We start from the raw sequence: 144,179 nt of genomic DNA on the forward strand, positions 1-144,179 counted from the left end.
ATATCCATGAAATATTTGAAGTTGTTTCAATTGTGATTCTGTTACCTTGGATTAGGCACCAATCTTTAGTAGTTTAAGTGGATTTCATATACCATTTCAATTATGTTAAATCCATTTTCCCTTTTATGTTAATAGGAGTAAGAGTTGAAGTAAAATTCACTCTCAATTGTGCAAAGTTGTGTTAAATAACCAAGGATCTAGCCATTTCAAATTTTCATACAATTAGTCTGGTTAAATTTCATTGAGAGTTATCTGCATTATTGCAGTATTCACAAATAGTAGCATAGATTCATTCAATATTGCAAAGAGTCACCCACTAGGTCTTGTAGAGATTAAATTGAAGGAGACCTTTCAACCTTTGGTTGAAATTTCATTCTTTGGCCACTAATCTAAAGATTTGTTGATTGAATTTGACTAATTCATAGGAAATATTTAGCTAGTCAATTGGAAACACCAATAGATTGGCAACTCTGTTGGGGAATTGTCAATATTTTGTCAAATTTTTAGCTCAGTGGTCTATCTTGGGTATTAAGAGTCAAACATTATCCATCTATTGTATCTGTAAGAGCTTTAAAAACTGAGCTAGCATTTTCAAGAATTTGCAAATTCCCATGTGTGGGTGACGACCCTAAACAAACACATATCTGAATCGATGATTGAGTTTATGAAATTGTACATAAACAATAAGAAAGTCTAGCATACTGCTACATGAAAGAGCTTGAGGATTCTGAATTTGAAGTTTGCAAAAAGCATGCAAGGTCAGAATAAGGTGTTGATCAAGGAGGATATGAAGAAAAGTGGTCAAGCCTATTGGCAATTGACACTCATTTAGGTTAGAAGTTTTGTCATTGATTGCAACACACTTTATGGGAGATCCGACAATCAAGGTAACCGACATTTACTTCACTGACATTCAGGGAACCAAAAAACTTGGAACCAGTATTCTAAGGCCAACATAGGAGATTGATTCGACAAGCGTGGAAGTGGCAATGGTCATATTATTTATGTTTATATTTTATCTTGGCCGCCATGTGTCTTATCTTTTTTGATATGTTTGTAAGCTGACATAAGGCATTTGTGTTTATTCATGTAAATGGGTATATAAGTCAGTCCGGGTTAGGTCATTATGTATGATGATATGGATATATGGGAGATATAACAGATAAGTGATGCGAAAGGTTTTGTGATGTTATCTTGATCGATTGAATGCGAATGTAAAGATCTGCAATCGGTCTTGATTATTGGTCTAGAGGATTGGGAAGCAATCTAAGATACCAGTAAGGGAGGTTACTATATAACTGGTACAGACAATGCTTCAACTAGAACTCATCCAACATAGCAGATGCACATTCTGAGTTCAGTTTTTGTTTGTAATCTAGTATTCGGATCTGTAGTCAGTGAGGCTCTTTTTGTGATGAGCAATGTGCTCTTGGAAGTGTGCCTTCCTGCATGTGCAAGACCCTCTTGTAATATTTATTCATTTGGCAAGTGGATGGATATTGTGGGCCACCAATCCCACCATGGTTTTTTTTGTTTGAGGTTTTCCATTTATAAATATCTATGTTATGGTGTTGATTCATGTGGTTGCATTGATATTACTTGTTGTTACTTTCTTTTATGCATACTGATTGATAAGTGGATTTGTTAATAAAGGTTAAAACTACTCTAACCAACAGAACATTGATTCACCCTCCCCCCCCCCCCCCCCCAGTGTCCTTGGATTCCAACAAAGCCAAGGAGTGATGAAGAAAAGGTGAACAACTAAGAACAAAGGTATTGTTGAATATCCATCTACGTCAGATATACTGAATAATAATGTTGAAATTTTCTTTGATAGATTAGAGGGTAGCTTACATTTGTCAAATTACCAAAAGGGGAAGGGTGTTTTTGAGAATTATTTTAGTGATTCTCATACACCATTGTATGGGGTAGATTAGACTAGTAATGAGGACTCATCTCCTAGAGGTAACCCTTTCTTTCACCAAACTTTCCTAATGATAAACATAAACCCATCTAAAGATAGAAATATTTTCCAAGTTGACCTTGATAAGGTAAGAGCCCTCCATGATAGGTTGAGTGAGGAAATTGAAAGAATCCAAGTGCAAAGGGAATGTGAGTAGATATTTTCTCAAAGTCAAGCTATTGTAACAAATCCATCATACCTTGTGAATACAATGTCAGGTTTCATGCCTATAAGTCATCCTTATGCTTAGCTCTCCCATTCGGCCCAATTCTCTAATTAAAACACATGTTTCACCTCTGATAACACCCCTAGGGAGCCAAAAAAGAAATAATTGCAAGCTAAAATTGAGAAAATGAAGGCTCAAATGGCCAAGTTATAGCTCCTTAGGTAGAGGGAAGCAATGGCTTAGGAAATTCTGAATTTAGTTTCCCAGTCCACAATGCCCCTCCCTCCTCACTCAAGTGTCTACAATGCTACTAGAGGAATGCAAAGTTCCACTTGGTTAACTAATGCATAAGTGGGAGGATTCTTAGGGTGTCCTGCAAACAAGTTTTCAAGTCACCAAATGCAGATAAACACATAGGGAGATCTTTCTCCCAACTTACCCAACACACTAGGTTTCCTAGACCTAGTCAAAATTGAACCAACTTGGTGAGGAGTCACAAAACACTTGGATTCTCAAGGGAAGCAATTTAAAACACTTTAGGACATTAGTACAAACCTTTCCCATGCATTGGAAATTTTCTTTGACATGTAGGAAGATGACTTGCTTCATAACCTACCTTGTTCCTAGTAGCCTTCCTTTTTAGGACTAGTTAATGTTGGTATTGAAGTTGTCATTGATATCAACATGTGTGTGTGCAGGGCTAATATGTTGAAGTTGCAGAAGAGATCACTATGTTGCCATTGATATCAAAAAGGTCATGTTTAAGGTTGCACATGAGATGAGGGGCAGTGAATTGCAAAGAAATGAAATGTGTATGCAAAGATGATATGTGTCACCGAGTGCAAGTCTAAATTAACAGAGAATGTGTAGAGGAATATCTTAACACCCACAAGACTATGATACAAAGACATGCAAAAATCAGATTGGATAAAGATGCAGGATGATGAATTCCCTAGAGGATCAAATTGACTGATATGATGTTGCACTAGGTCAGCAAAGCTATGCAGGTCAAATCTACATTCATGGAGGTTGCATAGATTCAAAGGCCACAACAAAGAAGATAGAAAATTCAATGAAGTCAGCTATTGGATCTGTAATTGGATAAAAGCACAAAGGCAATAGAAGTGCGAAAGCACTGGGCAAATTGGATTGGCTCAAAAAATGTATTGTTGTAGTGCAAAAATCCCACTGTGATATCTACATGAAACAGGGCGCCTGAGTTTATTGATAAAAGATCTTATTTAAGAAAGATACCTCGATTGCCTAGAAGATCAATCGAGTCTTGCTGATAAAGCTTCTATAAATGGGTTGTGGAAAAATCCAACGTGTTTATCACATCATGTGCAGACAGAGAATAGAGAGTGGTCGTTGTTTTGTAGGTCAACATGTTTGTGTTGACCAAGGTGGTTGGCTAAAAGATGTGTAGATATCATGTTGTGTTTATCACGATAAGCTTTTCTGCTATCCCGTGACAAGATGGATGTGGAAAAATAACCATGTGGGATAACAAAAAATGAAGAAAATGAAGTTCCCTGCTATCCCGCGACAAGATGGACGTGGAAAAATAACCCTACAAGATAACAAAAAGTGAATCAAATGAAGTTCCCCGCTATCCCGCATGCAGGAAGATGAAGGAAAATGATCTTGCAGGGTAATCAGATGGAAGAAATGTTTGCCACATTAGCTAAAATAGTGTGTTTTGCACCACGCCCTGCCATCCTGTAGCAAGGAAGACAAGAGACAAAAGACCCTATGGGATATTATCCCAAGTGACAACACCAATGGTCCCACTAGCCCACAGCTTAGAAGGGTGATGAAAAATAACTTGTGGGGTAAGTAACTAAAGTTAAAGATGATGCACAATCCCGCCATCTTGTAGGCGTATTTTGTGCAGTTGAGAAAGCAATGGGTATTTCACCCAATCATTATTTATTTGATTTTTAAAATTGAAGGAATGTGTGATGTCACACCATCCCAAAGGAACATTTTTCAGTGTCCATGGTGGTTGTGATACTGAGACAAGAGATCTAGATAACACACTGTGTTTACTACCACTATTTTTTCCAGTTCAGCACTTCACCCGTGAGTCCACCATGGATATACCTTCTACACGTGGACCATTTGTGAGCATAGAGAAGTATTGATGGGTCCCACCATCCACGTTGTTGTTGTGTGATTTATGGGGGTTAGGTGGAATTTTTTTTTATTGAATGATCTATGAACTTGAAAGAGATACGTATCAAATAAGTAAATGTAGGGCAAAATTACAGCTGAAAATAGATTTTCAAAATGGGGGTTATGTGCTTGAGATAACGAGTTGTCAAAAGAAATAAAAGGTTGAAAAGGTTGCTAAGCAAGTAAGGAAAGAGGCATTTAATTTGGACAACTACAAACAAAGAAGAAGAAACAAGAAATAATATTTAAATGGCTAGAACAATTTTAAAAAGTATCTTTTGGAGAGAAAGCCCTTGGAATATGTAGATAACCACTAAGTGTAGTTAGTGGGTGAGTGAGGTTGAGTAATTTTGGTGGAGTGTAAGTTGTAGGCATGAAAAGAAGAACAGAGGAATAGAAAATAAAGCATATACATAACTGTAAAAACAGGGTCACAGAGAAGCAACTACAACACGTGTGGAAAGCATAGTGGTGAGCAAGTGCAAAATCCGGAAACCTTATAGTGCACAAAGGATTATCAAAAGGTAGAAACAGATTGTAGCAGGTGTGTAGAGAAGTGACATAGTTTGCAAAATAGAGAGAGGGGTGTGAATGATGCAGGTGAAGAGTAGGTGAGGAAACAAGAGAAGAAGATAATCAAAATAAAAAAAATACAAAACAGAGTATAGAAAATAGAGCACATAGAAGTAAATTAGGAACATCTACATTAGACAAAGATGTGCAGAGAAGGTGGCGTTGTGCTAAGAACAAAGAACAAAGAAGTGCATAAAAGAAAAGAAAGTCGAAACAAAAAGGCACGGAGTAGAGAAGGAAGAATGGAGCGTGAAAAACATAGTGGGTAATTCACATTGACTAAAGAAAAGAGAAAATAGAGAATGAGGGAGTCAAAATAGAGTGCAGAGACCTGAGAGAAAAGAAAGAAGAAAACTAAGGTAAAAAAAAGAGACTAGGGTGTAGAAAACACGAAAGATTACATACTCAGAGTGGAAAAGAGAAAGAGGTCTGAACAAAGAAAATATCAAATAGCAGTGTGTTGAGACAAGAAGAGGACAAAAGGCTGAGAGAAGAGTTTGATAGCAGAGAACAAAGAGCAGAGGATACAGATAGTGAGTTGAGAAGATTCAATTCAATTTCAGGTGCAAAGAACATATTGTGAATTAAAAAATTTCATTTGTAACAAGGTGCATGATTGTATTTGATTATTTTACTCATTATATGTCATCTGAGTGGGTGCTCAGATTAGGGGCTGGTGCTCCTTTGGGTTGGTGCCCATAAAGCTAGGGGTTGGTGCTCGTTTGGGTTGGTGCTCGTTTGGGTTGGTGCCCATAAAATTCAAGGGTTGGTGCTCCTTTGGGTTGGTTCCCATAAATGTTGTAATTAGTTTTTCATTATGAGGCTGGATTGGAGCAGTAGACTCCAGGAACATTTCTCACCGAGGTTTTTCCCATCGTGGGTTTTCCTCATATATTCTTGTGTTATGAGTTTTCTTTGTGTGTGTTGGTAAACGTGTTTCATGTCCCTGCTCATGGTTTAATGATTTCTTTTAGTAAAGCTTAGATCTCTTAGAATGTTAAACTTTTAGATTACCACTGATTCACCCCCCTCTTAGTGGTCCATTGTGTTCCTTCAGTTAAAATTTATCCTTTTTAAGGCCATTTATTCACAAACTGAATGTAGTTTTAGATACCCTTTTGGGAGTTTTAAATCATATCTCATAATGGGTATGGGGTCTTTTGGAACAGGTCTATCAAAAAGTGGCTTCTATCGCTGCACTGGGGCTCTAATTAGCCCACTTTTACAAAGCAACCCTACTAAAGTTGCACACAAATTTCAATTCAATACTTCCAAAAGTTAGCATTCAACTCAAACCAACATTTCAACAAGTTTTGGGTGCCCAATGTCTTAAATTTGTCTCAAGTTGCAAATTCTCTATCATACCCTTAACTTTCAGCTTGTCACATGGAGATGCCAGACCTAGGGCTTGCATTTTCTCTCTCCAATCATGACTTCCTTCTCTCTAACCACCAAAATATCAAATAAGAAATTTAACCCTAATGTTCCACCAGGTTTGAAATTTTTCCCACGGTGGAATGTGGAGAAATTCACATTTTTGTGATCAAACCCTAGGTAGCAAGGGTTTATAGGTTGTTTTTACCAAATCACTTGTATCTCCCTCAATAATAAATTAAAATGGACCAAACCACCATAAAATGAAAGTAGACTCACTCAAATTTCCAACCATGTGAGTCTTCAACCTAGAAAGTATTGTACAAACAAGTACAAAACGCTACAAGACGTTTGAAACTATAAATTTGGCAAAAAAATTATAATTGTTTGTATTAGATCTCCAAAATTCATCAACCAACCTTTCCTCAAACCAAACCAAATAATTAAAAAATTTCTAAGGAATTTCCCAACATTACCCAACTGATTTTCAAAAAGATGTCCGCTGGGTGCAAATTTACAAGTTTTTTTTTTTTAACATTAACTTGCAAAGTTGCAAAGCAACTTTTGCAAGAATTTACATCTTCTTTCCAAAATTGGTGTAATGATCCCAAATGAGTTCAAATAAACCTATATACCCATAATTAGGCCCCAATAATCCTTTTTACATCATTAGTCACCCTAGGTGACACTTTTACAACATTGAGCAACAATATGACAACATTTTCCCAAATAGGGCCAATGACCAATCCAACTCACCCTTTGGGTTCCAAACTTATTACAAATGGTCCATAGGACCTTATTGACTCAAAACATGACAAAACACATAAAGTAATATCAGAAATCCTCATGGAGGCATAACAACCCCTGAGTGCCATTGGGTGCTCCTTCACCATTAACACTCTTGTTTCTACCCCTATAGTATCTTCTATGCATATGCCTTATGCATCCAGTGTATCAAGTGTTCCAACATCTACAATGACCAGTCTTCATTTATTAGCTCTTGTATCAAGTTCCATCCCATTGCAATATGCTTATAATGTCCCTTAAATTTCTCAACTGAGTCATAATACATTGTATGTTATGCAAGAGAGTATACCACTATTCGCTCCCCAAGCCACTACATCCTTAAATGTACTAGATGTCTCTGCAAGTGCTTCTCAACCTCCTATGAGTAGTTATCCTATGGTTACAAGCTATGGAGGAGTTTGTTAACAACAATATGTTCAAAATCCACTAACTGGACCAAGATACAACCAATTTCCCATCCCACCACAATATACTCTTGTAAGCCATGTGGGTGGTTTTAATTTATTAGTAGTATCAACAACATTTTTCTCATCATTAGGAACACTTTAACCAAGGAAATGTTAACCCAGCTATTGGTGCATATCGGTATGCACTTCCCCCTCTTGGTAACTAGCAACAAGGGCAATGTGATCAAACCCCAACCCATAATGCTAGAGGGCCAATGTAGTTGGACAAATATAGACAGTTGGATTTCAATGGGATACACGAATACCTTAATGCCATTGATAATGCGATCAAAAAGTTTTTGCCATTTTTTTTGGGACTGGTGCAGCCTCTAGAGAGGACCATTTGAGAGCCTTTGTTAATGTTTTAGACAACTTTGAGGTTGAACATGAGGATGTGTTCATAAAAATATGTATACAATCATTGACTGATGATGCTAGAGACTAGTACAAAGGTTCACCTAACTCTTTTATAAATTCCTAGAATGAATTTAATAGAGTTTTTAAGTGCCAATATGGTGATCATTAAAATCCTTCCTCCATGAATTTATAAAATTCCAAAAGGGATATAATCAGTCAGTGGTAGAGTTCAACACCAAATTTAATAAATTGTACAACAAGATCTCTATACACTTACACCCAACTGATCCCATGTGCCTAGTCTTTTATAAAAAGGCTTTTAACCAAAAAAGGGGCTATGAGTTGAGAAATAAGAACCCACAAACACTTGCAGATGATTTCAGGGCAACATTAGAGAAAAACAATAGAAAAGCATCTAGCAAGTTTGGCAAGAGGGATGACGTAAGAATTGTCCAGAATCCAAAGGGCCATCAAAACAAACACCTAAAGAAAGAAGACAAGCTAGATAAAGTCATGAGTGCCTTGAAGGACCTGATCTACAAGGTGGAAAAAATTAAGAAGGGGCTCCTTCATGACAGGTTAAATTTTTTAGAGGAATGATTGGCCCAAGCTACATGATATTCCTTACAACACCAAGTAGCATGATGGGAAGCTCATCAACAATAATAAAAATAATGCAAAGGGATCATCCAACAAGGAAACCCTTGATCCATTGAAGAGACCAAAGACAAACATGGTGGATGACAACCCTTGGTGTATAGCATGTACCCTCCCTCACTCTCCAATGCAATGTTTGTTTTCTTAATCTATTCAAGACTTGGAGACATCCTTTGATGAGAAAGATTATGGTTAGTATGATAAGGACCATACTATTAACATTCTTTCAATTACACCCCATATTGCTAAGGATACATATGACTCATCAGATGATGACACTAAGGATTGTGATGTAAATGCTCGAAGGTTATATGAATCAACCAATGAACAAGTGTTTTCAAACAATGAGGATGGAGCTCCTAGAGATGCCATTGTAAATATGGAAAGCAATCAACAAAGGAATATGAATCTAAGGATACCTATAGAAGAATAAATCAAAGCTCTCACTATTGCAGCAGTTGCTCAAACAAGGAGCAACTATCAGTTAAGGAATAGGACTGTGAATGTTGAACATGGATAGCCTAGGAGTATGTTCATAAAGGAGAATCAGAACACAACCAAAGAACAAGCTATAGTCTAGATGCTTGAATACAAGGGCAAGACTCTCAAGTACTAGAAAAATTAGTAATATGTTCCCAAAGACATATCAAAAGGAAACAAGATGGAAAGAAAAGCTCCTGTAAACAATGTTTCTGAGCCTCAAGGGTCCATAGACAAAGAGAAAATCCCCAAAGGAGAGGTAAGTAAGTCAGACCCACAATCTATTTCTAATGTCCATGTTGGAAATTGACACTCATTTGGGTTATAGGTATTATCATTGATGGAAACACACTTCATGGGTGATCCGACAATCAAGGTAACCGACATTCACTTCACCGGCAGGCCTGTAATTGACAAACTTGGAATCGGTATTCTAAGGCTGACATAGGAGATTGTTCTGACAAGCATGGAAGTGGCAACGGTCATATTGTTTCATGTTTATATTTTCTTTGAGCCGACATGTGTCTTATCTTTTGGAATATGATTGTAATCGACATAAGGCCTTTGTGTTTATTCATGTAAATGGGTATATAAGTCATTCCAGGTTAGGTCATTTTGGATATATGACAGATAAGAGATGCGATAGGTTATGTGATGTTATGCAAGCAAAATATTGATCGATAGAATGCAAATGTAAAGATATGTAATCGATCTTGATTATTTGTCTAGATGTTTGGGAAGAGATCTAAGTTACCGGTAAGGGAGATTATAGTATAAATGGATACAGACAGTACTTAAGCCAAAACTCATCCAGCATAGCAGATGCACATTTTGAGTTCAAATTTTGTTTGTAATCCAGTACTTTGGATTTGTAGTCAGTGAGGCTCCTTTGTGATGAGTAGTGTGTTCTAGGCAGTGTGCCTTCTTGCATGTGCAGGCCCCTCTTGTAATATTTATTCAGTTGGCTAGTGGATAGATATTGTGGGTCTCCAATCCCACCATGGTTTTTCTTCTTTGAGGTTTTCCATGTATAAATCTTTGTGTTATGGTGTTGATTCATTTGGTTGCATTAATATTACTTGATATTACTTTCTTTTATGCATACTGGTTAATGAGTGGATCTTTTAATAAGGCTAAAAATATTATAACCAAGAGAACACTGATTCACCCCCCCTCTCAGTGTTCTTGGATTCTAACAGTCCCCAAATTTGACTTTTCTCAAACGATTTATTCGATTAAAGTGTTAGTGCCTTTACTGGAAATGATAAAATAGAGGAATATAGGAATAGTGTTGTGTCTTTTTTGTCAAGTGTGTCGGCCAAATCAAGAGCACATCCAAAGGTGTCAAACACTTAAGAGAAAGAAAGAAAACAAGCCAATGATGTTCAATAAAAGATGATGAAAACTCACGAGGTATACTTAGGGACCACCATTAGTAAATTCCCTTCCCAAATTGACCCCTTTTATACAGCCCTACTAATTAATAACAAGTTGGTAAAAAATTGTATGATTGACTCAGGGGTTGTCATCAAAATGAATACCAATGGCAGTAATTGTTGGAATCAATGAACACTAAGAGGAGGGGGGGTGGTGAATCAGTGTTTTGCAAATTTTAAACTTGTTATGCTTATTCTTTAACCACCGGATGTAACAGAAAGAAAGTAAAGTGCAGCAACACAAGACAAATAGCCATGCAACCATAACACCAATATTTTTACATGGAAACCCAAATGGGGAAAACCACAGTGGGATTTGAACCCATAATATTATTCCACTATGGACAGTAGCAAAACAATATTACACGAGGAGACTGCACTTGCATTCAGACACACTGCCTAGATCTCATTGCTCAAGTTACAAAATAGGGCTACAATCCTAGAGGAAGGCTCACTTCCTTACAAGAGATTACAAATTGATTACAATAAGTAGTGAACTGGAAAATAACATTTGATAAAGCCAGAAATCAGTTTCGGTTAAGTGCAAGATGATCCGCTGCAACTTATCTGTTTGTCTACTCTGCAACTGCTTACCTGATCAACCAAGATCAAGATGCGTACGTGAAAATGCACTCAATCCAAAATGGTCTATCACATCACATGTTACACCAAATGCATCATCCAAATCAATCTTATATATCTAGACTAGAAAAATTAATCTCCCACAAGTTGGCTTCACAAAATATCAAAAATGAAACATGTAGTTGCAAGTCGGCTTAGATCTATTACTGAACAATATTCTAGACCCAAAACACAAAATCACACGCTTCCTATAGGTCTCACATATCTCCCCAAATAAATTTCCAATCACCCCAGAATCAACTTAAAGAAATCGGACACATGGTACACCACCAAACATGAAGAATACTTTGCTTTACTATTCTACCAGGTACCGAATTATTAAACATTCATAGGAATTAACACTAGAGGGTGGATTGTTCTGATAATCTGCTTCATATACCCAACCAACTAGTCACTGATCACCAAAACCAAAATCTACTTCACCATAAATCACAAAACTGTATAATGAACCGCACTGTCAGTCTTAATCTAGGAACACATTATCCAAGACATCCGGTTAGCCAAAACATTATATCGGATCAAATTAGTAGGCAGAGTTTCCATCAATGACAACTCCTAAGAATCTGCAAGCATTAGGAACCACCAATCTTCACCGGAGCATCACTAGAACATCGAATGCCAACAATCTCCCCCTTTGGCATTGATGGCAACACTGGTGAAAAATGATAAGTATCCCAAAATCCGCAAAACACCAAAAATCTGAATTCTATACACTCAATCTGACTAACTCCTCCTGAACTACTTTCTCTATTTTTCACTACTCTCTCTCTCTCTCTCCCCCTTTGACATCAATGGAAAAGAGTGAGAATCCACCAAAAATTATGTTCAAATCATTGAATGAATGCAATTGTTTACATGAACTTAAAGATGTCAGAGGAATTCACCTTTAAGGATTTCAAATACTCATTCCATCCTCTTAGGAAACACTCCAAAACACTTATTAGGGTACTATACATGAATGCATGAATTTCAATACTCTGAGGATTGGATGACATTGATTTATCTAAGGCACTTATTGCATCTTGTTGTGCTCCCAGTAAGGTATCCATTTGGGGAGTTATCAAACTCCTCAGATCTCCCACTCTGCTCAAAATTTTCTCCTTGTCTTGATTCAAACTCTTTATTTTATTGGTATAATCCAAAATTTGTGCTTCAAGTGAACTCAGAAAGACCAATTGAGGTGAAAAATAATGATCGATACCAGCTAACTTACCCTCAATATCTTTTATCTCCTAATCAATGTCTGCATTGACTTTGGGAAAAAATAGACATGATTTGAAAATTATCCTGCCTTCATCCAATGCCTCTTCTATACTCTTCATTGCAGTCTTTAGGCTCGATCTATCTCTCTCAACTTCTTTCAATTTATTCTACAATCTCATCTCATTAAATCTTTGATGTAAAGATTCATCAGTAGCCTTTTCTAATGATACAAAATGAGTGTTAACAACACTTAACATGTTCTTAATATTTTTAGAGGGAGAAGCATCAGAATCCTGACTGAAACTAGGTAAAAGATTTTCCAAAAACTTAGTTGCAAGAGAGATGACCTCTTCATCTTCAGACTAAGATTTCAATAGGTCTTCACTTGCCTTAATTTGAGCTTGGGTGGAAAGTTTCAATGCTTGAAGAGGGGAAATAGTTCTTAAATCAAGAAGACCATGAGAAAATTCATCCTCAACATCAATCTTCTTACCTTTGTTAGAGACATTGGCCGCAGTCATGGTTACCAAAGGTTTCTCTATTGGCTCATCACTCTTCTCCTTCTCAAACTCTGCACTCACACTCTTTTCAACTTTTGCAATCTCCTCAGCTATCATTTTTGCAATTACTGCTATGTAGGAGGGTCCTAAGTAGCTTCACCGGAGATGTCTTCTACTAGATTCTCAGTAGGAGCATCCTGTGCTGGGTGACATCCTCTGTCTGATTCACCTCATACCTCAGCTTTGGTAAAAAGTCTTTTATTATTTTCTCTATCTCTTTTACAACTTCATCAATTTTATTGAGCATTATTCTATTTACTCTTCTCTTGCTTCTGAATTTTTCTTTGCCAATTTCAACAATCTTTCAACTTTTTCCCTAGAGATAATTGAACAAGTATTAACCAATACATATTCTTGCATTTTTTCATCTTTTCGGCAGACAGTATTTCTCTGGATATCAAGAATATCATACAAATTTTTAAGTAACTCAGATGATAACTCAATTAGATCTCTACTGAAGTTGTTCATATATTGGACAACTACTTCCTCAATTTCTCTCCGCTCCTTATCATCCGCATTCTTATAATATATGACAAGATCATTCAAATTTCCATTCTTAATGATTTCATTCTTTATATCTTCTAAGGATTTAGGAGGGATAAACTTAACCTTACCAGACTCTAAAGATTCATCTATCTCACATTTCTGCTTCTTTCTCCCTCTAGACTTTTCAGATGAATCTCCTTGAGTCTTTATCTTCTTGGAGGGTGAAGCATCACCGGATGGATTCCGGACTTCTTGAGCATAGGTAGTAGTCTTCTTAACTTTCTAGACTTCTTCATTCGACTTTGTCTCCTCCTCAGCTGCAACATACTACCTTGAAGGCTTCTCCCTTTTCTTTTTCTCAACTCCATCAGTAGATACTACTGGTTTGGGCTTAGGTGGAGGTACTAGTTTCTTCACTTCAAAGACAAGTGCAGATTTACTAGACTTAGCTTTGGACTACTTAGGAGGGTTTGTCAATTTGGGTTGTGTCTTGATCACATCCTCTTCTCTCAATATATTATGAGCTCTATCCCTCTCCATGACTTCCTTAGTCAATACCATCTTCGCTGCAACTGCCTCTACTTCCTTCCTAATTTTCCTCTTCCTACTGGTATAAGTGAATCACTTATGTAGGCTTAAGTCCTTCTCCTTAAAAGTACTGAATATTTCCTCTTTAGGATCTACTAGCTGTCTCAATAGATGTTGAGCATATGCTTCAAGCATAATAGAATCAACTTCATACCCAATGGATATGATCCAAACTATCATTTGCTCAACCGCTTCCATATGGCATTGATCTTTATCAACCATGAAATAAATTGTCTTCTCATACTTCTCTACAATCTACTTAGGGAATCTTTCTCGGGATTTTATGGAGGCCTGGAAGGTCTTGAAATTATTGGTATATGTGCAGAGTTTGATGACATGATGGGATTGTATGTTTTCATTGATGTCACTATGTTGAATTATGAACCGGTATATTGAAGTAAGGAAACTGGCAAGAGAACCGATATGATGGTATGAAGTGAACCGGTATGATGGTATGAACCGATATGTGCGAAAATGTAAACCGGTATGTTGGAATGTGAACTGGTATATGCAAAGTTTGTATCGGGGTTTCATTTGATATGACTACCAGTTGGTAGTCCCAGCTTCAGGGTTTCTAGTTGATGCATTCCAAGTTTGTGTGATTCGACCGACGACATCCTGTGATGAGTTAGCATTGAAATGAAGATTAGATCGTGTTGCCACATCAGCCTTATGAGCATGAAGAATTTCCTTGAGGATCTTGCATGAAGAAGATTGATTCTATCTACTCGGGAATGTGCAAAATCTTAGTAAATGGTGGAGAGCATGTGATTGGTTATCAACTTCCAGAAGCGGTAAAGAATGAACGATGCAGAATGTCTTGAGATTTGTTCAAGATTGTGTTACCCTATGTGATGTGTTTAAACGGCCAGGATTGGACCGACTGTATTGTTAACCTTGATGCTTAGGGTTTTAGGTTTTTTCCACCAACCTAATTGTTGTCTATAAGGTCGATGATGATTCTCATTTGAAGTTGTTGGCAAATGAATGTATGTGAGGTGATTCTTGCTAGACCGAAGAAGTGAGTAGAGATTTGCAGAGTGTGATTGCAAATGTAAAGGAACTGAAGCGGATCTACCTTGGCATTAAGTGCTGTTATCAGATCAATGTATTACCTATTGACTTCTAACCATTTCAGCAGTTGGAAAATCCCTTTACCGGGTAGCATCAACAGGCTTTTTGTAAATCTTTTAATAGGGTGACTCAAAATCATTGAGTTTTTCAAATCCTCTTACAAGGTAACCTTTAACAAGTTTTTAACCTCTAACCGGGTATTTAGCCATCCCTTAACCGGGTGATCCCTAGTAGGATCAGTTCCTAGCGGAACCTATTGTAAAGTCTTTAACCAGACTAGGCTCCTAACAGAGCGAACTTTAGAAGAGTTCAAGAACAACTTGTGGGTATTCATCCCCACTGTGGTTTTTCCCAGTTGGGTTTCTACGTGAAAAATAAGTGTGTTATGTGTGATGCTTTTTCATGTGATGTTTTAGTGTTTTCGGTTAAGCGGTAATACAAGCTGATCCAATGGTCATTGTATTTCTGATGTATTACTTTCTTAAGAATATGGGTGAAGTTGAGATGAGATGATAGGTTTTGAGAAGATCTATATGTTACCGGTTTATGTCTTTTACTGTCATACTGTGTTTTACTAGTAGTGCCTTGATTTAGATCGGTGATATTGTTTACCAGTTAGTGCAGTCTTTGCAGTTTAAGTTGTTGGAGAAGTTTTTGTCCATAGTGATTCACCCCCCCTCTCAATATCTATTGGGTATTTATTGTTCATCATTATTCATCAATTGGTATCAGAGCATCCTCCAGGTCCTCTGTGTTATAAGCTTAACCGCTTGAGGAAAAGATCCTATTCTAATGATGAAGAGGGAAGGTCCTAAGTTCAACAGAGATAACTTTAAGATATGGAAGGACATAATGAAGATATACATTAAAAGCATGGGTGCTCAACACTAGAACTATGTTGAGAATACTTATGTTGTCCCTACCGGTACTCTCACTGATGATCAAAGAAGAGAAATTCAGGAGAATGGGCAAGTCATGGAAGCTCTTATCAACAGTCTATTTGATATTGAGTTTATAGATGTTCAAGATAAAGACAATCCCAAAGATGTATGGGATACTCTGGAGTCTATCTATGGTGGTGATGACCTTGTGAAGCAGGCTAAGGAAGAAAGCCTTAGAGGAAAATTTGAAGACATGTGGATGGTTGAAGGAGAGACCATTCAACAATATGGGATAAGGATTAAAACTGTTGTTGGAGACATCAAGAGTGCAGGAGGTACAATGGATGATTCTACCATTGTTAGCAAATTTTTGAGATCCTTATTACTGGTCTATGCAATAAGGGTTGCCGCTATTCAGGAGTTGAGATCTATTGACAAGACAAAGGTATCCCTAGATTCCATCATTGCTAAGTTGACCGCATATGAGCTAAATAGTTATGATGGCAGTGTTCAGAAGACTGAATCAACCTTTAGAGCATTTGCTGCACTATCTAGAAATGGAAAAGAGGCTGGTACCAGCTATGAACCCAAACAAAGTAGAGATATGGATGATGAGGAGATCCTGATGGAGTTTGAAGCTCTTCTTGCCAAGAGACTTCCTAAGGGAACTGGACACATTGCTGTCAACTGTCCCAATAGTGATAATAAGGACAAACTGGAGAAGTTTAAAAAGTTCAAAGGAGGAAATAGGAGAAACTATCTTGTTGTAGTCGATGAAGGTGTCATTGATGATGAATCGGAAGATGAAGAAAGAGAAGACATAGTGTTTATAGCCGTTAAGGAAGATGTGTCAGACAAGAAGGCTTTTGTCTCCCGCTTTGATAATTCTAATGAGTGGATTATTGATAGTGGATGTTCTCACCACATGACTGGTGACCAGAGAATGTCTCTAGAAGAGTACGATGGAGGTGTAGTCCGATTTGGTAATGATGCACCATGTATGGTAAAAGGAAAAGGGTCCATCTCTCTAAGTGGAAAAAGCAGTGCTGATAATGTGTATTGGGTAGAAGGTCTCAGGCATAACCTTTTGAGTGTTGCCCAGCTGAATGATAAAGGGCTCACTCTAGAGTTCGAAGATGGAGTATGCAAAATAAAAGGAAAGAGTGGTGAACTGATGGCCACCGATATGCAGACTAGAGGTAACTTATTTTAGTTAAATACAAATATTAGTCAATGTCTAATGGCTAAGTTTGATGACAGTTGGATATGGCATAGGAGACTATGCCATGTAAATTTTGATAATATTGTAAAGGCCAGTAAGATCAAGGTAGTTAGAGGATTGCCTATGCTGAACAAATCAGAGAATCCTTTGTGCAGAGAATGTCAACTGGGGAAAATGTCTTCCTCAACCTTCAAAGGTAAATCTTTCACAACAGATAATTTACTTGATCTTGTACATACTGATTTGTGTGGTCCTATGAAAACTAGGAGTGTTCAGGGAGAGGTACTTTATGATTTGTACTGATGATTGCTCTAGAATGATGTGGGTCACATTCTTGAAAGACAAATCTGAAGCTTTTGGAAATTTTAAAGCCTTCAGAGCACTATTTGAAAAGGAAAGTGGTAAGAGGATTAAATGCCTTAGAACTAACCAAGGAGGTGAGTTCACTTCTAGTGAGTTCAATAAGTACTGTGAAGAGAATGACATCAAGAGGCAACTGTTTACCCCCTGGAATCCATAGTAGAATGGCCTAGTAGAAAGGAACAACCCGACTATAGTTGAAGCAACCAGAACGATGTTGATTCAAGGGAAGGTTTCTCACACTTTTTGGAGAGAAGCGGTGAGCACTGCAGTCTACACTATGAACTGGGTACTCATCAAGAAAGGAAAGGATAAAACTCCTTATGAGTATTGGACTGGTAAGACTCCAGCAGTAAGCTACTTTAGAGTGTTTTGTAGCAAGTGTTATATTAAGAGAGCAAGTTTGATGCAAAATGTGATGAGGGAATATTCCTAGGGTATTCCACCAAGAGAAAATCTCTCAAGTGTTTTAACAATAGGACTCAGAGAATTGTTGAAAGTATGAATGTTAGAATTGATGAGACCACTGAGAAACTTGAGGAAACCGACAGTGAGCGAGCGGTAGATGAACCAGATGTAACCTTCTGGGAACCGATTGCAAAACAACCAAGTACAAGTAACAATGCTCCTACACCAATAGATGCTGATGTAGATGAAGATGAAGATGAGGATGAAGAGGAAAAGTAAGAGGAATCAACCAAGATTATTATTAGGTATGTAAAGTTGCATCATGATCCAAAGAAGATCATAGGAGATAAGGATGCAGGAATTCTTACAAGAAGAAAGGTCAAAGAAAATTCTTGCATGATTTCTGAATTTGAGCCCGAAAACATTTAAAGAGGCACACAAAGATGAAGACTGGATTAAGGCTATGGAAGAGGAACTTGACCAGATAGAAAATAATGGTACATGGTCTTTGGTACCCAGACCTGAGCACGGAAATGTTATTGGCACCAAATGGGTTTTTAGAAACAAGTTGAATGAAGATGGCATAGTGGTAAGAAACAAGGCAAGATTGGTATGTAAGGGGTATGCTCAAGAAGAAGGAGAAGACTATGGAGAAACCTTTGCTCCAGTAGCTAGATTGGAAGAAGTTCGAATGCTTCTTGCATATGCAGCCTTCAAGGGATTCCAAGTGTATCATATGGATGTGAAATCTGCATTCCTGAATGGAATAATTGAAGAAGAAGTGTATATAGAGTAACCAGATGGGTTTGCCCTATCAGAAGACAATGATATGGTGTGTAGGCTACATAAAGCCTTGTATGGATTGAAGCAAGCACCTATAGAATGGTATGGACATTTACACTCCCATCTTGTGAAGATTGGATTTAAAAAAACAAGTGAAGACAATAATATCTATTTGAAGTCAGAAGGAGATCAAATTCTGATCTGTGAAGTGTTTGTTGATGACATAATTTTTGGTGGAAATGAGAAGATGAGCCATGCGTTTGTAGATGAGATGAAGAAGGAATTTGAGATGTCACTAATTAGAGAGATTAAGTTCTTCATTGGAGTACAGATTCAACAAATGAAAGATGGTATCTTTATCACTTAGTCCAAGTATGTCAAAGAGGTGTTGAAGACCTTTGGCATGGAAGACAGCGAACCGGTTGGTACACCTATGAGACTGGTTGTAAATTGTCAAAAGAAGATGACTCAGCGTTAGTGAATGAGAAAGAATATCGATCAATGATTGGTAAGTTGCACTATGTAGTACACAACAGACCAGACATAGCACATGTAGTGGGCATTGCTGCACATTTTCAAAAAAGTCCAAGAGAATTCCACTTGGTAGCAGTCAAGCGTATTCTTAGATATCTGAAGGGAACTATAGATTATGGATTGTGGTATCCATACAATAATGATTTTAATCTCAAAGTATTTACCGATGCCAACTGGGCTGGTAATGTGGATGACCGGAAGAGCACAACCAGTGGTTCATTCTTTCTTGGTGGTAGACTAGTCTCATGGATGAGAAAAAAGTAGAGTTGTATCTCTCAGTCCACAACAGAAGTAGAATATGTAGCAGAATTTATGAACTACACTTAGACAATTTGGATGAAGAATGCATTAAGTGGTTTCAAAGTCTCTGTATCTGAATTGATGAGTATATTTTGTGATAACACAAGTGCAATTAATATTTCCAAGAATCCGGTATTACATGCTAGAACCAAGAACTTCGAGCTCAAGTATCATTTCTTGAGGGAGAAAGTTCAGAACAAAGAGGTTGTATTGGAACATGTTTCCGGTAAGGAGCAGTTAGCAGATATTTTCACCAAGCCTCTACCGAAGGCTACATTTACCTATTTAAGAGGTGAATTAGGGGTGCTGCCCCTTCAAGAGGTGAACTAAAGGTATGTGCTCCACATCAGTTAGGTATTGCATTGTCAAATCTTTTCAGGATTGATGTGTTGAAGGATGCTACTCCTTAGGGGGAGCAACATAGTAGATCATGGATGTTTGTGCCTTCACTTTGGCATTGTTGTCAAAGGGGGAGAAGATGTGAAGCAGAGAAGATATCTGCAGTATTGAAGACATATAATATGGAAGAAGATGTTGAGATATCTTTGTGTATCACCATCAATGTCAAAGGGGGAGATTGTTGGCATATGTGCAAAGTTTGATGACATGATGGGATTGTATGTTGTCATTGATGTCAATATGCTGAAGTATGAAACGGTATATTGAAGTAAGCAAAGTGGCAAGAGAACCAGTATGATGGTATGAAGTGAACCGGTATGATGGTATGAATTGGTATATGCGAAAAGGTGAACCGGTATGTTGGAATGTGAACCAGTATATGCAGAGTTTGTATCGGGGTTTCATTTGATATGACTACCGGTTGGTAGTCTCAGCTTTAGGGTTTCTGGTTGATGCATTCTGAGTCTGTGTGATTCGACCGAAGACATCCTATGATGAGTTAGCATTGAAATGAATATTAGATCATGTTTCCATGTCATCCTTGTGTGCATGAAGAATTTCCTTGAGGATCTTGCATGAAGAATATTGATTCTATCTACCTCGAGAATGTGCAAAATCTTAGTAAATGGTGGAGAGGGCGTGATGGGTTATCAGCTTCCAGAAGCGGTAAAGAATGAATGATGCAGAATGTCTTGAGATTTGTTCAAGATTGTGTTACCCTATGTAATGTGTTTAAATGGTCATGATTGGACCGACTATATTGTTAACTTCGATGCTTAGGGTTTTAGGTTTTTGCCACCGACCTAATTGTTATCTATAAGGTCAATGATGATTCTCATTTGAAGTTGTTGGCAAATGAATGTATGTGAGGTGATTCTTTCCAGACCGAAGAAGTGAGTAGAGATTTGCAGAGTGTGATTGCAAATGTAAAGGAACTAAAGCGGATCTACCTTCACATTAAGTGCTTTTATCAGATCAGTGTATTACCTGTTGACTTCTAACCATTTCAGCAGTTGGAAAATCCCTTTACTGGGTAGCTTTAACATGATTTTTGTAAATCCTTTAACAAGGTGACTCAAAATCATTGAGTTTTTCAAATCCTCTTACAAGGTAACCTTTAACATGGTTTTAACCTCTAACCAGGTATTTAGCCATCCCTTAACCAGGTGATCCCTAGCAGGATTGGTTCCTAGCAGAACCTGTTGTAAAGTCTTTAACCGGACTAGGCTCCTAACAGAGCGAACTTCAGAAGTGTTCAAGAACAACTTGTGGGTATTCATCCCCACCATGGTTTTTCCCAGTTGTGTTTCCACGTGAAAAATTAGTGTGTTATGTGTGATGCTTTTTCATGTGATGTTTTAGTGTTTTTTGTTAAGCGGTAATGTAAGCTGATCCAATGGTCATTGTATTTCTGATGTATTACTTGCTTAAGCATATGGGTGAAGTTGAGATGAGATAATAGGTTTTGAGAAGATCTAGATGTTACCGGTTTATGTCTTTTACTATCATATTGTGTTTTACTGGTAGTGCCTTGATTTAGATCGGTGATATTGTTTACCAATTAGTGCAGTCTTTGCAGTTTAAGTTGTTGGAGAAGTTTTTATCCATACTGATTCACCCCCCCCCTCTCAGTATCTGTTGGGTATTTAATGTTCATCATTATTCATTAGAAATAGCCCCATAATGCGGATATTCTCATTGTAGCATCACCTATGCCCCACAAACCTTTCTTGATTTGCATTGACATCAGTCTATTATAGGCCCATTGGACCTTTCCTTTTATACTGATGATCTCATATAAGAAATATAATGATAAAAAAATAAGAAGAGACACATACTTGAAAGTGTGTTTCTTGTATTGTTTAATCTTCTTCAAGTTACATATCAGTTCATTCAGAAGGACTATGCATAGATCATATCTCTTATCTTCCTTAAGCATCTGATATGCCAAAAATATTGCAGTCCCGAAAACTGAATTATGTTTACTCGATTGATAAAATTTATAACCAATCACCATTGACGTGAATCTGACATCATGCTCCAAGATGTCATTGATGGTCATTTCTCTATTGTCAAACTTCAAACTGGCAGTTTCTATTACAATGTTATTTGATACTCTTCTCAAACCAGGTACTTTATCATTTTCACTCAGGCATGTCACAACTTGAATTTCTTGCTTAGTGATTTTATAGGGCCTATCTAGCCACATGAACTCATCATGGACTCGACTACGGATGTACCGAATCCATTCCACTTCATCAAATAACGAGAAATGGATGAACTGTGCAAAACCCTTGTCTTGAAGATTTTGATTTTCCGATTTAAGGTTCCCCAAGCTGTCTGTCAAATGTTTGTTGTATAGAGAAAACATATCAGTATTGCCAAGCTCCTCAAGATCAAAATGGATGTATGCCCTGATATCCTCATTGTGAAGAGTGTCATAGGGTACGGAAGAAAATTATCCTTCCGGATCATCCTCAATAGACTTGAAGGGGTGTTTCTTGAAAATAGGTCTAGCCCTATCCTTAATCTCAACAACCAATGGGGTAGCAATCTTAGATCATGATGCCATTTTGAATCTAGGGTTTGAAAAATGGATAGCTTTGTGAAAGAGATAAATACCTTTTGATTCAACCGGGCACAAGAAATCGCTTTCAGATCACTACAAGCTTGATTTAGATCTCCAAATCTCTTCTCTTCGCTGCACTGCTCTTTTCTCTTGATCACATTGTGAAAAATAAACCTTTGAAATACCTTTTTAACCTCTGAAAACCTAATTCTGCATTGTAATAAATGCTTCGACTGGTTACCTTAGTTTTCATGAAATCTCTTACTGGAGCTTCAAATCTCCAGCAGATCTTCTGGATAACATCTTTATACATGATTTAAACCTTCTTCAACATTCTAGAATCAGTTACAGATCTCTAAAGAGGGGGTTCTATGAATATTCATGTACACTCCCCCTAAGGCCAAAAATCCCTAGTTACCAGATGAGGTTCCATCACCGGATCCAAGTGTGAAGCCATTCTGCGCATTAGAATCATCTTTCTTAACCCACATTTTCTTATGTTGATCTCTAATTTTATCTACTTTTGTTTTTCCTTTCTAATCTAATTTGTTCTTGTTTGTCGGACCATTATTCTTGCTTCTGCAATGTTTTGCAATGCGACCTTGTTTGTTGCATGCATGACAAACAACATTTCTTTGCATAGGCCTAAAATTCATCTGATTTGGTCTCATCCTGCATTGGTTAGAGATATGTCCAAACATCCCACAAGCATAACATCTCTTGTTCTAAAAGTTATTCATACTGCTCTGCACATGTTTGACTTGTGACAAAAATTGTTGCATATGAAACATTGAATGGTAAAGGTAGGACCATTATTCACATTATTCATTCCATTTTTCATCCTACTTCTGCATTGATTTTTCATATGACCAAATTTCTAGCAAGTAAAACATCTTATAAGAATTACGCTGTCTTACTGAAGGATTCTTTCTCTTCTGATGACTAGGCTTTTCATTGTTTTGTCCAGAACCAGAGGATTCTCCTTTCTCATATCCAAATCCTCACATGTCTTTTCCATGTCTTTGACTGTCCAACATCTCATCCAGCCTTGTTGAGCTAGCATTAAATTTGTCTTTGTATTCATTTGCAGTAGCAAGTTCATCTCTTAAGGCAACAATCTATCTTTCAAGTTCTTGTCCATCATTCCTTGATTGCATCGACTCAAGCTTCAACTATGTCATTCTCATAGGTAAGTCTGTAGAATTCATTTGATCTATCTTTTAATGAGTGAGTCAGAATTTCTTCATTCTTCTTCAGGTCTTCAAACTCCTTAGTTAACTTCATCACAAGGGATTGCATCTCATTCTTTAATACAACATTCTCTCTAGAAATATTTTCACATTCTTTAGTTTTTCTTTGGTCTTCAATGATTTGCTCTTGTTTCTTCTTTATCTTGTCCATCAACTCTTTCCTCTTGTCTCTTGAAGTGTTGACCTGCTCTTTCAAATTCTTAATGAAATCTTCAGTTGCACTCAAGTTTCTCTTTAAGGAACTTATTTCATTTCTTGTTGCATCAAGATCCTCAAGTGCCACAATAAGGTGTCTCTGCAAACCATAATCCTTTGATTCAATCTCTTGGACCTTCCTCAAGTGGTTAGGCTTCCTTGGAGGAACTAGGCTATGATACCAATTGTTGGAATCAATGAACAATGAGAGGGGGCATGAATCAGTGTTCTGCAAATTTCAAACTTGTTATGCTTATTCTTTAACCATGGGATGTAACAGAAAGAAAGTAAAGTGTATCAACATAAGACAAATTACCATGCAACCATAACACCAATATTTTTATGTGGAAACCCAAATGGGAAAAACCACGATGGGATTTGAACCCACAATATTATTCCACTATGGCCAGTAGAAAAATAATATTACATGAGGGGAATGCACTTGCATTCAGGCACATTGCCTAGATCTCACTGCTCAAGTTACAAAACAGGGCTACAACCCCGGAGAAAGGCTCCCAGCCTTACAAGAGATTATGATGTAGAGAGATCAACTCTGGAACTCTCCCTAAGGATTAAATCAACTCAAGGAGACACATCAAAGGATCCTCTACATGCTAGGTGATTCAAAACCAAACCCAACTCAACACACCCAACCAAGGATAACATCAAAATGGTTTGTTCCAACACCTCTATTGGTCTTAACACATCCCAAACACCATAAGACAAGGTTCTACACACCCCCAAACTCAGACTCAAAGTCATAAACCAAACTTGCTCTTCTAGGCTCTATTCCTTGTAGCCTCCAAATCGGGTATTTTCAACTTTTCTCCAAATCATCCCAAAATACTTGACAAAAAAATTACATATTTAGACACCCATTTGGATGTTACACAACATATCAGAAAACCAATATAGGTTGTTTTGGACAGACCCTTTGCTGTCCTCAAATGTGCCCCATTTTAGCCTTAAAAACCACCCACTTTACAAAGGAAGTACCAACAAAAATTAACACCAGATTAAACCATTTTTTACAGTCTCTTATTATGTTCCCAAACCAAGTATTTTTCAGGTCTTAGGTCTTGGTTGCACTCCTAGATACCCAAACACCAAAAAACCTCACTAAATCACCCTTTTCCCTAGGGCTTTCTAGAAATATCACTTCCAATCACTTCCAAGGCTCAACCAAAGTTCAAACACCTTTAAAATGGTGTGTCTAGACACTTCAATGCATAAAATACCCCCCTTGTTCAATTAGATTCTCTGCTGCTACACTCTAGCCTTCATTTTCACTCATTTCCAGTCACTTTTCTTCAACTTTCATGCAACTTTCATGGTGTACACCTGCACTCTTCACTCCTTCCTATCAATCATGGGTTAGTAAAATATTTTACATGTTATTTGGCATCCATCCTATGAGAATCAGACCTGTACATTCATAGGATGGATCCTTACATGCTTGGAAATTCACAAATTAGTGAAAAAATCACTGTCTTTTCTGGGACAGTCAGCAATAAATAAAAATATGATACTTTCAAGACTTCAAAAATGCACTCAATACATAAAAGTAATAACCAATAAACCCCCAATGTACAGCAATGATGATCCCTTAGCCTTTCAATGCAAAGAAAGCATGAAAAAACAAGGATTTGACAGCAAATAAAGAGTTTTTTTAATTAATTTTCTGAGACAGTCCGTACAAGTCCGTACCAGCATCATCCAACCACACAAAAATTACTTTAGAGACTTTATAAGACCTTCCCCAACCAACTCCAACCAATCTCCAACTAATCCAAGTGATTAAAATGTCAAAACAACTCTAAAACTTATTTCCCACCAAAACTGGAACTAGTTGTTGAAATTCAAAATTTGAATTTTCAACTTTATTTCTAATACTTTTAATCAACTAAAACCTATCCCATTCAACTTATTTTGACATAATAAGATCATTAAATCACAATAAACTCCTATCCAACCTATCTAGACTCCATCATCCTATTACATTGCATTTTGGTCCTTAGGCCTTTATCAGGACCTTTAGGATTTTTACATAATTTATTGAATTCAACATTACAATAGGCCATTATAGGCTTCAAAACATTCCAATTGACCTCTAGTGATGTCATATCACTCTCCTTAGTCCTTGGTGTCCTCCTTTGTTCATTTGCCCTCCTGGATGCTCCTGCATCAGATTACAAACTGGTTAACACAAGTAAAGAACTAGAAAATAACATCTGATTATACTAGAAATCAGTTCTGGTTAAATGCAAGATGATCCGCTACAACTGATCTATGTATCTGCTTTGTTTTGCTCTACAACTGCCTGTCAGATCAACCAAGATCAAGATGCACATGCGAAACTACGCTCAATTGCTCCATGAAAATGGTCTCACATCATATGTTACACCAAATGCATCATCCAAGTCAATCTTATATATCTGGACTAGAAAAATTAATCTCCCACAAGTCGACTTCACAAAATATCAAAAATGAAATGTGTAGCTGCAAGTGAACTTAGATCTATTACCGAACAATATTCCAAACCCAAAATACAAAATCAAACACTTCCTATAGGTCTCACATATCGTCCCAAACACATTTCCAATCAATGAAATCAACTTAAAGAATTCGAACACATGATACACCACCAAACATGAAGAATACTATGCTTTACTGTTCTACCAGATACCAGATCATTAAACATGCATATGAATTAACAACCAAAGGGTGGACTATTGTGATAATCTACTTCATATATCCAACCAACTAGTCACTAATCACCAAAACCAAAATCTACTTCACCGGAAATCACAAAATTGTATATTGAACTGCACTGACAGTCTAAAACTAGGAGCACATTATCCAAGACATCTAGCTAGCCAAAACATCATACTGGATCAAATCAGTAAGAAAAGTTACCATCAATGACAACTCCTAAGAATATGCAAGCATTAGGAACCACCAATCTTCACCGGAGCATCACCAAAACATCAAATGCCAACAGTAATTAGGGAATTAGGGTTGTGGGTTGGCATTCCTTATGGGAAGTGCTATGCCATGGATAATAGGTTAGTCCCAATGGTAGGATTCATGAAAAATGTTGAAGTGAAATTGGGCTCGTACCCTGAAGCTACCTATAGAGTAGATATAATAGTTGTAGACATAGCCCCCAATTGTGGAATGTTGTTATCTAGATAGTGGACTATAATTTTGGGTGGGAATATGCAATTAGGTTTGTGATATACAATTTTAGAGTGGTGAAAATTAGGGTTTCCACTACTAGGGTAATAAAAAACATTAATTTTACTTAGGGACCAATCACATTAAAGAGGGGTGGTACCAATAGATCAAGCCTCAAATCAACAAAGATAGAGCTGAGAATTCGAATTAGATTAATTGGTTAGAACTTAATCCCTCTTTTTAAATTGAATTATGAAAATGTTTAAATTAGGGAAAATATGTGTAAACTGAAGTAATTATGCATAAACAATGAGCTACAGTCATCAAATGGAGCCACAAACCTAGATTTGAGCGATGTGTGAATGTTCGAATATGTTCCTAGAAGGTCAACCTAAAGTTTTGGGACTAGAATGCCCATCATCTTAGTCCTTTGAACTTTTCGTTGTCCAAAGGGGAACCTGTTCGACTCTATGAATTATTTCGATCCTAAAAATTACAGCTCTATACTTGTTCTTGCACACAGTAGAGAAGGGAAAAATGGCTGGGAATAAAGGTTTGCCTAATTCAAACCCTAGTTTAGGAATTGACCTTGAATGAACAAATGCAAAAATTGAAATAACTAATGGAAAGATATACCTTAGATTTGCAATTGTTGATGATGTTGCTTTTCTTCTTGAATGTGATCACATATGTTGTATGAAATGGCATTAAACATGACAAAACCCTAATCACACACACATGCTTGCATATGAATGATGTAATTTTTCTCCACATTGGTTGAATAAAGATTATGCAACTTTGAAGATCTTTGAAAATGCTTGATGATGGATGCTTTATGAATGCAAGAATGCTTGATGTCTTGGAGATATGAGTCAGGATAAAATTAGGCTGATCAAATGTCTTTATATAGGGGTATCTAGGTCAATTATGAATTACGTCGACCTCCAACGGTCATGCAGAGCCACAAAATTTAATTCTCATTTGAGAGATAGGGCTTGTTGGTTCTCAAAACTGTAGGTTTACCAAACCCTAAGAGTGTTCCCCAATTCTATTATCGGGTTCAACAATTGATTTTGAGGATCAACCTTGAAGAGGATTGATTACTCCCGCACTTCTAGTTTTTCTATACTAAGGCAGGTGTACCCTTTCAATGAATAAGAAAATTATAACTTAAAAAAATTTCACTTAAAAAATCCTCTACTTCATAATAACATGAATATTTAAAATAGATACTTGCATACAAAACTATCTTCTACTCCTACCTCTACAACTAAAAATAAAATATATATTTATTTCATTGGTTTTGAAATAAAATTTGATCAATGTCTTATCTTGGGAAACAAAGTCCTAATAAATATTTAATCGTCCAATGTCTAAAAATTTGAACTGCTCAGCACTATTCTAGTTTATGCTTTGCATAAACATGCAAGTATGACAATCACAAAACACTTCTTATTGATCCAACTTGTTCCTCCAAATCATATTATATGTCTGACATATCCTTGATACACTCATTCATATGATTAGGAAAACATAAGTGTGGAGACGGTTTAAATGATGTTTAAATTAAAATTAATAAACAGTTGATGGCATCTTCAAAGAAAAGCATGTTCTCCTTGTAAGCCCTAAAAAATATATATATTGTTATAAAATGATATGTTACAATGTTTTCTCTTCTTGGTCCTGAATTCCCTTTTATAACATTAAGTGAGTTCTTCAAGATGTTACATTTTTTAGTTACAAAATATTACAGAACTTTTCAACTACCCACTTACCAAAAAGACACGAAATTGCTATACCTTTTTCATGAAATAAAACTCCAACACATTACCTTTTCCTCTTATCAATTATGTGAATAACTTTTACCCCCTGGTGAAAATATTATCACTTTTAACATGTTGGAATCCAAGAACACTGAGAGGGGGGATGAATCAATGTTCTACCAGTATAAGAATTTCTGAATTTATTGCCGATCAACCAGATGACAGACTATAAAATTAAAGTGCATAAATAAATGAACACAAAAAGAAATACCATAACACCAATATTTATACGTGGAAAAACATGTAAAGGGAAAAAACACGATGGGGCTGGTACCCACAATATCTATATACTTGATCAAGGTATACAAATATTACATAGAGGGGTATGCACATACATATAGGCTTACCGCCTAGAGTTTGATGAATAATGATGAACAATAGATACCCCAACCAGTACTGAGAGGGGGGGGTGAATCAGTACAGGCAAAAACTCTCCCAACAACTTATCTAGCTAAAGCGATACCAATTGGTTGTCACCATTACTGAACTTAACCATGGCAATACTGGTTAAACATAGTAAGACACCAGACACCATAAACTGATAAGTCTGAACCCTTCAAATATGATCAATACTTGACATCAACTTCACCCATAAACATATGCATGTGGTATACTAGAAATACCATAACCTATTAACTCTGCATGCATAATCTTTCAACCAAATAATACATAATCATCACATGAAAAATGCATAACACATAACACATAGATTTTTCACGTGGAAACCATAATGGGAAAAACCACGGTGGGGATGAATACCCACAAGCTTGTTTTGAACTCTTTTGAAGCTCACCTTGTTAGGAGCCTAGTCTGGTTAAAGACTTTACAATAAGGTTATGCTAGGAACTGATCCTGTTAGAGATCACTCGGTTAAGGGATGGCTATATACCCTGTTAAAGGTTGAAACCTTGTTAAAGGTTACCTCACTAGAGGATTTGAAGAACTCAATGATCTTGAGTCACCTGGTTAAAGGTTTTACAATAAGCCTGTTAAAGCTACCTGGTAAAGGGATTTTCCAACTATTTAAATGGTTAGAAGACAACAGGTAAAACTCTGATATGATAATAGCACTACATGCCAAGGTGGATCCTTTTCATTTCCTCTACTCTGCAATCACACTCTGTAGTTTTCCACTCATTGGTCTGGCAAGTATCTCATCACTTGGATACATACACAACTTTTTCCAACAACTTTACAATAACAAACATCATCGACATTATAGACATCAGTTAGGTTGGTAGCATAAACCCTAAACCCTAAGCATCTTAGGTTTACAACACAGGTGGTCCAATCCTGACCATCCAAACACATTGCATAGAGTATTACAATTTCAAACAGATCACAAGACAATCTACATCGTTCATTCTTCACCACACATGGGAATCGGTAACTCATCACACTTTCTTCTCATACCACTAAGAAGAATGATTATTCCCGAGGTAGACTTCAAATACAGTCGATCTTCTCATACCTCAATCCTTCATGCGCACAAGGCTGATGTGTTACCTCGATCTAATTCACATCTCTTAGCTAACTCATCACAGAGTATCATCGGTTGCATCACACAAGCTGGATCGCCAAACCGATAACCATAGAGTTGAGACTGCCAACCGGTAGTCACACTTAGTGAAACCCTAACACCGGTTCACTACATCTCTTCATGCCTCTTCATACCGGTTCACTTGAACTTATTGACATCAATGACAACATACATTATCATCATATCAACATATCGGTTCATCATATGCCAATGACATCCAACAATCTCCCCCTTTGGCATTGATGGCAATACTCAGTGTAGCATTGCAACTATAGACATCATAGACCAGTGTATCTTTGACATCATATATCTTCACCCCCATACATCAAATATCTTCTCCCCCTTTGACAACAATGCCAAAGTGGAGGCACAAGCTTCCAAAATCTACTATGCTACTCCCCCTAAGGAGTAGCATCCTTCAACACATCAATCCTGAAAGATTTGTCACTGTAGTACTTGACTGATGCAGAGCACACAACTTTAGTTGACTTCAGGAAGGGCTAGAACCCCTAATTCACCTCTCAAATAGGTAAATGTAGTCTTCAGTAAGGGCTTAGTGAATATATCTGCTAGCTGCTCCTTACTAGAAACATGTATTACAACCTCCTTATTATGAAATTTTCTCTCAAAAAATGATATTTAAGCTCAATGTGCTTAGTTCTAGCATGCAATACTGGATTCTTGGAAATATTTATTGCACTTGTGTTATCACATAATATATTCACTGGTTCAGATACAGGTACTTTGAAACCTTCCAATACATGCTTCATCCAAATTGCTTGAGTGCAGTTCATAAATGCTGTCACATATTTTGCTTTAGCTGTAGTTTGGGAAATACAACTCTGCTTCTTACTTTTCCATGATACTAATCTTCCTCCGAGAAAGAATGCTTGACCGGTTGTGCTCTTCCGCTCATCCACATTACCTCACCAATCGGCATCAGTATATACCTTAATATTATAGTCACCATTATACGGATACCATAATCCATAATCAAGTGTTCCTTTCAGATATCTAAGAATCCTTTTGACCACTACCAAGTGGGATTCTCTTGGACATTTCTGAAAATGAGCTACTATGCCTACTACATGAGCAATATCTGGTCTACTATGCACCACATAGTGCAGCTTACCGATCATTGACCGATACTCTTTTTCATTCACCAGTGCTGAATCATCTTCCTTGGTCAGTTTATAGATAGTCACCATCGGTGTACCAACCGGTTTTCTTTCCTCCATTCCAAAAGTCTTCAACACCTCTTTGACATACTTGGACTGGGTAATAAAAATACCCTCTTTCATTTGTTGAATCTGTAAACCAATGAAGAACTTTATCTCTCTTATAAAAGACATCTCAAACTCTTTCTTCATTTCATCTGCAAAGGCATGACTCATTTCATCATCTCCTCCAAAGATTATGTCATCCACAAACACTTCATAGATCAGAATCTGATCACCTTCTAGTTTCAAGTAGATGTTGCTATCTTCACTTGTTCTCTGAAATCCAATCTTCACAAGATGAGAGCGTGGTCTTTCATACCATGCCCTAGGTGCCTGTTTCAGTCCATACAGGGTTTTGTGTAATCTACACACCATGTCACTATCTTTTGATAAGGCAAACCCTTCTGGTTGCTCTATATACACTTCCTCTTCTAGGATTCCATTCAGAAAAGAAGACTTAACATCCATCTAATAAACCTTAAATCCCTTAAATGATGCAAATGCAAGTAGCATTCAAACACCTTCTAATCTAGCCACAGGAGCAAAGGTTTCTCCATAGTCTTCTCCCTCCTCCTGAGCATATCCCTTACATACAAGCCTAGCCTTGTTCCTGACAACTGTGCCTTCTTCATTCAACTTATTCCTGAAGACCCATTTGGTACCTATCACATTTTTATGTTCTGGTCTAGGCACCAAAGACCATGTTACATTCTTCTCTATCTGATCTAGCTCTTCTTCCCTTTCTTTAATCCAGTTTTCATCTGTAAGAGCTTCTCTTGAAGTCTTGGGTTCAAATTCAGAAATCATGCACGAGTTCTCCTTCACTTTTCTTCTTGTGAGTATCCCTGCATCTCTATCTCCTATGATTTTCTTGGGATCATGATGCAGCTTCAGATATCTAGGAATGATTCTAGCCTGATTTGCTAGATTTTCTTCTTCTTCTTCACTTACTTCTTCTTCTTCTCTCTCTGCAGCTTCTACCAGTACAGGAACACTAAGATCTTTACAAGTTTCTTTCTCAACCGGTTCCCAAAAGGCTATACCCGGTTCATCTTCCACTTCTTCGTTGCATGTTTCCTTAGGTTCCTCAAGGGATTCATCAACCCTAACATTGATACTTTCAACAATTTTTTGAGTTTTATTGTTATAGCACTTGAGAGCTATGCTCTTAGTGGAATATCCCAAAAATATTCATTCATCACATTTTGCATCAAATTTTCTCAAATGATCACCTCTCTTGATATAAGACTTACTACCAAACACTTTAAAGTAACTCAGAGTGGGAGTTTTCCTAGTCCAATACTCATAAGGGGTTTTATCTTTTCCTTTCTTGATGAGTACCCGGTTCATAGTATAGACTGCAGTGCTCACTGCTTCTCTCCAAAAAGTGTGAGCAACCTTTCCTTAGATCAACATTGTTCTAGCCGCTTCAACTATAGTCCTATTATTTCTTTCTGCTATGCCATTCTGTTGTGGTGTCCTTGGGGCAGGCAACTGCCTCTTGATACCGTTATCTTCACAATACTTATTGAATTCATCAGAAGTGAATTCTCCTCCTTGATTAGCTCTCAGGCATTTTATATTTTTACCACTTTCTTTCTCTACTAATGCTCTAAAATCTTTGAACTTTCCAAATGCTTCAGACTTGTCTTTCAAGAATGCGACCCACATCAGTCTTGAGCAGTCATTAGTAAGAATCATAAAATGCCTATCTCCCTGAATACTTCTAGTTTTCATAGGACCACACAAATTAGTATGCACAAGATCAAGTAAATTTTCTGCTGAGAAAGACTTAACTTTAAAAGTTGAGGAAGACATCTTCCCAAGTTGACATTATCTGCACAAAGAATTCTCAGGTTTGTTTAGCAAAGGTAATCCTCTTACCACCTTGATCTTACCAGCTTTAACAATGTTGTCAAAGTTCATATGACAAAGTCTCCTATGCCATATCCGACTATCATCAAACATAGCCATTAGACACTGACTTATCTTGGCATTCAACTGAAATAGGTTACCTCTGGTCTGCTTACCAGTCGCAATAAGTTCACCACTCTTCCCAATTATATTGCAAATTCCACCTTTGAATTCCAGAACTAATCCTTTGTCATTCAGCTGAGCAACACTCGATAGGTTATGGTTAAGACCTTCTACCTAGTAGACATCATCTGCACTACTCTTTCCATTCAGTGAGATGGATCTTTTACCTTTCATCAAGCATGGTGCATCATTGCCAAATCTAACAACACCTCCATCATATTCCTCTAGAGCCAAAAACTTTCTCTGGTCACCAATCATGTGATGAGAACAACCACTATCAATTATCCACTCATTAGAGTTGTCAATGCGAGAGACAAGAGCTTTCTTTTTAGACACTTCTTCCTTTACTGCTACAAACACTATGTCTTCATTTTCTTCATCTTCTGATTCTTCATCAGTGACACCTTCATCCACAACAATTAGACAATTTCTTCCATTTCCTTCGTTATACTTTCTGAACCTCTCCAGTTTATCCTTATTGTCATTTCTAGGACAATTAATAGCTATATGTCCTATCTTGTTGCAGAAAAAATATTTCAAAGGAAGTTTACCTCTATATTTTCCAGTTCTCTTCAGAAGTCTTTTAGCAAGAAGACCTTCAAACTCCATTAGAATCTCTTCATCATCCATATCTTTGCATTGTCTGGATTCATAACTGGTACTAGTTTCTTTTCCTTTTCTAAATGGTACATTAGATGCTTTAAAGGCCGACTCAGTCTTCTGAACACTAACATCATAACTATTCAACTCATATGCAGTTAACTTTGCAATGATAGAATCTAAGGATACCTTGGTTTTATCAATAGACCTTAGTTCCTGGATAGTAGAAACTTTGATTGCATAGATTGGTAATAATGATCTAAGGACTTTACTAACAACAATGGTATCATCAATAGTTCCACCAATGCTTTTGATATCACCAACCACAGTCTTAATCCTAATTCCATACTGCTGAATGGTCTCACCTTCAACCATCCTCATATCCTCAAATTTACCTCTAAGGCTTTCTTGCTTAGCTTTCTTTACATGCTCATCACTACCATAGATGTTTTCCAGTGCATCCCATATATCCTTAGGTGTGTCCTTGTCTTGTACATCAATAAACTCAATATCTGACAGGCTACTGATAAGGGCTTTCATGAATTGCCCATTTTCCTGGATCTCTCTGTTTTGATCATCAGTCAGAGTGCTAGTGGGAGTCACATAGACATTCTCAACATAGCTCCAGTGTTGAGCACCCATACTCTTGATGTAAATCTTCATTATGTCCTTCCATATTTTAAAGTTATCTCTATTGAACTTAGGACCTTCCCTCTTCATCATTACAACAAGATCTTTTACCTCAAGCGGTTAAGCTTATATCACCGAGGACCTGGAGGTTCTCTGATACCAATTGATGAATAATGATGAACAACAGATACCCCAACCGGTACTGAGAGGGGGGGTGTGAATCAGTACATGCAAAAACTCTCCCAACAATTTATCTAGCTAAAGAAATACCAACTGGTTGTCACCATTATTGAACTTAACCATGGCAATACTAGTTAAACACAGTAAGACACCAGACACCATAAATTGATAAGTCTGAACACTTCAAATATTGATCAATACTTGACATCAACTTCACTCATAAACATATGCATGTGGTATACTAGAAATACCATAACCTATTAACTCTGCATGCATAATATTTCAACCAAATAATACATAATCATCACATGAAAAATGCATAACACATAACACACAAATTTTTCATGTGGAAACCCAAATGGGAAAAACCACGGTGGGGATGAATACCCACAAGCTTGTTTTGAACTCTTTTGAAGCTCACCCTGTTAGGAGCCTAGTCCGATTAAAGACTTTACAATAAGGTTCTGCTAGGAACCGATCTTGTTAGAGATCACCCGATTAAGGGATGGCTATATACCCTGTTAAAGGTTGAAACCCTATTAAAGGTTACCTTGCTAGAGGATTTGAAGAACTCAACGATCTTGAGTCACCTGGTTATAGGTTTTACAATAAGCCCGTTAAAGCTATATGGTAAAGGGATTTTCCAACTATTGAAATAGTTAGAAGACAACTAGGTAAAACTCTGATCTGATAACAACACTACATGCCAAGGCAAATCCTTTTCATTTCCTCTACTCTGCAATCACACTCTGCAGTTTTCCACTCGTTGGTCTGGCAAGTATCTCATCACTCAGATACATACACAAATTTTGCCAACAACTTTACAATAACAAACATCATCGACCTTATAGACATCAGTTAGGTCAGTAGCATAAACCCTAAACCCTAAGCATCTTAGGTTTACAACACAGGTGGTCCAATCCTGACCGTCCAAACACATTGCATAGAGTATTACAATTTCAAACAGATCAAAAGACAATCTGGATCATTCATTCTTCACCGCACATGGGAATCATTAACCCGTCACGCTTTCTTCTCATACCACTAAGAAGAATGATCATTCTTGAGGTAGAATTCAAACAGAGTCGAACTTCTCATACCTCAATCCTTCACGCGCACAAGGATGACATGGCACCTCGATCTCATTCACATATCTTAGCTAACTTATCATAGAGTATCATCGGTTGCATCGCACAAGCTGGATTGCCAAACCGATAACCATAGAGCTGAGACTACCAACCGGTAGTCACACTTAGTGAAACTCTGACACCGGTTCACTACATCTCTTCATACCTCTTCATACCGGTTCACTTGAACTTATTGACATCAATGACAACATACATTATCATCATATCAACATACCGGTTCATCATATGGCAATGATATCCAACAGAGTTCACTACTCAAATACACATATATGAAAGTCTCATTGGCTTACAGATTATTACATAATGATTTATAACAGTATTGGACTTAAATAAAACATCTGACCATGCTGGATAAGTTCTGGTTGTAGCTCTGAGTTCCACAACTGTACCGGTGATACCTATACTTTTCTCTGCTACCGGTTAGGATTGCGCATGTGCAACTGCGCACATATGCTATCATTCCCTCACCAATTTGCACATTATCAATCTCTGACTATTTCGCACCTCAAATCATATCATGTGAATGTATATCATCCATCGCTATGTGATCTCTCTTATATACCTTATAACTTGTTCATCATGTCGACCTTCATAATGAAAATAAACCTATTGGCTTCTTGCCAGATCATAAAGTATATTATAAATTATCTTGATGATCTTATTTGATGTCGGCCTGACACACTACCTTTAATTCCTCAAATAACTTTACTGGGTCCCATAATATGAATTACCGGAACCAAGAATAACTGGTTAACAAGTCTAAACCATAGGGTGTATACTGGTTGGCCTTAACTAGACAAAATGATAAAGTGTTGAATCCGGATGAAGAGATACCATCTCCTGAAGATGAGTTGCCATCAATGATAACCCAAAAATGCAATTCACCTCAGAAGGTGACTACAGGATGAGTGTCAATTCCCAACAATCTCCCCCTTTGGCATTGATGGCAACACTCATGTGAAAAATGATATTATCTCTACGTGTGTGCTCCCCCTTTCCTGTACATCCAAGCAACTATTTACATCTGTACTCTCCCCTTGCGATGTTCATTCATTTTTCACTGTACTCCTCCCCTTTTGACATCAATGACAAAGCTAGGTGAATATATACAAGAAGAAATATGTACAAGTGATTTACATATATATACCAGCCTCTATACATATTTCAGAATGTCTGCATACAAAGTCTTTATAAAATAAAAGTAAGTATCCCATCCTTAAGTGAATCTAGAATGGAGTTGAACCCATTCAAGAGACTAGCAAAGTAATCAATAGCTTGGGATTATGTTGCATCCTCCTACTGCATATTTGCTATACACTCTGTTTTATGACAAAGTAGGTTGTCTAATTGGGGACCTATAAAGTTCCAGAGCTCTGTGGCTCTCCTTATCATACTGTCCCTTTCCTTTTCTAACTTTAATATTTGATCCATGACTGCCAAAATTGGACCTTCAAGAGAACTAGTTAGGTTTGATGCCAGATTGTAAGCATGTGAAATCTGAAGCAATTGGCCTTTATAAATCTATAATCTTTTTATCTAGAGAGGCAGTGAGCTTTGAAAAATCTAGATAAGTTTTATATACTTTACCTCCTTCTTCTAAGGCTTCATTAATAAACTATAGACAGGTGTGAAGTTTTTCCTTTTCTATTGATATCATTTGCAAAATTGTTTGTTTCCTAGCCTCAACAAATTTGTCTTTGGCCTCAAGTGCGGAAATTCTAACCAAAGAATCATACTGTTTAGGAATGTACTCAATTATTTGTTGAAGTTTCTTGGAAGAGCTTGAGCTCTCTTCTGCTTGAAATTCCAGTACAAGCCGATTCAAAAGATCAAAAGAAGACTGTATCAATTGCATGTCCTTGGATTCTTCTTGGGCTAACTCCTGACTCACCCGAGCTTGGAGTGCAGTCGTAGTCAATACCTTTTCTATCGGTGACATCAGGTGGTAAGGCTTGTCAAAACTGATGGAAAATCCTGACATTTTCCCTTTATCTTTTAAAAAACATGTATCAATTTCCAATCCAGAAGGGAAATCTGACTCTACCTTTTTTCCTTGGTCTTTAGCTGAGGTCTTCGAGGGTGTATCTATCAGTTCCTTGTCTGCTGAAGTCTTCACCTCATGTGCACCAGTGGCTTTGCCACTTGGTGTACCACTCTCTTTTGGTGCTTCCTCTGATTCCTTTTCTTCTGTGTCTTTTACCTTTTCAACCTCTTCGTCTACATCATGTACATTTATTTCCGGAGGATTATGAGTATCCTCAATGTCAAAATTTGACTCATCAGCTGGAGGAGTAGTAATTGCTGGATCAGTTTTCACATTTTGTTCATTTTTCCTTTTCGGTTCCTTATCCTTTGGTAATTGAATGTTTTGAGATTGTACAAAGCTAGGACTTAGCTCATATCCTTTATTCAAAAGAATTCTTACCCATATATCTATTGTTTCTCTCTGGATCTCTTCATATTTTTACAACATTATGTTGTTTATCTAGTGTTTAGATTTGAATTTTGTCAGATGTGTCTCATTTGTTAAATCTGCAACCTCTTGTGGAGTGATGGATGGACAAAGATTAATCAATTCTATTTCCTTCATCTGTCTATCCAGATTTTGTGCATATAATTTTCTTGTTTCTAATCTATCATACATTTCTTAGGGCAAAATTTTCTCCAATTCTATCAATGTTGTACTAAATGAATCAAGATATAATAAAATGGCCTCTTCTAACCATTTCTTATCCTTCTCATCAAATTCATCATAAAATATAGAAATGTTTTTCAAATTGCCATCATTAATAATTTGATCTATAATTTCTTGAGAATCTAACCTCTTTTGCTTACCGGATCTCCTTTGGACTTCCTTTTGTGTACGATGGTAATCTTAGGAGTCTTCTTGGGTTGCTCCTTCTCCAGTTCCTTCTTTTGATTTGCTATTTTTTTTTAATCTCCGGAGGGTTGTCCTTTGACAACACTTGCAAAAGCACCTTTCTTCTTAGGAGCTTGTTTGATTTCTTCTTCTGACTTTGTTTCCTTTGAAGATATTGCAACATATTCCCTTGCCGGTTTTTGTTTTCTCTTCTTTTATTCCTTATTGAAGAGGGGAAAATAATTAGCAAGGTGAATTCAAGTGGCTAGTGCACAAATAAAACATTAAAAGATGTTAAAACATGAAACATGCATAAAAACCACATAAAGACATGAATAAGATGCATATACCTTGCAAACCTTTACCTCTCCCTTGGATTGAGCCTTTGGTGAAGTTGAATAGCGCCTCTCTCTTCAACTTGATTGGATGGGCTCCTCTTGCTTGCTTGATGTGGATGGCTCTCCAAATGTGCACAATATGATTGATGGGAGGATGAGATGGATGGATAAATGACTAAGTGATGGATGAGTATGGATTTGGCTATAGTTTGGATGCTTTGATGACTTTTTTGAACTCAAATGGGCAACATAAGATTGTTAAGATTGGAGATGAAAAATAGAGGGATAGAGTCCTCAATTTATAGGAAGAGGAGAGGAAAAATGGATGGCTAGGATGGATTCAAGATGAAGGGCTAGGATTGCTTGCGAGCTCACACAAGGCCCAAAAGAGGGTGTGGAGACCAAGAGATATGCCTTAAATGCATTTCTTGTCTCCACACTCTTCAAGGTACATTGGGGAGACTTCCTAAGGTACCTTGAGAAGAGAAAAGTGCATTAGGAAGACTTCCCCATGTGCCTTGAGAGGAGCAAGGGATGTGACATTCCTTGAAGAATGGGGAGGAGGAATTTAAAATTCTCCAAAAAGGGATAATCATGGGGATTGGAGGAATAAGAAGGAATTAAAACTTCCTTGGGAGAGGAGATGCCTAGAGGATTGTGAGATTTTGAAGATGTCATATTCACCTAGGAAAAGAGCATTAAAAGCTAGTGGTTGGATGAAAGGGACAAGGAGTTGACTCCGTGGCTAATCATCATGATTAGCCATTAGCAACTCATTAGGAGGGGGATTAGAGGAAATGTTAGGTGGGATTAGGATTTGTAGGAGGATTTGACTAGGAGAGAGAATGAGTGGAGGGAATTAAAAATTAGAAGAATAAGGGTAAGTGAGTTTAGGGAGTTTCTAGAAGACTTTATTAGGTTAATGATAAATTAAGAAGATGGTTTGCAGGAAGCATGTGGGTAACTAATTAATTGAAATTAATTAGCTAAGAAGGAGATTTGTGAGAATTCAATTTTTAGAAGAATAAAGAAAGGGATTTATTTATTAAATAAATCAGTCACATACTATAGTGACAATATCAATCATATTTAATAAATAGTGAGGAGAATTTGAATTAACATAATTAATTAATTATGTGAGGAATTAAAAATAATTATTTTTAAGTGTCTACATTTTGCCCCTCTTTGAAGCAAGGTGTGATGACGCGTTGATTCAAAGAATAATCTTGTTTGATTCGATTGATAAGATCTAGATCAGTTTGGTTTCAGGAAGAGTTCATCCTGTATAAGACAAAGGTGATCAAAGCGTTTGGTTTCAGGAAGGATTCATCTTGTATAAGACATGATTGATCACAATGTCTGGTTTCAGGAAGTATTCATCCTGTATAAGACATGATCAGAGCATCTGGTTTCAGGAAGGATTCATCCTGTATAAGACATGATTGATCACAACGTCTGGTTTCAGGAAGGATTCATCCTGTATAAGACATGATCATAGCGCAACGTCTGGTTTCAGGAAGGATTCATCCTGTATAAGACTTGACTAATCACATCGTCTGGTTTTAGGAAGGATTCATCCTGTATAAGACATGATTAGAGCGCAACGTCTGGTTTCAGGAAGGATTCATCCTGTATAAGACATGACTGATCACAACGTCTAGTTTCAGGAAGGATTCATCTTGTATAAGACATGATCAAAATCATAATTAACTATGTGAGGAATTAAAAAATAATTAAAAATAATTATTTTGAAGTGTCTACATTTTGGCAATGTGTAGAAGATAGAAGAAGAAAAGGATTCCCCAGCGTAAAGCATGGGAGGTGTATGCCCCCTCGAGAAGTTTTTCGAAAAAAGGATGAAAAATTCTCAAAAAAAAAGAGGGATAGATGAGGAAGAAATATGAGGAAGAAATATGAAGCAGTCGTGAAGAATTTGGAAAGAAGAATAGGAGAGGCGAGACTGTGGGGGAAGATGGGCCCTCATGGGGGCCCATATACGCCACAACGGACCCAATGAGGAGTCATTGTATCATGACAGACATATTTTCCTCTTTATATATATATGTATGAATTTATTGTGATAGATTATTTTTGTTTCTCTTATGATGTCATATATGGATGTAATCATGGATGTTCTATGCTGACCTATTTTGTGATGCAGAGTGGATACTTATGTATGTATGTTTATGATGTGTTGCTGACATAGTTTTTGGATACAGGATGAGTGTTTTTTATGCTTTACACATGTGTGAATGATTTATGATGTAGTCTAGATGTAATGCTATATGGATGAGTGTATATTTTATTTATGTGATGCAATCTTATATGGTAAATGTTTTGTGGAAAAAATGACTGTCTAAGAAATGTACTCTACATGATGTGAATGAATTAATAAAAATAGGGAATATGCCAATAATAACACAATGATCTTAGATAGAAGAATATGGAATAGATGGGAAGTGGGAGAAATTGAGAACTCCATGGGATTATTGAGTTTAGGATTTTGATGGGATGATGGTGAGATTTTGTGCATAACAAATGTGGAGAGCCAACCTAGTTTGATGTTGCCCTGAGTGGCTTACACCACTGATTATAGAAATTAGGATGTCGTGAGAAACCCAGGGCGTGGACTAACTCTGTAGACAAATGGGAATTTCTTCAAAACAACAATGCAAGTGTTAAGAAACATTAATACAAAGTTGTGGGTTCGTGCAAGGAAACCCTCAAACACACCGATACCTCTTGTACATGAGAAGGTAAGTGTTGATAAACACTAGTACCAGGTCGTCGGTTTATACAAGAGGGATCCCAAACATGCCATACTATGAAATATGCCCCAGTATGCACCTATCATAATGTACCTGGGTATGGAAGAACCTAGGCAGTCGTAAATAGTGGCAATCGTAGGGCAAAAGATGCAAGTCTATATGAAAAGATCTAACAAAATCTAACAAGTCACTTCCTTGCGACCAAATGATACCTCTTGCCAAGAGTAGAACTAGGATGAAGGATTAGGTTGCCAGGCAAAGGAAGGGGTCATCCCTAGGGCAAAATGGGCTTTTGGATTAGGCAAGTGATTCTACGGTTTTGGAGAGTGACTAGTGGATTTGGGATTGTTTCTCAAGTCTTCTTGAAGTTTACACAGAGGTATAAAAGCTCAATTTTAATGGGACATTCCTTGTTCATGACTTAGGCGACGACTCATCATCATACTCATATTTTATTGGGAGGCGGAAAAGAAGGAATGTTGCACATGGGTGGGCTGGATGGTAGATGATTTGTAGTATCGACATGATAGACAGTGGATCCGATTATTTACCTTGGCGCCTGCGCAGAGGTTTTCACCAAGGTACTTGTCCATAGCACCACAAAGTGGTTTTCATTAATGGACGAATTCCTTTTCTTTCTTTTTTCTGATTTTTAATTTTTTTTGTGTCATAAGGCGCCTGTTTGCCAGGTTTTCACCAAAGTGATGATTTTTTTCAGGATCTTTTTCTCATTTTTATTTTTATTTTTTTATTTTTTTCTTGATTTTTTTGACAATTTAAGACTTTTTGAGGACTAAGCATAAAATCTTTTGAGGTGCATGATATTCATTGGATCATCCAAAGGATCGCCTTCAGGAGTAGCCAACTGATAAGCTTGTGATCCATATTTTGCTGTAATTACATATGGTCCAAGCCAATTAGGCTCGAACTTGCCTTTCTTTTCTCTTTCTTGTAGATTTTTTTGATTCTCCAGGAGGATAAGATCACCAACTTGGAATTCTCGGTTTTTGACTCTTTTGTGATAACTCATCTGCAAGTGATTCTGATATACCCAGAGATGGTTCAAGGCCTTGAGGCACCTTTCATCTAACAATTCTAGCTCTTGTAAGCAAGCAACTCTATATTCTTCCTCTGGTAGGATGTCTTGCAGCGATACCCTTAGCGAGGGGATCTCGATCTCAAGGGGAAGGATGGCTTTGGAGCCAAAGACCAGGGAATAAGGGGTGGCGCCTATGAGGGTGTGGATGGAGGTGTGGTAGGCCCACAAAGCAGGATGGAGTTGGAGGTTCCACTCACGGCCAGCTTCATTGACTGTCTTTTTGACGATTTTGATTAAGGTTTTATTAGAAGCCTTAGCTTGGTCGTTGCCTTGGGGATAATGTGGGGTGGAGAAACGACGTTGGATGTTGAATTTTTGGCAGAGTTCTTTGACATCTTGGTTTTTAAATTGTTTGCCATTATCTATGATAATAACTTTTGGGATGCCATACCGGGAGATTAGATAGTTCAGGATGAATTTTGATATTTGCTTGCCGATGGTGAAAGTAAGAGGGATAGCCTCTACCCACTTGGTGAAGTATTCGGTGGCGGTGATAATGAATTTATGTCCATTGGAAGATGAAGGGTGGATTTTCCCAATGAGATCGAGCCCCCACTGCGAGAAGGGTCATGGTGTAATGAATGGCTGCAATTCTTGTGATGGTGCATGAATCCTGTCGCCATGTTGCTGGCAAGAGATGCATTTCTTCACATAGTTGTATGCGTCTTCTTCCATTTTAGGCCAATAGTATCCTATTTTCAAAAGTGTTTTAGCCAATGTGATCCCACTTGAGTGTGCCCCACAGATACCCTCGTGTACTTCGCGTAATGCCCATTCCACCTCTTGTTTATCTAAACACCTTAGGAGGGAACCATCAAAATTCCTTCTGAATAGGGTGTCGCCGAGGATGGTGTAACGAGCACATCGGCGGATGAAGGTTTGTTGTTGGGTTCTTGTGAGATGTGGGGGAATGGTGTTGTCTTTGAGGAAAGTGAAGGTTTCTTGGTACCAAGGGGACTTAGGACCAACGAGAACACACACTGTTTCAAACTCTGGTAGGTCATATGCTGGTACAAATAATTTCTCGACCAATAACTCACACTTCTGACTGTGTGCTGGCATTTGAAGGAGGGAGCCAATGGTGGCCATTGCATCTACAACCTTGTTGTTTGTTCGAGGGATTTGATTAAATGTGATTGTTGTGAAATGTTTCTTAAGATCTTCAACCATGGTATGGTAAGGAAGGAGTTTATCATCTTTTTTCTGGTACTCATCATTGACTTGTTTTATAACGAGCTGAGAATCACCATAAACTTGTAACTCCTTTATTTTCTAGTGGATAGCTAGACACAAACCTGTGATGAGTGCCTCATATTCTGCTATGTTATTTGTACATGCAAAGGCTATCTTGTATGATTTGGGGATGCCATCTCCTTGAGGTGTGACCAATAATATTCTTGCCCTTGATCCATTTTGGGTGCAGGATCCATCAAAGTATAATAACCATGTGGAGGATGTGGAAATAGTCATAATGAACTCATCTGGTAATTCTGTGAGAATAGGATGGTCACCTGGAAGTGGAGCTTCAACCAACTAATCTGCAATGACTTGTCCCTTGATTGCCTTTCTGTCCACATATTCGATGTCAAACTCACTTAGGAGTATGACCCATTTGGCGGTTCTACCAGTGAGACCAGCTTTTGCCAGGAGATATTTAAGTGGATCAATTTTAGCAATTAATTTTGTCTTGTTGTTTAGCATATAGTGTCGTAGTTTCTATGTGCTAAACACTAGTGCCAAACATGCTCTTTCAATGGGAGTGTAATTGAGTTCATATCCTACCAATGTCCGACTGATGTAGTAAATGGCGTGTTCCTTTCCTTGATCATCTATTTGCGCTAGTAATGCCCCCAATGCCAATGTAGTAGCACATATGTACAAAATGAGGAGTTTTCCAGGGGTAGGTGGCATCAAAACTAGAGGTGATGCTAGATATTCTTTTAATTTCTCAAAGGCCTTTTGACATAAGCAATCCCATTTGAATTTTGTGTCTTTACGCAATAGGTGTGCAAATGGATGACACTTGTCTGCTAGCAGTGAAATGAAACGCCTTACAGACTGGAGCTTTCCTTGGAGACTGCACAGTTTTCTGAGAGTTCTTGGCGGAGGCATTTCCATAATAGCTTTTAACTTTGCGGGATCAACCTCGATGCCTCTACGGGAAACAATGAATCCTAGTAGTTTTCCTGATGTGACGCCAAACACACACTTTTTAGGATTTAGGTGCAGCTTGTATTTTATTTTTCCAATCTTTCGAAGATCTATTTTAGAATAGGGATGTGCTCTTGTCTTGTCTTGGATTTGCCTAGCAGATCATCCACATAGTCCTCCATAATTTGTGTAAGAGGTCATGAAAAATTGTTGTCATAACATGTTGGTATGTAGCTCTAGCATTTTTGAGACCAAAAGGCATGACCCGATAACAGAAAGTACCCCATGGTGTTGTGAATGCAATTTTATGCTAATCCTCATCTGCTATCCTGATTTGGTTGTATCCGGAAAAACCATCCATTAGTGATAGCATTTCATGTCCTGCTGTAAGGTCCACAATCATGTCTATATTGGGGAGCGGGAAATCATCTTTAGGACAAGCTCTATTTAGATCTCATAAATCTGTGCAGATGCGGATGCCCCCGACAGGTTTGCTGACAGGTACAATGTTAGAGACCCATTCAGCGTAGTCTATTGGTTTGATAAATTCTGCTTCTAACATCTTTTGGAGTTCTGCCTTGACCAGGAGTGCAATATGTGGGTGCATTTTGTGCAAGTTTTGCTTTACAGGTTTTGCGTCTGGGTGGACGGCTAGATTGTGAACCACTAAGGCAGGATCCAACCTTGGCATATCGGAATAGGACCATGCAAAATTGATTTTTACCTCTGTAAGGAAGTTGATGAAGTCTTGTTTCTCTATTTCTGTGAGGGATTTGGCAATGAGCACATTTTTTGGAATGACTTCGGTGCCCATGTTGATGCTGTCTGTTTCTTCTATCAGCAAATTTGATTTGTCCTGTGGAAGATAACCAATGGTAGGGAGGTCAAGTCCCTCATTGTCAAGTGCCTTTTTCAAGTTTTCACTTTCGGATACGCTCTTTGTTTTTATTTTTTGTTCATCCAAAGGTGCCTCAGGGAGGTTTTCACCTAGGGAATCATGTCTTTTCCTTTTATTATCTTTTTTGTGGCTAAGGGCATTGGTTTGACTACCAAAGTATCCCTTTTCATGTAGTTGAATACCCTCGATTCTGTTACAATCTTCTAGGTTTCGTGCCGTCAGGAGAGCAATGAGAGCATTATCGTCGACGTAGATATCTAAAGTGGGTTTGTCTCATTGGCCCCAGTCAATGAGTTCAGGATGGACAAGATGTAGCTCTTGTGAAGTGGGAGGGGTTACGGGGGTGATGGTATTGATGTAAGTGTCAAAGAAGATATCTTTCTCGTATTCATAGGGCATTTCATGGAATTCCTCTTTGTCAGCACTTTTGATATCCAAAGAAGGACTAGAATGGGCACCAGTGATAGTAATTTTAGGCACCGGGGTGTACCCCAAGCCTCTATTGTATCTGTAGGAGATAGGATTTATGGGTACTTTTCTTCCTTTCTCCTCTGGTCCGAGGCTGTGTCCTTTGTAACCCATTCTTTCAACCATGGCAGATGCTTTTGGGTACATTTTTTGGATATTTTCGTTGGATCATCATCCTCTTCCCTGTACAACCAGGAAGACACATCTACTTCAAGGCTCTCCTCATTAAGTGGGCCCCATTGCTGGAAGATGGTATTTTGGCATTGCATGACTAGTTTCAGGTCCTTTTTGAGCTCCTTTGGTTTGCCAAATGACTTAGGAGAGAGAGGGAGCTTGCCTATTAATAAGACGTCCTCCAATTTGTATTGTCCAGAGCCATTGTCCAAGATCTTGATTTGATTATCTGGTAGTGATGAAGTGGAGGCAACATTTGATGTGTCAGATGGAGGCGTTGGCGAGGGTATATTTAGTGGGCAATGATATAGATGCTTCCCCTCTAATAGTTTGCAATATTGAAAAGGCTGGGGATCACCTTTGATAGTGATCTCTCTTCCATTATAGGGGAATTTGATGCATTAGTGATAAGTGGAGGGTACAGCCTGCAAGGAATGAATCCATGGCCGCTTGAGGAGAATGTTATAGGGGAGATCAAGATCTAGTACATGGCAAGGGGTTTCAACTATAATGGGGCCCACTTGAAGAGGTAAGGTGATCATGCCCTTTGAAATTCTTTCTGCATCATCATATGCCTTTATTGTGATCCTTCCTGATGTGTCTATCAGATCCTCAGAAAGTTCCAATTGTTTTATTAATTTGTATGTACACAAATTAAGCCCGGATCCACCGCCTATTAGGGTACGTTTGACCTTATGCTTGTGGATAAGAGCTTTGATGTGCAAAGGTTTGTTATGGTCTTCATCTGCGAGAGCATCTTTGGAGGTAAATACAAGGTGCTGCTGGGCAACAAGGTTTCCAATGAGGGCTTGGAATTGGGTGGCATTGATGTTATCAGGAACGCATGATTCGGGAAAGGCTTGTTCCAAAATTTCCTTATGGACCGAGGAAGTCTTGAGAAGTTCCAAAATGGAAATTTGTGCGGGTGTCTTCCCAAGTTGGTCAAGGAGGTCATATCGATGGGTGGAAGACATGGGTGGGGGGTTTGGTGGGGGAGGGACTCCTTGGATGGTGACTTTACCTCAGCGTGTAGTCACATTGCAGTCATTCTGGAAATGGGAGGTGGAAGGCGTGGCACCTTGAATGACTATCCTAGCAGGATTTGGTCTGCTTTGGGAAGAAGGAGGATTAACTCCTTGGATGGTTATGACATTGACACGAGTGTCTGCAGGTTCAATGCGATCTACTAAGAAATCAAAGATGGTTATGTGATTAGCATAGTCATAACCCATTGCATTGGATGATGAGCCTTTTCCTTTATCATGCTTCGGGAATGGTTCCTGGTAGATTATAATTTTGTCATTGTTATTACCAGGTTTCGCGTTTGCTACTTCAATCTCACCCCTATCAATGAGATCTTGTATGTAGATTTTTAGCTTCATACACTTTCGTGTATCATGTCCCTTGATACGATGGTATTCACAATACTCATTTTCATTATACCATCTTGGTTTAGGTTGATTGGGGTCAAATGGGCGAGTGATTGGAAAAACCACTACACCTGCTTGGACAAGTTTTTGAAGTACCATTTCAATAGGCTCAGCCAGAGGAGTGAAGTCTCTTGGAGTCCTATTATTTGATTGGGGTGGTCATCCCTGGATTGAGACATTGTTATGAGGTTTTTGAGATTGATTTTGATTGAATTGATGATTATTAGTGGTGGATTTTGGGGGAGTGGTCACGGTTTGGACCCACTTTGCATCGGTTACACCATCATTGACCATGTTTTTGTTTTTAGACTAGAATTTTGGCTTGTCACTATGATAAGAACTTTGTGTCGATTTTTGGTAATGTTTCAAGGTTCCTTCTTTCAATAGGACACGTTCAAGGGCGAGGCCCTTATTGGTCAATTTTTGGAAGGATTTGATACATTGGGATATTAAGAGTCTCGAAAGTTTAGGTACCAAGTTCTTTTGAAATAGTTCAATTTGATGTTGTTCTAGCATGTCCCACTCTAATTTCTTGATAAGATGTCGCCATCTTTGTAGAAAATTGGCGAAGGTTTCTTTGGGCCTTTGTTTTGTATTGCATAGGTCCATCATAGAAACATCATTAACCATGTTGTAAGCATAGTGGGCCACAAATTTTTCTGCCAAGTCTGGAAAGGAGACAATGGAACCTCACGGTAGAGATGAGAACAATGCCAGGGCGTCTCCCATGAGACTCTTGGGAAAGAGTCTACGAAGATAAAGGTCACTATAGGAGACTTCTTGGCATAGGATGTGGAATTCTCGGACATGATCGTGGGGGTCTCCTTTGCCTTCATACTTGGTGAATTTGGAGATCTCAAATCCCAGGGGATAGGGTGCAACTGATATAGATGGGTCGTAAGGACAAGGGCAAAACTCTTCGATTGAGTAAGTTTTCCTTTTATTAGTCCTTTGTTTCATGTCCTTGATGATATTTTTCATGTCTTGAATTTCCTTGATGAGGTCTTGTTGTGGACTTTGATAATAATGAATTGTATTTGCCCCAAGAATTGGGTGAGCCAAAGAAGGTGCACCACCACCAATGTATTGATATGATGAGAAGGCAGGAACGTGGGATGTGAGGACTGATGTCGCAGGGATTTGTGTGATAGTTGGTTGCGGTCCACAAACTGTTGTGACGGGATTGAGTACGGCCCATATGAAATTTGTGACATTGTTGGCAAGAAGGGAAGTTTGTGGAATAGAAATATGTGGTTGAATGGAAGGAGGTGGTATAGAGGTGTGTTGGAGAATAGATGAGATCGGATTTGATAGTGGTATAGATGGTAAGGAGGAAAAAGGTGGGATGGAGACCACGGTGGGATGTGTCGCGGGTGGTATTGATTGAGCTTGGATGATTGATGGGGTTGCGATTGATTGAGTTTGAATAATAGGTGTAGCACTTTTGGTGGGAGTGAGGTCTCCTTGTGGTTGTTGGGCGAGAGCGGATCTATTAAATTCAAGTGGAAGTTGAGCTCCATTTTCAAGGAGAGTTTTTAGAAGTGCAGTAGGATTGTGTTGGATAAACTTTTCTATCATCTCTTGGTTATAAGAATCCGCTAGGAAAGTTTGCACTTCTAGAGAAAGTTCATCTTGGCTAACCATGTTAGGATTTTGGCTTTGTTCTTGATTTCTAGGTTGCTCACTTTGTGTAGGATCTTGCGTGGGATCTTCATATAGGGCAGTAATGTCCAGCATGCCATATTGTTGTTCAGCCATCTTTCTCTTTTGGGATCGAGTTGTAACCATACATGAATAACCTTGGAAAAGTTTGGAGGGGGAAATTTGTGATGAAAGGACTTAGCAAGATATTTGTGGAATTTTGGATTTTGTCTTTTATGACAAGGGATTTTGTTGATTGGTATGGTTCTTGGATTAGAGCCCGGATTTGATTAGGATTTGACACCTTAGTCCTTGGATGAGGATTTTAGGTGGTGGATGCAACCACAAGTAAGGTGATGGCCAAGTTGTGTAGAATTTAGACCTTGGATTGATGATTAAAAAAGCCTCTCTTATACCAAGGGTTGGCTAATGACCCTAAGAAAAGTAAAGACGTGAGTTAAGAGTCTTGATCGACTCAAAAGGATTAGGCAAAAGGTACTTGGAGAGGATTCCCCTTCAAGCATGAGAGCCAATTGATTAATGATGAGGTTTAAATGGAATTTCACAAGGTATGTAACCTTAACGCGAGGTTAAATTGGATTAGAGGATGATTGGATTTGAATTTTGATAATTGATTTGATAGTGGAGGGAGGTTGATGTGCTAAGTCCTTGGGAAATTTGAGGATGATTGATGGAGGAGGTATGATAGTACTGGCTTAAAGGAAACTTGATGACTAGGTTGTTACTCAATGGAGGATAGATTTGAATGGCAAGTTATATGAAGGGACACGACCACCCTGATTTGGATGATAGTTGGTGTTTCAAAGGACAATCTTGAATGTTGATGGAGAGGATGGACTCTTAGCTTCTCTCTTGGGCTTATGAAACATGGGATGGATGGAGTTTTGACACAATTTTGGACTTTGTGTGGGTAATGACTTGGGAAATTGTTTGTGTCTTGACAAGTGTTTTTTTTTTTTTTGGAAAGTGTTTGGGGATAGGGATGTGTCTTTAGTCTACTCTTGGCAAGTATGTATCAAACAAAGCAAACACAATGATCAAATGCATATTATCTCAAAGACACTTATGCTCATATACAACATCCTTAAGGCTGGCAAGGACAATAGTCATTGGATCCTAATTGGTTTCCCAGCTACGCTTACCCAGAGCAGACACTTAGATGCCTGACCCCACTGGCTCCCCTCCACAACACTCACTTCTTGGGGCAGCCAAGCATCAATTCCCATGAAAAATCCTCATGGAAAACTTTGTGTCTCTACTAAGGGCCATAAAAATATGGGCGGCTTCGGAGGTCCGACCTCCTGCACCAATGACTAGAAGGTTTTTGGCCACTATGAACAAGGTGTTTAGTAAGTCTTCCTGTTAGGAGCTACCCTTTGAAGTTGTGCAAGCGCAATTGAGGCCTATAGCCCAACGAAACACCAAAAACTTAGTAGTCACGCAAGCGTGATTGAGATCTCTAGGATCCTACTAAGCACCCAATATGAGAGTGAACTCTCATATAGCCCCAACCATTGGCCCTTTCATAGTCAATGGCCTATTTATTATAGTGAGTTGGGAACCCCAGGTCCGGGTGTACTCACTTGGGTCGTTCCCCTCTCACCTTGTCAAAGAGAAAGTTGGGAGGGCAGGCCTGCTAGAGGTAAACAAGAAAAGGTTGGAGGGTCTAGATTTCTAATTGTCTAGCTAAACGAGAGCATACTCTCCTACCTTTACGCTTTTCTTAAAGACACATAAGATAATGGTTCATTCCATTTTAATTAATATCTAGGTGCCTAATGTAAATAAATGCACAATGTTTGGTCGGATTTCTTAGGCAACCTGCAAAACAACTTGATTAGTAGTTTGAAAAATGGACTCTTCAACAAGCGTCCTGCAAAAGACAACAAAATGACAAAAATATTACTTTTTTTGAATTTTTGGGAATAAGTAGAAAAACATGAATAAAATTTTTTTTACTAATGACAAATGTGGATTTGGAGGAAAATTTGATGGGTAAATGGGGTTTGACTAGGTTTTTGCTACTTTCCAAGGGATAAGCAAGCAAAAAAAATCGGGATTTTGGAGGAGAGATGAAGGAATGGAAAAATTTGTCCAAGAGGGACAAAGAAACAAAAGCTGGGGATGGACAATACGGGAAAATTTGGAGGTGTGATTGGATAAAAGGAGAAGGAGTTATGACAAACCCTAAAAATAGAGGAATGTGGGTTTTTGGGCTTGAAAAAGTCGATTTTGGGATAAGGCCCCCAAGGAAGGAAATGTGCAAAATGGCAATGTGGGGGATCTAGTGAAGTCACACTAAATTTAACAGAGTAGACAGTCGCACTAGCTTTAACAGAGAAGACAGTCGCACTAACTTTAAAAAAAATAAAATTTAACAGAGCAAACAGTCGCATTAATTTTTTTTTTTTTTTTTCTAAATTTAATAGAGCCGATAGTCGCACTAATTTTTTTTATTTATTTATTTCTAAATTTAACAGAGCAGATAGTCGCACTAAACATAATAAGTGCCAAAGGTTTGGATTTCTGATTGTTTAGATAGATGAGCATACTCTCCTACTTTCACACTTTCTTGTGGTCAGATAGATTATAATTAAACAGAGCAAGAACAGAAAAGAAACAGAATTTTTAATTAATTCCTACAGTCAGACAGATTATTAAATAGAAACAGAAAAGAAATAGAAAATAGAAGAAGAAGAGTGAGGAGGATATGGGCAAATGTGCAGATCGCTTGCCTTGAAATACAGTCGCCAAAGCTTTTTTTTTGTTTTTGTGTAGTCGCGCTATTCCAGAACCTGCCTCTCACAACTCACAAAAACTCATTAAAAAAAAATTAGTTCTTAGGGACGTGGGTCCCATCGGGCGTGCCAAAATGAAGAGGGGAATATAATTAGCAAGGTGAATTCAAGTGGTTAGTGCACAAATAAAACATTAAAAGATGTTAAAACATGAAACATGCATAAAAACCACATAAAGACATGAATAAGATGCATATACCTTGCAAACCTTTACCTCTCCCTCGGATTGAGCCTTTGGTGAAGTTGAATAGCGCCTCTCTCTTCAAATTGATTGGATGGGCTCCTCTTGCTTGCTTGATGTGGATGGCTCTCCAAATGTGCACAATATGATTGATGGGAGGATGAGATGGATGGATAAATGACTAAGTGATGGATGAGTATGGATTTGGCTATAGTTTGGATGCTTTGATGACTTTTTTGAACTCAAATGGGAAGCATAAGATTGTTAAGCTTGGAGATGAAAAATAGAGGGATGGAGTTCTCAATTTATAGAAAGAGGAGAGGAAAAATGGATGGCTAGGATGGATTCAAGATGAAGGGCTAGGATTGCTTGTGAGCTCACACAAGGCCCAAGAGAGGGTGTGGAGACCAAGAGATATGTCTTAAATGCATTTCTTGTCTCCACACTCCTCAAGGTACATTGGGGAGACTTCCCAAGGTACCTTGAGAAGAGCAAAGTGCATTGGGAAGACTTCCCCATGTGCCTTGAGAGGATCAAGGGATGTGACATTCCTTGAAGAATGGGGAGGAGGAATTTAAAATTCTCCAAAAAGGGATAATAATGGGGATTGGAGGAATAAGAAGGAATTAAAAATTCCTTGGGAGAGGAGATGCCTAGAGGATTGTGAGATTTTGAAGATCTCACATTCACCTAGGAAAAGAGCATTAAAAGCTAGTGGTTGGATAGAAGGGACAAGGAGTTGACTCTGTGGCTAATCATCATGATTAGCCATTAGCAACTCATTAGGAGGGGGATTAGAGGAAATGTTAGGTGAGATTAGGATTTGTAGGAGGATTTGACTAGGAGAGAGAATGAGTGGAGGGAATTAAAAATTAGAAGAATAAGGTTAAGTGAGTTTAGGGAGTTTCTAGAAGACTTTATTAGGTTAATGATAAAATAAGAAGATGGTTTGCAGAAAGCATGTGGGTTAACTAATTAATTGAAATTAATTAGCTAAGAAGGAGATTTGTGAGAATTCAATTTTTAGAAGAATAAAGAAAGGGATTGATTTATTAAATAAATCAGTCACATACTATAGTGACAATATCAATTATATTTAATTAATATTGAGGAGAATTTGAATTAACATAATTAATTAATTATGTGAGGAATTAAAAATAATTGAAAATAATTATTTTAAGTGTCTACACTTATGCTTAGCATTAGAAGGCTTGACGGATGGTCCTTCATGTTGTTTAGGTGGTTCAGCTGTGACTGGGACAACATTAGGTGTGGCCTGAGCTGCTTTGTTTGCCTTTCTCTCTTGTTTTCTCTTTGTTTTTTGCTCTTCTTTTCTTCGGGCTTCAATAATTTTGACCTTTTGTTCTACTTCTGCCCTATCATGACCTTCACTAATTAGTTGCTCAGTTGCAACTCTTGCCATTTTCTTTGTGATGCTAGGTTTAACCTATTCCTTGTGGACTTTTAGTCCCTTCTCTTGTATAGTGCCAAATTTTTCTTCTTTTTCATCAATTGGAGTTGTGAGTAGATGTTGTGCATATCCATCAAGTGTGGCCACATCTGCCTCATAGCCCTTTGGCATAATCCAAACTATCCTGGTTGGACTGCTTCCATCATGCATTCATTTTTATTAACCATAAAAACAGATTTTGTCCTTATATTTCTGCACAATTTCTTTAGGAATCCTTACCCTATTCTTCATCTCTTCTTGAAATGTTTTCAAAAAGGCCCATTGGTTAGCATTCTGTTGATTGTCTCTCTGCTAGTCTAATATTTGTGCTATTTGAGTTGCAACCGGTCTATCAAATGCCCATTGAATTCTTCCATAACTGGGTACCATATTCAGAAAGTAAAAGGTTTAAACATATAATCAAAGAACCATACCGGAATGTATTCTTCTTATCTTGCTTGATCTTTTGGAGGTTGGTCATCAATTCCTTGATCATCACACTACATAAATCATAGTGTGCATCTTTTCTCACCATTTGATAAGCAATGTGGATGGCGGTTTCACAGACTGAGTTCAATCAGTTAGATTGGTAAACCTTATAGCCAATCACTATTACGACAAATTTCACATCAGGATCCTGTATATCATCAACCCACATTGATCTGCCATCATACATTGTGCCAATGAGTTTTCATACATCTATGTTTGATATATGTCAAAGCCCTGACATATCTTTGACTTTGTAGAGGCAAGTGATATTCTTGATCACTTCTTCTATTATCTTGTATGGATTATCCAACCATAAGAATTCCCCATGAATTCGGCTGAAGATGTACCTCACCCATTCATTTTCATCAAAGGACAAAAAATCCATGAATTGGGTTAAACTCTTCTTCTTCAATTGTGCATATCTCGATTTGAGTTGATTATTAGTGATAAGGTATGAATACGTAGGACATTTCATAATTCCCGATTTCTTCGATATTGCAATGAATATATTCCCTAATGTCTTCAATGTGAAGAATGCCATGACATACACTAGAAAATGCCCCCAAAGAATCATCCAAAAGTGATTTGTAAGGATGTTTATTGAATTTCAGGCATGGGCAGTTCTTGATTTCAACTACCATGGGAGTTTCAACATTTGATGAGGATGCCATGATAAACTTCGAGGGTTTTAGAAAATGGTAAATACCTTGATATATTTATGGATGTTGAAATGCTCTTCAGATTCAGATGCTTGCACAAATCACCTAAGGACACTTGATTGCCTTGAAATTGCTCTTTAGAATACTCGATCTCTATGTGAAGAAATGATTTAACTTCTCTCTTTTTTATCACCATTAACCCTAATTTTCCATTGTCAAAAATACAATTGGGGAATCTAACTGGATCACATAATCTGCATGTAGGTTTTGATAAACACTTGAATCTGCTTGAGTATCCATCCTCAATTGGAATTCCCTAACTTCAGACCTAATCCGGGGTGTTTGCATGATCTTCAATGATTTGCCTACCCCTAAGGCAAAGTGCCTTAGTTATAGGTTGAAGTTCCTGCTTCCGGTGCAGGACCTGTTTGCTCTATCGATTGATCTGCCGATTGTGTTTCTAATTTTTGAACCCATCTTTTCTCATGCTATTTTCTGATATCTTCAACCTATATCTTTCCTTTCTCATCTGAATTTCCATTAGCTACTGGTGGATTCTTATTCTTGCAATTCTTAGCAATGTGTCCAATCTTGTTGCATGCATAATAGGTAATATTGTTCTTTTGAATTTCTTTGCTATATCCTTGATTATCTTTTGATCTGCATTGGTTAGCCATATGTCCATATCTACTACCAACATGACATCTGAGATTTCTAATACTTTTGCATTCCGCTGACTTATGACCATGCTTATTACAGTTAAAGCATTGACAGATGAATTATGCATTGTTCTGATTATTCCTATTTTTGCATTGACTTGCTACATGACCATATTTATTGCAAACAAAACATGTACCATTGAATTTATGAGCATTGAACTGTCTTACTAGTGATCTCTAGTTCCGGTTGATTGGATTTTTGGCATGATTTGGCTTCTGACTGGATGATTGATCTTGTTGTGCAGTTACAAAGTTTTCTCCTACTTCATAACCAAGACGTCTCTTGTCATTAGCATCTCTCTGGCTTTTTAGCAATTCATCAAGTCTTGCAGAGCTAGCTTTGAACTCGTCTTTGTACTAATTTGCAATGGCCAAATCATCTCTCATGATTATGATTTGTCTTTCAAGTTCTTGTTCATTATTCCTAGACTAAATCAATTCAAGTTTCAGTATATCATTATCATGTATCAGTCTGTTGCATTCATCTGATTTATCCTGCAATGCTTGAGCTAGGTTTTCTTCATTCTTCTTTATGTCTTCAATCTCTTTGCACATTCTCATAGTTAGGGCTTGAATTTCATTCTTCAAGGTAGTATTCTCCTGAGTGAGTTTCTAACATTGATCTTTCAAAGAATCTTCTTCATCACTACTTTGATTTTGTAGTTGATCATAGAGTTCTTTCCTCTTAGCTTGAGCAGCCGATATCTTTCCTTGTAATGAAATGATGTACTCTCTGGCTTTCCTTAGTTCATTTTTAAATTTATTTCTTTTCTCTTTTTCATCATCAAGATCCTTAAGAGCAAGTTGGAGTTGTTGCTGCAAACCAATTTCCATTGTTTTCAAGTTCCGGATATTCCTCAAGTTATTAAACTTCTTCCGAGGAACTAGGCTCTGATACCAATAGTTGGAATCCAAGAACACTGAGAGGGGGGGTGAATCAGTGTTCTATTGATATAATAATTTCTGAATTTATTGCTGATCAACCGAATGACAAAATATAAAATTAAAGTGCATAATCAAATGAACACAAGAAGCAATACCATAACACCAATATCTATATGTGGAAAAACCTATAAAGGGAAAAACCACGGTGGGGCTGGTACCCATAATAACTATATACTTGATCAAGGTATACAAATATTACATAGATGAGTATGCACATGCATACATGCTTACCGCCTAGAGTTCACTACTCAAATACATATATATGGAAGTCTCATTGACTTACAGATCATTACATAATTATTTATAATAGTATTGAACTTAAATGAAGCATCTAACCATGCTGGATAAGTTATGTTTGTAGCTCTGATTTCCTCAACTGAACCAGTGATACTAATACTCTGTTCTGCTACCAGTTAGGATTGTGCACATGCAACTGCACACATATGCTATCATTCCCTCAACAATTCACACACTATCAATCTCTGACTATTTTGCATCTCAAATCATATCATGTGAATGTATATCATCCATCGCTAAGTGATCTCTCTTATATACCCTTATAACTTGTTCATCATGTCGACCTTCATAATGAAAATAAACGTGTCAGCTTCCTCCCAGATCATAAATATTATAAATTATCCTAACGATCTTATTTGATGTGGCACACTACCTTTAATTCCTCAAATGACTTTACTGGGTCCCATAATATGAATTACCAGTACCAAGAATAACCGGTTAACAAGTGTAAACCATAGGTTGTATACTGGTTGGCCTTAACTAGACAAAATTATAAAGTGATGAATCCGGATGAAGATATACCATCTCTTGAAGATGAGTTGCCATCAATGACAACCCAAAAATGCAATTCACCTTAGAAGGTGACTACCGGATAAGTTTCAATTGCCAACATGCCTTAATTCCAAGCATAATTCTTTTGAACTATACCTGTTCTGATTTATTAAAATCCACATTATTCACCTATGTTGAAACATTTCAATCTATGTGAAAGTAAAAATCTTAAACTACCTTGGAAATAACCACTTCATAGTGTGCCATCACTTTTAACCAGTTTTATTCTTGATATCATTTAATGGGTTAACATTTTACACTTTTTGTAAAGTTATTTTCATTTCTGTGAAAATAACATTTGGACTGGCCCTTCAAAAATATGTATCCTTATTTCATCATGTGCACATTATTATCGATATCTCGTTTAATGTTTTACTTTGGCTAGCATGTCTTCATTGTCTTCCTTGCTTAAATATTTACGCTACTATTTATTTTCATCCTTATGTATTGTCTTCATGGTAAAATACTTCATTTTATTTGAAGCAATTATTTGATTACTAGATTGTTACTTCCACAAATACTTCATCTTTCCATTCCATCCTATTTTGATTTTTTACCATTCACCTTCTATGCTTCTTTTGCCAACAAATTAGCAATTTTTTTTGCACTAAAACTTAATTGCAACGAGGTTTGGACAATTGATGCTACCTTATGTTCATATATATTATCAAGAGGCCATCTATATCAGTAACAATCACATCTCTTTCACTAAATTGAATTTCATTGTTCTCAAAAAACTGATGGTGGATCATCTCCTCTCTCAATTCGATAAGAAAAACTAAATTTATGTGTTATTGGAGATGACTTAGCAACAATAGAAACTTCAGAGTCTCCAAGATTTGCAACATGAAGCATTTGACCAATGAGAACAACTAATGATGTTGTTTATGCTTTACTACAAAACATGCTATTTCCTTTGGGTTTCAAATGCACATTTGATGAAGAGTCACAATCTTTAGCATGTAAATGTTTATACTCATTTATGATCTATGAACACCAATAAAATATGCTTACATGTGCATCATAGAGCCCTCATGTGCTAGGCATGCACTATTGTGCGAAGCCAAAGCACAAACACACTTACAATATTAGGATATGTTCCAGAGCTTCATTATCTCAAAGATTTTGAGAGCTTCCTTGTAAAATTCATTTCGTGCACATCTAACTATCTTTTCATTTGTCGTGGGGATGACTCCTCTTTGGGTGTTATTTCATCTACATCAACATAGAAGTTTCTAAAGATTTTTAATGTATACACTTTCCTTGGATCTTGCAACCATTTTCCTTCATGAGGTGACATCCTTTTAAGAGGTTGTCAGAGAGTTCATATGTCATGTTTATGATTCCACACATGTATGCCAACATATATCATTATATGCCTTATTTGTTCTTCCACACATTGCTAACATATTACCAAAGTGTCTAGCAAAATCCATACATTATTATGCATTCAATGTCTATACGGGCAAGGCATTCATAATTTTTTGTTATATTTTGATGGATATCCTTACATTTTTTTTTATTGTAGGTCAGGAAGATACTGGTAAAGGTTGTGGAACTCTCTTTACACTTGCTAATTGTATTTGCTCAGAAGTTTCTAAAGACTTTTCACCAAAATTTATTTTAACAAACTGCAATTCTTGTGTTTAGTGCATTCTATGAGATTTTATGTCTTTATGGCTATGTGTCAAACAATTTACATCCTTTGTTCATGATCCTCATTACTATGTCATGTTTTTTTTTAAGATGACCGTGTTGGCAATATGCAGGAATTGATTATGTGTTTTCATTGATATCAACACTGCTTTGGTTGGTTGTTGACCTACTCTAGTTGGACATGGTTTTGGCAAAGGTTATCAGAGATTCTACTTTGGTATGTTCAGATTGTTCGATGTGGTTTTGGAAGGATATTCATGATGATTATATGTATGTCATATTTAGTTGGTTCATGATTTGGTGCTCCGGAAGCTATTGATTATGTTCTAGACTGTCGGTTGATGTTCTTGGTCCTGGTTGGTGATAATTGATGAAATGGTTAAGTGGTTTTGATGAGGCTTCTATAAATGGTTCTTAACATGCTAAAGGTGTTCTTTATGGTGTCCCAATCGTTTGGTGGCTTCTCATTGGCTAGCGTGAAGATTTGGTGATCCTCTTTCGGTCTAGTAGGATATTCTGTGTTATTGACATTGATGGTTTTTCCCGACTGATGTAATGTGTTGCAGTTGATCTTGGCGGGATTTCCAGTGGATGTAATCATTTGGGAATTTGAATTAGGTCCATGCTATGTAATACAAATCATAATATTGGTCTGTTGGTTTATCTTTGTATGATTTGAGAGTTGAGGGTTTAGCCAACCTTGTTATCAAGGTTGATGATTTGTATATATATAGGAGATATGTTTATGTAATTTGGGATTGATATTGTTTTTGCATTATGGGAGAGAGGTAAATGTGCTAACAAGGATAAATCATTGAGAAAAGTGTTGCGGAGAGTTTACTGTTGTAGGGTAGACATTGTGCTTAGCTAGAACTGTAACCAAGTATTAGGAGATGCTATTTCCACAGTTCATTTCCTCCGGATTGTATTTTGATGTTTATGTAAGTCAGTGAGACTTCCCTTTTGTGTTGAGTGTCCTCTAAGTTGTTGGCCTGATTGCAAGTGCAATCCCCATTGTAATATTTTCATATATTGCTGCAGAAGTATTATCTAATTGTGGGTAGGGTTTCCCACCATGGTTTTTCCCTTCATCAGGTTTTCCATGTCAAAATATTAGTGTTGTGTGTTGTGTACTCTTATGATTTATCTTTCACTATGATGTTTTCATTTTGCTCTGGTAGAAGGTTTATAATCTGCAATAATTGTTTAACTTGTGGAAAACTCATTCACCCCCCCCCCTCCCTCTCAGTTTTCCTCCGATTCATTCTAACAATTGGTATCAGAGCAAGGGCCTCTCTGCAAAAGCCTAACCACTTGAGGAGATCTGATGGCATCAAGTTCTTCATCTAATTTCTACTAGAAGGAGAGTCCTAGATTTGATGGTACAATTATAAATTATGGAAGGAGCGAATGAAGATTCATTTGAGATGTCTTGGAGATGAGATATCATGGGAGATAAGAGAAAAAGGTTATACACCTCATGATCCTAATTTTGGAACTCTGACACCTACTGATGAACAAAAGAATGTTGATAATGATGTCAGAGAAAAAGAAGCATTGTTAGTGCCCTATCAAATGAAAAATTATTGAAAGTCATAGAGATGGAAAATGCAAAGCAGATCTGGTTGAAGTTTGAAACTCTATATGAAGGCGACCAAGCAGTAAAGATTGCAAAACTTGAAGGTTACCTGGTGAGATATGAAAATATGAAGATGGAAGAAGATGAAAAGATAAGTTCTTTCATGGATAGAGTGAATGAGATTGTCATGGGAATCAAATGTTGCGGTGGAACAGTTAAGGAGGATGAGATTGTTTCAAAAACTCTAAGAGTTTTACCTCTGACTTACAAAATGAAAGCTACTGCAATAAATGAACTCTGAACAATGTCAAATACCCCTGTTACCAGAGATACATTACTTGGGAAATTGACTACTTTCAAACTTGAAGATCTTGGAGATTAGAATGCAACTAAAACAAAAAATACATTTTAATCATCTGCCTCCAGTAAGAAGAAGATGGATTGGAAAGAGTTATATGCTAAAGAGATGGAAGACATTGAAAGAGAGAACAAAGAAATTGAAGAATTGGAAGCCCTAATTTCTAGAATAATCCCTAAAGGACCAGTTGGAAGTAAGTTTGAAGGAAAAGTTCCATTTAAATGTTTTTCATGCAATAAGATTGGTCATTTTGATTCTAGATATCCTGAAAGAGCTGCAAGGAATCATGAAATATTTTTTAGGAATTATAAACCTAATCTGGAATATCATATCAAACCTAAATAGAGAAAAAATAAGGACAAATCATGTTATATGATGGTGATGATTATTTTGGTATTACTGATGATTCTGATGATGATGAACCTATAAGTGGATCCGGTAATGGAATCTTAGGTAGTGGAAAAGATTGGGTCTTTATTGCTATCAAGGATGAATCTCCGGAACCTGTCAATGATAGAAATCATATTGAGGAGAAAGCCCTAGATGCCAAAATTGAAGAGAAAGATGAATGGGTTATAGACAGTGGTTGCTCTCACCATATGAGTGTTGATAAGAGGAAATTCCTAACTCTGCAAGAATTTGATGGTAGATTAGTCGGATTTGGAGACAACGACGCATGCAAGATCAAAGGAAAAGGAACAATATCCTTGGATGGTAAGATCAATACTGACAATGTTTATTATGTTGAAGGTTTGAAGCATAATCTCTTGCGTGTAGGTCAGATGGTGGATAGAGGATTTCATTTACAATTCAAAGATGGAAAATGCAAGATTATCAATAGATCTGGATTGGAAATTGTATCTGGAACTCAGACCAAAGGAAATATCTTTCATTTGAACTCCGATGAGAAGACTTGCTTGATTGCTCAGATTGATGAAAGTTGGCTATGGCATAAAAGGATGTGTCATGTGAATTTTGATTTCATAGTAAAGATCAGTTCAACCAAGGTTGTCAGAGATTTACCCAAGATCATCAAGCCTCATAATTCAATATGTAGAGAATGTCAAATGGGTAAGAAAGTTAGAACTTCTTTCAAAAGCATACATGATAGATCTACTGAGGTTCTTAATCTTATTCATAGTGATCTATGTGGTCCAACAAGGACTAAAAGGTTTCAAGGAGATAGATACTTTATGTTACTTATTGATGATTACTCTAGAATGACGTGGGTTGCATTTTTAAAAGAAAAATCATAAGCCCTTGAAAAATTCAAAATGTTTAAAGCTATGGTGAGACAAAAATAGGATTGAAGATAAAATGCTTAAGATCAGATCAAGGTGGTGAATTTACATCCGGTGAATTCAACATTTTTTGTGAGAAATATGGAATCAGAAGACAATTATTTGCACCTAGAACTCCACAACAGAATGGAGTACTGGAAAGAAAGAACAAAACTATCTTAGAGGATGAAAGGACAATGATGATGGAATCCAAATTGCCTGATATTTGTTAGAGAGAAGTTGTCAATGCTGCAGTCTACACTTTCAATAGAATACACATAAAAGGTGATACCGATAAGACTCCTTATGAAATATGGTTCGGTCATACTCCTACTGTGAAGTATTTAAGAATTGTTGCAAGTAATTGCTATATCAGAAGAGATGATGGAATAGGGAAATTTGATCCTAGATGTGATGAAGGAATATTCTTAGGTTATTCTACTAAGAGCAACACATATAGATGTTTTAACAAAAGATTGCAAAGGATAGTGGAAATCATAAATGTGAGAGTGGATGAGCAAAGTAACAATCAGATCAGATCATATGACTATGGACTAGAAGATGAGATTGTCAGATCAGAACCAATAATGCAAGAATCAGATCAAAGCATTGATCTAGTTGCTCCAGTAACATCAAAAAAATCCACAATAACTGTTGAAGAGCATAAAGAGTCAAAAAGTCAAGATAATCCAAATATTCCCAGGTATGTAAAGTTATATCATTCTAAAGATTAGATCATTGGAGATAAGAGAAAAGGTGTGATGACAAGAAGAAGGTTAGCTACTGAAGAGGTATGTTTAATCTCTCAAATTGAACCGAAATCAGTCATTGAAGCATGTAAAGATGAGAATAGGATGAAAGCAATGGAAGAGGAATTAAATTAGATAGAAAAGAGTAACACATGGGAATTGGTTCCTAGGCCTAAAGATAAAAATGTTATTGGAACTAAATGGGTATTGAGAAACAAATTAAATGAAGAAGGACAGGTAGTAAGAAATAAAGCTAGATTAGTTTGCAAAGGATACTCACAACAAGAAGGAATTCATTATGATGAAACTTATGCTCTGGTTGCAAGGATTGAAACAGTAAGACTATTTCTTGCCTATGACACACACAAAAACTACAAGGTATATCAAATGGATGTCAAATGTGCATTCCTAAATGGAGATATTGAAGAAGAACTCTAAATTGAGAAACTTGATGGATTTTCACTATCAGAGGACAAGGACATGGTTTGTAGATTGAGGAAAGCCTTATATGGATTGAAACAAGCCCCTAGAGCCTGGTATGCTAGATTTGATAAACATCTTTTAAATCTTGGATTTAGAAAAGGTAATGTTGATAGCAACTTATATTATAAGATTGAGCATGATGCCATATTGATCATTGAATTCTTTGTTGATGATATCATTTTTGGAGGAGAATAAAATCTATGCATGACATTTGTTTATGACATGAAGAATGAATTTCAAATGTCTATGATTGGTGAGATGAAATTTTTCTTAGGTCTGTAGATCACTCAGACTTATAAAGGTATTTTTATTTGTCATACTAAATATGTGAAATAATTGCTAAAAAAAATTGGACTTGAAAATTCAAAACAAGTTGGAAGCCCTATGATAATCGGTTGCAAATTGTCAAAGAAAGATGAATCTCCTAAAGTGAACTCAAGTAGATACAAATCAATGATTGGTGGACTACTATACTTAACTCAGACTAGACCAGATTTAATGAATGTTGTCTGCATTGCTTCTAGATTTCAGTCTGATCCAAGAGAAAATCATGACATTGTTGTCAAAAGGATATTCAGATATTTGAAAGGAACAACAAATTATAGGTTATGGTATCCAAAGGATGATGATTTCAGATTATGTGCTTATACAGATTTAGATTGGGCAAGAGATGTTGTTGACCGGAAGAGCACTACAGGTGGTGCATTCTTTCTTGGGAAGAAATTAGTCTCATGGATTAGCTAAAAAAATCATGCACTTAATTATCTATTGTTGAAGTTGAATATGTAGCTACTGCAACAAATTGTAATCAGATCTTGTGGATGAAGCAAATGTTGAAGGATATAAGGGTAACTTATGATGAGCCTATTCTTATTCACTGTGATAATATAGCCGCTATTGATATGTTAAAGAATTCGCTATTTTATTCCAAATCAAAACACATATCTATAAAATATAATTTCTTGAAAGAAAAGGTTGAAGCAAAGGAATTCAGATTGGTATATGTGGCCACTTAGGAACATATTGTAGATATTATAACAAAACCATTCCCTAAAGATACTTTTGCATATCTCAGAAATAAATTGGGGGTCACCACTGATAAGTCAGTGTATTGACATGATTTTTATCAGGACTCTTAGGTTTTTGGTATCTTTTGGTTTGCATTGTGATAATAAAATATTGTGAATTGACTATATGTAATCCATGTTTTAAAACTGAACTTAAGAAATCATGTTTGAACCTTGTTTGTTAATTCCTGCAGCCAAAGGGTTTGTCCCTGTGATATGTGGATTATTTAGGATGATTTCATATGTGAGTTAATGAATATATTAGTTAAGTAAGATACATATGCATGTCCTTGTATATTGTTTCTATTTTAGTGCAGATAATAATTGATGCTGCGGTGGACAATTCTCTTTTGTGCCTAAGGACTGGAGAATCACGTTCAGATAGTTGAAGGTCAAATTGAAGGAGATTCAGGCGAGTGCAATCTATGGCATAATCGGAGCAATTGTACTTCACCATGGGAGTTTAACTCTGGTGCATGTTTAATTTGCAAAATATCTCTTTGGCGTGCAAAGACTGTGGTTTGGTTTCAGATCCATAGTTCCTGCAGCTAAGCTCTCTGTTATCCCCTTCATCTGATAGCTATCTGCCTCTTCTTCTGGGCATAACTGGAGTTGTCCATTGTAGTCTGTCTTTTCTTTATAATAAGCTCTTCCTTCTTTTCTGAAAGTTAGATAGAATGGAAAGGGATTGAGCAGAGTTTTTGTCAGGTATTCTGAATTTTCTCTTTTTGAATATGTAATCATCTTTCAGGAAGAAATGAATAAAAATATGTTATTCTGATCTATTAATAGTTCTTTGCTGAGAGTTTGATATCACTCATCCAAGGGGGCCCACTTGGTGAGTGATCCCATGTTTATGATTATTGAAGTTAGTTTTTACTTAGTTGCAGTAGAAGTTCATGACTAGGTTGTTCCTGCAGCCACTAGAAATAGATCCTTTGACTGTTCCTGCAGCCAAGGCAGAACGGTGTGATTCCTGTTATTTCCATTAGATCATTTCAGCAGAGTTTTGCAAAGCTTTCATTTAGCCTTTATGATTTCCATTCCTACCTTTCTTACAGTAATTAAGAATCATCATTTAAGGAGCTTAGTGCATATATATTGCAGACCCATTTCAAGTTTTACATTCCTGGATTGACAACTAAATGAACACCAGCCATGAGAATAGTAAACTCTACCATATGAATGTCCAAACTTTGGATTGATATTTCAATTAGAGGTATTATTATTGTCATTATAGTTGGGGTAGACATTTTTGGTGCTGTTGCCGGGGATGGTGTCAAGCTAAGAGCCTTTTATGATTATTTTAGTTTCCATTTAATTGTTTGAATTTCATGAATCTGCATGCATAATAGAAGAAGAGATGCCAGAGGTAGATTTTTACCCACTCATACTACTCATGCAGAAGACAGTTTTCCAGATATAAACCCTTTCTTTGAGTTGTATCAAGTCCCACAAAATTTGAATCACCCTGAGTCTGAATTTCCAGAAGGTAGTCTTCAGCTCCTTTTTGGTCCACAAGAAGAAGAGTTGCCTATTGTAATAACCCCCATAAGTCCAATGCAAGGGAACCCACCTCCTGGTGGAAATAATCCACCACCACCTGGTCCAACATTTGAGTTTCCCATCTTTGACCAGCATGATAATGCTAACCTCAAGAACATTCCAGCATCTTCACTTCCTAAGTTCTATGGGTTGGTCACGGAGGATCCAGATACATTTCTGTTTGAGTTAGATGTTCTCTGTAGGAGTTTTGACTATACTACAGATGCCCATAGACTCAAAAATTTTCCAGCCACTTTGAAGGAGGCATCCTTGAGATGGTTCATGAGCTTGGGTAGTAGCACAATTAATACATGGGATGAGATGAAATAGTTGTTTCTTGAAAAATATAAAGATTATTGTAGAGGCGCTGATCGACATGGGGATGATATCTTTAGAATGACACAAAATAAAGATGAGAGCCTTGAGGATTATCTGGAAAGGTTTTTGTTTAGTGTTAAGAAGTCCAAGCATAGTACTCTGAATGAAGATTCCCTCAAATAGATATTCTTGAGGGGTATCAGTGATGAATGCACCGATTCCTTAGATCTAATGGGGGGGGTGACATTACACAATCTACTTGGGTTGAAATAGGACAAATTTGCAAGAAGTATTCTAGATCTACTTCTAAGAAGAATAGGAGATTTAAGCCAGGAGCACCATCATCATCATCTAGAACTGGAGTTTCTAGGTTGGAACTTAGTCATTTGTTAAAAGATTTCAAGGAGGACATTATAAACAATATGATTACTCAGTTGGATACATTGGTAGCTAAGAAGAAGCATGAGGAAGCTGATGCATTTCTTGCAGAATTTTGTCCTCATTGTAAGCAACGAAAGAAAGATTGTAGATGTAAGATGGTTGCAAATCTTGAAGTACCTGATTTCAAACCAATTCAAGGGGAGGATGAACAAGTCTTCTATGTTGCTCAGAGAAGACCAAATTTTTAGAGACAAGGTATGCCACCTGATCCACTTTCCTTTTCTGGTTATAGTGGTAATTCTTATGCACCAAATAACCAATGGCAACCACAGTATTCTCAAAATTTTGGTAATTATCCACATTGGTATGGATCACAAGGCCAAGGACAACAATTTGCTAATCAAATACCTCAGTGGCAGCAGCCACAGGGAAACTAGTATCCACCTCAGGGTGCAGGGAACCAATTTCAAGGGAATTGGCAACCTACCTCTCAATGGAGGGGAAACCCATCATGGTCATCCCAATCTTCTGGATATTAGCCTCTTGCTTTAATGCCACCTCCTGTAGCCCCAACACCACCTCCCAAGCCAACACAGCTACCTAGTCAACCATTGCCTAATCCAAATATCAAATCTCAGCAACAACAACAAGCTTATTCAGCTGATGCTAATCAATACCCAGCCTATTCTTTATCACTAGATGATATTCACCTCTGATCTGGAACAACACTACCTAATCCCTCTCAGCCAGTTATTAATGAGGTACAAGAAGAGCAGCCAATCTCTGATCCTAATGATGTAATACCTCAGAATGAAATATTACCACCATTTCCCCAAAGATTGAAAGACAAAGAAGTTTCAACATATCAACAACAAAGCTTTGATATTCTTGATCAACTGAAGCACATTTGTGTTAAAATTCCATTGCTGCAAGCAATAAAGGATGTTCCAATATATGGTAAGGCATTGAGAGAGGCATGCCTAAAGAAACCTGGCAGAAAGAAAAAGGATCCACAAACAGTTCATGTTATGGGTCAATTGGCTGATATTATTATAGGAAAAATTGCTATTCCAAAGTATTCTGATCCAGGCAGTCCTGTTGTGAGTATAGTCATTAATGGCAGTCAAATAAAGAATGTTTTAGTTGATCTAGGGGCAGCCATTAATGTAATGATAAGGGAAGTAATGAAACATATAGAGATAGATACTTTAAGGGCTACACCCACAATTCTTCAACTTGTTGATGGCTCTGCAGTAAGACCTGATGGTATGATAGAAGATATAGTGGTCATTCTAGATTCCTGGGAATATCCTGCAGACTTTATGATTTTATCCCCAAAAGCAACATTGGGGGGATATCCAGTCATTTTGGGAAGACCATGGCTTGCCACAGCTGATGCATATATTGGGTGTAGATTAGGAGACATGACTATTTCAGATGGTAGTTCCACAAAAACATTGGCCTTGTATTCCCTTGCACAACCTCAACTTGAGCAGCAGCAGGCTGTTTGGCCTATTTTGGGAGAGGAATCTGAAGAAATTGACTTTATTAATCACCTTATGATGATTAATCGAGTGCCACTCATGCAGTTATATGATGAAGAATCAATCCTTTATAAGGTTCTGACAAATGAATTAATAGAAGACCAAGAATTGTAGGAATTGGTTATGAATATTGCAGTATTGGATTTTCCTGCAGCCACTGATATCTTGCATACCTTGTTGCCGTAGGAATTGTCATATTCTCATGTTTTTGATATAAATCAGATTGATCTTACTATCAAGATAGAGGTTGCATTGAATAAATATTTGAACATCAACAAGAATATAGTAGATACTCAGAAGAATAGTCTGGTGGACTTGCTAAAACTCCATAGAAATGCCTTTGCATGGGATTACAAGGATATGAATGGAATTGATCCAACAGTTTGTACTCATCGCATTTACATAAAGGATGAGTGTTGTCCCCTCAGACAACCTCAAAGAAGAGTCAATCCTGCCCTGAAGGAGATAGTTAAAGAAGAATTGCAGAAATTGTTGAAAGTTGGATTTATCTATCCTATTTTTGACAGTCAATGGGTATCACCCTTGGTGTTAGTTCCTAAAAAGGGAGGCAAATGGAGAGTATGTGTTGATTATAGAGCCTTGAACTTAGCCACAAGGAAGGATCATTTTCCACTGCCATTTGTAGATCAGGTATTGGATTCTCTTGCTGGTAAGAGATATTTTTCATTTTTGGATGGATTCAGTGGCTATAATCAGATACAAATAGCTCCTGAGGATCAGGAGAAAACAACATTTACTTGTCCATGGGGCACTTATGCATATTCTGTTCTTCCTTTTGGGTTGTGTAATGCTCCAGCCACTTTTCAAAGGGTAGTCATCAATATTTTTTCTGATATTTCTCAAGACATAATGGAAATTTACATGGATGACTTTACAACCTATGGTTCTGAATTTGATCAAGCATTGGATAATTTGAAGAAAGTTTTGCAGTGGTGTGAAGACTACAACTTGTCTCTAAATAATGAAAAGTGTTTCATTATGATGGAAGAAGGAATAGTCCTTGGTCATCATATATCTGTACAAGGCATACAAGTGGATCCAACAAAGATTGAGGTTATTCGACAAATTAATGACCTTGTGAAGCATAAATATGTGAGAAGTTTTCTTGGCCATGTTGGATACTACAGAAGGTTCATTAAAGATTTCAGCAAAATTGCAAGTCCCTTATATACACTGCTTACTAAAGATGCAGAATTTAAATGGACCTCAGCATGCAATGAAGCTTTTTTAAAGCTTAAGCATGCTTTGACTCAAGCAATAGTTCTTAAAGGACCTAATTGGTCTCTACCATTCCAAATCCATACTGATGCATTTGATTATGCTATAGGAGCAGTGTTAGGACAAAAAGTTGACAAGTTGGAAAATGCAATATATTATATCAGCAAGAATTTGCAAGGACCTGAATTGAATTATACAGTTACTGAAAAAGAAATGCTAGTTGTCATATATGCCCTTAACAAGTTTAGACACTATATTACAGGGTATCCAATATTTGTGCATACAAATCATACTACAATTAGATATCTTATGAATAAGCCATCCATCACCGGTAGACTGGCTCACTGGTTATTGTTGATGTAGGAATTTGATATCACAGTTGTTGATAAGCCAGGGAAGTCTAATGTTGTTGCAGATTATCTTTCACATCTTCAATTGCAGGAAGACTCTACAATGATAGATGACACTCTTCCAGATGAGCATTTGTTTCTCATACAGGCTCATACTCCTTGGTATGCTGATATTGCCAACTATTTAGCTGTAGCTAAGATGCCAATTTCTTTTTCTCCTAAGGAAAGAAGGTTGCTAGTTGAAAAAAGTTTTAACTTTTCATGGATTGCTGATTGTCTATTTTATACTGGACCTAATCAAGTTATGCGAAGATGTGTCAGAGAAGATGAAACATGTGACATCTTACATGCATGTCATGATGAACCATGTGGAGGTCATTTTGCTGCCAAAAGGATAGCACTGAAAATACTCAATACTGATTATTATTGGCCTACACTACACAAGGATGCAACTCAGTACACAAGGAAGTGTGACAGGTGTCTGCGAATGGGTAGACCTACAAAATCTGATGAGATGCCACTATATCCTCAAATATCTGTTACACCATCTAACAAATGGGGATTAGATTTTGTTGGCCCCATTGATCCATCTTCTAATGGCAAATCTTATATCTTGGTATGTATAGACTATGTGACAAAATGGGTAGAAGCTAGAGCTATGCAACATGCAAGAGATAATAAGGTAGCTGAGTTTCTCTATGAAGAAATATTTACAAGGTATGGAGTACCCAGGGAAATTGTCTCAGATCAGGGACCTCAATTTACATCAACATTGATAAAAAATTTGGTCAATGAATATAATATAAGACACAGGAAATCTACTCCATACCATCCACAGTCTAATGGCCAAGTAGAAGTTACCAACAGAGAGCTTGAGGCTATTCTTACAAAAACAATGTCTATCCACAAGAAAGATTGGTCTAATCGGCTTTTAGAGGCAATTTGGGCATATAGAACAACATGGAAAACACCAATTGGATTCACACCTTTTGAGATGGTTTATGGCAAAACAACAATGATGCCTATTTAATTTGAGCATAAAACCTTGAGAACAACTCTACAATTGAATATGACATTGTCTGTAGCACAGAAGGAAATCATTCAGTAGTTAAATGCTCTTGATGAATGGAGAAAGATAGCTATTCAACAGACAGAGTTGATTCAAAACCAAAGAGCCAGATGGCATGATAAATATATCAGAGAAAAGAAATTCAAAGTTGGTGATTGGGCACTCTTGTATGATTCCAGATATAAGGATGCTATGGGAAAACTCCAAACAAGGTGGTTGTGTCCTTATGAGGTAGAAGAAGTTTTTCACAATGGAGCAGTTCGGTTGTCCACAATAGATCCTGTTCGATTTAAACTCTTAGTGAATGGACACCGACTACAACTTTATCACAAGCCAACTACTAGAGAAGAGTTTCTGTAGCAGTTTGCTCCTCAAAATGAAATACAAGTTCTTGCAGCAACTGGTAATGTTTCTGCAGCAACTGCCAATGATTCGGTAACAATTCATGAGCTTCTTGTTGCACTTGAGCATGTTGATAAAGGAGATGTTCTTGCAGCCTCTGCAGTGAACTTATTTACCGTATCATAATCAAATATTTCCATGTGAAATATTGTTCTCCGTACATAAAGTTCCATCCACTACATTCCATCCCACTTTCTTACTTGTCACTTCATTTCATTTTGCCATCATTTTTGCCCAATTGCAGGTACGTGTATATTGTACTTTATTTTAATTTTGCATTTATTAGTTCATTATGATTTTAATCCCATTTTAATCCACTTCAAACCTGAAATATCGTCAGCCTGGGTGGACACGTGCTAGGTTAAGTTGGGGGGGGGGGGTACTTTATGGTCCTTTTTCCCAGTAAGATTTATTATCCCGAACTGATTTCCTAACTGACATTACTTATGATGATTATTATTTCATGCGAGTGAATAATAAGTTTTGCTGCCAAATTTAAGATATGTAGATTTTAGCCTTTGTGAATCTGTCAAACATTTTGGTGAAGCTGCGGAAGTATCAGAGTAAAAGATGGGTGGTGATCTAATTTGCCATGAACCAACTGTCCATGAAGGGTTGCTGCAGGATGTTGTCTATGTGCATTATTTCTAAAACCGCGGCTAGCTGGATTATTTCTTGAGAATTAGGGATTTCAATGATGAAATAGCTGTGGAATTTATGCATTCTTTTGACGAAGGAGAAGCTACAGTTAAGAGGTTGAGGGTAATTTATACAGAGCAGTGAATTGCAAAGGTCACAAGGTTGCTGCAAGAAGGAGAACTCTTTCCAGAATCAAAGGATGCAAGGATTGCCAAGGCAAAGTTCACAATTTCTACTGATAGACCCTTAATGGTGGATAGGCAAGGGACTAGAAGGGTTTCTTTGCTAGCACATTGGCCTCAGGTAGCTCTATATATTATGAAGTATATTACCTGTGAAGGATGGTATTCAAATCTCCATTCGCCTCACTTCAAGTTACTTAGTCATCTGCATCATGACCGGCAAGTTAATGTCCCAAATTTCTCGTATCATCTCATTTCTATAAGTGCTAAGGAGACTAAAAAATATGGAAATCGCTTTGTTAGCCATCATGGACTGGTGAAGTTGCTAGTACAATGGTCCTTGAGAGATTTTTCACAGATGCAATGGGGTGTGTTTGAAGATATTATGCAATTTAGGGTAGATGAAGCCCCTATTGAAAATAATCCACCAGTTCAAGAAGAGATAGTTGTAGAAGGTCTTTCTTGTGAAGATGAGGGTTTGTTGGTTGCTGAAGGAGCTGCAATTATTTTAGAAGAAAATATTGAAGCAGAGCCAATCGAAGGACAACCCTCTACCTCTCTTCAAGGAGGTTCACCTATTTTGCAGAGGGAAGAAAAAGAATTGGAAAAGGAGGAGTCAGATGAAGAATTTGTTATCCGACCATAGGAAGTGCATATCCCTCCTGCAGCCAAGAGGCGTCGAGCAAAAACAAAAACTCCTACGTCTGTTTAAAAAGCGTTTGTGAGGAGAACAAGAAGGAGGACACAAAAGACTCAACCAGTGAGTAATCTAGCAGAGGTGATTGCAGTAGAAACTTCATAAGAAGAAAACCCTGCAGAGAAGGAAATTCAAGAAAACCCTGTAGAGAAGGAAATTCAAGAAAACCCTACAGAAGAGGAAATGCAAGAAAATCCTATAGGAGAAGAAATCCAAGAAGAAATTCAGGAAGAAATTGTAATGGATAAGCTTGCAAATCTGGCTTCAGTGGCATTGCAATGTGAGGAGATTATTGATGATGTTCCATAGCAACCTGAAGAAAACGTGGGAAATATGCCAATCCAAAATGAGGATGTTATTGAAGAAATCCCACGGTCTAAGGTAGGACCCATAAGAACTCCTTCATCCTTAACTAGCTTATCAATTGCTTTAACATTCTTTAGGCAATGGGAAATAGAGAAGGATAGGTTGCAAGGGATAATTAATAAGTAGCAAAAAGAGATTGAGAAGAAAGATAATAGAATTAAAGAATTGGAGACTAAGGTAGAAGAGATTTATGGTATGGTTCCTGAGATAATGCAGTGTGGGGCTCCCCCAAGAATTTATGCAGTGCACTTGAAAGAATGGTATCTGAATTTCAGATTAAACCGCATAGTAAGGGACCTTAATCCATCCTTGGAAACACCTAAGGAATTCTATCATGCTTATCAAACCTCCCCACATTCTGTAAGGAACCTGTTATGTGAATTATATTTACATAATTATGTTGTACCCCAGGACAGAGAATGGAATCCTTTGTTGTACATTGGGGATATCCATCTCAGAGCTCTAATGTCTTGGATACAAAATGAAATGATTATAGGACCACAAGCCAGGGAGTTTGAAAAATTGGAACTTGACTATCCATTGCCATTGAGGAGGGAATCAGAAGCACCTAGGGTTCTGTATTATGATTGACAAAATTTGCTAATAAGAGATGATGCTAGTAAGATAGTACTTCCAATGAGAGAGGAAGTCTATCAAGCGTATGAGCAATTAGTTCAGACCCACAAGACAACAGTACTAGAGGGACTAACTCAACGCTGGAATCATCTACCAGATCATTTAAAACTGGGAGAACCCTACTCATTACAAAATTTTCATGCAGCTATACAAAGAGCCTCCAAGTACATACAACTAGGAAGGGAGAAATCCAATAATTGGTTACCATTAATCTTTCAGCCTCCTATCCTAATGTGGCCACTTTTGGCATGCCAACCAACAGAATAGAATTATGATGTAGATGTGGAAGAAACAACTAGATGGTCCAGGTTGGAGAAAATGAAGGGATTTTATTGGAATTTGCCTTCCAAGGGAACCGGACAGGACACTATTGGTGATTTCAAAGTTTCAGCAAAAATCAGAAATTTTCCTTTTGCTGCAGGAGCAGCAAACCCTTAAAGTAGTGGGGCATGATAAGTCGGTGTATTGACATGATTTTTATCAGGACTCTTAGGTTTTTGGTATCTTTTGGGTTGCATTGTGATAGTAAAATATTGTGAATTGACTATATGTAATCCATGTTTTAAAACTGAACTTAAGAAATCATGTTTGAACCTTGTCTGTTAATTCCTACAGCCATGCCAATTTATTCCTGTAGCCAAATGGTTTCTCCCTGTGATATGTGGATTATTTAGGATGATTTCATATGTGAGTTAATGAATGTATTAGTTAAGTAAGATACATATGCATGTCCTTGTATATTGTTTATGTTTTAGTATAGCTAATAATTGATGTTGCGGTGGAGAATTCTCTTTCGCGCCTAAGGACTGGAGAATCACGTTCAGATAGCTGGAGGTCAAATGGAAGGAGATTCAAGCGAGAACAATCTATGGCATAATCAGAGCATTTGTACTTCACCATGGGAGTTTAACTCCAGTGCATGTTTAATTTGCAAAATATCTCTTTGGCGTGCAAAGACTGTGGTTCGGTTTCAGATCCACAATTCCTGCAGCTAAGCTCTTTGTTATCCCCTTCATCTGACAGCTATCTGCCTCTTCTTCTGGGCATAATTGGAGTTGTCCATTGTAGTCTATCTTTTCTTTATAATAAGCTCTTCCTTCTTTTCTGAGAGTTAGACATAATGGAAAGGGATTGAGCAGAGTTTTTGTCAAGTATTCTGAATTTTCTCTTTTTGAATATGTAATCATCTTTCAGGAAGAAATGAATAAAAATATGTTATTCTAATCTATTAATAATTCTTTGTTGAGAGTTTGATATCATTCATCCAAGGGGGCCCACTTGGTGAGTGATCCCGTGTTTATGATTATTGAAGTTAGTTTTGACTTAGTTGCAGTAGAAGTTCATGACTGGGTTGTTCCTGCAGCCACTGGAAATAGATCCTTTGACTGTTCCTACAACCAAGGCAGAATGGTGTGATTCCTGTTATTTCCATTAGATCATTTCAGAAGAGTTTTGCAAAGCTTTCATTTAGCCTTTATGATTTCCATTCCTACCTTTCTTACAGTAATTAAGAATAATCATTTAAAGACCTTAGTGCATATATATTGCAGACCCATTTCAAGTTTTACGTTCCTGGATTGACAACTAAATGAACACCAGCCATGAGAATAGTAAACTCTACCATATGAATGTCCAAACTTCAGATTGAGATTTCAATTAGAGGTATTATTATTTTCATTATAGTTGGGGTAGACAACCACCCCTCTGAAAGAGACTTAGAGATACAAAGATTCATCAATCCGGTGAGATTATCAGAAATATCTTCTGATCTGGGTTGATGAGATGGTGCTTCTACTCAGGGGGAGTAGTTAGATGATTGGTTCAATACCTTGGAATCATTCCTTTGTCATTGATGTCAAAGGGGGAGATATGTCCATGTGAAAAATAGATAAACATATTCTAGTATGGGGGAGAGATCAGTCAGTTCTTTTGTTGTTATCTTGGGAGAGAGTTTCTTGGAGATTGTTTGCATTCCTTGGCACTTGGATGTTTTTCACATTCAGTGTTGCCATCAATGCCAAAGGGGAAGATTGTTGGCAATATGCAGGAATTGATTATGTGTTGTCATTGATGTCAACACTTCTCTAGTTGGTTGTCAACACTACTTTGGTTGGTTGCTGATTTGCTCCAGTTGGACATGGTTTTGGCAGAGGTTATCAGAGATTCTGCTCCAGTATGTTCAGATTGTTGGATGCAGTTTTTGGAAAGATATTCATGATGATTATATGTATGTCATATTCAGTTGGTTCATGATTTGGTGTTCTGAAAGCTGTTGATTATGTTCTAGACTGTCGGTTGATGTTCTTGGTCTTGGTTGGTGATAATTGATGAAATGGTTAAGTGGTTTTGATGCAGCTTCTAGAAATTATTCTTAATGTGCTAAAGGTGTTCTTGATGGTTTCCCAATTATTTGGTGGCTTCACATTGGCTAGTGTGAAGATTTGGTGATCCTATAAAGTCTGGTAGGATATTTTGTGTTATTGACACTGAGGGTTTTTCTCGGTTGATGTAACATGTTACTATTGATCTTGGCGGGATTTCCGATGGATGTAATCATTTGTGAATTTGAATTAGGTCCATTCTATGTAATTTAAATCATAATATTGGTCTTATGGTTGATCTTTGTATGAGTTGAGGGTTGAGGGTTTAGCCGACCTTATTATCAAGGTTGATGATTTGTATATATATAGGAGATATGTTTATGTAATTTGGGATTGATATTTTGTCTACATTATCAGAGAGAGGTAAATGTGTGAACAAGGATAAATCATTCAACAAAGTGTTGTGGAGAGTTTGGTGTTGCAGGGCAGACACTGTGCTTAACTCGAACTGTAACCAAGCATTAGGAGATTCTATTTCCATAGTTCATTTCCTCCAGATTGTAGTCCGATGTTTATGTAAGTCAGTGAGACTTCCCTTTTGTGTTGAGGAGTGTCCTCTAGGTTGTTGGCCTAATAGAAAGTGCAATCCCCATTGTAATATTTTCACATACTGTTGCAGAAGTATTATCTGATTGTGGGTAGGGTTTCCCATCGTGGTTTTTCCCTTCATCAGGTTTTCCACGTCAAAATATTGGTTTTGTGTGTTGTGTACTCTCATGCTTTATCTTTCACTATGTTGTTTTCATTTTTCTCCGGTAGAAGGTTTATAATTTGTAATAATTGATTAACTTGTAGAAAATTGATTCACCTCCTCTTAGTTTTCCTCTGGTTCATTCTAATAGACTGCCCAATTGAAAATGCAACTTTTCACTCAATCTTGCAAAAATTCAAAGGTTCCTCATGCTTGAACCCTAACATACTACATGCCATCCCACCAAGCTATAATATACAAATGTTAAAGATGAGCCAATCAATTAACTGATAAACACCCATATCCAATAAACGTGCATAGTTGTGTGCACATGAACAAATCTCACAATATTATGATGTGTTCCAGATTGCTTAATTAATTCAAAGAGTTTTGAAAGATTCCCTGTGAAATCCATATCATCCATACACTGTACCAAAGCTCTAATTTTGGCATGCATAGGGAATGTTGGCAGTGACTTTGAAGTTTGGATTTAAACCTATCAATTGCATTAGCTTGAAAGTTTCTATTGCATTTTCAACAAATAAAATTTGTGCATATTGTGCATCATTTCACTCCATGAGATGGTATTCATTGTGTTTAAAATATCTCACATGTTGTGTTTATAATCTGACATTTTCGATACATGCCCACCACGACAATCACAACTATAACACTTAAATAAATTTCCCCATCCTTAATGCTTTGATGGATTTTTATAAACTGTTCCAAAGTTCCATTTGATACGTGTGAGGGTGTTGAGAAATGTTGTGAAATTAGGAATTTTTCCCTGTCGATTGCATTAGCTCGATGGTTTTTGAAGCCTTTTCAATGTATCCATCTTCATTCATATAAGATTCACAAGAAATAAGAAAACACACCCATATACCAGTGGCATAGTTTTTAACTTGTGCCTCCATTATCATGTTTGACAGGGAGTTTCTAAAACATTACCCTCATTACAACCTTATGTAAACTTTGTATTCAATGTATTGGATTGGAAGGAACCCCATTCTTAGCATTGAAAACTTCAACCAACATAATGAAACGCTAAAATGGATTCATAGAAATTAAAACCTTTTTTAATGTTTTTGCTCGTTACCCCTCACCCACACTCAACATTAAAGAATTGGCCTTCTCATTTGTGGGATGACAAGATTAACCCCACAAGCCTGCACCATTTCCTTCACTGTGCCCTAACTTCTCTTGGGGTGGTAGGACCTTCCTGCACACCCGTAGTTTCTCACCTCAAAATCTTCCAACCCTATGTAGAATAGCATGATATATGGATACATTTTATTTTATACCCTTATAACTTTATAATGGGCCCCACACTCACTATTCTACATCTTCTTCAAATTTGGTGTTTGTTGGGAATCATATTGAAACCATATAAATAAGTTAGACAATTTCACTTTGTACATCCATCAAAACTTCAATAAATCACTAAAAATTAAAAAGGACTTTTAAATGGTATCATGTATAATCTCATGACATATGTCGGGTCTTGTTACAAGCTCGACCTAAAACATTTTTGTTCAAAAATAACTTGATCTTGGAATGGTCTCATTCTAGTCCTCTGTGGACTTGGAGTGAAATACATTAGGTGGGTTGTCACCAAAATTTGTTTCTTGAGGCCATGGAGACTGATATACGTGTAAGCATTCAACTTGAGAATGCATAGAAAAAAACGGTTCTGAGAAATAAATCTTGGGGTGCAAAATATTATCTGTCAAAGTCAGCCACCAAAGCTGTTTTGACAAAACACTTATGAAAATAGTGCAAACCAAGAAAAGTTAAACCCTTGAAAAATATCAAATGATGTCCAATTTCCATATGAGCTACAGGGAATGTATATGAAGGTGACCTAAGTATGTTTGCAAATTTCTTTCTCATGATGATCAATAGGTGTTGAGAAATTAATTCTTAAAGTTGGCATTTTGAAAACTAGTGTAGTGCAGTGTACAATTCTGAATAAATTGTGTGGTTTTGATTTTGAAAAAATTATCAAATGGAATGTTGGGGCTTTGAAAAATTGCATAGGAGTTCATTCTGATATATAAAATTGCATAGACCAATTGGTTCAGTGTGAAAGTCACCTGGATATGAAATATTAATTCCTATAGAAAGCTACTTTGAAAGATTTAACATATATCAATGACAATATCAAAAATTGCATTTGGTTTAGGTGTTGGAAAATCATCAAACGAGGTCATGGGATTTTGAAAATGGGCAAAGGGGTACATTGTCATAGGGAAAATTGTGCATAGCAATTGGTTTGGTGGTAAATTATTAGGTGTTGAGTTATTTAGTTTGGAAAAAGACTTGAAAGACTTTAGAACATGCATTGCAAAACTATCTCAAAGCCCTAAAACTTGGTTCTTCAAAAAAATGTCAATTTAGACCATGGGAGGCTGAAAACTAATATAAGCACTAGATGAACATTCCTACCAATTAATTTTTCATGACAATGGATAGGCTTCGAGTTAGTATGTTTCAAAGTAGGCTATTTGAACAAATTTAACAGAAGTGCCTCTAAGTGTCACAACTTAATCTTTAATCATAAACACTTCAAAATTTTGAAGATGCTAACAACGGCTCTATCTAGGGATGTATGCCCCTTGTGGGCATAGAAAGCATCTAGGTCTCTAGTGGAAGCATACCACATTCTAGGCTTGTCAAACCACTGCTTGGTTTTATTCTAAAAACTAAATCACAAAAAATCTGAAAAACTAATTTTTTCCCTGGTCAAATATTTGATTTTCATCTTGTAATAATGCAACACATTTGAAAATATCATTGGTGGATGCTTGATCATAACTAAATATTCTAATTTTACCACTCCATATTTCAAAACCAAGTACATGCTGAAAATATTTATTGTGAAGTGATACAAGTTTTCCATATTCACCCAATGTGATGTTTTCACTCCCCTTGTTATTAGCTTTACATTCCAACTTAGAATTAAGGTAATAAACTCCTGGATTAAACTACCATGGTAATGAACTTAATAATTATTATTAATTTCATAGGACTTTGAATTCTCATAAACCATTATACTTTCAAATTTATAAAGGCTCTCCTTTTGAAATAGTCTCATATCCACAAATGTATCATCACTTACCTATATATGAGTCTACATTTCTCGTGTCAAATGAGAAACATTGATTGTCACCCTTTGTCCCATCCTTAGAATCAATTGTACAAATATCCATATCTTTTTTTTCTATGATATCAACATTTTGATCTGAAACATTACCCATTTCTTTGACTACTTCTCCTTGCAGTGATGTTATATACTCACATGATGCATATGTCTCCATCTCAATATCATATAAATGATTCTCATAGGCTAATGCAATATCTATGTCATCTGAAAAAACCTATCCCTTATCCATCTACCAATCATAATAAATATATATCCCCATTAAGTGAAACCTCCTCCTAGAACATACTCATTTCTTTTGTCTTCATTGTGTTGATATTTCACCTATCCACATTGTCAAAGTCAATGTGTTGGGCAAGAGAATTTTAAATTACTCTTTTTAGTGTGATTTTGATACTCCATATCTAACAGCTCTGAAATTTGTTCACTACTAAGTGAAATTACCTCTTCATTTGCCTTTTCATTAATGCACACCTCATTTTCACCAATCGCGTCATTAAGACATACATGTATGAGTGAATATGTTACTTTCCCAATCATTTAATTAATTTCTTGTGTACCCCTCATGTAGTATGTTTCCAACAACATCTTCAAATTTGTAGTCCTCCTTCAAGGTGCGAGGCTAGCTTCCCACAAGATCTTCTTCATTCAAACCTAGAAGTCCATGATAAAAAACTTCACTTGTGCTTGTCTTCCCCATTGATTGCATTATTTCATTATTCTTAGTGTCCATCAATGGTGTTGTTATTCTCCGCATTACAAGATTTAGCATGGTTGGCATGTTCATACCTGGTCCCTTCTACAATAATTTTAAATAACTGCTTAAGAGTAGTCGGCTTTGAAATCTCTGTCCAATCAACTGAATTAGGCTCAAATATTTCCATGAACAGCTCAACACATGCTGATTCATTGGGCATTGTATTAATAGGTATTTGCATAGTATCCAATACTCTTTTAAATAAAGTCAATAGAGATTCACCTTCTTGTTTTCATATGTCAAACAGAGCTTGAATAAACATTATGGGATCAACATTGATTGCAACTGGTTGACAGTGAATTGAGAGTTGATTGTAGTGTGCAAGGTATTGAGGTGGATAAATTGGGATGTCGGAAAAACCATTCCCAGCATCTGATGTGTATTGCACATTTGTATATATTACATTATTTACTAGAGTATACAGAGGCTTAGCATCTTGTCCATAATTTTCATTCATGGCATCAAACTGAATCAAGCATATTTCATTTGGAATCTCATGAGAATACATATATAGATACATTTTGGTTGCCTTAGATCATTGCAACTACTTCTCTTCTTGTCCATTAAGATAGAGTCGCTGCCTCTTGCAAAGAGGAATGAATTTTCTTCTTTTCCAAGGTTTCTTCCTACAACAGAGTCACTTCTTCAAATCTTTGTTACCACGACTATAACAAACTCAAGATAAAAATTTCCAACTCTCCCAATGGTATTCTTTTGTGTTTATCCCCAATAGAGTTGGCAATCTGTTGGTTACAACTCGGATGTGGCAATCTCAGTTGTATAATAATTCAACAATTTATCACCAGAGACTCTATGTGAGATTTAACAATATATTTCATACACAACTCCCCAACAGAGTCGCCAATCTATTGGTGACTCGCATGGGTCAATCTGCTATGTAATGATTCAACAAATTTATACCAGAGATTCTAGGATAGAATTATCAAAATATTTTAGAACTATTCCCCAACAGATTCACCAATAGATATGAAGTTCATTATTGTGGTAGTTTTAATCCATGAGATTATTACCTTGATTCTAAGTTGGAATGTAAAGCTAATAATAAAGGGAGTGAAAACATCACATTGGGTGAATATGGAAAACATGTGTCACTGCATAATAAATATTTTTAGCATGTACCTGATTTTGAAATGTGGAGTGGTAAAATTAGAAAATTCAATTATGATGAGGCATCAACCAACGATATTTTAAAATTTATTGCATTATTACAAGATGAAAATCATATTTTTGACTGGGGAAAAATTAGTTTTTCAATTTTATTTTATTTTTATTAATTTTTTGGTGGCCTGGGGCCACCAAATAAAATTTTGATTTAGTTTTTGGAATAAAAAACAAGTAGCACTTTGAGAAGCCTGCCACTTGGTCTGCTTCCACCATAGACCTAGATTCTTGCTATGCCCACAAGGGGCATACATCCCCAGACAAAGCCACTATTAGCACCTTCAAAATTTTGACAAAATTTTGAAGTGCTTATGATAAAATATTAAGTTGTCACACTTAGCGGCACCCTTGTAAATTTTGATCAAATAGCCTACTTTGAAACATACTAACTCAAATCCTGTCCCTTGTCATGCAAAATCACTTGGTAGGAATGCTCATTTTCATATGTGAGTTCCTATATTAGTTTGCAACCTCCCATGGTTTGATTTGACAAGTTTTTGAAGCATCAAGTTTTAGGGTTTTGAGATAGTTTTATAGTGTATGTTCTAAAGTCTTTCAAGTAAACCATTTTCCAAAGTAAATAACTCAGCACCAAATAAATTTGCCACCAAACCAATTGCTCTGCAAAATTGTCCCTATGACAATGTATCCCTCTGCACATTTTCAGAATCCTAGGACTAGGTTTGATGATTTTTCAACACCCAAACCAAATGCAATTTTTGATATTTTGTCATTGATATCTGTTAAGTCTTTCAAAGTAGCCTTCTGCAGGAATTAAATTTTCATATTCAGGTGACTTTCACACTAAACCAATTGGTCTCTACAATTTTATATATCACAATTAACTCCTATGCAAGTTTTCAAAGCCCCAACATTCCATTTGATATTTTTTCAAAATCAAAACCAAATGCAATTTATTCAAAATTGCACACTGCACTGCACACTAGTTTTTCAAAATGCCAACTTTGGGAATTAATTTTTTAATACCTGTTGATCATTGTGAGAAAACCACTTTGTAAACATACTTATTTCACCTTCATAAACATGCTTGGTAGTTTTTGTGGAAATTGGACATCATTTGATATTTTTTCAAGGGTTCAACTTTTCTTGGTTTGCATTGTTTTCAGAATAGTGTTTTGTCAAAACAACTTTGTTGGCTGATTTTGATAGATAATATTTTACATCCCTGGATGAATTTCTTAGAACTATTTGTTATTATGCATTCTCAGGTTGAATGTTTGCAAGCATATCAGTTTCCATGGCCTCACGATGAGATTTGATTAGTTCTTGAAAGTGATTCTAGAGGCTATAGGCCTTGTTTTAGTCAAACTGAAAAATTGCCAGAAAACAAATTTTGGTGACAAGACACCTAATGTATTTTGCTTCAACTTCATAGAGACCAAAATGAGACCATTCCAAGATCAAGTTGTTTTCAAATGAAATTTTCTTAGGCTAAACCCGTAATAGGACCCAACATATGTCATGAGATTATATAGGGTGCCATTTAAAAGTCTTTTTTAATTTTAAGTGATCTATTGAAGTTTTGATGGATGTACAAAGTGAAATTGTTTAACTCATTTATATGATTTCAATACGATTCCCAACAAATACCAAATTTGAAGAAGATGCAAAATTATGAGTCGGGGGCCCATTATAAAGTTATAAGAGTATAAAATAAAATGTATCCTATATATCTCACTCTCCCGCATAGGGTTGGAAGATTTTGAGGGGAGAAAGTGCAGATGTGCTGAAAGATTGCACCACCTCATAGAGAAGTTTGGGCACATTGAAGGAAATGGTGCGATCTTGCAAGGTGAATCCAACCATCTCGCGAATGAGAAGGCCAATTCTTTAATGTTGAGCACAGGTGAGTGGTGAGGAGCATAAACATTAAAAAATGTTTTAATTCCTATGAATCCACATTAGGGTTTCATTATTTTGGTTGACGTTTGCAATGGTAAGAATGAGGTTCCTTCCCATCCAATACAGTGAATACAAAGTTTGCATAAGGTGGCAACAAGGGTAATGTTTTAGAATCTCCCTGTCAAAAGCACAAGTTGAAAACTATGTCGTCGGTATGTGGGTGTGTTTTCTTATGGCTTGTGAATCTTATATGAATGAAGATGGTACATTGAGAAGGCTTCAGAATCCATTGAGATAATGCAATTAGCAAGCAAAATTCCAAATTTCACAACCTTTCTTACCACCGTTGTGTGTGTCTGATCCGAATTATGGATTTAGATGATAACACCAGAGTGAGAACCCGCGGTATTGTGGATTTGTTTACATGAACAAGGTAAAGATAGAATTGAAGCAAGCCAAAAAGTAATCTATTCAATTTGAAAATCCAACATATATCAATTCATGAGATTCCAAGGGTCACCAAAACCCCTTGAGAATTGAAACCCAACAGTTATATTTGTTTATTTACATAATAAAATCCCAAACTATGAAATTTTCAAAAAACTATATGAAATTTTGTCCTAACTTTCTATTCAGGACTCAAAATCGTGAGCCATTTAACTCGTTAGAAAGTTCTTCAAGAGCTAAAGGCGAAGTCCTAAAAGAACATTCCTATGGCAATGTTCTAAAGGACATGCCAAACTTTCAAGGGCTGAAAATGTCCCAAAGGCCTTCAAAAATGCCAATTACTAACATATAGAAAAACTAGAAAAAATATGAAAATATTTTTTTCAATATTTCAAATTTGCTTTTGATCATTACTTCCCCCTTGAAAAGCAGTGGGCCCCATTGCATCAACACTCTGAATGAGATGAGGAAAATGGAGCTCAAGCTGCTCCCTGGTAAACCACTTTCCTTGTTGAGCAATCTGACCTACTCGAACCACTTTGTACAGATAAATTTGCTGTTGTTTGAGTGTTTTCACCATGGTGTCCACAATTTGATCATATTGGAATGGAGAAGCTTCATTTGAATTCAATTCTATAGTGGAAATTGTTTCTGCCACATCTGCAACATCTAATAGTGGAGGAAAATATGGCTTCAAGAGTTCCACATTGAAGACTAGACAAAGACCCAAAAATGGGGGTAAATTAAGCTCAAAATAATTATCACCAACTTGCTTGATGATTGTGTATGGCCCATAATGCAGAGGATGAAGCTTCCTATTGGCACCCTACAATCGTTCCTTCTAGATATGCAACCACACCTTGTCCCTGACTTGAAAATTATGATTATGATGCTCATCATGTTTCTCTTTATATTTCTTATTGGTATGCTCCAAGATTTCATGAACTTGTTGTTGCAGATGATGAATTCTATCAATGAATTGGGCTGCCTTATCTTCCTCCTTACCAATACGTGGAACCAGATCGAGTTGAATAAATGGTATGGCAACATCCATGGGTGCAAGTGGTTGATAACCAAGACAAACCTCAAATGGGCTGTGACCATTCGAACTGTGAATTGCCCTGTTGTAGCTATGCTGAACATATGGAAGACTTTCATCCCATGTGCGAGAATGTTTTGAGTGATACATGCGTAGGATGTGAATGATCATCCAATTCACTACCTTTGTTTGGCCATCTGTTTGAGGATGGAAAGTACTAGGCTTTGTTAATTTTGTGTCCATCTTTTCCTATAATGTAGACCATAACTTAGTAAGAAACTTGTTGTCCCTATCTGAAATAATGGTATTCGGCAGACCAAAATGAACCCAAATGTGTTCAAAGAAAAGCTTTGCAGTGTCCTCTGCAGAAATTGTTTTTTTTACAAGCCACTATTACTGCCATTTTTGAGAACCTATCTACCACAACATACACACAATTGTGGCCTCTTTTGGTGACAGGAAGACCAAACATAAAGTCCATAGAAACTGAATGCTAAGGTTTTTCAGGAATAGGAAGTAGTGAATACTGTCCAAGTTTATGATTGGCAGGCTTAGCAATAGCACATGCAGTACAAGCTTGAATATATGAAATGACATCATTTCTCAACTTTGGCCAATAAAAATACCTCTGAAGTATAGTAGTAGTCTTACCTATCCCAAAATAACCAGCAACCTTACTATAGTGAGCTTCCCATATCAACTTTTTGCATTCTGCATTGGGCACACAAATTTAGCCAAGGTGACAAAGCATTCCATCCTGCAAATATAATTCATTCACTTGATTTCCCTTCACCAATTGATTATAAACATCTGCAAATTCAACATCATTCTCATACAAGCAAGCCCAAGCTTCGGTTTGATGACCACATGAGTCCAATACCATACTTATAGTTGCAATCAGAGGCCTGATCAAACAGTCTGTTACTTTGTTAGTGCTTCCCTTCTTGTGGTGAATATTGAGATGAAATTGTTGAAGATAGGCTGACCATCATTGATGTCTATCATTCTACAACTTCCCTTGTGTTTGCAAAAATTGAAGAGGTTTGTGGTCTATGTGGATGATAGTCTCCTTACCCAAAATATATTGCTTTCACTACTTACAGGCTTGAACTATAGCATACAGTTCCTTGTCGTAAGTGGAATACTAACGCACTATATCAGAAAAAGTCACACTATGATATGCAACTGGGTGACCATGCTGCATGAGGACTGCTCTTAGGGCATATTCTGATGCATTAGTTTGTATTTCAAATGATTGTTGTAGGTCAGGAAGAGATAAAACTAGTGCAGAACATAACCTTAGTTTTAACTCCTCGAATGCTTCTTGTTCAACACCTATCCATTCAAACTTTTCTTGTGTTCCCCCTGCAATGAATGCTTTAGAGGCCAAGACAAATGGGAAAACCCCAACACAAATCTGCGATAAAAGTTTTCCAACCCAAGGAAACTTTGTAACTCTGTGAGATTTCTAGGAGATGGCCAGTCCTTAATCACTTGTATCCTTTCAGGATCAACATGGACACCCACACTGTCAATAACATACCCTAAGTATCTAATACTCTGCATACCAAAGGAGCACTTTTCTTTGTTTTCATAAAGCCCATGATCTTGTAAAGTTGAGAGAATTTTCTCCACATGTTGCAAATGTTCCTCCCAAGTTTTGCTGAAGATGAGTATGTCATCCAGATATACCACCACAAAGGAATTAGTGAATGGTCTAAGTACATCATTCATCATTCTCATGAACGTCGTTGGGGCATTTGTTAGACCAAAAGGCATCACTAGCTATTCAAACAATCCCTCTTTATATTTGAAAGTCATCTTCCACACATCAGCTGAGTCAATTGGTACTTGATGGTATCTCAATTTCAAATCAATTTTTGTGAAGAATCGGGCCCCTCTAAGGTGGTCCAAGAGGTCATCTATCCGGGGAAGTGGATACCTATTTCTGACTAAAATTTTGTTCAAGGCCCTATAGTCAATACAAAGTCTCCAAGTTACATCCTTTTTCTTTGCCAGAACAATGAGACTGCCACAGGGTGATGCACTTGGATGAATATGTCCCTTCTCAATCAATTCTTGTATTTGCCTCTTAATTTCATTATTTTCTAATATTGATCTATGGTAGACTGGTTCATTAGGCAATGGAATTCCTGGTATCAAATCAATAGTGTGTCTCATTTGGCAGTGTGTAGGTACCCCAGTTGGTAACTTAAACAGATTCTCATATTTTATCAAAATTTGATCCATTGATCTTTTCTGCAGTGTTGTGGTGTTTGTGATGGCATGGGAATTATATACTGATTTCCTTTCTTCTTCAGAATGCGTCATCAATAATATGAATGTTCCTATTTTGGTAACCAACCTCTTACATTGTTTAGCACTAATCAAAGAGGTAGAGTATGCAGGGCTTTCCTCTTGTAATCGATATTTCTGCTCACCTAATCTGATTGTCATGCTACGAGGTCTGGACTCATAAACACCATGGCACTGGTACAAATATGGTTGTTCCAACAGAACATCAAAAACATCTAAAGGAGATACATCACAGATTACCTCATCTTTGAAAGGATTTATAGAGCATGAAAGGCGACACTGCTGGTGCACTTGAATATCTCTCCCTTGACTTACCTATCCCATTGAATAGGGTTGTGAGTGTGCTGTTGTTTTTTGATTCAATCTCTTCACAATCTCTACTGATATTAGGTTCTTTTGACTTCCACTATCAACAATAAAGTGTAGGGCTTTTCCTCCGACCCACATCTGTGAGTGGAACAATTTTTCCTCATCCTCTCGAGGCAATATCTTTGTAGTAGCTACCATTGCATATGGATCAGCCTCAATTACTTGTTCATGACTTTCTTCTCTGCAAGATTTTGCCACCTTAGGTTCTACCTTGTCCTCATGTGTCTCCATCATTAAACTTTTTATGGTTATGCAATCTTTTGTGTTATGAGAGGGACTCTTATGCAATTCACATCACATACCGTTCTCTTGTGCCTTCTTCATATCCCATGCCTTTTTCGTTGGTGAATTGGGAGAATATTCCTTGGAGGTTTCTTTCCATGCAGTTTTGCCACCTTCACCCTTCCATTTGTTGTTTGTGAAGTTATCCCTCCTTCCTTTCTGTTTGAATTTCTCCTCAATTTTGTAGCAAATTTATATGCACTAGGTAAAGTCTCTATGTTCAGGAATTCCATTTCAGTTTGGATATACCTATGGAGTCCACTCTGATATTTCAAAACTAGGTGTTTGTCACAATCTTTGATGCCAAGCTTTGTTTCTAAAGCATGAACATATTAGTATATTCTTGAACAGTTTGGTCCTTTTTCTGTCAAAGCAATTGCCACTGCATATATTTATGTTCATATATATCTACAAGAAAATATTCTTCCTTTATGTGCTCCGTGAATTCTCCCCATGTGGGTTTTTTATCAAAAATAAAAGTACTGCTAGTTTTTGCTACCTTGGATGCTAACTTTGCTTCCCACAAATCTTTCACATGATTTTCAACTTTGAGAAGAGTGAAAGTTATTTTCTCTTCATCTGAGAACTGGTTGACAAAGAAGTAAATACCTTTCCAGTTTTGAAATCCAATCATCAACAACACCTGCATCAATCTTTCCTTGAAACGTGGGTATATCAAAATTCACTTGCACCTTGAATGGTGTATACCCTGTGAATGGTGGGTTTGTTTGTGACACGCGACTTTCTAGAATTTCTTCATGTTGTTTTTTTAATGCATCTGCAACCAACGCTTTAATGTCATCGTCGGTCTGCAACTTAGCCATCTGCGATCGTGTGTGTCTCAAAGGAAGGTAGTTTGAAGGATTTCTTGTTTCCAACCCCAATATTTGATATGTTGATCACATGTGATATGACATGTAGGAGGGAACTTTCTCTAATACCATTGATTTGAATTATGGATTTGGATGACAATACCTGAGTGAGAACCTGCGGTATTGTGGATTTGTTTACATGAACAAGGTAAACACATAATTGAAGCAAGCCAAAAAGTAATCTATTCAATTCGAAAATCCAACATATATCAATTCATAAGATTCCAAGGGTCACCAAAACCCCTTGAGAATCGAAACCCAATAGTCATATTTGTTTATTTACATAATAAAATCCAAAACTACGAAATTTTGTCCTAGCTTTAACTAGACATAACTTTCTACTCAGGACTCGAAATCGCGAGCCGTTTAACTCGTTGGAAAGGTCTCCAAGAGCTGAAGTTATAGAAAGAATGCAAGTTGTTTTAATCGCAACTAATATCATCTCATGGAGTGAAATGATGCATGATATGCACAAAATAGATTTGTTGAAAATGCAATAGAAACTTTCAAGCTAATGCAATTAACAGGTTTGAATTCAAATTTCACAGTCACTGCTAGCATTCCCTATGTGTGCCAAAATTAGAGCTTTGGTACAGCATATGGACATGAATCTAAAGCATAACATTGAACATTGTAATGAATGAATTAATTAAGCACTCTGGAACACATCATAATATTGCAAGCTTTGTCCATGTGCACGCAGTTATGCATGTTTAGTGGATAGAGGCTACTCATAATTCAGTCAATGAATTAGCTCATGTTTCATTTCATACATTATTGTTTGGTGGGATGATATGGAGTATGTTAGGGTTCGAGCATGAGGAATGTTCAAAGTTTTATAGAATTGAGAGAAAAGTTGCATATTCAATTGGGCAGTCATCTTCTAAAAAATACATGAGATGGTAATGAGTATAATTAACAAAGCATATAAATTGTTTGACATGTAGCTATAAGACATAAAATCTCATGGAATGAAAATAACCCAAGAATTGCACTTTGTTAAAATAATTTTTGGTGAAAATTCTCTAGAAACTTTTGAGCAAGTGCAATTAGCGGGTGTAAAGTGAGTTTCACAACCTTTACCAGTATCTTCCCAACCTGCGGCAAAACAAAATGTAAGGATATCCATCAAAACATAATAGAAAATTATGAATATCTTTCCTGTATAGACATTGAATGCATAAAAACGTATGTATTTTGCTAGAGACTCTGGTTATATGTTAGCGACTGTAGAAGAACAAATAAGGTATATCAATGGTATATGTTGGCATACATGTGTGGAATCATAGATACAACATATGAACTCTCTAATAGCCTCTCAAACAGATGTCATCTCATGAAGGAAAACAATTGCAAGATCTGAGGAAAGTGGATACATTAAAAAGCTTTCGAAACTTTTAAGCTGATGCAGACAAAACACCCAAAGAGGTTTCATCCCCACGTCAAATAAAAATATTATTAGATGTACATGAAATGAATTTTACAAGGAAGCTCTCAAAATATTTGAATTAATGAAGCTCTGGAAAAGATCCAAACATTGTTCTCTAGCTTCACATAATAGTGCATGCCTAGCATATGAGGGCTTTATGATGCATGTGTTGTTGGGAATGTGAAGCCCAACGGCTACATGACCCTTCACGTTCTCCCAACTATTCATTTCATATCTGAATATGATTATATAATGGCTATGTGCAACCCATGTATTTGAGTTGATTAATGAAGTCATTCCCTGCTTTTTGGTGGACGTAGCCACTTAGTGGTGAACCACGTTAAAACTTGTGATATGTGTTATTTGTGTTTTCTTTAATTGCTTTCTATTGTTTTGTGTTAATTATTATGTGTTTTCTCTGCTTGATTTAAAACTAACAATTGGTATCAAAGCCATGTTGGCTTGAGCAGAGATGGAGGAAGAAGGAGAAGGTAAAATTTATAACTTCTATGGCAGTTTTACATTCCATGTAGAACTATGTTTCAAGCACCGCGTACATTAGTGGGATGGCTAGAAGAAAAGGGGGACTTAGTTGAAGAGGAGAATCCAATGAAAGAAAAGGATGTTGGGATTCTTATTTTCTTTCCCCTTGAGCCAGCCTTGGCACTTATTGGTCAAACTATTAATGGCCGGGAAGTTATTGGTATTCGTGTGGTTAAGGTTGAATGTTGTGATACCTCCGTTGTAGTTGAAGATAGTCCTTGTATAGACGCTAGAATTTTTGAGCAAAAATATGCTGGAAAAAAGGTTGTTGATGAAGAGGACGAACTCAAGAAATTGTGGGAGGAAGAGTGTATGCCATCAGAGACCCAAGTTGAATCTGTCGTTGACTCCCAAGATGAGGAGGGTGTAGATTGGAGTGAGGTAGAAGGGCAAAGAGGCCTAGGATAAATTTTGGCTTCAAAGAGCTCTGCAGATGGCATGGCCTTGGAAAAAATAAAGAGGCACTCCCATGATGTTGAGGACAACCTTTGCACAGATAATTTCATAGAATACTACGAACCTATGGACTTAGATGAAGAAGTGCAAAGACGATTTTTTGGTTTAAAGCGAAAGCGGCCATTGATATGAGCAGAGGACAATGGGTATTATTCCAAGCGGTCTAAGGCATCACAAGAAGAGAAGGAAGATATGGCTCACCAACCTGACTGGATGGATATGGATGATAGTGTCAACGCAGATGATGAGCAGCTTGAGGTTGACAGAAGTTGTGTGAAGAAGCAATTTGAATCAACTATTGAAACTAAAACCAAGATAGAGATTTCCTCTGCTTCTAAAATTCCCATGGTAGTTATTGAAACTAAAGAGCCTCTTGATAAGAAGGGTGATTCGGTGGTGTTTTCTATTGATCAAACCGATGATGGACTTTCCAAGGCCATAGATGTCACAGGTCCTTTAGGAGAAAGTTGTTTTGAAAGGGGGTGTAGCCTAATTACAAAGCCCTCTATTTATAGTAATGGGCATCGTAATTGTAATCACTGTTCTGTGAGAGAAAGTCATCAAGACAACAAGCACAGTGGGGGTCTGATCCCCAGGTTTGAGGATCACCAGTCAAAAAGTATCGATGGGGAATTGACGGGGCTGGATTTTGTTGAGTATCATAGGCTTCAATGACGGGAATTGAGTAGAAATCTAAATGCCAGCAAGTGCATAGCTTGAGGTTATGCTCTTTAACATACTTTTCCCAGGCTGAGAGATGAGGCAGATTTTTTCAGCCGGATTGGGACGCTCCCAAAGTTGTGCAATATTTTGCCGTTTGCTTTGGAAGAGATGGCATGCTTGGAAACCCCACATTTTGGAAAGTTTTTGAAAGCATATCAAACAAGGGGTACAAGTTCTCTGACAAATATGGATACCTCTGTTAGGCATTTGTGTAGCGTAGAAATTAGGAATCATCAAAATAAGATATATCAATCAAAAACACAAAACATGATAACATAATCAAAAGAATACTCAATGCAAATGAACCTAATTCCAAAGCACATTCAATAGAGGTATGAAAATGAAGCATTCAAAAGAAAACATTATGCAAACCAGATGTAAGATTGAATACTCCTTCCATGCGGCTCCATTGTTATTCTTTCCTCTTCAATAGGTTTGTGGATCTCACCTACAAGTGCATACACAATTGAAAGCAAAAAGCTCAAGAGTACTAGAAACGAAAGTTCGGTAGTTTGATAGAAATTCGGACTATTAAGGCCTTTGATTCAAGAAAATCATCCAATTTATAGAGAAATTGGAGAAATGGACAAATTAGCATGACAATGATTCGAATAGAAATTCCAATCAAGAATAGCAAAGCTATGACACATGTTGCTATGTAAAGAGGCTTGTGACAATTTTATGACAGATTTTATGACAAATTTCCATGTCAAGACAAGTTCTATGACAAATTGCTATGTCAAGACAAGACTCTATGACAAATTGCTATGTCAAGACAAGACTCTATGACAAATTGCTATGTCAAGAGTATGACACATGAAGCACAAAAATAGGGAGAACTAGAGACAAGTTAATTAGGTGGAATTTGAATTGGAAAATTAGAAAAATAGGAAATTGAATGAAAATAAGAAATGAGGAAAATAGGAACTTAGTGAATTAATTAATAATTTTTTCATTTATTAATTAATTCATTCACAAAGAGGAATAATTAGTCAATTAAATGAATATTTAATTGTAATGAGAAGACTTAGGATAAATAATAAGATTATTAATCCTAAAGGAAGAAAATGATAAGCAAGGTTAAATGACTAAATCATGAAACCTTAGAAGGCGAATTAGGTCTTGAAAGATAATTGATATCGATTCGATCATGATTTTGAATTGATAAATGACCAATGTGATAAATGATTTGATTGAGATTGGTTGACAAAAATCAACGACAAATTGACCAAATTGACATGATTGAAAAAGGACAAGGATCGATGACGAATCGATCGCAATATGACAAGATTGACAAGGACAAAGATCGACCAAAATCATGATTAAAGATTGCTATCGACAAGACCTAATTCAAAAGCGAAATAGATGAAGAATGCAGAAGAATGACTCGATGCTCACAAATGATAAAGATCAAGTGCGTGACATAGGAGAAATGTTAATGCGACGCAAAAACCTAAAATGAGGCAATGCGCAAATGTTAAAGTATGACTTCGCAAGCATTGACCATTTTTGGGTGTCTACATTTTGCCCCTCTTTGAGACAATGCGATTCTGAGCGTTGTTTCAAAGAACAATAATGAAAATGCCCGAGACAATAATAATGACATATGTATGCCCCCTCGAGGAATTGGCTGGAAACATGCAGAAAAGAGGCCAATTGATCGATAAGAATGATAGAACATGATAGGATCGAATAGACTGCCAAGATTGACAGAAGAAATGTTAGTAAGCAGAAATGAGACAGAGGGAAATTAGAGATGAAGAAAAACTTGCTTTCAGTAATGCACTTTGTAGGTGAGAATCTTTATTTAATGTAGCAAAATGGATGCGTAGCATCATGGCATTGAAGGCCAGAGCTGAAATGCAACCCGATTTGCAAAAGACAGACACATCACAGACAAACGACAATCACAATCAAAAAAGAAAGAGACCATGAGCATCCCGGGCACTCTAAATCACTCAGTGACATCATCGAGCAACATAGGAACATGATCAAAGATAAATCAAGAAAAAGATAAGATGCGCAAATTCAAACAAATCAAACAAACATCTTGATCTTCATTGTCAAAAGTTGAAAGTGCTGATAGGACGATCATGCTGTCTGGTTTCAGGAAAATGCGGTACCCCGTCTAAGACAGGACACAGTCTGGTTTCGAGTATACCACACCCTGTATAAGACCCATGATAGCAGTAACAAGGACAAATGATTTTGATGTTGATATTTGATTGAGAAGACAATTTTGATCAGTTTGAATGTTTGATTTTGATTGAAAAAGGTCATCTGTTAAAGCATGATTTCATTAAAGCACAGCGTTGAATTGATTGCAAGTCGTTGGATGTATACTCAGTGATCTGTCTATGCACAAAGGGAATAATTTATTGCAGAATGTTTGTTTTTGGGAGTTTTATACTTTTTCGTGTTCTTTTTTCAGGACTTTATTCAAAATTTTTTGATCTTTTTTCAGGACATTATTCAATTTTTTTTGGAATTTTTTCAGGACATTATTTAATTTTTTTGGAATTTTTTCAGGACATTATTCAATTTTTTTGGAATTTTTTCAGGACATTATTTGATTTTTATGATTTTTTTTTGCCCCCAGTGTCTAGCAAGGCAAGGAATATGACAGGTGAATAAATAGGCTTGCTGAAATGTTGGTGGATAGAGGGAAGGCAAAGGTCTTTTATTATGGAGACAATACGGATGCAAGTTTCCAAGAGCTATGGCGTGATGGGACAAAAGACTGGATATGACAAAAGCAGTGAAATGGCATGAGGGACATGTCAAGAGGTTTTTGAATCCATGTTTAAATTTTACATCCTTTTGTCAGATCAAGATCAAGGGACAGAAAGAGTGTCTGGATAGTGATAAGATATGGATAGGATAAGCAAGACCAAGAATGGATAAAGGACATGGACTGAGGGTCGGGGTAGGCTAAGGGATAGTGGCAGAAAGTTGCAATAAGATAGGGAATATGGATGAAAGGTGTAATAAGCAAATGGATAAATGACCAAAAGCTATGATAGACTAAAAGCTGCAAACAAGATACGTGATGCTCATGAAGATCGTCAGCCTTGTCAAGATCAAAGGTGGAAAGAGGAAATGGACATGAGGGACAATAGGATATGAAGGGTAATGACAGGGGTTCAATAGGATAATGAAGGGCAATAGGATATGAAGGAGGAAACCTGCCCCCAAGTGTAGTGTGCAAGAAGTTCATAAATTACGCATGACGCCTGTTTGCCAGGTTTTCATCACGGTACTTGCCCAAGGCGCCTGTTTGCCAAGTTTTCACCAGTGGACGAATTATTTTTGCTTTACTTTTTTTTTTTTTTCTTTTCAAAATTTTTTTTTTTTGTATTTTGAATTTTTCAATAGAAGAAGATGGACACATGATAGGGGATGGAAGAAGGACTCAAGCGTCTTTTTATTTGGATAGTAGCCTTGAAAAGAATGGACCAAGACCTTTAAAAGTATGCTCAAAGACGTTGATAGGATAAGGACATGGACAATGAGATGAAACTAAGGCAATGATTTATGCAAAGGATTGGATCAAAGGGATCGAAGGATGGAAAATATGGATTGGATAATGGATAGGGTATTGGAAGAATTGGGCTTGAGTGGATGGAAATGAAGGCAAGATCGACATTGGCACACACCTTGAGGGGTGATGGACTGATGGAGGAAAGACATATTTTGGATATTGAGATTTTGACGAAGGAACGACTATGGATTTTGGGACATAAGGGCCCAAAATGGATGAAGGTGATGGATAAATAGACTTGAGAGGGTTGGATGGAGGAATAGCAACTTTGGATGCCAAGTTGGGTTGTTCTTTTTGTGCTTCAAGGAGCTTCTTAGGGATCCACATGGTTTTTGATTTTTCATGCTTTTGTGGTTCCTTGGAGTGCATTGCTTGCACAAGGGATTTAGGAACCCATATAGATTTTGACTTTGCTCTATTTTGCTCAGTGGGCCTTTGTGGCCTTTTTGATTTTTCTTTTTCTTTATAGATCAATTTGTTCTTTGTTTTGACATGTCGATTAGATTGGACATGTTGATCCTTGAATACATGTGGATTGCTAGACTTATGACTTTTATACTTAGCATCCAAATTGCTTGGAGGAGGGAAGGAATGTTGGTGTGGATGGGAATGATATGGAAGCATGTGGGATGGATGGAAGGTTCTCCAAGATGTGTGCCTTTGTTGATGTTGTATAGGAGATGGAGGGATATAGGGACCTAGAATGGATGGAAGCGATGATGGGGAAGGTGGACATTTGGATTTTGACTTTGAAGGAATACCAACGCCTTGAGTGTGAGCTCTGTAGCCATGACCATTAGTATACTCTTTGATATGAAGGGGTTCTTGCTTGTGAAGGTCTACCCCTTTGCCTTTATCAATATCTTGACTTGTAGGATACTCTTTTCTTTGGGAAGAAGACGCGAGTTCATTATGAGGTGGATGTGATATGAGAGAAATAATGAGATCTTGAAGTGGATCGGATTGCACCAAAGTGGAAGAACCCATTATGCATGTCGAGGGTTCATGAACATCTTGCACTGACACGTTAGAATCATGAGGGGTATCAGGATCATGAGGGGGATTAGGATCATGTAGTGGACATGGTCCAATGATAGGCTCTTCAAGAGATGGAATGGAAGAAATAATGGGATCATCAAAAGGAATGCGATCTTGGAGTGGATATGCGGGATTAGGACGTGGAGATGGAGGGACAAGTGGATCTTGTGGAGGATCTGAAGGAATGATTTGATCTTGACAAGGAAGAAGATCATTGGAATCTTCTTTAAAGGTGCTTTTCTCTTGACTTTCAATGGGATCATCGGAAAGAATGGAAGGAATATCTTGATTTTGCTGAGAAAGTGGAATGTCAATGGGATTTGAAAGGACATTGTGTTCATGAAATGGAAGGGGATCGTTTGGGATTGGATGGACTGGGATATCTTGATCTTGCTCAAGGAATGGAGTGTTAATAGGACTTTGGGTAGGATGGACAAGAATAGGGGAATCATTGTGAGTGTCTGGGGAAATGGGATCCTGGTCAACAATTGGATGGGATGATAAGGTTTCAGGATCTTGATCTTGATTTTCCTTAGGACACGTTTCTTCATGCTCTAAACTATCCTCTTGACATGAGGTTGGACTTTGGATATGCATGGAGGATTCTGACAAGGGATTAATGCTTTGGCATGAAGGAAAGGCACTTTGAAAATTTGTGATGGATTCTGGCAAGGGATCAATGCTTGAACATGAGGAAGAGGGACTTCGAATGGGGTCCTCTAAAACAGGTAATGGCAATAAAGTGCATGGTGGCATTGGGTCTTGTATTTCTGAAACATGACAAGGATGTGCATCATGAATTGGATTATCTTGGCAATCAATTATGGATAGCTCTTGGATAATTGCATCCTTGGGTGTATTGTTTAATGAGGACAATATGGAAGGTTCTTGTGAAACTTTTAAAGGTGTAGGGATAGATGCCACTGGAGAGTCAATTTGCTTGCGAGGGGATGAGGCATTGCTAGACATAAGTGTATTATCTTTATCTTCCTCAAAAGACTCACTTAGTTTTTTCCTTAAGAGCATTGCAATAAGGCCACCTTTCTTTCGAGGTTTTGACATAGTTGGACTTGGAATTTGAACTTGTTTTTGATTTGATGTCATGTTTTGATATTGGACTTGATGTTGATCAGATTGGTTTGACATGTTTGAAACTTGGGTTGGTGTGTGTTGCAACCTTTGTTTTTGAATGTTTTGTGGCAGTTGTTGACATTGATATGTTGATTGAACTTGAACTTGTTTTTGATTTGATGTCATTTTCTGATATTGAACTAGATGTTGATCATTTTGGTTTGACATGTTCAAAATTCGGCTTGGTGCATGTTGCAAGTTTCGTTTTTGAATTGGTGATTGTGGTTGTTGACATTGATATTCCACCATTGGTTGAACCATTTGTTGACATTGTATAGTTGGTTGGACATATTGTTGAAATTGAACCATTGGTTGTGTTGGTTGCATATGTTGAACAATTGGTTGTAATGGTTGACAATCCGATTGATAGTAAACACCTTGTTCTTGTTGTGGAGGCACATAATGTTGAAATTGATGTTGTCTCCTTTCTTGTAATTGTTTCATCATCTCTATTTGGGAGAGGAGAGCTGGTATGTCTGATCGTTCAAGAAGAGATCTTACATTAATTGGCTCAAAATTTGGATTTTGACCTGGAAATTTTTGAAACATTTTGGACATTTGAGATCTTATCTTCTCACTGTTTATCACTTTTTGCTCCAATATCTCCTTTTCTTGAGCTAGTTTCTCCTCTAGTTTTTGTATTTGGACATTTAAATCATCATGATAAGTTTGACCGATATTGCCTTGTTGTTGGGTTGGATATAATTGTGATTGCCTTGGATTAAAATTTGATTGCATTGTCGGTTGATATGTCAAACTTTGTTGCATCATTGGTGCTTGGAACCTTGTTTCAATAGACATGTCACTATGCAAATGCAATATTTTTGGAATTTTTCAAGTATAATGTATGATATGCAATTAAATGCAACCTAAATAAATGAAAATGCAATCTATGTTTTTGGTGTTTTTGAAGATCTTGACAAACTTTTGGAATGCAAATCTAAGAGAGACCCTTAGGAGATTGAAATGACGTCTAGACCTCAAAGGACAAAAGGACTTAATTGACAAAGGACAAGATGACAATGTCTCACCTATATGCTTGGATACTAAGCTAGGTTTGACGAAATGATATTGATGACAAAAGGACAAAAGATTTGATAAGGTCTAGACTTCTTAACAATGACTTAGGGTTTATCAAAGATTTGGATTACCCAAGTATGACAAGACCTAGGTTTGATACTATATGCAAAAAGACAATTTAGTATGCAAATGATCTTAATATGATATGATAATGACCTAAGCTTGATGAAGAGAGCTAGGGTATGCAAATATGAATGAATGACAATGGTATTACTCTAATGCAAGAGGACACATGCAAATGAATGACCCTTATTGATATGCAAAGGAGTAAGACTTAGGTGAAACCTAACCTTGGTAGTTGACAATGAACTTTGCAAAATGCAACCTAGGATGAACCTAAATGTAAGTGACATGAATGTTAATACAAGATTTTGAACAATGTTTGACAACCATGTTTGAAGGTGTTTTGAAGTTTGTTGGATGAAATGCTCTTGGGTTTAAATCTTATGTTGGATCAATGTGTTTTGCTTTTGAAATGGGATAACATTCAACTTTTGACAATCAAAGAATACAAGATGTTACAACTTAGACTCAAGACAATCATGCTCATTTCCACATTCCTTATGGTAGGCAAGGACATTAGGTACTTGAGAGGTAGACTCATTATGGGATTCAAGGAGAATACATAGATGCTTGACCCCACGGGCTCCCCTCCACGGCACTCACTTCTCAGGGCAGCCAAGCATCAGTTCCCATGGAATCTCCCCATGGCGAACTTAGTATCTCTTCCAAGTATCCAAATTTGTCCTTCTCAAGCAACTAGAAGGGTTTTTGGCCTCTAAAAACAAGGTGTGTAGTAAGGATTTCTGTTAAGCATTACTCCTCGATGTCATGCAAGCATGATTGAGACATTAAGCCCATCAAGATACCAAACAAATGTAGTCGCGCAAGCGCGATTTAGACCAAGAGGCCCTACTTAGATGTTGATATGAGAAAGAGTTTCAAGGGGCATCACTTCCCAAGTAACTACAATTCCCACGTAACACTTCCTTCAAAGCTTTCGCTCATCAGGTATTTGTTTATAGTGAGTTAGAATGCCTAGGAATTCTAGCCGTACTCACTTTGGGTCGTTCCCTTCTCACGATTATCACTTGCTTGCAAAAGCAAAGTGGTCAGGAAGGAAGGCCCTCTAATGGAGACAAACAATCAACAAGACAAGCATGGTATTGAAGATCTGGATTTCTGATCACCCTATAAAGGATGAGAGCATACTCTCCTACTCCAATGTCATACTTAGAAAACAAAGCAAACAAGGGTTCACTTCCAACCTATTTAAAAAAATCACTAAGTGCCTAATTAGAAAACTCAAACACACAATTTGGTTGTTTCTCCAAGGCAACCTGCAAAACACATGTCAGAAGTTTGATTTGTAGTCTTTGACCATCGAATCTGCATAACACACGTTAGTAATTTGATTTTTAGTCTTTGTCATGCGTAAGCCAAGATCCTGCACAAATAATCAGTACCAAAATCCAAAACACAGAAAACAGAATGCAAAAACATCAAAAATTTCAAAGAAATTGCATTTTTTTACCCTCTGATCTGGACTTTACACAGGCGCAGAAGTCATGACACAGGCGCAAGTTGTCAAAAACAAGCGCAGAATGTCTTGACACAGGCACAAGACTCTTCAACACAGGCGCAAGATGCTTAACACAGGCGCAAAAGTGTCCAGAATACCCTGCACGGCCCTGTTTTTGAGTTTTTGACCTGCAAATCAGCTTAGAAGCACTCCAAAACACAGTAAGATGGTTAGAAGGTTAGTATTCACGTCGGGTTCACCAATTAATGTAGCGTAGAAATTAGGAATCATCAAAATAAGATATATCAATCAAAAACACAAAACATGATAACATAATCAAAAGAATACTCAATGCAAATGAACCTAATTCCAAAGCACATTCAATAGAGGTATGAAAATGAAGCATTCAAAAGAAAACATTATGCAAACCAGATGTAAGATTGAATACTCCTTCCATGCGGCTCCATTGTTATTCTTTCCTCTTCAATAGGTTTGTGGATCTCACCTACAAGTGCATACACAATTGAAAGCAAAAAGCTCAAGAGTACTAGAAACGAAAGTTCGGTAGTTTGATAGAAATTCGGACTATTAAGGCCTTTGATTCAAGAAAATCATCCAATTTATAGAGAAATTGGAGAAATGGACAAATTAGCATGACAATGATTCGAATAGAAATTCCAATCAAGAATAGCAAAGCTATGACACATGTTGCTATGTAAAGAGGCTTGTGACAATTTTATGACAGATTTTATGACAAATTTCCATGTCAAGACAAGTTCTATGACAAATTGCTATGTCAAGACAAGACTCTATGACAAATTGCTATGTCAAGACAAGACTCTATGACAAATTGCTATGTCAAGAGTATGACACATGAAGCACAAAAATAGGGAGAACTAGAGACAAGTTAATTAGGTGGAATTTGAATTGGAAAATTAGAAAAATAGGAAATTGAATGAAAATAAGAAATGAGGAAAATAGGAACTTAGTGAATTAATTAATAATTTTTTCATTTATTAATTAATTCATTCACAAAGAGGAATAATTAGTCAATTAAATGAATATTTAATTGTAATGAGAAGACTTAGGATAAATAATAAGATTATTAATCCTAAAGGAAGAAAATGATAAGCAAGGTTAAATGACTAAATCATGAAACCTTAGAAGGCGAATTAGGTCTTGAAAGATAATTGATATCGATTCGATCATGATTTTGAATTGATAAATGACCAATGTGATAAATGATTTGATTGAGATTGGTTGACAAAAATCAACGACAAATTGACCAAATTGACATGATTGAAAAAGGACAAGGATCGATGACGAATCGATCGCAATATGACAAGATTGACAAGGACAAAGATCGACCAAAATCATGATTAAAGATTGCTATCGACAAGACCTAATTCAAAAGCGAAACAGATGAAGAATGCAGAAGAATGACTCGATGCTCACAAATGATAAAGATCAAGTGCGTGACATAGGAGAAATGTTAATGCGACGCAAAAACCTAAAATGAGGCAATGCGCAAATGTTAAAGTATGACTTCGCAAGCATTGACCATTTTTGGGTGTCTACAATTTGATTTGTGAATAAGACATTGATATAGTAGTTTACTCTATTCATGATATAGGGGCTTAGATTAGTGTGCAAGAGATAGTGGAAGGATGCCTACATAATGCATCTTTGCATGTAACCGAAACACTACAGTCAGTTGGCCACTCTGTTTCGTATTTGATGGATGATAATGATAATAAGGATTTCAAGAATGTAACCGTTTTGTGCCATGTCATTGTAATCATTACGTATCTGGGGCCAGCTGCTTTGGACAAGATGCTGATTCGAAAGAGGAATCATTCTGGAATTACTGTTGCAGATGAAACCGATAGGCTTGTATGTGGACAACTCGATTTGAACACCGAAAAGCCCATTCTGATTCTCGTGGGTATGTGTCCTCTCTCTCTGCAAGGTGAAATAATGGAAGAGCAGCTGCGTGGCTGGTGCACAAAAAAGGGCGAGGTTTTCATCATTTACGATTACATGATGAATTGCTCTCTCAACAAAATATTGTATTTCCAGAAAAAATATTTTGTTCTAGATTGGCCCAACAGGTACAAGATCATCAAGGGTCTCGCTGCGGGGTTTCTTTATTTGCACGAAGAATGGGCACAAACCGTTGTGCACAAGAGCATCACATTTGCAAACGTTCTTCTCAATGGGGATTTCAACCTGCGACTTGGAGGCTTTGAGTTGGCAGAGTTTCTAAACCAAGGCGTTGAATCTCACCATTCCATCAGCTCTATTCAAGGTATTTTTGGCTACATGCCTCCTGAGTATATAGTTTCTAGTAAGCCCACGATGGACGTCAGTGTGTTTAGCTTCGATGTCGTGGCTCTTGAGATGGCTTCTGGTCATCGAGCTATCTATTTGAGCTACCCAAACGATCAGATCATCCTAGTGGATTGGGTTTGGGACTTGTACATAAACCTTCGGCTTCTAAAGTTGGTTATAGTCTCTCGCCGTACGGTTTCAAGTTGTAGAAAATAAAATGACTTCTTTACATAGGGATTCTTTGTTCTATCGGGCCATTGGTGAAGTAGATAATTCAAGCCCTGACCGATGATGTTTCCCATGTGAATGTTGAGGGAGAGCTGGAATAGGTGAAGACCAATAATAATGCTCCTTTGTTTCTGGACATGGTCAGAGAAGCGTTACACTATTATTCGGTGAAGTTGGTGCCTGCAGGGAATCTGTCTGAAGCTACTATTTTTGAAGATGATAGGTTTTTAATATTATGTCACGGGGGAGAACAGATGATCATAACATGTTTGTGCTTAATGACTCATTTTAGGATGGAGGGTTCATTTTCGAACAAGTTAATGATCTTTCCAATGCTATGTTTAGTGTGAAGGGGAGCATAAGAGAAGATGTTTTTGATTTGGATCTGTTTTGGAGATGACTTATTTGCAGTGTCCGTGAACAGAGTTTTGCAAAGCTCAAATCTTCGATGGGTTTGGTTCCTTAAGGATCGAAATGGAGAGCAGGGGATGCCAATGCATGGTTGTGCCAGTTGGCCTTGACGAGGGAGATTGTTGGGAATGTGAAGCCCAATGGTCACATGAACCTTCACGTTCTCCCAACTATTCATTTCATATCTGAATATGATTATATAATAGTTGTGTGCAGCCCATGTATTTGAGTTGATTAATGAAGTTATTCCCTGCTTTCTGGTGGACGTAGCCACTTAGTGGTGAACCACGTTAAAACTTGTGTTATGTGTTATTTGTGTTTTCTTTAATTACTTTCTATTGTTTTGTGTTAATTAATATGTGTTTTCTCTACTCAATTTAAAACTAACATGTGTAAGCACATTTCCTTGGTGTCCACAGATCATAAATGAGTATGAACATTTACATGGTATATATTGTGACTCTTCATCAGATGTGAATTCAAAACCCAAAGGAAATAACATGTTTTGTAGTAAAGAAAAAATAGCATCATTAGCTGGTCTCATTGGTCAAATGCTTCATGTTGCAAAACTTGGAGACTCCAAAGGTTCTATTGTTGCTATTTTCATCTCCAATAATACAATGATTTAGTTTTTCTAATCGAATTGATAGAGAAGATGATCCGCCATTAGTTTTTGAGAACTATGAAATTAAATTTAGTGAAAGAGATGTGATTGTTACTACTATAGATGGCCTCTTGATGATAGATATGATCATAAGGTAGCATCAATTGTCCTTAAGTTTTAGTGCAAAACAAATTGCTAATTTGTTGGCAAAAGAGGCATAGAAGGTGAATGGTAAAAAATCAAAATAGGATGGAATGGAAAAAAGAAGTAATGGTGGAAGTAACATTATAGTAATCAAATAATTGCTTCAAATAAAATGAAGTATTCTCACATGAAGATAATAATAGATAAGGATGAAAGCAAATAGTAGCATAAAGATTCAAGTGGGGAAGATGGTGAAGACATGCCAGTCAGAGTAAAACATTTAACAAGATATCGATAATAATGTGCACATGATGAAATAAGGATACATATTTGTGAGGGGCTAGTCCAAATGTTATTTTCACTTGAATGAAAATAGATTTATACAAAAGTGTGAAATGTTAATCCATTAATTGAGATCATGAATAAAACTAGTTAATAGTGAAGGCACACTATGAAGTGATTATTTCTAGGGAAGTTGAAGATTTTTACTTTCATGCAAATTGAAATATTTAAACAAAGGTGAATAATATGGATTTTAATAAATCAGGAACGGGAATAGGTCAGAAGAATTATTCTGGGAGTTAAGGCATGTTAAAAGTAATAATATTCATGAGGGGTAAAAGTTATTTCACATAATTGGTAAGAGGAAAAGGTAAATGTGCTGGGATTTTATTTCATGGAAAAGGTATAGCAAGGAAAGGTCAAATAAATCATTTTTAGTTGCAATGCAAAATAAATATTTATTTTGTGTCTTTTGGTTAAGTGGGTAGTTGAAAAGTTTTTCTATATTTTATAACTAAAAAATTTAATGGTTTCAAGTGCTCCCTTAATGTTATAAAAGGGAAATCTAGATTGAGAAGAGAAAACATTGTAACATATCATTTTATATTATATTATATATTTTTAGGGCTTCCAAGGAGAACATGCATAAAACATTTTTCTTTGAAGATGTCATCGAGTGTTTATTAATTATATTGTAAATATATCATTTAAATTGTCTCCACACTTATGTTTTCCTAATCATATGAACCAGTGTATCAAGGATACATTTGATTTGTCATAACACCTTAATGCTTTTGTTGATCTCATTTGGCTAGTCTCATCAAGAAAGAGTTAAATTATGTCAAACAGTTAGTGTGATTTAGAGGAATAAGTTGGATTAGTAAGAGGGGTTTTGTGATTGGCATACTTGCACGTTTATGCAAAGCATAAACTAGAATAGTGTTGAGCAGTTCGAATTTTCATACATGGATAATCAAATATTTATCATGAATTTGTTGACTAATATAAGACACTGATCAAATTTTATTTCAAAACTAATTAAATTATTATACATTTTATTTTTAGTTGTAGAGGTAGGAGTAGGAGATAGTTTTGTATACAAGTATCTATTTTAGATATTCATGCCATTTTGAAGTAGAGGAATTTTTGAGTTAAAATTTCATGTTATAATATTATCAATCATTGAAAGGGTACACCTTCCTTGGTATAGAAAAACCAATAGTGCAGGAGGAATCAATCCTCTTCAAGGTTGATCCTTGTTCATTGGCCAAAATCAGTTGTTGAACTCGACAATATAATCTAGCATACTCTTAGGGTTTGGCAAACCTACGGTTTTGAGAACCAACAGGGCCCTTGCCCATTTCAAAATAGGGCCCAAATAAGAGGGACCAGGGTGTGGGCACCTTGTTCCTTCTTAGCAAGGGGCCACACCTAAGCCTCAAGGAGAAGGACACCCCTTTAGGGAATCTAGTAGTGGGTGTACATGGCATCAAAACTAGAGATTAAGCACAAAACGAACCTAGACAGGAGATGAAAAGGGGATACACTAAAGTAGGGGCACAAACATGAGGTGTGAATTGGCCCAGTGGCAATTTATGATGCTACATTTAGCCTCTAGTTTAATATAAGTATGATCCTATGAAAATAATTGTGGTAAAGTATACGAAAGAAATGAAAGAGAGAAGCAATTAGGAGCACAATGACAAGGAGTATAAGACATCACTAATTTTGAGGAACCAATCTCCCAATCTTAGGATCTTAACTCGCTTAAATGCATTCAAGGGAGCACAAAACAAGACAAAAAGGAAAACAAAGACAAAAAGGTAAAAGGAAAAAGACACAACACAAGCTATAAACCAAAAACAAGACCTCAAGTCAACTAGCCAAAGAGAACTCGATATCAAAATATCTCAACCACGAATATCATTATTGAAAAATTCCATTTCAAGAACACAAGTGATCACATAAAAGAGAAAAAGTACACATCGTCGATGAACTACAAATAGAAAAGCCATGAGCTCATGAGAAGAAAAGGCAGAATCATTGATACACATTCTAGATGTGTTTTTATAGGTGATCAATGAGAAGAAGAGAGAGGAAATGGATACACATTCTACATGTGTTTTTCTAAGTGATCCATGTTGGGGAGGAGAGTAGGAATAGTCTAGCTATGTTTTGTCAGTTCCACTCATCCTCGTGCGTGTGTGCAAGTGATGTCTAGTTTCAAGTGTTAAGCATCCCATATTAAAAAAAAATTCTCTATTTTTAAGAATGCAACAACTTGTGTAAGACATGTAATGTAAATGCAAATGTGTGTCTATTTTTGTGAACATCTTGTATAAGAGTTTGTTTTCTCTAATTTTGAGAATGTATAACCCCATTTAAGGCATATATATGCCTATTTTTAAGGACATCTCGTGTAAGAGTTTTTTTCTCTAGTTTCGATAATGTGCACCCTGTATAAGACATATATCAATGTTGCATCTAGTTTCGGGCATAAAGCATTTCATGTAAGAGTTTGTTTTCTCTGGTTTTGAGAATGAACACCTTGTTTAAGACATGCAAAAATATAGTACAAAGAGGGTGACATGTATGTCTTCCCTTAAGATGTAAACATAGCCCTATGTTAATGTCTTAAGGAGGCTAGAAACAAGGATACCCACCTTCAACACCAAGGAGATATCCTTTAAAGGAAACAATGTACATAAATCCAAGCTAAAGTGGTAATACTCTTACAAGCGAGGATAAGATAGTTGAAAAGAGATATCTTGCAATAAGTGTAAATGGATCCTTGGAGGAGAAGAGATCTTTTCTCAAAAGACATCTACCTCAAAGAGGAGTTCTTGAACAGACACAACATCTTCTACCAAAAGAAGGGAAGGAGAACAAAAATGCCTACCTTCCTCCAATTTCTAGGTGAAAGGGATTATTGATGAAGGATGACACACTTTTGACCAAATGTGAGGGGCAAGTTTTAAATAGATATACATTTCCAAGTATAGAAGAGGTTGTAGTCAAAGTTACACACCTCTTGCATAAGAGAGAATCTTTGAGCAAATAACAACTTCACACAAAGAATGAGATCAAATCATAAGAAAAGACCACTCAACAAAGGAAAAGTGGATCCTTAAAAAGGATAAGGGAGAAATATCAATGCCCCCCAAGTGTAGGGACAGTGAGAAGGATTTCACAACCTCTAAGGAGATATTATATATAAGAAAATTTACAATGTACTCACATGAGGGAATATTCAATGCAAGAAAAGACATTAGGATATGTAAAATAAAAATCTAAAGAAGAGGCAATCTTCAAAGAAAGAAGGAATGAATTAAACGATGGATCAAAAACTCCCCTAAGGAGATATTAATCATAAGAGGCATACCATTCCATTCAAGAAAGGACATCAAAACATGAAAAAATGCAACCCATAAAAGGGAATAGTGAAACCTTATATAAAGAGAAGAAATAAGATAGAGGAAAGAATGAATTATGTTGCTGCCCCAATATGTTTGTTATTGAAAATGCATCACCTCTTATGACAAAGAGCCCCCAATAAAGTTAACCTCTTGTGTCATAGGGTGAGGAGCAACATGAATGGTGAATGGAGTGTTAAGGCACTACCTCTTCACCAAGAAAGAGTGCAAGATCAATTCTAAGAGCTCTGTGAGCTCTATCATATAGGTCTTGAACAAATCTTTTAAATGATTTACACTTTCCAAGAGAATGAGTGTAACTACGATGAAAAAGACAATGTGAATCACCTTTTTTATGATTGGAATTGTAATTAATTATAATATAAGAAAAAACAACATTCTTATCATACTTCAATCTCCAAAATATTCTAGTGACTAATTTATCTTGGTCATCAATAGGATTAGGTCTTGTCTCTTGTGATGTAGGACAAGGGTTCTTATAAGAAGATGGATTTTCATATATGATTTTAATAGTTCCATTAGCAAATAGTTCTTGCATACTTTTTTGAAAACATGAACAATCATTAGCATGATGGTCATAAGTTTGATGATAGGAACAAAAAGGAGTGTTTGAAGAAGAATCAACCTTAGATGGACAATAGGTTCTATGTCTTGCAAGATAATTATTTAAGTTTTGAATTCTAAGGAGATCATCCATAGGTGAATCATGATAATGTCCTATACCTTCAATACTAGTTTGTGTAGGAGGGTTTAAAGGGACTCAAATTCCTTGTTCAAATTTTCCAATTCCTTGTCCTCTAAAACCTTTTTTTGATATTATGTTATAGCTACTCCTATAAGAATTTCTTAAGTGAGAAGGAGGAGGAAAACTATAATGAATCTCTCTAAAATTTATACTATAAGTGTATGTAGAAAGAACAAAGGGAAAAATAGATGAAGAAGGAATATCTTGTGTAAGAAGATTCTCTTTTCTATCATCATGCATATCCTCTTTGATAGATTGGGAATGAATCTCCTTATCATATAAGGCCTCATCTTTACTTAATGTTATGTGGGGAGATAGATCATGAATAAAATGCATAAAATTATCTTCTCTACAATTGTTTTTGATGATTAAGATAGGCTTTGGTAGAATAAGGGGGATATAGAGAGATTGAGACACCAGTATTTTGACTTCCCCCCTTGCACTAGGGTATGCATATGAGAAGAAGATGGTGCCATGTTTCTATTGAATTCTTGCTCTCCATTAGAGAGATAATTGATAGGAGTATTATCTCTTTCTTCATTCACATTAGATACCCTAGGAGAGGTACACATATTAGGTTTTCCATTGGCATCTCTAGGATTAGGATCTAAAAAAGATTTGATGTGATCTACATATGTAATGCATTTTCCTAAAAATATCACCATAAAGCAACATGAACTATGGATAAAAGATTTAAGATTTAATTGGGTAATAGAGAGAAATTTGAAAATTCTAAAAATGCAATATGTCAAAGTGCTGTGAATGAAAAGAAGCAATGTGAATTGAAAAAAACCATTATCCAGCACATGATTATGATAAATATAAGTAAAATGTAATGTAATCATATGTGAAATAGAAAATAAATCAAATATATTAAGTGCCATTACAAATGTTTTAAAATCATATCTGAAAATAAAAGTTATGAGTTATGCAACCCACAAATCAAATTAACCAAAATAAATTAGGGTTTTTGTGAAATTTAACCTCTAAATTTATGTAATTTGATTAAAATAAGATCTATGAATGCAAAATTGAAAATTAAAACATTCCTAAACCAGATCTAAGACAAATAATATAAATTATACAACCCGCAAGTTTAATTTTATAATTAAAAATTAGGGTTTGTGTGAATTTAACCTCTAAATTTATGAAATTCAATTGAAAATTGAACTTGTAAATGTAAATTTTAATTTAAAAGTGCATAAACTGTTGGCATTTGCATGAAGATTGCATTAATGAAATGTTATATTGTCATTGATATCAATTAACCGGTAATGATATTGTTATAATATTGTTTTATAACCGATAGGAAGAGCCAGTGAAGGGAACTATAACTGGTAGGTGAGTTTTTGGTGGAAATCGGTATAGCTAAGTATTGAAGAGTTGAACCGGTAAACCCTACCTGTTGATTTGATAAAACCTAACCGATTAAGTTTGTTGTATTGGTTTATGATTTGATGATGAACGGTAATGAATATGAAACGTATGCATGTTGTATGAGAAGAGTTTCAAAGTGTTTTTGGCGCGTTGAGATAACAGTTTTTATCTTAGGAATGAGCAAGTATATTGCATGTAATGCAAACCACGTGATGAGTTATAGAGTTAGATGAAGCGGTGATTAAGGAGTGGTCGAGGCTATCTTGAATGATGTGTAAAGATTGTTATGTAATCCAACGGTCATACTTGAACCGACTTGTTTGTAATCTCTATGAGAGAATTAGGTTTTTGTTGTGTTACCGACCTGATGATTTATTTATAAGGTCGATGAGTTGTTTTGTTGTTGTGTTGGAAAATTTGTAGTTGAGTGTGTGGTTACTGAACCAGATGATGTATTTGCAGTTTGTGTAAAGGCAGATAGGAGCATGAAAAGGATCTAAACAAGCAAGTGTAGTGATATTCAAATAGATCAGCAAACCCCTATTATTTTCTAACAATTACAACAGTTAAAATCCCCTAACCGGGTAAGCTCTAACAAGCTTAGTGTTATTCAAATCCTCTAACTAGGTGGTCCATTAGCTTGGATTTTAAATCCTCTACCGAGGTTACTCCTCACAGGGTATTGCTTCTAATAGGGAATTATAGTCAAATCCCTTAACCAGGTGTCCCTAATAGAATCTGTTCTTAACAGGACTTTTTGTAAAGCTTTAACAGGCTTGGCTCCTAATAGGGAAAACTTCAGAAGAGTTCAAAATACTTGTGGGTATTCATCCCCATCATGGTTTTTCCCATTTGGGTTTCCACGTCAAAATTTTGTGTCTAGTGGTGAATGTTTTTGTGGTTATGTTTACTAAGGTTCAATTTCTTAACTGCTTAATCCACTTTGATATGTTATGTTAATCGTCAGCAATCTGAAATGAGGTTTTACTTATGTCAGTAAAGTATCTGGATGTTTGTGAGTTTCAAGTTGTTTATTGTTAATCTATTGTAACAGTCAACTGGTTTAACTTGACAATTTATCTTGACAAAGATATTACATTGTAGTTCAGTGGTTTAACTTGTAAGTTTAGAGTTTGCTTTGAGAGATTGATTCTGAGATTGGTGAAAGTTTATATAAGTTTTTCTATCTACTGATTCACCCCCCCTCTCATTAGTTGACCAGATCCTTATTCTTTCATCATACCATCAATTGGTATTAGAGCTTCTTAGGTCCTCTAAGGTATAAGCTTAACAACTTGAGGTAAAGATCTTGTAGAACATGATGAAGAAGGAAGGTCTGAAGTTTAATAGAGAGAACTATAGATTATGGAGTGATAGAATGAAAATTTATATCAAGAGTCTAGGAAATCAATATTAGGAACGTGTTGGTACTCAATATGTTACACCTAGTGGGATTATGACTGATGATCAGAAGAAAGACAAACAAGAAAACAATCAAGCACTGGAGGCTATTATCAGTTCTTTGTTTGATGCAGAATATGTTGATGTCCATGGTCTGGAGACTGCTTATGAGGTATGGAAGAAACTTGAATAGATTTATAGCGATGATGAACATATGAAGATTGCTAAAGAAGAGAGTCTCAGAAAAATTTTTGATGACATACAGATGGTTGAAGGTGAGAATATCCAACAGTATGGTCAAAGGATAAAAGATATAGTTGGTGAGATCAAGAGTGCAGGTGGTAAAGTGGAAGATGCCACAGTGGTTATCAAGGTGTTGAGAACCCTGCTACTGGTCTATACTATCTGAGTTGTAGCCATTCAGGAGCTAAAGTCAATTGACAAAACTAAGGTAACCCTTGACTCCATCATTGGTAAGCTTATTGCTTTTGAATTAAATGGTTATGATGGTAGTGTTTAGAAATCTGAATCTGCATTTAGAGCTTCAGTTTCTAACCCATCTATGAGGAAAAGTAGAGATGTCAGTCACAATTATGAATCTAGATCCAGTAGAGAAGTTGATGATGAAGACAGTTTGGTTGAGCTTGAAGCATTGTTGGCCAAACGGTTTCCCAGAGGTACCAGTAAGTATAGAGGTAAATTACCTTTGAAATGTTTTGCATGCAACAAGATTGGACACATTGCAGCTAACTATCCTAATGGTAACAATGAGCACAAGTGAGAGAAGTTAAAAAAGTACAAGGCAAAAGGCAAAAGAGATTGTCTTATTGCAGTTGATGGTGGTATCATGGATGAGGAATCTAAGGGTGATGCTAATGAAGACATTGTCTTTGTATCCATTAAAGAGGAGACATCTGATTAGAAGGCTTTAGTTTCAAGCATGGATAATTCTGATGATTGGATCATTGATAGTGGTTGTTCACATCACATGACCGGTGACCAAAGCAAATTTCTTTCTTTGAAGGAATTTGATGGTGGAGTTGTAAGATTTGGTAATGACTCACCCTGCATGGTTAAAGATAAGGGAACTATTTCTCTTAATGGGAGGAGCAGTGAAAATGATGTCTACTGGGTTGAAGGACTAAAGCACAATCTTTTGAGTGTTGCTCAACTCAATGACAGAGGATATCCATTGGAGTTTAGGAATGCTATGTGCAAAATATATGGGTGCAAAGGTGAACTGATTGCAATTGGCAAGAAGACTAAAGGTAACCTATTTCACCTGAATCCTAAAGTCAACAACTATTTAATTGCTGAAGTAGATGATAGTTGGCTTTGGCATAGGAGATTTTGTTATATAAATTTTGATAACATTGTTAAAGTGAGTAAGTCCAAGACAGTGAGAGGTTTCCCTCAGTTGAAAAAACCGGTTAATGCTCTATGTAAGGAATGTCAGTTGGAAAAGATGAAATCCTCAACTTTTAAGAGAAAAACTTTTTCAGCAGAACATCTGTTAGATTTGGTTCATATAGACCTCTGTGGACCAATAAGGACTAAAAGTATTCAAGGTGAAAAATATTTTATGATCTTCACTGATGATTGCTCAAGAATGATGTGGGTCACATTCTTGAAGGATAAAACATAAGAATTTAGTAAGTTCAAGGTATTCAGGGCCTTAGCTAAAAAGGAGAGTGTTAAGAAGATAAATTGTCTGAGGACTGATCAAGGTGGTGAATTTACTTCTGAGGAATTCACTAGATATTGTAAATAAAATGGTATCAAACAGAAGCTTTCTGCACCGAGGATACCGCAACAAAATGGTATTGTAGAGAGGAACAATCGGTTAGTTATTGAAGTTGCTAGAATGATGTTGATACAAGGAGGTGTAGCGAAAACTTTCTAGAGAGAAGCTGTCAGCACAATTGTCTACACTATAAACTAAATTTTGGTAAAAAGAGGTAAGGATAAGACTCCTTATGAATACTGGTATGGTAGATCACCTAATTTCAGTTATTTTAAGATATTTGGCTGTAAATTTTTTATTAAGAGAGGTGACTATGTTAGTAAATTTGAGGCTAAAAGTGATAAAGGTATATTTCTTGGTTACTCCACCAAGATTAAGGCCTATAAATGTAATAACAACCGGACATGGAGAATCATTGAGAGTGTTGATGTTCAAGTGGATGAGTATCTTGAAGTCTCAGGGGAAACCAGTGTGGAGAAAAAGGATGAAGATCCTTGCATTTTGATTTTGGAACCAGAACCGATGAAGCCTTAAACTTGTAAATAGAATGTTGTTGTACCAGTTCAACTGAAATGGGTAGATTTAGAAGAAGATGTTGATAATGAAGAAGAAGAACCTGAAGAGAATGACCATGTTATTTTGAGGTATGTGAGACTCAATCACAATCTTGACCAGATTATTGGAGATAAGGATGCTGGAGTGTTAACCAGAAGAAGAATTAGAGAGAATTCTTGCATGATCTCCACTATTGAGCCTAGAACTGCTAAGGAAGCATTTGGAGATGATCATTGGGTCAAATCTATGGAGGAGGAGCTTGATCAAATTGACAAGAACAACACATGGACCCTAGTACCCAGACTAGTGAATAAAAATGTGATAGGTACTAAGTGGGTATTTGGGAACAAATTGAATGAAGATGGTATAGGAGTCTGAAACAAAGCTCGATTGGTTTGTAAAGGTTATGCACTTGAAGAAGGAGAAGATTATGGTGAGACTTTTGCACCAATTGCTAGACTGGAAGGTGTCAGAACTTTGCTTGCATTTGCAGCACATAAGGTATCAGATGGATGTGAAGTCAACATTTTTGAATGGAATACTGGAAGAAGAAGTATATATTGAGCAACCAGATGGTTATACTATGACTGATGAAAAAGACATGGTATGAAAATTGCACAAGGCACTATATGGGTTAAAGCAAGCACCAAGAGCATGGTATGAAAGGCTTCATTCACACTTGATGAAGATAGGTTTTCAGAGAACCAGTGAAGATAGAAACATATATTTCAAATCTGAAGGAGATAAGATACTAGTTAGTGAAGTGTTTGTAGATGATATCATATTTGGAGGCAATGATGAGATGAGCAATGACCTTGCAAATGAAATGAAAAGTGAGTTTGAAATGTCTCTAGTAGGAGAGATAAAAAATTTTATAAGCTTGCAAATTCAGCAAATGAAGAATAGTATTTTCATCACACGGTCTAAGTATGTGAAAGACGTACTAAAGATATTTGGTATGAGTGACTATAAACCAGTTGGGATACCAATGGTAACAAGTTGTAAATAGTCTAAGGAAAATGATGCCACATGTTGGTTCCCAAAACCACATATTGGAAAACTTAAGGGTTTGCTAAATCCTCAACTAATCCAACAAGCCTTGGCTAGTGAATAGGGATGGTCAAAGACCAAATCCCTCTGCCCTTAAGGCTCCACTGAACCTAGGTGGGAATACCTCTTCCTCCCAAGCACAAAAGAGATTGTTTAAAGTGGATTTAAGCTTTTTAGCAAATTACAAAAACTAATGCAATTTATGCTTTATTAAGTGCTTTAAGTAAAATGCCTTTGAAAAGAAATGAAAATGATTATAATAGTATATTAAGAATAAGAATTCTTTCAAGACTTAAAAGAAATATGTAAAGATCAATTCATATCGAATTCAGGAAGAATGTTTCTCTATCAGGGACCTTGAATGCATGACCAACCAAAACCTTAAAAGATAAATAGAAGAATAGTGCCTCTATCCAGGGATATTTATGATACTTTGTGGACAAAAAATTATATCAACTCTTGAGACAATATTAATTTTCAACTATGAAGGTTTCAGTATGTGTTACACAAGAATGAAGAACCCAATCTCACATTTAATGTAACAACATGTGATGGCACATCATACTAAATCATATAATAGATTTATCAAGAGGACAAAATATCTCATCAACACATAAGTATGCATAATACTTAGGAAAAGAAACAATGAACCTTCATATATTAATCCTTAAGAGATGATTGCATATACAAGTTGCACTTGAAAAATAATCCATTACAATCTGTTTTGCATAAAAAGATACCTCTTTGTTCTATAGACTTCCCTAATAAATATAACTTGCAGTCCTGCCAGGCAATATGTGTTTTCTGAGTCCTAGATGCCTTTTCATACAAAATGACTAATTATAAATATATATGCTAAGATATACGAATGGAAGGACACACCCTTCCATTATCCTCACAACTAACTGAACAGTAACTAAACAGCCTAACTAAATTATCAATTACATTACAAAAACTAAAACAAAGAACTAAGACTTCTGATCCAGCCGCTGTCCACATTTCTGAACATTCCACAAATAGCTCGCATCCTTGTAGGTTGTAGCATTAAAGATTGCATCCTTGGCTGCATTCTCGATCATGTAAAAGTTCTTGAACTGGTTGGCAGTGTCATTCATATCAAGGATATCTATTTTGGCAATGGCTTGGGCTACACTAAGTAAAGACTTACACTCATAAAGCCATATGGTCTTATCTTTAATTACTCCTGCATCGTCTACCAAACGGGGAACCCCACGCTGAACAATTTGCTGGCATTCGTCAAATTCAGACTTCAATTCCTTTGTAACTTCCTCATGTGTGACAAGAACACCCTGCACCTTCTTTTTTACCTTTTTCTCTAATCGATGCATCTTGTAACAACACATTGAGTCTATCTCGAATTCTGGTGTGTGAAACCATATTGTCCATGTTCATCTGATATACACCCCAGAACTCATCCAATGCCTTCTCCATATTGTCATATCTCTTACTCAGCAAATCACAAGCAGTGTCAAACCTGATGTTCTTCACCTCCCTCTTCAACTTAAGATGCTCATAAGCTAATTTTTCAAATTTCTTCCTCCATTCACCTCCTGAATTAGTAATTTGAGGGATCAGATGCCCACTCATTTTAAGGGTTTCTTCATATAAGGCCTTATATTTAGTCTTCTCTGCTATCTCATGTTTCATCTGGGCCTTGTTGAAATTTGAAATATTAATACCTATGTCGGTTGTGACCATAGGGTCTACCTCTCCAACTTTCGGGGTCATCATGTGACCAAAGGCTTTATCCACATCTATTATTTTTTGCCTTTTATTGGGAGGGTATAAGGCCCACAACAACATTTCTTCCTCATTTGGATAGTACCTTGATCCAATTAAAATATATTTTACTCCTTGGATATTCAATTTCATATCCTTATTGTCTGAGTGTAGCAAAGAATCAAAGATAAATGAGGCACTCAGGTCCCAACCTGCAAACACAATTATTCCAGCCTCTACAAGTAGTTGCCTCCCCTTTTGTGGGGTCATAGTCTCGACTTCCTTGTTGATATCTTCCTTCAACCTCTTCTTCATTTCTGCCTCATTCTCAAGGGTAATATTTGGCATTGCTTCCCTTAATTTCTTACCCTTGAAATGGTACAGGAATGATTTGAACTCCTTAGACTTTATAAATTGATAATCTAATACAAAAGAAACATGCTCTATCATTCTTTCACCTATTTCTGCATTCAGTGCAATGATGAGCTTATCTTATGCCTCTGGATCCTTTTCTTTCTCAGGTTCCCAAAGCTTGGAAACCACTTTGTTCTCTCCTAAATCACTTTGGGCTGGTTCTTCCTCCATGTTTTCTAATCTCTACCTTCCCCTCTAGTTTTTTCTCCAAGGTCACAATAACATCTGCCAGCTCTTCCACTTCCTTATTTCTACAGGTCTTCAAATTCATTCTCTTGATGAAAATAATCTCCCAACTCCTGCCTCTTCCTGCATGCATGGATGTAACCCTTAGGATCATAATGCGTTCTAGATATGTACTAGAACAGGTTGTATTCATCCACCAACTTCCTATCAATAACTTCATATGCTTTGGTAGATACAAATTTAAAATCCTAGAAATGAAGTGTAATAGGGAGGAAGGCTTGCTTGTGTGCACCTCCAAAATGCTTAGCATTAGAGACACTTAATTTCCTTACAATTTCCAGAAAAGCAATCCTATCTGGTGCAGGCTTTGGTAACACATAGGGATACCCTTCAAATCCGTAGCATCGAACAAAAGTGAAGTTTTTGCATGAGTACTAATCACCCCAATTGTGATTAACTTTTGAATTCTTGTGCTCGTGAGGCCTAAGAAACTTCTTGACATCCTCAGAAAATGATCCCTGCAAAGGCTCACCAAAGAGCAAGAAAATTGGTTTAACAAAAAATTCCTCAAATTTGAGGTAATGAGAATTCACATATCTGTAATCCCAGAAAGAAACCCACAACTACACTAGTTGATCCTGTCCATTCTTCCCTACTCTATTTACATTCAAACCCTCAGACCATAATCCCCTGAATCTCCCATAAAATAAAATAATATGCATTAACAGTGAATAATGCTTGAAATGCTTGTCTAAATTATCTTTCAAATTCATGAAGCCTTCATGCAGTCTATCCACCAGGTATGAAGCAAAATCAAAAGCTCTAGGCTCAAGTCTTTGGATATCTGCTGCTAAAACCAATGGTCCTATGTTTGCCACATCGGGAGATTCAACTCCTCCAACCTGGCCACAAGCCATATATGTATACTGTAGATACTTCTTGAAAATAGTCATATCATAAGGAGGACCATCTTCCTCTATTAGCCTCCCCTTTTCCGCTTTGTGGATAGTGAGGTTCCAACCCTAATATGTAGTATCCATCTTTTTGTATTCCTCTTCCAAATCCACAAATGATAAAGGCACATTTGCCTCTAGATCCATTGCAAAAACTTCCTGAATTGTGGCTACTGCAAAGTGAACAAAAGTAGTCCCATCGAGCAACAAAATGCATCGTTTGTTTGCATCATAATGTCTTACTAGGAGCTTTAATACGTTAATATTTACAAAGACATTAGGTACCATGAGTTTACCTAAATTGGTGTTCCATGGGTTTAAAATTGGCATAGGCTCATCCCTCCGGAGGTAATGAAAAAGAAACAACTCGTGCCCACACACTGTTGTGAGTACATCTCCAATCTCTCTATATCTTTCCTCCAACTGGTCACAAATAGGCAAATTCACCTTAGCTCTATGTGACCTAGCTCCTGGAGAGCCCATCTGATCTATCATATCTTGGTTTAATTTTCTTCGAGCTTCACCAACTTCACCCTTCGATTTTTTTGTCATGGTACTCAATACTTCAACAACCTTTCACTTCCCTTTTGAGCTTGACCCCTCCATCTCTGTAAATTTCTTTACTCTATGCTCAGTAGCTCAGAATATTCTCTCAATAAACACCTGATATCTTATTCCAATAGCTCTATGCGAAATATTGTTATGCAACACTAGTTATATATTCCAAGAAGTCTAATCTTGTACTCAATTACCACAATCTTGATGGATTTGCTGTGGTAGTGGACCTACTCAATAGATGCATTTAATTGAAGCCATTATGTCAGTTTTTCACATCAAGACCTCCAACGACTAATCGACGAGACTTTTCTTCATGATTCAATTCTTTGGCGCCATTTGTTATAACTTTACCGATTTTCACTTTCTGATTGGTACAAGATATCCTGACCAACTTATCGGGTCTCGAGATAACAACTTTTCTCCTATCTTGATGGTTCACTTTATCTCGATGGGCATCCCTTCAGTCTCGGCTTTGATTTTTGTTCTAATGCTCCATCGGCATAATTCTCCCTGATGCATTTGCCTTTTGTTTTCTTTTACTTAACTCATCGAGTGTTGACATAGTTTATTTCATGTCCCTCTGATGCCTCAATGATCTCAATATACCAATCCACATTTTGACTAAGTCCCTTGCGCTATCAACATAACTTACCCTGAAGAACTCCTAGCAACTCCCCATATGCCTTAATAGTCCTATCGGGACTCGGCATAGCATAAAATTTCTTCTTCTGATGTCCCAATGAGTCCTCACTTAATATTTACTTTATCGGTATAGTTTACACCGATATCCGCACAGGCGCTTCTATCTTCATCGGGGGTCGGAATAGCCTTTTTCTATTCCTCCAAAAGTCCCAATGAGTCTCTGATGAAGTTTTATGCTTTATGCTTCTGAGTCTATTTTATTGGTATAGGTAATGCCGATGGTTCCGCCTTTCGATTCTCCATGACATCGAGGATTGGTCTAACTATTTTTGCCTTATCCCGATATGGTCTTTTTCTCCGATGGGCCCACCTTCGGTTCCCTTTAGTCATCGGGTATTGGGATAGACTTTTCTCATTACTTCCGATCTCCCGATACTATAAGTCCATGATTTGCATTTCCTTATCAACACAAGTCACACCAATGGCTTCATAGGCTATCAGTATAACAATTTCTACATTTTGCCGATAAGTCGATACATGCTGATAGAAAACCACTGCCTTTTGCTTCATCGGAACAAAATATCTTGATGGTATGACCTTTTCAAAAGCGCAGACCGTTCTTAGTCTCTTTAAGCGCTCTAATGCATCCGCCTTCTGTTTCATCGATATAAGTCATGCTGATAACTCTTCTTTTTCTTGCCAATGTTGCTTCATCGAGATTACTTATGCTGATAATTGAAATTTTGCAATCTAGCACAAATGAGCCATCCATCTTGAATATTGGTGATCCCAACTTTTTCCACATGGTCTGGTACATACTAGAGAACGATCCTAGATCATACCATAATGACTTCTCTGCTGACAAATGCTTCCATAATAGATTTCTTGTGCAGTCTATACTTAGTGCATGCCCTTAGTGTTGCCTAAGTGATACCTTGACACTCCTGAAACAACTGATCCTTAGAGAACTTTTACCTGTGCTAATAGGGTTCCTGCACATGCAAACCAGCAATAAATTTTCCTATGATAAAATAAAAAGGCCTCCTTATAGCATAAAATATATTGTAAAAATATGTGCTAATAGTGGCTCTTTCTGGGGATGCATGTTCTCTTTTCAGGACATAGCAAGATCCTAGTTATCTCTGGAAAGTAGACCAACATGAAAATTGAAAACAGAAACCAAAAAGAAATTCAAACTATTATGATACAAAATACTTCTTGCTCATCAAGGGAAAAAATGCTTAAGATATTGAGCATGAACCAGGAACTTGTGGACTTGACCATCAGTATCCTGCAAGTAATAAGAGTTTTCTCCACTTTTTTTCTGAAATGATGAAAGGTCCTAGCTAGAGCTCATCGAACTTTCCATGCTTCCCTTTATCCTGATCTTTGGCATTCCATTTTAACACCCATTCCCCTTCTTTAAATGACATGTCACATGCTTTCCTATCATGTAAAGCCTTTACCATTTGATGTCTCTATAGGTTTCTCTCCTGAGCTTCTCTTCTACATTCATCCAACTCAGCCAACGCCATCAATCTGTCTTCCATAAAGTTTGCTTCTTTTGAGAATTCCTCTGTAACAAATTTATAAACCGGGAGCAAGTTGTTCAAGGGTAATTGTGTTGCTTTGCCATATACCAGCTCATATGGAGCAAATCTTGTGGACTTCTTAACTGTCACTCTTTCAGCCCATACTGCTAAGACCAATTTTGAATCCCAAGCCTTCTTATTATTACCCAACATCCTTTTGATAATCTTCAACAAGTTTTTATTGTTGGATTCTGCTTGTCCATTTCCCTGGGGATGATAAGGTGATGAATATGACAAAGTGATATCATAATTTTCACAGAAATAAAAAAAACTCATCTGATCTAAACACATCCCATTATCTAGCACAATCTTCTGAGGTACCCCAAATCTAGTCAAAATATTTTCCAAAAGAAACTTTATCACAACTTTGTTGGTAGCCTGTCTTGTGGGAATGGCTTTAACCCACTTAGTAAAATAATCTGTGGCCACCAAAATCCATTTATGCCCACCACTAGATTTGTTTTTTATCTAACCTATGAAGTCAATACCCCACATCTGGAATGGTTCCTCCATATGCATGGGTCTAAGAGGAATGGCTCCATTATACCTAACCTTCCCTGAAAACTTTTGATAGGCCTCACATTTCTTGATATAAGTATGGAAATCCTTGAAAACTTGAGGCCAGTAATAACCAGTATTAAGAATTTTATGAGCAGTGGTCTTGGCTGAGAAGTGGCCCCCACATACACCTTCAAGTAAACCTTTTAAAACAATAGAAGCTTGACACTCATCTAGACATAATAAAAGAACGCCATAATAAAAGAACAACATAATAAAAGAACACCATAATAAAAGAACAACATAATAAAAGAACACCATCTCTATTCTTCCAGTATAGGTCTCCATTAAGTAATACATACCTAGATGTTTGAAGCTTTAAAGTTCTCTTCTGATTATCTTTTAAATTGTTTGGACATTTCATGTATTTCAAGTAATAGAAAATATCTACATACCAAGGACACCTTTCAATGCTAATTTGTACATCCTCCAGCTCTACCTGATTTACTTGTGCTGCTTCAAGATTGGATTTTGCCATCAACTTCACTAGACCTTGACCTCTTACCAATTTTGTGACTTGTAGATCAATATTGAACTCTTGGATCTGGTTTATCCATCCGTATCTTCTCCTAGTAGTTTCTGTTTGTCTGAAAATGTCTTTAACAATAGCATTTGGTACATAGGCAATAACAGTGGCATCAACTAAGAAGGGTCTAAAAGATTTCACATCTTTCACAAGAGCATAAGCCTATTTTTCATTCAAATCATAATTCAATTCTGATGCTTGTAATGTTTTACTAAAAAATGCCACTGGCTATTCATGACCCTCATCATTCTTTTATAACATGGCAGCAGCAATAGTATGGAATGAGGCAAATGAAAATACTTGGAAGGGTTTAGAGAAATCAGGTGATTTTAAAACAGGGGCTTCCTTGATGGCTCTTTTGATATTTACAAAAGCTTCAAGAGCTTCATTATTCCACTTTATTTCAACACCCCTTTTCAACATTTTAGCAATAGGCTTTATGATTTTAGAGAAATTTGAAACAAACCTTCTCACAAAGTTAATTTGACCAAAGAAAGACTGGATTGCTTTAATAGTTTTTGGAATTTGAATTTTATCAATAGCAGCAATCCTTTCTCGATCAATTCCAATTCCATATTTTGAGACATTGTGACCTAATAATTTTCCTTTAGTAACCCCGAAATGATATTTTTTAGGATTCAAAGATATGCCATATTCTAGTGCTCTAATAAAAAAATTCCAGATCATCACAATGATTTTCTGCCTTTTTAGAGTATGCGGTCATATCATCCTGATATATTGCTAAGATATAATCAATCATGCCCTCAAAGGCCACGTCCACAGCTCTCTGGAATGTAGCTCCTGCATTTGTCAGTCCAAAAGGCATTGTAGCATAAACATAAGTACCTTAAGGTGTAGTGAAAGCAGTTTTGAACTTTTCTGCTTCCCTAACTTTGACTTGATTATAGCCTGAGAAGCCATCCATCATAAATAACAACTCATTCCCTGTGATCTTCTGCAAAAAATCTTCCATGTTAGGAAAATCATAGTTATCTTTCAAAGATGAAACATTTCGATTTCTGAAATCTACACATAGCCTAATATCACAATTTTTCTTTCTTACTGGTACTAAATTTGATACCCATGTTGAGTGCCTTATAAGCTCTATAATCCCTACATTTCTCATTTTCATTAACTCCTCCTTCATCTTAGGAGCGAAGGTAGGATTTATAGGCCTTTGCTTTTGTCTGAAAGGTTTTGCGTCAGGTTTGAAAGGTATATCATGCTGGAACAAATCTTCTCTGTATGCTTTAAGGTCATCATATGACCAAGCGAAAACATGTCTATACTTCCTCAAAAGGTTAATTTCTGATTTTTGGTGTGAGTTTCTTTCCAATATATACTTCTCTTGGGTTGCTTTCACTTACCAAGTTTACCTTTTCAACCTCCTCACATGCTCCTGAATTAGGCCTGAAATTCATTATATCTTTATCATCAAACATCCTTTCAAGTTCTATCAATCTTTTTGGGATTTTGTTAGTTTTTAGCTGCAATACTTCCTGCCCAAGTACAATTTCTTTGTCTTCTTTTTCCTCCACAAGTCCATTCCAATCAATCCATTGGTGCTCATATTGATCTTCACAAAATAATTTTTTTAGTAAATCCCTGTCATCATCAAAAACTTGCTAGCTTTTCACATTATCAGGTACTGACGGTCTGGTCTTAATCTCCACTTGGGTAATGTCATCCAAAGGGATGTCATTATGCTTGATAGCCAATTTCACCATGAAGTCTGCCCAAATATTGTTGGATCTCTCAGTCCAATTGATGGAGAAGGCGTCGAATAATTCAATGTGATCCCAAACTTCATTCCTGTAGTTTCTTAATTTTTCATTTTTTGCAGCAAATTTGCCTCTAACTTGTGAAATGGCTAATTCTGAATCACCATAAACCATTAGTAACTTGATACCATGTTTATTTGCTAGTTTAAGACCTAATAAGAGGGCCTCATATACAACAACATTATTAGTACATTCAAAGGTTAACAAGAAAGCGTATTTAATTTTTTTTTCATTAGGTGAAATAAGTACAACTCCTGCTCCATTTCCTTCCTTACTGCAGGCACCATCAAAGTATAATTTCCAAATTAAGTTTTCATTTTGTTTAACTGTTTGTGTAACTTTATTGATCTCTAGAGGTTTAGAAATACTTACCTGAAAGTTGTCCATATCTGAATGGAAAAAGTAAGTTGCTTCATTACGATCAACCTCTTCTATGAGATATGGGGATCTTGGCTCTCTATTTATCTGCATTGTTGTCCCTTTGACTGGAATGGTAGCATAGGATAGATCGAGTTGAACATGACCACCTACCAAATTTGACCATTTCCTAGACAACAACATTCCATGGTTTGTCGGAACTTGTACCACCGTGATGTCAGTTTTATATGTGGTATCCGAGCAAGCTGGAAACCTGAACTCCACATCTTTCATAATACCGACCATAGGTACAGACCTATTGTCCATGGAATAACACTTACCATAAGGTGTGTCAACATGCATCTTGAGCTCTCTCGTGACATCTTCAGGTATGATGTTCACTATTGCCCCTGAATCTATCATACAGTTCCTGACCATTTTATTGTTAATTAACAATGTCAAATAGAATGGATCAACCTGTGTGAGGTTTTTTGTGATAGACGTGCCTAAGTAGATTACTGGAGGATCCTCTTTCAATCTAGAAACAAACTTGCTTGTATCACCAACATTTGATATAATCTTCAGGGTCTCATCCTTATATTCTGGAAATTTCATTACTTCTAGCAAAGGCATTGAAACTTTTACCCGAGACAACGCTCGAGACATGAAAGTTCCACAATTTGAAGAAGGTTTACTAATATGTTTCCTCTCGACTGGTTTGACCAATTTTGGCATTTCAATTTGTATAGTTTTTTCTAGTTCTTCCCTCTCTTAGCACCTACATCCTTGTCCTTGGCCGTGTTACTATTGGTTCCACCTGATTTTGTGACCTTGGCGAAGATGTCTACCAGCTTGCCCTGCTCATTAGTTACATTCCTATTCCTCAACTGGTAATTACTTTTTATTTGTTCCACAACTACAATAGTAAAAGCTTTCTTCTCCTCTTCAGTCAGATTTCTCAAAGAAGGCATTGCTTCCTCCTGAAACAATTTATCAAGGCAGGGATATGTTCATCATCATCAGAAAAAACCCGTTGTATACCATATTGCAAATTTTCTCTTCTTTGATGCACATCGAAATATTCTTCTTCTTCAAATAAATCCTCATTCCTTCCCCAATATGGACTAGATGAGAGGGAATTTAGAGCTGGTTCATAATCCTCATTTTTATCTTCCTCTTCTAACAAGCCCTGGGCAATCATGCATTGTTCTGCAACATGAGGAAGATTACATACATCACACCATGGATACTCATCTAAAAAGTTTGTGGATTTCTTTAGTGGGTCAAGAGTCTCTTTGTTGGTATTTGGTTTTACTAGTTTCCCATCTTTCCAATTTGTGTTATATGGCATGTCATGCAACCTCAGCCTATTGTAACTTATTTGCTTATTGTTCCTGTATGGTGGCTTTTCATTTTGATTTTTCTTACCCTTTAAGTCCTTGAGCATGTCCATGATTTAAGTAAGATCATCTTTCCCGGGAACCCTAGCGTTGTACAACTTTGGATCATCTCTCTTAGCAACCTTCCCAGCCACCTTCCTATTATTTTGAATAGTAGCTGCTATTTTGAATGCTTGTTGTAAAGTGTTAGGTCTATGAGACAAAATATCATAATGATTTTTTCTATCAAAAGCACTCAAATAAAAGTTAATAAAAAATGAATCAACTAGTCTAACATCTTTGGGTATTCTATTTATTCAACAAATGATTCATTTTGATTCTTCCTTATGCTTGTTAATTCATGGGATGCAAATGAAGGATCATTGTGATCTCCAAATTCTTCCAAGAATAGCGTTACAAATTCCTGCCAGCTGCAAATACATCTGTCAGGAAGGCTTCTATACCATTCCCCTACATCCTCTATCAAAGACTGGACCAACAACTTCATGAATACATCTTCATGAGGAATCTCAAATTCTTCGATGATATTTTTTACATTAATAACATGCTGCTCTATTGAATCAACTCCATTTCTTGAAATTTTTTGGGATTGCCAATCTCAAATCATTAGTAATCTGATTTGGGTAACCAACAATGCCAGTGAGATCCAATTGTCTGTATCTTTCAATGATTAAGGGTTGCCTGCCACCATGATGGTTGCTTTGATTGTTCATAATTCCTCTATGGAATCCACCATTGATGCCATAATTTCCGTTATTACCATTGTTCCCACCACCACTATTATTGCCATTATTGTTACCATTGTCACTTCCATGATTTCCATTGTTACCTCTATTTTTCCTATTATTTAGATTGCTGCCACACCCATTATTTCCTATATGGTTTCCCCTATTTGTGTTAATCCGGTTCCCATAATTTTCCCCATCTCCATTCCTTCTTCCATCCTTTGGCCTCTCTTCACTTTTATCCCTATGCACATCCCTCCATCTTCTATTCTCACTGGGTTGTCATAGGTTACAAAAGGCTGGTCCATTCTCCTCATATGAGGGGGACTATATTTTGGAACTACTTGTCTACTTGTTTCACCTCTCTCTTCTCCTATTTTGTTTGTCTTGGGGCTTGAAATATTATTTCTCTCTATTCCTAGCTTCTATAACACCCAATTTGGTTGCCTTTTAAGTGCCCTCGCCATCTTGGCATCATCAACACTCATATCAGCCGTCTTAAGAATAAGATCATCCCACTATTTTTCTTCTTTTTCCTCAACATTCATGATCTCATCATGGCTATGTCTATTATCCTTTGGATTTATTTTAAAAAAAGGATTATCCTCTCTATTCTCAGATTTGCCAGCAGACGAAGAATCTTCCCCCCTACTAGGAAATCTCTTATATCCTTCAAATGCCAAGTTTGATTTTTTCCCTTTGTTCCTTTTCTTGGGGCTTAATTGAACAAGATCTTCCTATCCTTTGTGTAGAGACCTCCTCCCCTGCATAAATCTTAATGACAAATTTCTAGGAGTTTCCCTTACTTTCTCAACATACCAATTATTACTCATATATTAAGAGTAGAGTCTCCACCTCTTAAGAGGAATAATAATTTTATAAATCTTCTGGGATCCTTCCTTCAGTAGAGTCTGAAACAAATTACCAAAGATTCTGAAAACTTTTATTATAAGTCCCCAGCAAAGTCACCAATCTGTTGGTTCCCAAAACCACAGATTTGAAAACTTAAGGGTTTGCCAAATCCTCAACTAATCCAACAAGCCTTGGCCAACGAATAGGGATGGTTGAAGACCAAATCCCTCTATACTTTAGGCTCCACTGAACCTAGGTGGGCATACCTCTTCCTCCCAAGCACAAAAGAGATTGTTTGAAGTGGATTTAAGCTTTTTAGCAAATTACAAAAATTGGCAATCTGTTGTTTTGCAATTTATTCTTTATTAAGTGCTTTAAGTAAAATGCCTTTGAAAAGAAATGAAAATTATTATAATAGTATATTAAGAATAAGAATGCTTTTAGGACTTAAAACAAATATGTATGTTGGCAAATTCACACTCCAATGAGAAATTGTAGGTGATTGAAGGTATTGTCATTGATGGCAACCTTACAATCCTATGACACTGATGGACTCTATACCGACACTGACAATGGCAAATATGTTTACCAACACCCCAACCAACAAGATTTTGTTTATTATTTAATTATAAAATCTTTTTGTAAAGCCGACAAGGCGAATTGTAATAGGACTCATATAAGTCTGAGATCTTGTAGATCATTCAAGAATGTAATGGATGTATGAGATGTAATAGGCAAATGTGAATATTAAGGCAGATTGTGGAATAAAGTTTATGGAAGTTGTATGAGCTTAAACTGGTACTGAACCTGGCATAGCAGATGCTGAACCAAAGTAGTACAGATATTGGATTTGTATAATCCATTTTTGTAAGTCAATGAGACTTCCCTTTTGTATTTAAGTAGCGAGCTTTAGGCAGTTGGCCTTCCTACATGTGCAGGCCCCTATTGTAAGTAATATTCACTTATTGGCTAGTGAGAGAATATTGTGGGTCACAAATCCCACTGATGTTTTTCCCACACCGGGTTTCCTCATTAAAAATATTATGTTATGGTGTGCTTTCTATGTTGTGGTTATTGATCTTATTTACTGCATTATTTTTGGTTTACCAGTACACTATTTTGGAATGCAATTCATTTAATAAGTTTAGAAAATCTATTAACCGGTTAGATATTGATTCACCCCCTCCCTCTCAGTATCTTTGGGAGTCCTAACAATTGGTATCAGAGCTTGGTCCTCTATTTTCAAAATCCTAATAGCTTGAGGAAGATTCTGACACCGGTACAGATGGAAAACTTGAGAAAGCATCTGGAAACAACTCTTGTAGATTATGATGCAGAAAAGTTGAAGAATATGAAACTTGAAGATGATCTAAAGGCTGCATAGGAAATCATTCAAGGACTTCAAGAAAATATCACTATTGCTAGGAACAAAAGAAGAGAAATTCATGAGAAGATACAGAGTGATGATGATGAAAAAGAAACTCTTAATGATCTTGTAAGCAAGATGAAGCAGGAAAACATGGCCATGAGGAATGAGATGCAAGACATGACTATGAGGTTTTGTAAAGACACTGAAGACTAAAAGAAGAATGAAGATGACTTGACTAGGAGAATAAATGATGTTGGAAATGAAAATCTAAGACTTAGTCATGAAAATGATATGTTGAAGACATATATAATTCACTTGGAGCATGATAAAACTGAACTCATGAGACATAAAAATTTCTTAGAAAATGAGTTGGCTACTGTAAATCAACATAGGGAGAAATTCAAGAGAATTTCAGAGGAACTTGATGACATCTTGAAAAATCAGAAACCTAATGGAGATACTAATAGTCTTGGCTTTGAAGTTGGTGAAAGCTCTGGTACTACAAACAATCATGATCACAGTAAACCAGTAAGACAACCTAATGCCTACAAATTCAATGAAAAATGCTTTAACTGTAACAAGTATGGTCATAGAGAAAATCAGCGTAGATCTAGAAATTATCAAAACACCAATGCGCCCACCAATCAATGTTCTAAATGCAACAAACTTGGTCATAATTCAAAAATGTGCAGAATGAATGTAAGATGTTATGTTTGTGGAAGATTTGGACACTTATCTAATCAATGTAGAACACATATCGGCATAGGATATGGAAAAGCTATTCAGAAAAACAATGTGACTTGTTATGCTTGTAACAAGATTGGACATATTGAAATTTCTTGTAGAAGTAAGGCATCACAAACAAATAACAAAGGACCCAGTTTGAAAGGTAAAGATAAGGTTGAAGAGGTAAAATAAGAATTCTCAAAACAATGGATTAGAAACTCATATCAATATGTTAATGAAGCTATTCGTTCATCGGTAGAATAGAGTATCACTACACCGGCAGGAGATTCTTCATCTAATTGAAAAGAAACATTTTGGGGGTATGGCAACAAATTGAAAAACATGATGATTTACCCTCGGTTGATGGTGAGAAGTTGAATTACTTCTTTACCGGCAGATGTGTTAAGTTTCACTTAACTGGCAGGCATTTAATGTGGTAGTTGAAGGAAATGACATTATAAAGCAAGTGTTTTGGTTCTTTTTCATTCACCAAGCATTCAAATTTCCTTAGAGGGTGAAAATCCCGAGTGAATGCCTCCATAGCAAGAAGTGAAGAAAATCATTCAAGAATTCAAACCTAAAAGAAGATTAAGGTATTTATACAATGGCTTCCTCCTCTGCACCTGAATTCATTGCAAACCCTACTGTAATTGAAGTGATTAAACACCCTAGATCTGTATTTAAAATTATTCTTGAAATTGTGAAGAAAGATGATACCCTAGGAGCATTTTAAAAATACCCAAAGGAGTTGCTTATGCTGAGGATCCTAGAATTTACATACATTGTCAATTGAAGAACTAGGAGCTGAAGAGATAATGAACATGTATAGAACAGTAATTTGTGATGTTAATGGAAATGTGAAACTGGAACATAAGATAGTTGAAACCTTAGGTTTTGTGGAGATTCTTAGTATCCCTGATTTTCCAAAGGATGTTATAAGGATTGTGTTAAGCAGAGTATATGGGGAGTTATTTTGGTTGGATTTCATTCACAAGATAACAAAGGAAGCAGTTAGGGCAGTGACAGGCTTACCTTCCATCTGTACCAGGCCTGACAAAACTAAAAAGGTTCCAAATGACACTGTAATGATCCTAGCCTGTGCAACCTTTGATAAGAGATCCCTAAGAGTAAACGATGTAAAGGATATCAATGTAAAATTCATTAGCATGATTCTTGGATACAAAGTTACACATGCCAATAGATTAAACTTTGTTTCTAGCTTATGTATCAAAAGTGCTTATGACATGGTAAATAACAATGCAAAGATTGACATATGCGAATGGTTAACAGATGAGCTAATAGACAATCTGAAGAAAATAAAAGGGGACAAGAAAGGGACATTCAGATTTGGCAACTTACTTGTATGCTTATTTATATATATCACCAAGGAAGTTCCTAGTATTAGGAGAAATGATTTTGGATTTGATATACCGGTAGGAAAACAACTTCTAGATATTCTAAACAACATGGGAGATGATAGGGAGAAGAACATAAATGAACATTTTCATCACTAAAGGCTAGGATGAAAACCAGGATAAGGCTATCTCAAGCTATAGTTAATAAGTATCAAAAGGAGATATGAGTTGTGATAAAGAAAGATGAAATCTGGATGGAGGCAGTGGTTTTGAGGACAGCTTGGGTTACAGAAATGAGATATGAGGCTGATGAGAACATAATAGAAACTTATGCAAAATCACTTCTAGAAGCCCCTAAAGAACCAACAGAAGAAGTATTTGGAAATGCGGAAACAATTGAAAGAAAAGTTCAATCATAGAAAAGAATAAAGAAAACTGAACAAATAGTTAGAAAAGCAACAAGGCAAGCAAAAGCAATCAAGGAAAACATATTGAACAAAACTAGTATTAAGGAGAGAGAGTTAGAAGGATTACAACCGGAAACACATCTTTCACCGGTTGGTACCTCCTCTGGCGGTGAAATACCGACAGAGTTTAAAAGGGTAGAAATCTTCACCAAAGAAAGATGTATTTAAAATTATTCTTGAAATTGCGAAGAAAGATGATACCCTAGGAGCATTTTAAAAATACCCAAAGGAGTTGCTTATGCTGAGGATCCTAGAATTTACATACATTGTCAATTGAAGAACTAGGAGCTGAAGAGATAATGAACATGTATAGAACAGTAATTTGTGATGTTAATGGAAATGTGAAACTGGAACATAAGATAGTTGAAACCTTAGGTTTTGTGGAGATTCTTAGTATCCCTGATTTTCCAAAGGATGTTATAAGGATTGTGTTAAGCAGAGTATATGGGGAGTTATTTTGGTTGGATTTCATTCACAAGATAACAAAGGAAGCAGTTAGGGCAGTGACAGGCTTACCTTCCATCTGTACCAGGCCTGACAAAACTAAAAAGGTTCCAAATGACACTGTAATGATCCTAGCCGGTGCAACCTTTGATAAGAGATCCCTAAGAGTAAACGATGTAAAGGATATCAATGTAAAATTCATTAGCATGATTCTTGGATACAAAGTTACACATGCCAATAGATTAAACTTTGTTTCTAGCTTATGTATCAAAAGTGCTTATGACATGGTAAATAACAATGCAAAGATTGACATATGCGAATGGTTAAAAGATGAGCTAATAGACAATCTGAAGAAAATAAAAGGGGACAAGAAAGGGACATTCAGATTTGGCAACTTACTTGTATGCTTATTTATATATATCACCAAGGAAGTTCCTAGTATTAGTAGAAAGGATTTTGGATTTGACATACCGGTAGGAAAACAACTTCTAGATATTCTAAACAACATGGGAGATGATAGGGAGAAGAACATAAATGAACATTTTCATCACTAAAGGCTAGGATGAAAACTAGGATAAGGCTATCTCAAGCTATAGTTAATAAGTATCAAAAGGAGATATGAGTTGTGATAAAGAAAGATGAAATCTGGATGGAGGCAGTGGTTTTGAGGACAGTTTGGGTTACAGAAATGAGATATGAGGCTGATGAGAACATAATAGAAACTTATGCAAAATCACTTCTAGAAGCCCCTAAAGAACCAACAGAAGAAGTATTTGGAAATGCGGAAACAATTGAAAGAAAAGTTCAATCATAGAAAAGAATAAAGAAAACTGAACAAATAGTTAGAAAAGCAACAAGGCAAGCAAAAGCAATCAAGGAAAACATATTGAACAAAACTAGTATTAAGGAGAGAGAGTTAGAAGGATTACAACCGGAAACACATCTTTCACCGGTTGGTACCTCCTCTGGCAGTGAAATACCGACAGAGTTTAAAAGGGTAGAAATCTTCACCGGTACCCTCCCCTACACCTAAGAAAACAAGACAGAAACAATACGCAGTTAGGCCTCCAACAAAGAAGAAAGAAAAACAAGTTGTCCCTCCACTTGACAATCTTCTACATGAAATAATTGAAGATGGTAACTTATCAAACATTAGAAAGTTGTATAGCACATTTTCAAATGAAGAAAAAGAAAGCATAGAAAATAGTGTTATCCTACACATGGATATCTACAAGAAATTTTTGATTGAGGTTGTAGATGATTTACCTAATGACTTGTATAGAAGGTTAGAAGCAAGAAGAGTAGCAATTGTTGAGCTAGATAAAAAGATGAAGATAGAAAAACTACTTGTAGTTAACCCAATGAATTCAACACAAGAAATTGATGAACTAATAAGTGAGGCAAACCGGATAGTATTTTCAACTGGTCACTGACATGTAGCATTAATGGCTGGCAGAGTTAATGAGATCACTGAAGAAACAACGGATAAGTGGGATATATTCTTTGTAGAAAAGGAAAAATAAGAAGATCTTAAACGACCAAAGACTTTTAAATTTTATCAAAAGGAAAAAGATAAAGGTAAAGGTAAGGTAGGTGGACCTCTGAGCATAAAGATAACAGATAACTTAACTCCACCAGCACAAACTGTTGATACACCACCGGTAACAAATAATGTTGAGAGTATGGAGACAACACATGAGGACACAAATCCTGATTCAGAGGTGTTGTATACAATGAATATTGACACATAGGAAGTCAACATTGTGGTTGATAAGGAGACAAGTGAGAAGAGAGACATGGCAACTGAGCCACCGATAGAATACATCACAGTTGAGACAAATGTTGAGGACATAGTTGGCAATATTGAAATTGGGGTTGAGCAGCAAACTGAATAGTCAATTGATCCCCTGGTTACTAGAAAGACTGATGTACATACTAAGAAACCGACAACTAATAGCTCTAACAAATCTATTGAGATACCGACTGTAGACAATTCAGAGGTAAACACAGAGAAACGGGAAGAAAACACAAAGTCACAATCAGAGAAACTGGCAGTGGAAAGCTCTGAGAAATAGACTGAGGTGCACACTGAGAAATCAGAAGAGAAGAAGGATGAGGTAAAGGTTAATGCAAAGAATGTGCCACCAACAACAGCTGAGAAACCTAAACCCTTGCTAGTAGAAATGCAGACTCAAATTGACCTACTAGAGGTCACCATAAGCAAAGAGGTTACTCACACCGGCGGATTACAAATCGTTAAGGCAATTGGTCAATCATCCGGTTCTTCATTGACAAAATTCCAGCCAATCAATGTAATAGAGGTATTTCTTGATTCAATTAAGAAAATAACTGATTGCAATGCACTTGCATATAAGGCAATTGTTGGCACCATACCAATTTTGAAGATGATTGCACCCAAGTGTAACATAGAAAACAAAGATTCTTTAAGACAATTAGAAACATTGTCTAAGTACATAACGAACAACCTACTAACAATTGAACAAATCAATGAGGAGACTTTCAGAGAGAAAATAAATAAAGAGAAGGAAAAATTCTTTGAGGAGACAGTAAAGAAGAGTACGGAACATATTGATACATTATTACCAGCACTAGGAAAGACAATTTTGGACTTCAAGAAATTGTACACAGATACATGTAAGACAAACATTTTGACAGACAATATGGATACAGAGATCAGCAAAGCACATAAGGAAATCAATAATATTGTTGATAATTTAATAGGTTCATCAGAATCCATATCGGTAGTAGAATAGGAAATCACCAGCTATGAGGAGAAAATTGAAAAACTTGAAAAAGATACAGAGAGATTAAAGTTTAAGGCAAAAGAACTGAAATGTAGACTAGGTCCTAAACTAGATATCCTCATCTCTTTGAGAAAAGAGATTTCTGAGGCTCTTGTTCCAGGACTTAAGACACCAGAAGAGAAAATGCACATAATCACCGATACAATCCAAAGGATAGAAGGAGCACTAAAGGATAGTGAGAGGTTCTATAACAGCCTAAATTTTGCATTAGCGGATCTGTATCAGATTGTAACCAACCGGTTACAGGGATCCATACAGAAACTACACTCAATTAATATTGAATGACAACCTTTGTCATTGATGCCAAAGGGGGAGTAGTAGAGGATGAGAAAAAGAGTAAGGAGTATGACAGAAGAGATCATCTTCTTAGGGGGAGCACACAGTTTTGGTAAGATTTTTGGACAACACTTTTTGGATACAATTTTGGCTTTTTCTCATGAGTGTTGCCATCAATGCCAAAGGGGGAGATTGTTGGAAAATGCACACTCCAATGAGAAATTGTAGGTGATTGAAGGTATCGTCATTGATGGCAACCTTACAATCATATGACACCAATAGACTCTACACCGGCAGCGACAGGGACAAAGATGTTTACCGACACCCCAGCCAATAGGATTTTGTTTATTATTTGATTATAAAATATTTTTGTAAAGCCGACAAGGCGAATTGTAATAGGACTCTTATAAGTATGAGATCTTGTAGATCATTCAAGAATGTAATGGATGTATGAGATGTAATAGGCAGATGCGAATATTAAGGTAGATTGTGGAATAAGGTTTATGGAAGTTGTATGAGCTTAAACCAGTACTGAACCTAGCATAGAAGATGTTGAACCAAAGCAGTACATGATATTGGATTTGTATAATCCATTTTGTAAGTCAATGAGACTTCCCTTTTGTATTTAATTAGTGAGCTTTAGGCAGTTGGCCTTCCTGCATGTGCAGACCCCTATTGTAAGTAATATTCACTTATTGGCTAGTGAGCAAATATTGTGGGTCACAAGTCCCATTGAGGTTTTTCCCACACCGCGTTTCCTCATTAAAAATATTTTGTTATGGTGTGCTTTATATGTTGTGGTTATTGATCTTATTTACTGCATTATTTCTGGTTTACCGGTACACTATTTTGGAATGCAATTCATTTAATAAGTTTAGAAAATCTATTAACTGGTTAGATACTGATTCACCCCCCCTCTCATTATCTTTGGGAATCCTAACAATGTAAATATCAATTCATATATAATTCAGGAAGAATGTTTCTCTATTAGGGACCTTGAATGCATGACCAACCAAAACCTTAAAAGATAAATAGCAAACTAGTACCTCTTTCGAGGGGTATTTATGACACTTTGTGGACAAAAAATCCTATCAACTCCTAAGACAATATTAATTATCAACTATGAAGGTTTCAGTATGTGTTACATAACAATGAAGAACCCAATCTAATATTTAATGTAACAATAGGTGATGGCACATCATAGTAAATCATATAACAGATTTATCAAGAGGACAAAATAGCTCATCAACACAAAAGTATGCACAATACTTAGGAAAAGAAACAATGAACCTTCATATATTAATTCTTAAGAGATGATTGCGTATACAAGCTACACCTAAAAATAATCCATTACAGTCCGTTTTGCATAAAAAGATACCTCTTTGTTCTATAGACTTCCCTAATATATATAACTTGCAGTCCTGCCAGGCAATATGTGTAATCTGAGTCCTAGATGCCTTTTCATACAAAATGAGTCATTATAAATATATATATGCTAAGAGATATGAATGGAAGGACACACCCTTCCATTATCCTAACAACTAACTAAACAGTAACTAAATAGCCTTCCTAAATTATCAATTACATTACAAAAACTAAAACAGAGAACTAAGACTTTCGATCCAGCCACTGTCCACATTTCTGAGTATGCTGCAAATAGCCCACATCCTTGTAGGTTGTAGCGTTGAAGATCGTATCCCTGGCTGCATTCTCGATAATGTAAAACTTCTCAAACTGGCTGACAGTGTCATTCATATCAAGGATATCTATTTTGGCAATGTCTTGGGCTGCACTAAGTAAAGACTTACACTCAGAAAGCCATATGGTCTTATCTTTAATTACCCCTGCACCATCTACCAAAAGGAGAACCCCACACTGAACAATTTGTTGGCATTCATCAAATTCAGACTTCAATTCCTTTGTAACTTCCTCATGTGTGACAAGCAGACCCTGAACCTTCTTTTTTACCTTTTCTCTAGTTGATGCATCTTGTAACAGCAGGTTGAGTCTATCTCAAATTTTGGTGTGTGAAACCATATTGTCCATGTTCATCGTATATATACCCCAGAACTCATCCAACACCTTCTCCATATTGTCATATCTCTTACTTAGTAAAACACAAGTAGTGTCAACCTTGATGCTCTTCATCTCTCTCTTCAACTTAGTATGCTCATAAGCTAATTTTTCAAATTTCTTCCTCCATTAACCTTCTGAATCAGTAATTTGAGGGATCAAATGCCCACTCCTTTTAAGGGTTTCTTCATATAAGGCCTTATATTTATTCTTCTTTGCTATCTCATGTTTCATATGGGCCTTGTTGAATTTTGAAATATTAATACCTATGTCAGTCGTGACCATAGGGTCTACCTCTCCAACTTTCAGGGTCATCATCTGACCAAAGGATTTATCCACATCAATGATTTTTGGCCTTTTATTCGGAGGGTATAAGGCCCACAACAACATTTCTTCCTCATTTGGATCGTACCTTGATCCGATAAAAATATCTTTTACTCCTTGGATATTTAATTTCATCTCCTTATTGTCCAAGTGCAGCAAAGAATCAAAGATAAATGAGGCACTCATGTCCCAACCTAGAAACACAATTAATCCAGCCTCTACAAGTAGTTGCCTCCCCTTTTGTGGGGTCATAGTCTCAACTTCTGTGTCGATATCTTCCTTCAACCTCTTCTTCATTTCCGCCTCATTCTCAAGGGTAATATTTGGCACTGCTTCCCTTAATTTCTTACTCTTGAAATGGTATAGGAATGATTTGAACTCCTTAGACTTTATAAATTGATCATCTGATACAAAAGAAACATGCTCTGTCATTCTTTCATATGTGTCTACATTTAGTGCAATGATGAGCTTATCCTGTGCCTCTGGATCCTTTTCTTTCTTAGGTGCTCAGAGCTTGGATACTACTTCGTTCTCCCTTGAATCACTTTTGGTTGGTTCTTCCTCCATGTTTTCTAATCTTTGCCTTCTCTCCTCTAGTTTTTTCTCCATGGTCTCCATAACATCCGCCAGCTCTTCCACCTCCTTATTTCTGCACATGTCTTCAAATTCATCCTCCTGATGAAAATAATCTCTCAACTCCTGCCTCTTCCTGCTTGCAAGGATGAAATCCTCAGGATCATAATGCTTTTTAGATATGTGCTGGAACAGGTTGTATTCATCCACCAGCTTCATGTCAATAACTTCATATGCTTTGGTAGATACAACTTTAAAATCCTGTAAATAAAGTGTACCAGGGAGGAAGGCTTGCTTGTGTGCACCTCCAATATGCTTAGCATTAGAGACACTTAATTTCCTTACAATTTCCAGAAAAGCAATTTTGTCTGGTGCAGGCTTTGGTAACACATAGGGATACCCCTCAAATCTGTAGTATCGAACAAAAGTGAAGTTTTGGCATTAGTACCAATCACCCCAATTGTGATTAACCTTTGAATTCTTGTGCTTGTGAGGCCTAAGAAACTTCTTGACATCCTTAGAAAATGATCCCTCCAGAGGCTCACCAAAGAGAAAGAAAATTGGTTTAACAAAGAATTCCTCAAATTTGAGGTAATGAGAATTCACATATCTGTAATCCCACAAAGAAACCCACAACTACACTGGTTGATCCTATCCATTCTTCCCTACTCTATTTACATTCAAACCCTTTGACCATAATCCCCTAAATCTCCCATAAAATAAAATAATATTCATTAATAATGAATAATGCTTGAAATGCTTGTCTAAATTATCTTTCAAATTCATGAAGCCTTCATGTAGTCTATCCACCAGGTACAAAGCAAAATCAAAAGCTCTAGGCTCATGTCTCTGGATAGCTACTGCTAAAACCAATGGTCCTATGTTTGCCACATTAGGAGCTTCAACTCCTCCAACCTAGCCACAAGTCATATATGTATACTGTAGATACTTCTTGAAAATAGTCATATCATAAGGAGGACCATCTCCCTCTATTAGCCTCCCCTTTTCTACTTTGTGGATAGTGAGGTTCCAACCCTGATATGTAGTATCCATCTTTCTGTATTCATCTTCCAAATCCACAAATGATAAAGGCACATTTGCCTCTAGATCCACTACAAAAACTTCCTAAATTGTGGCTACTGCAAAGTGAACAAAAGCAGTCCCATTGGGCAAAAAAATGCATCATTTGTTTGCATCATAATGTCTTACTAGGAGCTTCAATAAGTCAATATTTACAAAGACATTAGGTACCACGAGTTTACCTAAATCAGTGTTCCATGGGTTTGAAATTGGCATAGGCTCATCCCTGCGGAGGTAATGAAAAAGAAACAACTCGTTCCCACACACTATTGTGAGTACATCTCCAATCTCTGTATTTGTCTTCCAACTGGTTGCGAATAGGAAAATTCACCTTAGCTCTACATGACCTAGCTCCTGGAGAACCCATCTGATCTATCATATCTTGGTTTAATTTTCTTCGAGCTTCACCGACTTCACCCTTCAATTTTTTTGTCATGGTACTCGATACTTCAACAACCTTTCGCTTCCCTTTTGAGATTGACCCATCCATCTCTATAAATTTCTTTGCTCTATGCTCAGTAGCTCAAAATATTCTCTCAATAAACACCTGATATCTTTTTGCAATAGCTCTATGTGAAATGCTGTTATGCAACACTGGTTATATTTTTCAGGAAGTCCAATCTTGTACTCAATTACCACAATCTTGATGGATTTTCTTTGTGTGGTGATGGACCTTCTCAATAGATGCATTTAATTGAAGCCATTATGTTAGTTTTTCACATCAAGACCTCCAACGGCTAATCAACGAGACTTTTCCCGATGATTCAATTGTTTGGCACCATTTGTTATGACTTTACCGCTTTTCACCTTCTGATCGGTACAAGATATCCTGACCAACTTATCAGGTCATGGGATAATAATTTTTCTCCTATTCCGATGGTTCACTTTATCCCGATGGGCATCCCTTCAGTCTCAGCTTTGCTTTTTGTTCTAACACTCCATCGGCATAATTCTCCCCGGTGCATTCGCCTTTGGTTTTCTTTTACTTAACTCATCGGGTGTTGGCATAGTTTATTTCATGTCCCTCTGATAGTTTATATCGAGTGTTGGGTGTTGGCTTCTATCTTCATCGAGGGTCAAAATAGCCTTTTTCTATTCCTCCCAAAGTCTCGATGAGTCTCTAATGAACTTTTATGCTTTATGCTTCTGAGTCTGTTTTATCGGTACAGGTAATGTCGATGGTTCCTCCTTCTGATTCTCCATGACATCAGGGATCAGTCTAACTATTTTTGCCTTATCCCAATATGGTCTTTTTTTCTGATGGGCCCACCTTCGGTTACCTTTAGTCATCGACTATCGGGATAGAGTTTTCTCATTACTTCCGATCTGCCGATACTATAAGTCCATGATCCACATTTCTTTATCGTCACAAGTCACACCGATGGCTTCATAGGCTATTGGTATAACAATTTCTACGTTTTGCTGATAGAAAACCATCGCCTTCTACTTCATCGGAACAAACTATCCCAATGGTATGACCTTTTCAAAAATGCGCACCGTGTTGAGTCTCTTTTAAGTGCTCTAATGCATCTGCCTTCTGTTTCATCGGTATAAGTCATGCCGATAACCCTTCTTTTGCTTGCCAATGCTGCTTCATCGGGATTACTTATGCCGATAATTGAAATTTTGCAATCCAACACAAATGAGCCATCCATCCTGAATATTGGTGATCGCAACTTTTTCCACATGGTCTGGTACATACTAGAGAACAATCCTAGATCATACCATAATGACTTCTCTACTGACAAGAGTTACAATTGGTGATAAGCCCTTGGCAGAACATGTTAAGGAACTGGTTTTTGTTCTGCACAATGCGAAAGCTATTGAATGTATGGTGGGTAAAATCATAGCAACAAAAAAAAAGGTCAATGAGATGGAAGATAACAAGGAGATGGAAAATAACAAGGAGATGGAAACTAAAATGAACAACTTGGGTAGCAGAATCGATAGATTGGAACTCAATGTTAAGAAGATTGTAGATCAAAATTTTCAGATTCTCAAAGCTTCGGTGGATAACATGAACATCTTGATCAATAGATTTGAGAACAATGCAGAGAAGGATGGTGATAAAGAGCAGTAGGACAAGAAGGGTCATGAAAAGAGGACCAGAGCTAATACAAAGATCAAGGGCGACATCAAAGATCATGAGCTGGAGGAATTAAAGACCTCGTCAAACAACATGAAACAAATGGTTGTTAATGCTGAGGAAATCATGAAAAGTATTTAGGTCTCTATCTCTGTTTCAGCAGGGGTCCTTGGTTCTTTCTTTTTGTTGTCGTTGTAATTTCTTTTCGATGTCTGTTTCTAGTTTTTTATGTTATGTTATGTAAGCTGATCCCTTTTTTGGGTGGGATCTTTCTATTTTATAAAGTGATTAGGCACATTTATTTCTTGTTATTCTGATCTCCTGGCTTGTACAAGGTCTTGGTATCCTTCAAATACCCACTTTTACTTAATCAAGACTTCTCTGCTGACAAATGCTTCCATAATGGATTCCTTGTGCAGTCTATACTTAGTGCATGCCCTTAGTGTTGCCCAAGTGATATCTTGACACTCCTGAAACATCCGATCCTTAGAGAACTTTTACCCGTGCTAATAAGGTTCCTGCACATGTAAACCAACAATAAATGCTCCTATGATAAAATAAAAAGTCCTCCTTATAGCATAAATTATTTTGTAAAGATATGTGCTAACACCACATTTGTTGATGAAAAGGAGTATAGGTCATTGATTGGGAAATTAGACTATGTTGTTCACAACAGACTAGATATAGCTCATGCAGTTGGTCTAGTTGCTAGATTTTAGAAGAATCCAAAGGAAACACATTTGATAGGAACCAAGAGGATATTTAGATATTTGAAAGGCACTATTGACTATGGATTATGGTATCCATATGTAGGTAACTTTGACTTGAAGGTGTGTACAGATGCAGATGGGGCAGGTAATGTTGATGATAGGAAAAGAACAACCGGTGGAGCATTTTTTCTTGGAGGAAGACTTGTTTCATGGAGTAGCAAGAAGCAGAGTTGTATATCACAGTCTACTGCTAAAGCTGAGTATGTTGCAACTTATATGAACTGTACCCAAGCTATCTGGATGAGGCACATTCTGGAAGGTTTGAAGTTTTCAGAACCTGTAAAGATATTTTGTGACAATACCAGTGACATAAATATTTCCAAGAACCTTGTATTGCACGCACAAACCAAGCATATTGAATTGAATTATCATTTCTTGAGGGAAAAAGTGCAAAGTAAAGATGTGATATTGGAGCATGTTTCTACCAAGGAGCAGCTTGCAGATATCTTTACTAAACCTCTACCTAGGACTACTTTTGAGTATCTTAGAAGTCAGCTAGGGGTTGTACCCCTTCATCAGGTCAATTGAGAATTATGTAGAGTACATCAGTCCCAGAGCTACTTGCAGAATTTTATAGTAGGATTGGTGTAGAGTGGAGTTATTCCACAGGAGGAGCATCAAGTTGCAGGTTGTTGATGTTGAACAGTGAAGTTTGACATTGCATTTTTTACTTTCACTTTGGCATTTTTGTCAAATGGGGAGAAGAACTATATGATTATGGGGAGAAGAATTATATGATTGACATATATAAATTCTATATCCAGATACTAGCTGAAGACAAGGAGGGTACATGGTAAAATATAAACCAAGATTTCTACTCACAATCATAGCAATCAATGGTATTGGTATTTGTATTGCCATCAATGCCAAAGGGGGATATTGTTGGCATTTGCATGAAGATTGCATTAATGAAATGCTATGTTGTCATTGATGTCAATTAAACGGTAATGATATTGTCACAATATTGTTTTGTAACCAGTAGGAAGAGCTAGTGAAGGGAACTGTAACCGGTAGGTGAGTTTTTGGTGGAAGCCGGTATTGCTAAGTATTGAAGAGTTGAACCGGTAAACCCTACCTACTGATTTGATAATCCCTAACCGATTAAGTTTGTTGTATTGGTTTATGATCTGATGATGAGTGGTAATGATTATGACACGTATGCATGTTGTATGAGAAGAGTTTCAAAGTGTTTTTGGCACATTGAGATAATAATTTTTATCTTGGGAATGAGCAAGTATATTGCATTTAATGCAAACCATGTGATGAGTTACATAGTTCGATGAAGTGGTGATCAAGGAGCGGTCGAGGCTATCTTGAATGATGTGTAGAGATTGTTATGTAACCCAATGGTCATACTTGAACTGACTTGTTTGTAATCTCTATGAGAGAATTAGATTTTTGTTGTGTTACCGACTTGATGATTTGTTTATAAGGTCGATGAGTTGTTTTGTTGTAGTGTTGGAAAAGTTGTAGTTGAGTGTGTGGTTGCCAAACTGGATGATGTATTTGCAATTTGTGTAAAGGCAGATAGGAGCATGAAAAGGATCTAAACAAGCAAGTGTAGTGCTATTCAAACAAATCAGCAAACCCCTATCATTTTCTAACAATTACAGCAGTTAAAATCCCCTAATCGAGTAAGCTCTAACAAGCTTAGTGTTATTCTAATCCTCTAACC

The sequence above is a fragment of the Cryptomeria japonica genome, chromosome 11 (genome assembly GCF_030272615.1).
Source record: "Cryptomeria japonica chromosome 11, Sugi_1.0, whole genome shotgun sequence".
Classification (NCBI taxonomy): domain Eukaryota; kingdom Viridiplantae; phylum Streptophyta; class Pinopsida; order Cupressales; family Cupressaceae; genus Cryptomeria; species Cryptomeria japonica.